Source organism: Peromyscus maniculatus, chromosome 4 (genome assembly GCF_049852395.1).
Source record: "Peromyscus maniculatus bairdii isolate BWxNUB_F1_BW_parent chromosome 4, HU_Pman_BW_mat_3.1, whole genome shotgun sequence".
In the NCBI taxonomy this organism is placed as follows: domain Eukaryota; kingdom Metazoa; phylum Chordata; class Mammalia; order Rodentia; family Cricetidae; genus Peromyscus; species Peromyscus maniculatus.
The window spans coordinates 135,369,888-135,497,814 of NC_134855.1; the positions used below are offsets into that span (position 1 = coordinate 135,369,888).

At 49.3% G+C, this 127,927-nt stretch overlaps 4 protein-coding genes across 16 annotated transcripts; 2 read left to right on the forward strand and 2 right to left on the reverse strand.

Moving 5' to 3' along the window:
* Nucleotides 1–3,396: 3,396 nt before the first annotated feature.
* On the forward strand, nt 3,397–49,789 carry Cep250 (centrosomal protein 250). 7 transcript variants are annotated; one of them, XM_076570993.1, is made up of 34 exons: nt 3,432–3,518; nt 9,501–9,627; nt 10,021–10,303; nt 11,775–11,831; nt 12,716–12,798; nt 13,055–13,220; nt 13,945–14,051; nt 14,238–14,489; nt 16,481–16,577; nt 17,658–17,765; nt 18,226–18,384; nt 18,813–18,991; nt 19,904–20,086; nt 21,711–21,855; nt 22,820–22,966; nt 23,717–23,947; nt 25,042–25,230; nt 25,440–25,572; nt 25,762–25,931; nt 27,298–27,465; nt 27,849–27,983; nt 29,842–29,964; nt 30,726–30,859; nt 32,428–32,566; nt 33,227–33,569; nt 34,635–34,756; nt 36,228–36,348; nt 37,487–37,608; nt 38,397–40,997; nt 45,322–45,435; nt 45,594–45,743; nt 46,097–46,198; nt 47,053–47,115; nt 49,073–49,789. In XM_076570993.1, exons 3-34 carry the CDS (start codon nt 10,121–10,123, stop codon nt 49,334–49,336), a joined length of 7,290 nt encoding a protein of 2,429 aa, XP_076427108.1. In that variant the 5' UTR covers nt 3,432–3,518; nt 9,501–9,627; nt 10,021–10,120; the 3' UTR covers nt 49,337–49,789. The 7 variants fall into 7 exon arrangements, with proteins under 7 accessions (XP_006988323.1, XP_076427107.1, XP_076427110.1 ...); XM_006988261.4 differs by lacking the exon at nt 9,501–9,627 and having other exon boundaries at nt 3,397–3,518; nt 25,042–25,235; nt 25,445–25,572; XM_076570992.1 differs by lacking the exon at nt 9,501–9,627 and having other exon boundaries at nt 3,402–3,518.
* A 1,361-nt stretch (nt 49,790–51,150) lies between these two features.
* Nucleotides 51,151–59,286, reverse strand: C4H20orf173 (chromosome 4 C20orf173 homolog). 6 transcript variants are annotated; one of them, XR_006071594.2, is made up of 6 exons: nt 53,795–54,305; nt 53,476–53,618; nt 53,237–53,386; nt 53,012–53,061; nt 52,045–52,292; nt 51,151–51,491 (listed from the first exon to the last, which is right to left on the reverse strand). XR_006071594.2 is itself a non-coding variant. In XM_076570998.1 (6 exons), exons 2-5 carry the CDS (start codon nt 54,065–54,067, stop codon nt 53,043–53,045), a joined length of 585 nt encoding a protein of 194 aa, XP_076427113.1. In that variant the 5' UTR covers nt 54,068–54,118; nt 59,089–59,286; the 3' UTR covers nt 52,004–52,292; nt 53,012–53,042. The 6 variants fall into 6 exon arrangements, 5 of the variants coding, with proteins under 5 accessions (XP_076427113.1, XP_015862212.1, XP_042132530.1 ...); XM_076570998.1 differs by lacking the exon at nt 51,151–51,491 and adding an exon at nt 59,089–59,286 and having other exon boundaries at nt 52,004–52,292; nt 53,795–54,118; XM_016006726.3 differs by lacking the exon at nt 51,151–51,491 and having other exon boundaries at nt 52,004–52,292; nt 53,795–54,118; nt 54,232–54,311.
* Ergic3 (ERGIC and golgi 3) lies at nt 54,418–68,653 on the forward strand. Of its 2 annotated transcripts, XM_006988263.4 has the most exons (15): nt 54,418–54,503; nt 58,169–58,677; nt 58,813–58,883; nt 58,993–59,080; nt 59,280–59,399; nt 60,696–60,789; nt 61,559–61,724; nt 61,819–61,876; nt 65,900–65,914; nt 66,512–66,543; nt 67,212–67,308; nt 67,388–67,452; nt 67,985–68,121; nt 68,200–68,255; nt 68,456–68,653. In XM_006988263.4, the coding sequence occupies exons 2-15, from the start codon at nt 58,590–58,592 to the stop codon at nt 68,533–68,535; spliced, it is 1,167 nt and encodes a 388-aa protein (XP_006988325.1). In that variant the 5' UTR covers nt 54,418–54,503; nt 58,169–58,589; the 3' UTR covers nt 68,536–68,653. The 2 variants fall into 2 exon arrangements, with proteins under 2 accessions (XP_006988325.1, XP_006988326.1); XM_006988264.4 differs by lacking the exon at nt 65,900–65,914.
* Nucleotides 68,654–69,604: 951 nt separating this feature from the next.
* LOC102919515 (fer-1-like protein 4) lies at nt 69,605–114,084 on the reverse strand. The gene is made up of 45 exons (XM_076570999.1): nt 113,835–114,084; nt 113,518–113,573; nt 113,077–113,165; nt 112,896–112,995; nt 110,500–110,591; nt 110,285–110,326; nt 109,657–109,815; nt 109,121–109,181; nt 108,884–109,015; nt 108,601–108,663; nt 107,263–107,347; nt 106,863–107,022; nt 106,568–106,751; nt 105,606–105,792; nt 104,832–105,190; nt 104,372–104,480; nt 104,005–104,182; nt 103,791–103,911; nt 103,377–103,477; nt 98,338–98,425; nt 98,144–98,260; nt 95,711–95,863; nt 94,955–95,108; nt 94,714–94,838; nt 94,092–94,226; nt 93,680–93,853; nt 92,777–92,893; nt 92,524–92,685; nt 88,213–88,411; nt 88,014–88,072; nt 87,800–87,928; nt 86,941–86,983; nt 86,757–86,857; nt 86,546–86,680; nt 86,093–86,209; nt 75,863–75,990; nt 75,536–75,706; nt 74,743–74,897; nt 73,925–74,085; nt 73,379–73,464; nt 71,605–71,703; nt 71,208–71,449; nt 70,491–70,768; nt 70,317–70,417; nt 69,605–70,239 (listed from the first exon to the last, which is right to left on the reverse strand). Exons 1-45 carry the CDS (start codon nt 113,980–113,982, stop codon nt 70,047–70,049), a joined length of 6,048 nt encoding a protein of 2,015 aa, XP_076427114.1. The 5' UTR covers nt 113,983–114,084; the 3' UTR covers nt 69,605–70,046.
* Between the last annotated feature and the right edge of the window lie 13,843 nt (nt 114,085–127,927).

Genomic DNA, 127,927 nt, shown 5'->3' on the forward strand with positions numbered 1-127,927 from the left:
AGCAAATCTCAATTTTCAAAAATTATTTTATTAGAGCTTGTGTGTGTGCGTGCGTGCGTGCGTGCGTGCGTGCGTGCGTGTGTGTGTGTGTGTGTGTGTGTGTGTGTGTGTTCATGCATGTGCAGGTGTACATGTGCCTTGGCGTGTGTGCAGAGGTCAGAAGGCAACTTTTGGGAGTCAGTTCCCTTCTTCTGCCAGAGGCTCCTGGGATCTAACACGGGTGTTCAGGCTTGCACAGGCTTGCACTTTTACCCATCTCTGTTGGGGAATGTTGTTTTAAGGTGTGTTACTTTTGTTTATGTTGCATTTGTTTAACTCTGTGAAGCCGTGTACTGTGCCTGTCTAAAACACCTGATGGACTAATAAAGAACTGAATGGCCAATAGCAAGGCAGGAGAAAGGGTAGGCAGAGCTGGCAGGCAGAGAGAATAAATAGAGGAGAAAACTGGAGTGAGGAGATTGAGGAGGAGCCAGAGAATGGGAGGGCATCAGGGCCAGGCACCCAGCTACACAACCAGCAAGCCATGGAGTAAGAGTAAGACTTATGGACTGGAGAGATGGCTCAGAGGTTAAGAGCACTGCCTGCTCTTCCAAAGGTCCTGAGTTCAATTCCCAGCAACCACATGGTGGCTCACAACCATCTGTAATGAGATCTGATGCCCTCTTCTAGCCTGTGGGGATACGTACAGACAGAACAATGTATACATAATAAATAAATAAATCTTACCAAAAAAAAAGAGTAAGACTTACAGGAGAGACGGGAAAAGCCCAGAAGGCAAAAGGTAGACTAATGATAATTTAAGATAAGGAAAGCTGGCTAGAAACTAAGCCAAGCTAAGGCCGGACATTCATAAGTAATAATAAGCCTCTGTAAGTGAATTTATTTGGGAGCTGGGTGGTGGGTCCCCCAAAAGACCAAAAATCCCTAACAACACATCTCAGTAGAAAGCATGCTGAGGGAACCTTTAGAGATTGAGATGACCTTTAATCCCAGTAGAGGCAGGCAGACTCTGTGAGTTAGAGGCCAGCCTGGTCTATCCAGGGCTACATAGTAAAATCCTGTCTAAAGACATAAATAAATAATACCAGGTAAGCCGACAGCTAAAAGAAAGGTAAAAGAGCAGATTAGGAAGAGGACAAAATATGTAAAAAGGCCTAGAGGCAGAAAAGATCGGGATGTCTGACATTTAGGTTGGTTGGTTTTTCTTTGTTCCAAATACGGTAACAGAGAAACAGAGAACATCCTCGCACAGAGCTTGTGGAATTGTTTTCCCGGGCTGAGTCCTCACCACTGATTCTTTGCAGCTCCTTCTCTAGGGTCTGGAGATGTTTCTTCTTCCTGCTCTAGATAGCTTGTTTTTCAGAACCACTCACTTTTTTTGCTACTCCACCTCACCCCCAAAGTAACCATTCAAGGACCTGCAAGATAGCTCAGCAGATAAAGACATTTAAAGATAAAGACACAGAGCCGGATGACCTCAGCTTGCTCTCTGGAACCCACAGACTGAAAGGAGAGAACCAACTCCTGCAATGTCTTCTCTGGCCTTCACATGTGTGCATTCACACACATATACACACAAAAGAGGTGTGTTTTTAATTTAATGTAATAAATCAGGCTGAGATGGGCAGTGTGAGCACATGCCTTTAATCCCAGTATCCAGGAGGCAGAGGCAGGTGGATCCCAGAGTTTGAGGCCAGCCTGGACTACAGGGTGAGTTTCAGGACAGCCAGGGTTACCCAGAAAGACAAACAAACAAACAAAAAGGTTTTTATATAAGAGATCTAAATAGATGGCTCAGAGGATAAGAATGCTTGCTCCCCAAGCACGGACCTTAGTTCAGATCAAATCCCTCCAGTCCCATAAAAAGCTATGAGGTGCTGAACAAAGTACTCCATTCCCAAATTCCCTTTGTGTCTTAACTCTTTCTCCTCCCCACTCTCTGTTTTTCAAGACAGGCTTTCTCTGTGTAGCCCTGGCTGTCCTGGAACTCACTCTGTAGAGCTGGCCTCCAACTCAGAGATCTGCCTCTGCCTCTGCCTCTGCCTCCTCTGCCCCCTCTGCCTCCTGCCTCTGCCTCTCTGCCTCTGCCTCTCTGCCTCTCTGCCTCTGCCTCTGCCTCTGCCTCTGCCTCTGCCTCTGCCTCTGCCTCTGTCTCTGCCTCAGCCTCAGCCCCAGCCTCAGCCTCTGCCTCCGAGTGTTGTGTTAAGCATGCGCCATCATGACCCAGGTGACTGGTTCTCGTGTGTACACACAACCTATACACTGGTTCACTGAGCACTGGCTGAGTATCTGTTTTGTACCAGCCCTTGGATGGTTGCTAGATGCTAGATTGGATGCTAGAGTCAGAGATGTTCAAGAAGTTCCCTGTATCCTCATGGAGCTCAATCTCATGTAATACCCACAGAGCAAAATCATCTGTGGGTATTTGCAATAATGAGATTCCTGGCTTCACGCTTGGTGTACTGAATCTTCAGGGATGGAATCTAAGTTCCATTTCTTTGTTGTTGTTTTGTCTGTTTGTCCTCTGCCTGTGCTAAAACTAGAGATAACCAGACAACCAGGGTCAGACAAATGGAATTTCAACGCTAAGAAAATGTGTTAAGTGCTGGAGAGATGGATCAGCGGTTAAGAGCACTGGCTGCTTTTCCAGAGGTCCTGAGTTCAATTCCCAGCAACCACAAGGTGGCTCAAAACCATCTCCAGTGGATCTGATGCCCTCTTCTGGTATAAAGGTGTACATGCAGATCGAGCACTCATAAACATAAAACAAATGTTTAAAAAAACTTAAAAAGAAAAAGAAAAAGCGTTAATAATATATGTACAATATATTATGAAAATAACTCCCCTTTTACAGCGGAAAGTAGTCGTATAGAGGTAGTCATAACTGGACAAACTGTAGCCCTCCTGGCATGTAAAGCATTCAAAAAGTAATACTGTGCAAAGGCTTGTGGAGGACCGAGTATTCCAAAGGACACTAAGTTGTTTGTGGATGTTTTGTTGCCTGAGGCCGCGTGCAGGATCGGGAAAGACGGAAAGTTGAGACTATGAAGTAGTCGTTCGCCCAGATTCAATCGCAACTAAACGCTCACGCAGTTAACCACACTCGGCTTTGTGGGTGCCACAGTGCGCAGGTGCACCCAGGCCTTGGTTTTACGCATGCGCATTATTTAACTCTGAAGCCAGAGGCGGAAGATGGAGAGCGAGTGTTTCTTCTCCCCTCAGAACGTTCAGTGCTAGAACTCAGAGACTGTGGCTGTGTCCATTTTTGGAGCGCAAGCGTGTGTCTCACTCTAAGCCTCCTTTCCTTCTGGGTCGCTCTAAGAAGTTGGCTGCCAGTACCTAATATGGCGAAGGCCCCGCCTCCGCGCGCTGGCTCCCGGCGCTCGGCTCCGGGGGGGGGGGCGGCCCCCCACGAAAGGGCGGGAGTTCGGGGGGCGGGGCCTGGCCTGCAGGGTGCTGTGTAGCTTCTGCGGTTGCTGAGGAGCACTTCAGGAATCCCGGGACCCGGCGCTGGTGAGGTGGGTCGAGGGCAGGCGGGAGGTGCCGAGTGTAACGGTCCGAGGCCCAGAGCCCGCGCGCCCGCGGGGATCTCGCCATTTCCCGGGAGGAGCTCCGGGCCCGGAGAGGGGCTGGCACCCGTCCTAGGGGGTCCCGGCCTGCCCGCCTGCGCTCCCTGCTGCAGCCACGGCTCCGGAGAACTTCACACCAGGGTGGCCCACAGCCCGAGCCAGGGCTGGCCCGCTAAGACGCTGCGCTCCCTGCAGATCTCACTTCGTGCTCCCCCCAGAGCTTGCAGCCCCCTGTGCCCCCGCGGATCTGCCCCTTAAAAGTCCGGTCCCAGCCCGCTGCTCCATCCTCAGATTTCTCATTCTTCAGGATCCAACTCAAAGATCACTCCTTCACTTGTTCAAGATCTTTCTTAGAGGCCTGCTCCAGGCTCAGCTAATCTCGATTCTTGGTTTTTGAGATCTTTGCCCAAGTCAGTGTTCTTCCCCTCGCTCATGTTCTGGGCTTGTACATTTGAAGTCATGTCTTTTTTTCAACTCTATGTCCCATGATGATAGCAGTAAATAATAAAGTTACTGAATAGTTTCAAGATGACAGGTCTACTAAATGCATTACCTGCAGTGGCCCCTTGATGCACGCAGCGATCTATGATGTGGGTTCCATATGTCCACATTTTATGCCTGAAGAAATAAGCACTCATAAATCAAGTTCTACGATAACTAGAATCTGCCCCGTGTATATGATTGATGACTTAACCAGCTTGTCTTTGCGTTGCTGTTTATACATTAGCCTGTAAGATATGGTGGCCAGGGATACAATTCAAATTTTACTAAAAGGGCTTTTTTTAATTTTTATTTTATTTTTTGTAATGGGAATTGAACCCAGGGTCTTATTCATACTCGTCAGTGTTCTACCGCTGAACTAATCCCAAGCCCTCTTTTTACTTTTTTATTTGGAGACAAGGTCTTACCAATTAATTTACCAAGGCTAGATTTGAACTTGGTGTCCACTTGTCTTGGCCTCCCAAGAAACTGAGATTTCAGGTCTTGTGTGTCCAGGCCAGACCTTGAGAAAGCTTATAAAGGAGAATTGATGTTACCAAATTCATAGTAAGCATAACAAAAATCAAGGCCAGATCTGGGTTGTCCTATGGGTACACCTGCTCCTCGTGTTCTTCCAGGGACGGTCGACCTGGTTTTGCTCCTTTTACCTCAGAAAGCTTCAGGCCTGGATGCCATTATGTCATACCCCATTAGGAAATGCTCCACAGGGCTGTGGTTTCAGTTTCTGACTTTGACAGCTAATGAAATGAGCATAGAATTTGGCATCAGATTCGAATTTGGTTTCTACTTTGCCACGAACTAGTTGTGTGTGTGATGGGGGGGTTGTGCCGTGGTGTACACATGGAGGCCAGAAGACCGCTTGGGGGAGTTGGTGCTCCCTTCCACCTTCCTGTGGGACACACTCGAAGCATCCGGCCGCTTCTTACCTGCTAAGCCATGCTCCCTTTCCCCTTCCACTTAAAAAAATTGTTTTTAATTATGGGAGGAGGGCAGGCACACATGCATGCAGGGGTCAGAGGCTTAGAGCCAGGGCTGGAGTTAGAAGCCGCTGTTAGCAGCCTAGACTGGGTGATGAGAACTGATTTGGATCCTCCGCAAGAGCAATGTGGGCTCCTAACAGGAGAGCTACCTCTTTTACATGTCTGTATTTCGTGTTATTTTTCTTAGTTTTGTTGTTGTTGTTTTTAGACAAGGTCTCTCTGGGTAGCCCTGGCTGTCCTAGAACTCACTCTGTAGACCAGGCTGGCCTCCAACTCAGAGATCCACCTGCTTCTGCCTGCCGAGTGCTGGGATTAAAGACACGGGCCACGATGTCCAGCTTACACTAACATTTTTTGAATGCTAATTTTCCTTTGTTCTTTCTTTTTTTTTTCCTGCCTTAGGATTTTGTTATTTTTATTTTACATGTACGAGTGCTTTGCCTACATGTATGTATGTGCACCGTCTGTGTGCCAGGTGCCAGCAGAGTCAGAAGAGACCCTAGAACCTGCTGGAACTGGACTTGCAGATGGTTGTGAATCACTCTCATGAAAACAAAACCCAGCTCTTCTGCAAGAACAAGTGTTCCTAACCATGGGGCCCCAAATCTTAGTTTTCTTGATTTCATTGTAAAATGAGGACAGTAATTTTTTTGTTGTTGTTTTGGTTTTTCAAGACAGGGTTTCTCTGTGTAGCTTTGGAGTCTGTCCTGGAACTCACTCTGTAGCCCAGGCTGGCCTCAAACTCACAGAGATCTGCCTGCCTCTGTTTCCTGAGTGCTGGGATTAAAGGCATGCGCCACCACTGCCTGGCTGTTTTTGTTTTTTTGTGTTTGTTTGTTTGTTTGAAGACAAGGTTTCTCTGTGTCACAGCTCTGGCTGTCTTGGAACTCATTTTGTAGACCAGGCTGGTCTTGAACTCACAGAGATTCTCCTGCCTCTCCCCCTAAGTGCTGGGATAAAAGGCATGAGCCACCATGCCAGTTGAGACAGTAATCCTAATACCCCAATACCCCAAAGGTTTGTGTGTGTGTGTGTGTATGTGTGTGTGTGTGTGTGTGTGTGTGTGTGTGTGTGTGTGTGTTTGATAATGAAGGTTGCAGCTGATTATTGTAAGGGTGAAGCACTGTGCACACTTTTGCCTTATGAATGGTTATGGAACTGCCAACATTTTATAAAGCTATTGGTGTGCATAGGGATCATGTTACTTAATGGTATATATCAGCCAGTCAGATTTAATGGGCTCTTCATATATACCAGGTCTATTTTAGGAGCTTGAATACAACATTTAATAAAGTGATGTTAGCTGGGGTGGTGGTGCACATTTGTGATCTAAATACTTGGAAGGCAGAAACTGGATTCACAGGTTCTAGACCAGCCTAAGCCACCGAAGCAAGACACCATCTCAGACAAACATAAAACAGTATTTTTGTACTGGTGGGATTTACAGTTTGGTAAGTCGTTACACATAATAATTAGAGACAGATAGAAATGCCAGTGCATATGTCTAGAGTGATGGTACTTTACATGGTACAACTTACTAAAAAAAGTGACATTTGATCAGAAACCTGGTTAGAGCAAATCATGTGGCCCACAAATGAGTGTGGTTCTTGCTGTGTTCCAGTGCACATGGGGATTGCTGGCTATGTGGCTAGGGGAGAGGCAAAGGGGAGATGAAATAGGATTCATCCATTTGCCTAAGATGGGTCAATTAGGACTCTGTGGGCGATTATAAAGATTTTCTTTAGCTGTAGTTGGCTGTTATCTAGGATGTGGGGGTTTCTGTTTTGAGACAGAGTCTCTGTATGTAGCCCAGGCTGCATTTGAACTTACTACGTTGTCTATGGAAGACTCTAACTTGTAGCAGTCCTTCTGCTTCAGCCTCACAAGTGCTGGAATTTTAGGCATGTCCCACCACCATGCCTGGCTATTTATGTTTTATTTGTTTGTTTGTTTTGTGTGTGTGTGTGTGTGTGTGTGTGTGTGTGTGTGTGTGTGTGTGCTCACACGCGTGCACGCGCGCTGCAGTTCACAGGCAGAGGTTAGGGGACAGCTTTGATGAGGCAATTCTCTCTTTCCACTCTGGGTTCTGAGGACTGAACTCAGGCCATCAGGATGGCAGCAAGTGCTTTTACTCCCTGAGCTACCTCAACAGCCCTGTTCTTGTTTTAAAAGGACTAACTGTTCTGTTGAGAAAAAAGAAAACAAAATTCAGGAAGTACCACTAACACCTAGGAAGCTTCGGCCATACTCCAGCTACATTACTGTACAAGGAACGCTCCCAAGTTTACTTTTAAATAGCGGTTGTTTATTGTCTCACACCCTCGTGGATCAGACATTTGGAGCAGATTAGCTGGTGTTTCTGGCTTAAGAGGCTCAGGCAAGGCCAACAGCGATCTGAAGGTTTCCACCGGGCGCTGGAAGATCTGCTTCCAAGAGGCCTCACTCACAGGCTGTTGGCAGAGTCCCAATGCTTTCTCCTGGGCCTCCGCACAGGTACTTGTGTGTCCTCGGGATAGAGCAGGTATTTCTCCAGAGACATTGTGCAGAGAGAGTAAGCAAGCAACAAGCCCAAGAACCTTTTGTGACCTTGTCTCAGAAGACATTTCTACTTCAACATTTTTAAAAGATTTATTTTATTATGCGTATGGATGTTTTGCCTGCATGCATGTATGTATGTATGTATGTATGTATGTATGTGCACTACATGTATATCCTCAGAGGTCAGAGCCCCTGGAACTGGAGTTGCAGATGATTGTGAGCCACCATCTGGGGGCTGAGAACTGAATGCTGGTCCTCTGCAAGAGCATCAAGTGCTCTTAACTGCTGAGCCAACTGTCTGGAGCTAGTCATTTCTACGTTATTCCATACGACACTCAAAGAGAAAGTTTGGTTTCCCTTTTTTATTTTTAGACAGGATTTCATGCAACCAGGCTAACCTTGAATTCACTGAGTAACTGAAAATGACTTTTTTTTTTTTGAAGATGTATTTATTTATTATGTATGCAGTGTTCTGCCTGCATGTATTGCCTGCACTCCAGAAGAGGGCACCAGGTCTCATTATAGATGTTTGTGAGCCACCATGTGGTTGCTGGGAATTGAACTCATGACCTCTGGAAGAGCAGCCAGTGCTCTTAACCTCTGAGCCATCTTTCCAGCCCTGAAAATGACTTTTAAACACCAGATCCTTCTGCCTTGATCTCCTAAGTGCCCAAGCTGTAGGCCTGTGCCACCATGACCAATTTAGGCTCTCTTTAATTTTTGGTGGTGGTGGTGGTGATGATCATAGTTTGGTGAGGTTTTTTCTTTTCTTTTTCTGTTCATGTTTTATGTGTGTGGTGTATGTGCAAATGTGTATCTGTGTTCACTTGTGGGGGCAAAGATTAATGTTGGGTGTCTTCCTTGATCTCTTTCCACCTGATATGTTGAGTCAGGGTCTTGCACTTGAACTCAGAACTCTCCAGTTTGGCTGGTGGAGCTATTTGTGTGTGTTACTTAGGAAATAAGTGTAGAGAGATTCAAAGCTGAACCCTGGGGCCCTCAGTCTTTACATGTTGCAGAGGCAGGAGACCTTGGGTCACTGCCTTGTTGGTTAGTAGGTAGCCTGGTTGTTTAGAAGAGCCAGAAAAGCATATTTACATGTGCATTATTCTTTCAATCGTGAATGTTGGTATCTGTTTTTGAATTCTTGAAATGTTTATGGAACGGCAGCACACACCTATAATCACAACACTTGGGAGGTAGAGGCAGGAGACTTGGGAGTTTGAAGTCATCCTTAGCTACATACAAGTTCCAGGCCTGCCTGGGCTATGTGAAACTTGAACTAAAGAAAGAAGAAAAAGAAAGAAAGAACCTGCAGGCCACTAATTTATTACCTCAGGACTAAGGTTGTGAGGTCTGCCAGGAGCAGGGCCCACACAGGTCTCTTTAGTATGTATTACTGACAATTTACTAACGACCAAAATGAATTAGACAGCTCTTGCCTTTGAGGCACTCAGCATTGGTAGCAAAGACAGACAAATGCTGATGGTAAAATGTAACGTAGATAGCTGGATGGTGGTGGTGCAAACCCTTAAGCCTAGCTCTTGGGAGGCAGAGACAGGTGGATCTCAATGTTCAAGGCCAGCCTGGTCTACAAAGGACAGCCAGGGCTACTCAGAGAATCCCCAGAGAAAAAAAAGGAGAAAGGTAATGTAGACGTTAGAACACATATCTTTGAATATAGGTGAATGTGTATGTGAGCGAAAGACTGCGAGTGTGCGCAGGCGCACATATGCACACGTATAGCTGTAACAATTTGAAGTCTTGAAGGCTTCAGCTGGGTGGGCAGGATAGGAGGTAGACTGAATCATATGGATCGTATTTTGGTACATGGAAAAGGTTTGGGGTTCTAGAAACTTCTGCTTGTGCACATGCCAGACTGTATTAAATACTTTCGTGATTTCTTCCACAGGTTGCTGAGTCATGTCCCAGGCAGAGCGGTGCATGGCACAGCAGGGGTTCTTAGTTTAGTGCAGACTCCCAAAGGCACGCCTGGAAGCAGGAGCCCTGTGGCGTGCTCATCATAGCTCCTTTTTGAGGTTAGGGTCCATTCTGGTCTTTTCAAAGCTCTAAAGAGGGGACTGGAGAGATGGTCATTGGTTAAGGCCATTTACTGTTCTTGCAGAGGACACAGGTTCAGTTCCCAGCAACCACATGGTAGCTCACAACCATCTGTAATTCCACTTCCTGAGTATTTGATGTTCTTTTGGGACTTTTCAGGCACCAGGCACACACATGATGCATATACGTGCATTCTAGCAAAAACACTCACACACATAAAAATAAACATTAAAAAAGAAAGTTCTGAGGAGTCCTGTAATAAAGGAACCGATTTACTTCATTCAGCCAGATTCACGCCACTTAATAAATGTTTGCTGAGTAAATTTGAGAAACCTAGCCTTTTAAATGTTGTTGTATGTTTTGGTCCCTAGCTCAAGAGGAGGTCTAAGACACAGAGATCAATGGGTAGACTCGCTGCTGCAAGCAACCTCTAGCCACATAGGAACTGTGGATTTGTTCTCTGATGCTCCCATGGAGACAGGAAGCCCTGGGTTGAACATGAAGCCCCAGTCTTTGCAGCTAGTGCTGGAGGAGCAGGTGTTGGCATTGCAGCAGCAGATGGCGGAGAACCAGGCTGCCTCTTGGCGGAAGCTGAAGAACTCCCAAGAGGCCCAGAAGAGGCAAGCAACCCTTGTGAGGAAGCTGCAGGCGAAGGTGAGGCGGATGCCCCTCTGGGGAAGGGAAGAAGAAACCCCACCCCGGTTGAGTGCTAGAGCAGGATAAGGGCTGGGGGAGGAGAGACCATGGAGGGGATGGACCAAACATCCTGGTGAGGCTGGCCCACATAGTCCACTTTCAACCATCGCCTCTCCTCCGATGGTCACAACTGCTCCTCGAAGTATGGATTATGTTCCCTCCACATACGACATTCACAATAGTTAAATTAGTTGTCTAGATTTGTTCTCTTAGTCTAGAACAGTGGTTCTCAACCTTCCTAATGCTGCAGCCCTTTAATACAGTTCCTCATGTTTTAATGACCCCCGACCATAAAGCTATTTTCGTTGCTATTTCATAACTGTAATTTTGCTACTGTTATGAATCATAATGTAGCCGGGCGGCGGTGGCACACGCCTTTAATCCCAGCACTCGGGAGGCAGAGCCAAGTGAATCTCTGTGAGTTCAAGGCCAGCCTGGTCTCCAAAGCGAGTTCCAGGAAAGGTGCAAAGCTGCACAGAGAAACCTTGTCTCGAAAAACCAAAAAAAAAAAAAAAAAAAAAAGAATCATAATATAAATATTTGTGTTTTCTGATGGTCTTAGGCAACCTCTGTGAAAGAGTTATTCAACCCTCTCAAGGGGTCTCAACATACAGGATGAGAACTGCTAGTCTAGAACTAAGCTCAAACCCAATACACAGGGGATATAGAAAAATGTGTGAGTGCGTGTGCGTGTGCGTGTGTGTGTGTGTGTGTGTGTGTGTGTGTGCGCGCGTTCGCATGCATGTAAACTGTGAGTATGAATAGGGAGACCAGAGGTCAATGTTGAGTATCCTCTTCTACCACTTTCCACCCTACTTTTTAAGTTTTATCTTGTGTATTGTGTGTATATGTCTGTGTAACTGTGTACCATGTGTGTTGGTGCCCTCAGAGGGCAGCTGGAGTTACAGACAGTTGTGAGCCTTGCTGGGTGCTGGGTGCTAGGAACCAAATTTGGGTCCTCCTTTTAAGCACCGATCTCTGTCTTCAGCCTCCACCACATTGGTTTTTTGTTTGTTTGGTGTGTGTGTGTGTGTGTGTGTGTGTGTGTGTGTGTGTGTGTGTGTGTGTATGTGTGTGTGTGTGTTTTGAGATAGGGTCTCCTTTTGTTTGCCACCGTATGCCTCAGGTGAAGTAGCAGTGAGCTTTGGGGATGCTCCTGTCTGCCTCCTGTCTGTCTGTCTGTAGGAGTGCTGGACTGCAGGCACACACTACCTGTCTGGCTGTCCTTGGGTTCTGGGGTCTGGATTTGGGTCCCAATGCTTGCACAGCAAGTGCTTTCCTATGGAGCCGCTCTTAGGATGCTGTGGCCTTACTTCCCCATCAGCACCGCTTCCCATGTTCACAGCAGATTTCCCCAGATCCCTGGAGCCTTTGGTTGTGTTGTTCAGGCAAGCGGAGCTATGCTCAGGGCCTGCTCTCTTTGCTTTAGGTTTTACAGTACCGGAGCTGGTGCCAGGAGCTGGAGAAGCGCTTAGAAGCCACCGGAGTACGTGAGATTGAGTTCTGGACTTCTGAGCCCTTCAGATATACTTGCTTGGCTTTATATGGCGTCAAGGAGGGCTGGGCTCATACAGGGTGTTCAGTAGGAGCTCCTCTGTCTTCAGCTCCAAAGAGCTACCAGTAAGGTCTTCTAGAGATCCTTGACCTGAGGGATTCCACCCCATGGTTTTCCGTTTATAAACGCAGTTTCTGGGCACTTGGAGTAGTAGAATGGGCATGTGGAATTGGAGGGGAAATTCATTTCTCGTCCAGCAGGTGTCAGTGTTTATACGTCAGGAAGATGTGCAGCTCTGCATGCCCCCGAGCATGGCTGCAGTAGAGGGCTGTATTTGTTGCCTGGGTAGGGCGGGCTTTGAAAGACCCTTTTGTCTTTCTTTGTTCCAGCTCCCTTAGCACCTCCTCCTTCCCTCAGAGAAGTTCTCAGAGGGAAGAAGCAGAAAGTGTTGAGCACCTTCTGTGCAGACCAGGGTACCACTAGGCGTTTGTACTCTATGTCTCTTACTTTGCATACTCTCTGAGGAGACGGCTGAGGAGACGGCAGCCACCTTCGTTTTGTGGTCTAGAGATGATGGGTGACTTCCTCAAGTCCCAGATTAGTGTGATAGAAGCCAGGGCCCTACTGAAAGATGCGGCCTGCATTGCCCAGGTTCGGTGCCGTTTCCCCTAAACTAAATGCCATCTTTTGGGAGAGGTGATTGGTTCACTTTTGGAGAAAGGGTTTGCTTTCACGACAGTGACCAAGAAAAGAAGCAAATTGCTCCCAAGAGAAAGAATAAAAAAGAAAGTGGGCTGCTGTCGAAGGAGGCATGAGGGAATTGTCCTGGGTGCTGTTTTTGTGCAGTGTTCTAAGGCCTGTCTCTGTCTCCTAAGGGACTGGTCCCTCAGCGGTGGGAAAGTGTAGAAGAGCCAAACCTGGAACAGCTGCTGATCCGGCTGGAGGAGGAGCAGCAGAGGTGATGGACCCCAGCTTTCCGACCTGAGTGGTCGGGAAGAGGGCGGATGGGAAACTTCTGTTCCAAGAGTGAACATGTGGGGAGAGTGCTGGGCATGTGGGTAACGGAAGGCAGGCAGAAAGCAAAAAGAGGGAGGGAAGGAGAGGACCAAGCCGGCTCCAGTCCTCCGAGTCCTGCTCACTATCTTTCTCCCAGGAGGTCCGAGGGTGGGAGCAGACCTTTATTTTGCACTTGCTCTTACCGATTCCCAGTACAGGTGTGAGAGCCTAGTGGAGGTGAACACGGAGCTTCGGCTGCACATGGAGAAAGCTGATGTGGTGAATAAAGCCCTTCAGGAAGATGTGGAAAAACTGACAGTGGACTGGAGTCGGGCCCGGGACGAGTTAATGAGGAAGGAGAGCCAGTGGCGGATGGAGCAGGAGGTATGAAGACCAGGAGTGGAGTGTGCACTCTGGGCGCTGTTCTGGGCAGTGCTGCAGAGGGTTAACTTGTGGACCAGGGTGGAAACTGATCCGTCATTGTTCCTGCCTCAGATCAGCCCCGCCCAGGCTGACAGCTGTGCCCTGTTTCAGCTTTTTCTTGGTCCTGCCTAGTCTAGGCTTTGCTGGCAGGTGGTGTACCGCTCAACTCCTGCCCAAGTGACTAGCCTTGGTTTCAAATGGATCTGAAAATGTGCTGTTTGCCTTTGTCTGGAGGTCCGCATAGCTAGATGCCAAGAAGGTAGCTGCTGGATTAAATGGAGGAGAAAACATAGTTATGGGCCCTGGAAGATTTCCAGTCACAGCTATAGACAGCAGATGTTTCCTGAACCTCTGCATGGTGCTGGGTCTGAGTGATGGGCATGTACAGATCACCCAATTGTCCCGTCTACCGTAATAACTCCCATTTGCCAAGCAGCCACTGCATGTGGTTTTCAGATCTGGCCAAGTGGAAGGCGACTTTTCGCCCAGGGCCCTTTGGCCTCTTGAACCTCACTGCCAACTTCATTAAACCCTTCAGTATAACCTGAATATAGACACCCATTTGTAAGCTCTCTGCTGGAAGTCTTTCCTCCTTCACCCTCACCCAGCAGCCATGGGGAGTCAGGACTCTTGTGTTGCTGCAAGGTCCCCTGCCCTCAGGTATGACTTGGCTTTCTGAATACAGTTCTTCAAGGGCTATTTGAAAGGCGAACATGGCCGTCTTCTCAGTCTGTGGCGTGAGGTGGTGACCTTCCGACGTCACTTCCTGAAAATGAAGTCTGCTACTGACAGGTCAGTATGGGCATGAGAAGAGAGGTTCACTCCTGCTGGTCTGGAGAAGAGGAACTGCAGATAGTGGCTGGGAGGGAGATTTCCTGGATACAGATCTTCTCAGGCTGCCTCTTAGGCTTCCTGGCCTTATGGCCAAGCTCTCGTCCTTGGTTCCTTAGAGTCTTCCATCTTCCTTCCTGTATTCAGAGACCTGACAGAGCTGAAGGCTGAGCACGCCAGGCTCTCGGGGTCCCTGCTGACATGTTGTCTGCGCCTGACCGTGAGAGCCCAGTCTCGTGAATCCACTGGATCTGGGAGATCGGAGGAGAGTGAGCCCGCCCAGCTGCTGCTGCTGGTGGCTAAGACGCAGGCGCTGGAGAAGGAAGCCCACGAAAAGAGCCAGGAATTAATACAGCTGAGGAGTCAGGGGGATCTGGAGAAGGCCGAGCTCCAGGACCGGTGAGGTGACCCGCGGTCCCAGGAAGAACTTACTGAGAGAAAGCTGACTCCCCTAGAAAGTTGTGGGTGGGCAGAAAAGATGTCAAGAACACCTCCACCCTAAGAGGAAAAGGAAACATGACCTCTGAGTCCAGTTAGGAACCCAGGGTCTCAGGTGGGGTCTGTCACTGCCCCTCTGGCTCCTTGCAACTCAGGCTCTTTCCCAATAGTTTGTGTAGCTAGCTGGTCTCTGTCAGCAGCAGTCTCCTCCCAGCCATACTCTTCCTCACTTCTGTCTTCGTGTGCTGGCCTTAGCCTGGAATGCCTCCCTCCTTCCCTCTGCCTTGCCCTTTAAGGTGGAGTTCACATGTCCCCTCTTCTGTGACTTGTCTGACTTCAGTAGCTTATAGTCCTGAGTTATTGACTTGCACGTTACAGCACTAATCTTGCTGTATCTCTTTAATTACTCTGTTTCTCTGTATCCCTCCCTCCTGGTGGTGGTGGTGGTGGGGGAGGCTTATTTGTTTTTGCTGTGCTGGGGATTGAATTCAGGACCTTACATATGCTAGTCAAACATTCTGCCATTGAGCTGTATCCCACCTTGGCTGTTTTCACTTCTGGATTATAATAAGATGGGATTTTTAAAATAATAAGAAGGGAAGACATGGGCAGAGTACCACTGACTATCAAGGCAAAGTCTGTGTGTCATGCTAGGGTTCTGTCCTTCCCTATTGGTGGTATACATAAGTTTTCCTTTTGCGTTTGGAAACATGAAGAACAAAGATCATATCTTAGTAAGTTTGTGTTTATTGTTTTGTGCTGTATCTCTCATATAACAGATAATTATTTGTTGAATGATACAATATTTAAATAAAAGACAATACGGTGATCTAGGTCCCCAGAGGTGATTCATAATAACATTATTAAGGCTTAAATTTTTCTTTTAGCCAGGTGTGGTAGTCATCACTTTTGTTGTTGTTATTTTATTTTATTTTTTTCAAGACAGTGTTTCTCTGTGTAGTCCTGGCTGTCCTGGAACTCACTCTGTAGACCAGGCTGGCCTTGAACTCAGAGATCTGCCTACCTCTGCCTCCCCACTGCTTGGGATTAAAGGCCAACACTGCCTGACTTGTGGTTGTCACTTTTAATCCCAGCTCTTTGGAGTTAGAAGCAGGCTTGAACTCTGTGAGTTCAAGGTCATCCTGGTCTACACAGCAAGTTCTAGACCAGACAAGACTATGTAGTGAGAGCTGGCCTCAAAAATGAATAAATAAGTGAGTGAATGAATAAATAAATAAATAAATAAAGACTCCTAGGTAACATTAATTTAAGAAATACTTGTTAGTCAGGTGTCATGGCTCATGCCTATGATCCTAGTACTCAGGAGGCTGAGGCAGAGGATTTCTAGTTCAAGGTCATCCTGGACTACATAGAGAATTTCAGGCAAGACTGGCTACATACTCAGATGCTGCCCCTAAATAACGAAAGAGGAAAGAAAGCCATGCTTGTAATACTACCCACAAAGCTCCGAGATGTGCTGTTAAATGATATAGCTGTTGGGCTTTTTGCTGGACATCGTTAGCTGTATTGTCTCCCAAGTCATCTGTCCTTTTTCCCTATCAGAGTCAAAACTTTGGGCTGGAGGGACCTTGGGACTGTCCCCTGTGGTGGCAATTCTGATGTTCTTATTGGCTTCAGGGTGCTTGACTTCACAATCAAGCGAGGCCTGGAAGGGCCTGGGCCAGGGCTTTCCTCCAGCTCTCGGGCCCACAGACCCGCGTTCCGGTCTTGAGATGTGGTAAATCCTGCATGTGTCTGAGTGGCTTTGGCTTTCCCCTCCAGATCAAGACGATAGACTCACATGTTATTCAGGGAGTGCGAAGGACTGGGCATACCCAAGGGATTCTGGGAGCTGCAGTGGGGTGTCCATGTGGGGGCTGAGGTGTGCTGTTGTGTGGCTCTGTCCATGTCCTCGGGCTATCCAGGAGACAGTGCTGTGCTTTTTTCCTTAGAGTGACAGAGCTCTCTGCTTTGCTGACCCAGTCTCAGAAGCAAAATGAAGACTATGAAAAGATGGTAAAGGCTCTAAGGGAAACAGTGGAGATCCTGGTATGTGACCCTCTGTGTTACAGAGGAACCCGGAGTGGGTTAACAGGTTCCTTGTTCATGGACAAGTAGTGAATGGAACCAGTTAAATGGTCCTTGATGAAATCCTCCAAAGCTGAAAAGTAAACTTTCGCTGAATCTGAAAATTAGTTAACTCGTTCATTTACCTGGTCAATAAAATAATAATAATAACTGTCCACTACCCTGACTGAACTCCTGGGGACATTACAATGACATATATGAGATGTGGCCTTGTCTGAGAGGGTGACTTTGAGGCCAGTGTGAGCTACGTGAGACCCTAAGGAAAGCTAAAGGGGCGGGATTGAGCAAGGTGTCGGGAAGGTTCTGGGGAGACAGCTGAGAAGTACAGCAGTGCTTAGTCTGGAGAAGAAAGGATGTGAGGAGGAGAGGCTGGCTGCCCTCACATCTCCGAAAGTAGAGTTGATGGGGAAAAGCGAGTTGGCCGGTTTAATGTCTGCCAGGGTAGAGCTGTCCGCAGTGGTAGAAGTTCTAGATGAGGTAGTGGGTTTTGACTCAAGCTGGAGCGATCACTTGAACAGCGTGTGTCTTATGAAAGAATCCAGCTGTGCTCACTGACTTAAACATCTGTCAGGGATGTCACAGAAGTGACTCTCCAAGATGGGATGGCAGAACCCCTGGCTTGATTCTGTTTTCGGTCATTGACTTCTGGTAACTGCTGAACCCCTATCCACAAGTGCACCCTACTCTCATCTAGGTTGGAGTCCACTAGAAAGCAGACTTGTGCCCCTTTAATTCCCTTTTGTCAGGAATTTGCCAATGCAGACATCCACAGGGCTCAAGTGACTTAAAATGAGTGATGTTGGATTGCAAAGAGTTCTGGTTTTCCGAGGCTGCCGTAGTTTTCACTGCTGATAGAACGGGGCAGTCATTTCGGTTTTTAATCATCTATTCTGAGCCTTTTGTTGCCATGTTACATTGTTCCAGACTCCTTGGGACAGGATGGTCGACAGAGTAGAATATGTCTTTGATTGATTTGGGGACAAGAACGCTGAATTCTCTTTGGAGAGTTTGGTGCTTAGGCCCTGTTCTGTCCCTTACCAGGAGACCAACCACGCAGAGTTAATGGAACAGGAGGCATCTCTGAGCAGGACTGCCCAAGAGGAGAGGTTGACCTTGCAGCATGTGCTCAAGGACATAACCCAGGCACTGGTGAGCTCCCGTCCTGTAACGACAGGCCCCTCCTCTCTGGCTCCTCTCAGGGCCTTGATTTCTAGGCTGAGGTTGGCCTGAGGGTCATGTAAGGATAGGTTCTCTCGGTGCACGTGAAGATCGGGACCCCAGAGTGTAGGTAAGCATCACGTCCCGGCACTGGAGTGGGCAGCCGCCCTGTCGTGTTGCTTGCTGAGGTTCTCAGGCCATAGGCTGAATTCCGTCTTTGTCATCGCAGTGGCATTTTCTTCCCTTTCCCTCACTTAACTGCCCCAGAGAGAGTTCTAGCCTCATTGCTGACTATACTTGGGTGACCAAACATGAGGAGTTGAAGGGACCAGTCTTGTCTTGCTCTCAGGTTGCCGTCCCTGTCCCTGCCCTAGGGGTAGGACCTGTGAAGGAGTCCTTCAGGTTCTTCACTCTAGTGCAAGTCTCTCGGTGACACAGGGTTGCATTTCAGGCCTCAGTGGAAGAAGAGGACTCTGGGACCCAAAGCTCAGACCAGGAGAGCTCATTGCATTTGGACTGTAGTGGCTTCTCCCCGTTTGATCCCCAGGACCCAGACAAGGCTCTTACCCTGGTGCGTTCAGTGCTGACTCGGAGACAGCAGGCTGTGCAGGTGAGAAGCCCCGGAGCTGCTCCTCAGCCCCAGGATGGGCACCCCCAGGCACGTCTCTAGGCTGGAGTATCCCCTTCAGCTAGCCAGTCAGGATGTGTTCAGTTGCACATGAATTTCTCTGTTTGCCCAGCGGTGCTTGCGGCTTACAGGCGTGTATATCCTCCACACCAATTGCATGTATGTATCTTTGAGTGTCGCTAAGCAGAGTCCTGGCAGAGTGTAAATGTTCCCAGCTCCAAGCGGCCCTGACTGTCCCTTCTGCCACTACGTCTGAAGATGGCTTCAAGACTCTAGAGCTATAGACCCCAATAACCCCTGATTCCTGGACATCTCCCTTGGCCACATTTCGGCTCTCAGCTTGCCTTGGAGCCGTTCCTTTGGCTTTGGCTTCTTGCTCTTCACATCACTCTGTGGCTCTCCTTCCGCAGGACCTCAGGCAGCAGCTCTCGGGCTGCCAGGAGGCCATGAGCTCCTTGCAGCAGCGGCATGATCAGTGGGAGGAGGAGGGCAGAGCCCTGAGGGAACGGCTGCACACACTCACGGGGGAGCGGGACGCTCTGGCCGGGCAGACGGCGGACCTTCAGGGAGCGGTGGACTCTCTCAGCAAGTGAGTGGACAGGCTGCTTGCCCTTACCTTCCATGTCTGGTTTTTTCGAGACAGGGTTTCTCTGTGTAGCTTTGCACCTTTCCTGGAACTCACTCTGTAGCCCAGGCTGGCCTCGAACTCACAGAGATCCACCTGCCTCTGCCTCCCGAGTGCTGGGATTAAAGGCGTGTGCCACCACCGCCCAGCTAGTTTTGGTCTTTTAAAGGAAAGCAAAGCCTTCAACAGTTTGTTTTGCTCTGTATCTTGTTTTACTTATGGGTTTGTAGGGCTGGGGATCAAACCCAGAACCTTAGCCTTGTTAGGAAAGCACTCTTAGGACTGAGCTACAGTCTCAGTTCTCCAGTGTCTGGTTTTAGTCCTCAGTTAGCCACTTACCCATCACTGTCCTGTAGTTGATTGACTCTTCCTGTTGTCCGGGATCCATGGATGCTTAAGGCTGCTTTGGTTTTTATTCTATTTCCTGTGGGAAAATCCTTTGGGTTGGGGTCTTTAAGATCATATAATAAATGGTTTTCTGCTTGGAAAAAAGTTTTTTTCTTTCTTTCTTATTTATTTATTTATTTATTTATTTATTTATTTATTTATTTATTTATTTATTTATTATGTATACAGCATGTATGACTACAGGCCAGAAAGAGGGCACTAGATCCCATTACAGATGGTTGTGAGCCACCATGTGGTTGCTGGGAATTGAACTCAGGACCTCTGGAAGAGCAGTCAGTGTTCTTAACCTCTGAGCCATCTCTCCAGCCTGAAAAAAGTTATATATATATATACACACACACATGTATACATACACACATATATGAGATGTTGAAAAGAAGCCAGCTTCTCTGGCCTTCTGCTCCACACGGTCTTGTTCCACCAGGATCTCTGGTCCCCAGGTCAGTTCACCGCGGATCTGTGTTTCAGGGAGCGCGAGCTGCTGCAGCAGGCCCGGGGAGAGCTGCAGCAGCGGCTGGAAGTGCTGGAGCAGGAAGCGTGGCGACTGCGAAGAGTGAACGTGGAGCTGCAGCTGCAGGGGGACTCGGCTCAGGGGGCGAAGCAGGAGCAGCAGGAGGAGCTGCACATGGCCGTCCGTGAGAGGGGGCGGCTGTAAGTGCGACCAGGCCTCTCCTCCCCAGGGCCCGGCCTTCCCTCAGCGCCACACCTCCCTGACCCCGTTCCTCTCCTCGGCAGTAGAATGCCTAAAGCCTGCAGTGGTTCGCGTTAGCTTTCTGCTGCTTCCTTTGTAGAAGGATGAGTTCAGAAGACTCATCTAGACACTGTTGAGTCCCTAGAGGGACATGGGGGCACTGTGAGGGCTACAACAATGAGCAAGGTACTGACCATGATCTCCGGGAGCTTGAAATCCAATGAGACAAGCAAATAACTGGACACGAAGCTAGAAGAAACATGGCTTCACTAGAGCTCAAGCTTGGTGTTTTGGAAGCACATGAGCAACAGTTAACTACTGAGAAGCAGGGGCAACTCTAAGGAGGAGGGGTGGACTCTGAGCGGGGCCTTGACCTAGTTTAACTTGTGGGAAGAAGGGCCCAGGGGACAGAATAGCAAAGAAAAGGAAGCAGGAGTTTTGAGGCATGTTCAGAGTTAGCTGGCTGTGAGGAGATAAGGCCACTGGGACGTGATAGGAAATGGACTGGTCAGGAAGGGAATCCAGGTCAGTGCCCCCAAGCTAACCTGTAAATTCCACCAGGTAGTGCTGCAGAAAGGAACGGTAGAGCAGGACAAAGGCTGAGTGCAGATCTTGGCTTTGCCACCAGAATGGATTAGTCTCTTGGCAAAATGGAGATGTTATTTGAAGAGTTATTGGAAAGATGGAGCAGTACTTCATAAAATCCTAGCATAGGGCTGTCAGGATGGCTCAATGTGAGTTCAATCCCCTGACTCCCATGGTTGTTCTCTGACTTCCATGTGTACTGTGGTTTCCTCCCTACACACAAATAAGTGCAATTCATTGTTTGTTTGTTTGAGACGGGGTCTCTCTGTAGTCCTGGCTGGCCAGGTGCTCACTTGTTAATGCCTGCAGAGCCTTGACAGCATTATTCCGTTGGTATAGCCCCTCCTCTGTGCCTTATTCCTCGTGCCTAGTAAACAGTGGAAGCTTGAGGAAGCTTGAAGGTCTGCCAGAGGGTAGAGCCATGCCCATGTCCTGCACTGAGAGCACAGCAGACAGTCCACACAGATACGTGTGTGTTTAAAATGTAATCTGTCTGACTCGATAATATAGTTAGACAAGTCGAAAGCCAAAGCTGTTGAAAAAGATACCAGGGTATATTGGCTCACACCTGTAATCTCAACACTTGGGAGACTGAGGCAAGAAGATTGCTGTGAGTTCAAAGCCAGCTTGGGCTGCAGAGCAAGACCCTGTCACAATAAACAAAACAAACAGGGGAAACCACCTACTTAAAAAGACGCACACAGGGCAGTGTCGCCCATCTTTGCTCGCTCCTTCGTCCTTCCTTCCGTTGGTAACCATTTCAGTTATTCCGTGTTTACTTTTGCAGTCCACTTCATGCAGAGTCTCTGCTTTCTCCCATGTTTTTTGCATGAAAGGCAGTACACTAACATACTGTTAATGCACCTTGTTTTTTTCACTTGCTCTTAGAGAGCTTTCCTTATTAGTTTTTAGTAACTAATTCCACATTTTTAAAATAGAAAAAATAATTAGATTCCTGTCCCAAACACTTCCTCTAGCTCCCTCTCCTTCCCTTCTTAGTCAGGAGACGCTGGCAAGCCTGGAAGCCAAACAGTCAGAATCACGAAGTGAGCTGATCACTCTTCGGGAAGCCCTGGAGTCAAGTCGCCTAGAAGGGGAGCTACTGAGGCAAGAGCAAGTGGAAGTGACAGCAGCCTTGGCCAGGGTATGTGGCCTTCTCACTTGGAAGTTGTCTTCCCAGGAAAGGGGCTTGGTGGCTCATTCTTCACCCTTCAGACTTCAAATCTTCCTATCTTTCTCTTCAGTCGCTAGTCTGCTCTGGCTCCTCTCCCTCCCAACATGCCCTCTACATTGGGATTCAATGAGTTTTCTAAAGTATAAATCTGGTTGTTAATCTCTTCAAGCCGCCCCATGGGGCCTGGAGGTGGCTCAGCAGTTGAAAGAGTGCACACAGCTCTTGCAGAGGACCTGAGTTCACTTTCCAGCACCCACATCAGGTGCTAACAACTGCCTGTAACACTAGGAGAATCTGATGTCCTCTTCTGAACTTCATGGGCGTGGCACTCATATTTGTACTTTTATTCATTCATAAGAAAAGAGACACAGACACATATATACACATGATTTAAAAATATACGTCTTTAAAAAGAAAATTCAATGCCTTCTCAACTCTGGTACGCCATTCCACACCCTTTGCCATCTGCTTCAAACTCTCCCCTTCCCAAGCTCACCCACACTCCAGCTATCCTCCCTCCTCTGATCTTGCCACACAGGCATCGCTGTATTCTCAGGTCATCTTCTTCATGACTAATACACTATATACACTTTTCTTTCGTCTTGACTCCCAAGAACCATCTCCCTGTCACTGTTCCACTGTCCCAGGCATTTTCTCCTCTCCCAAATTGAATTGATGCCTTCTTTAGTTTTCATTTGTACTCAGTTTCTATACTGTCATGACAATCATCGTTTGCACATCTTTCTGTGTTTCTATTCTGTGAACACCTTCTCATGAATGAATGAATGAATGAATGAATGAAAACCTTGTTTAGAATGGAAAGGAAGAGATGAAATGATATTTTACAGAAAAAAAAAAAAAGCAGGTATTGGGAGTGTGTACGGTTTACTGTCCATGAAAACTCAAAGCAGGAAACTAACCCTTTTGTTTTTAGGCAGAACAATCCATTGCAGAGCTGTCAGCTTCCGAGAACAGCCTGAAGGCCGAGGTAGCTGATCTTAGAGCTGCAGCTGTCAAGCTTGGGGCCTTAAACGAGGCTTTGGCTTTAGATAAAGTTGGGCTGAACCAGCAGCTCCTCCAGGTGAGCGAAGAGTTGATTCTCAGGAGGGGCTGGGCCTTATCTGAGGATTAGCCATTAGCGGACAAAGCTGATGCCTGAGTAGGGGGAGAGTCCTCAGTGGACTGGGCAAAGGCAGGTCAGCTCCCAAGTGTAGCTGAAGTGAGCAAGAGGGACATTGACTGTGCAGAGAGCCAAGGGATGGACTTACGCACTGTAGATCCCTTCTCTGGACCTCCAGCAGAACCTCTGAGCTGTGGATAAATTATCAGGACTAGGGAAGGGTCCGTGTCCCTGGAAGCAAGCCTAGGTGTTTAATCCTTACTGAGTGAGGCAGATCTATTGAATGGCCCAAGTGCCCCCAAAATCACCTCTGTTGGTTAAAAATTTAACCTGTCGTTTTAGTGGGGAAAACTGCTTGCTTCCCGTTCCCCTGAGACCCAGAAATGTCATGATTGGGTGTTTGGTTTGGTTTGTTTTTGAGACAGTGTTTCATGCTACCAAGGCTGTGATCCTCCATCGCTTCCCAAGTGCTGGGATCACAGGCTTGCACCACCACCTGGTATTATTCTGAATCCTCTGAAAGCGAGATTTTTGCCTTTTTTATCTCTATCCCAGCATCAGGCCCGTCTAGGATATAAACACCCAATCAAATGAATGGGTCTCCCCATCTCTTCAAAGCACTCCCATGTTCAGCTGTAGGGTGGGCTCCGGGCACAGGGAGCCACACCCTTTGCCTTTGATGCCTTGCGCTCCCTTCTTTCTGGCCAGTAGTTGGAGCAGGAGAACCAGTCTGTGTGCAGCCGAGTGGAGGCGGCCGAGCACTTGAGAAGTGCTCTGCAGGCGGACCTGGGAGAGGCAGAGAGGCGCAGGGAAGCCCTGTGGGAGAAGAAAACTCAGCTGCAGACTCAGCTGCAGAAGGCAGAGGAGACGGGGGCTGAGCTCCAGGCAGAACTGCAGAGTGTCCGAGAAGAAAAGGAAGAACTTAAAGAGAAACTAAGTGAGGTGAGAGACAGCTCCCCTCCTGTCACAGTGTGATCCACGCTCCTGTAAGCAGAGGACTAGAATGCCAAGGTCCTACTTCAGAGTGACTCAGTGTGAGGGAGGTGTCTCCCCATTGCTTTAAGGAATTTCTGTCAAAGTCTGTCACTGACTCCCCCCGCCCCACTCCTACAGGATTTCCTCTGTATTCTCTGCTAGTTCATGCTTAGTTCAAACATCTACAGTTCTTATGCTATTCTTATTTGTTTGATATCCTTAAAGGCCAGCCTATGTCGTTTACTTATTTATTTTGGTCTTTTGAAACAGTCTTAACTCTGTGGCCCTGGCTGGCCGGAATTCACTATATAGACTTTAAACTTGAGTGTCCCACCTGCCTCTGCCTCCTGAGTGCTGAGATTATTAGATACCATGTCCAGCTAAGGCCATGTCTGTCTGTCTTTCTGTTTGTTTGTTTGTTTGTTTGTTTGTATTTGAGATGGTGTGGCTGTTTTTTGACTCACAGTTTGAGGGGACATGTCCCATCATCGTGGGAAAGCATGGCAGCAGATGTCTATGTGGTGGCCAGGTTTATGGCAGCGGCTTGCCTGCATCTTAGCTACCAGGAGGCAGAGAAAGGGGAATTAAGTGTTCTGCTGGGCCTTCTCCTGTTGCCCTTTTAATTGATTCTGAGACTCCAGTCCATGGGATGGTGCCATCCATATTCAGATGGTTTTCCTCCTCCACACCTAGGTGTGTCTCCTAGGTGATTCTAAAGCACCAAGCTCACAATGAAGGGTAATCCATGCTTTCCCTACCAAACCTCTCATTGCCCTAATACTTGAACAGAATCCCTTCTCAGGCGTTAGTCACCTTCTTGGTGTATATGTGGGTCCTGCTATCCGAAGCACAGAGTCTCTCACCCATAGGAGAGCATCCTTTCTGACCTGGGGCCTCCTGATTGATCAAATAAATAAATAAATAAATAAATGCCAGTTATTCCTGAGTCAGCAGTGTTCGGTGCTGGGTCCAGAGTCTCCGAAGCCCCTTGGCCCCTGGCTTGCTGACAGCCGCCCTGGGATCCTGCCTCACTGTGTATCCCATCCGTTTCTTTTCCTCAGGCACATCACCAGCAAGCAGCAGCTACAGCTCAGCTGGAGCAGCTGCGTCAGGATGCAGAGCGACAGGAAGAGACACTTGCTAGAGCAGTCCTGGAGAAGGAGGCCCTCGTCCGGGAGAGGGCAGCTCTCGGGGTGCGCCTGCAAGCTGTGGAGCGGGACCGACAGGACCTCACTGAACAAGTCCTGGGGCTCAGGTAGGCTCCACACTTAGCTCAGCCAAGCACAGAGAGCTTTGCAAGGCTAAGCTAAGCTCCCTGTTCTACATGCAAGAATTCTAAATGAGCTGTAGACATGCAGTTGCCCCATAACTTCTCTGTGTAGCCTGTACTTCCCCAGTCCCTCTTAAGAAAGGGTAAGGGGCTTGATGGAGTAGAAAGAACTTTTGCTGATTCCTAAACCTCAGGTCAGCCAAGGAACAGCTGGAGAGCAATCTCTTTGAGGCCCAACAGCAAAATTCTGTGATAGAGGTCACCAAGGGGCAGCTGGAGATCCAGATTCAAACTGTCACTCAAGCCAAGGAAGTAATTCAAGGTGAGAGCCCGCAGGAGGGGGCATGCTGCATTTCACATGATGTTAACAGCCAAGAGGGCAATGGGAAGCTTTCCTCAGCCAGACTCAGGGCCTCTGAGTGGAAGTTGCTCATGGGGTGGGGGGCAGGGAGACTATTATTAGGTAAAAGGATGGGGCAGAGGCTCAGAGATGTGCTCGTCTGGCATCTAGGGGAAGTAAAGTGTCTGAAACTGGAACTGGATGCTGAGAGGAGCCGGGCAGAGCAGGAGCGGGATGCAGTAGCCAGGCAGCTAGCCCACGCCGAGCAAGACGGGCACGCAGCTCTGGAGCGACAGAAGGTGGCCCACGAGGAGGAGGTGAACAGGCTCCAAGAGAAATGGGTAGGTGGCGGGTGTGGCTGGGGACTAGGAGAGGCAGTGAGTCTCTTCAGTGAGTCTGCCACCTGCTGCCCCTGGTCCAGTTTTTTCTGCTTAGAAGGGTGAAATTTGATCGCCAGGATATAAAATCCAGTTTAATAATCCTCAATCCCAGAATGCCTGTCTCTGTTTCAACTTCAGCCTCTGTTTTCTGAGGCAGGGTACCTCCTTGTGGCCTAGCAGGCCTCAGACTTGAACAGCGTCTAGCTATTAAATAAGGTAGCGTATGAAAAAATACCAAGACTAGTTCTTGGTGTAGTGTGATCACTGTAAGCTCTTGATGTCTGTGTGTGTGTGTGTGTGTGTGTGTGTGTGTGTGTGTGTGTGTGTGTGTGTTTGCTACTTGGTATATATAAAGACATAAGCATGGACCCCGGGAGCAGCCATGGCAGAGTACAATTGTAATCCCAGCATTCAGGAAGCAGGAGGCTTGTGAGTTCAAGGCTACTTGTGTTACAAAGAGATACCCTTTTTCAAAATACAAAGAGACTTCCAGAAGTGATGGTGCATGCCAGTAGGCCTGCATGGATGCCACACGGGCTCTTTGTACATCTGGTTTCCTTCCATCACAGTAGGACGGACTTTCTGTATTGCTGATGCCGATCTGTCTTCTAGTGACTTTCTGTTTGTCCATCTGAGCAGAGGACCGTTGTCAGCAGGAGGCAGGGTTGGCTGGCTCAGTTCAACCATGATGTGGCTTTAAAAATAACAGTTGTAAATTATATGGGGGTTAGAAAGCACATTTGCATGTTTTTTTGTTTGTTTGGTTCGTTTGTTTTGTTTTTGAAACAGGGTCTCTCTTTGTAGACCAAGCTGTCTTGGAGCTCACTGTATAGACCAGACTGGCCTCAAACTCCTAAGGATCTACCTGCTTCTGCCTCCCAGCTGCTGGGATTAAAGGCATGCACCACCATGCCCAGGTTATACATCTTTTTAAATTTTTTATTTTATTTATTTAGTTAGGTTTTTTTTTTAATGGGTTTCTCTGTGTAACAACCCTTGGCTATCCTAGAACTCACTTTGTAGACCAGGCTGGCCTCAAATTTACAGAGATCCGACTGATGCTGCCTTCCGAGTGCTGAGATTAAAGGTGTGGGCCACCACTGTCTGGCCTATATATCATTAAAAAAAAAAATCTCACTTGACTCTTAAGTTTTAGTGAGACAGATAAGGCAGGGATTGTTAAGCCTCCCATCAGAAATGATCACCAGGCTGAGAGCAGTGCCCAAGTCACAGTGAGGCAGCGGGGAGATTCAAACTCCAGACCAGCTCTCCTGACTCTTCTGCTCATCCACTGGTTCTAACAGCGTGGTTTCCTTCACATGGTCAGGAGAAAGAGCGCTCCTTGCTTCAGCAGGAGCTGGATAAGACCCTGGAAGCCCTAGAAAGGGAGAGAACGGAGCTGGAAGCGAGGCTGAGAGAGCAAGAGACAGAAACTAAAGCCATCCGCGCACAGAGGGATGAGGAGCGAGCCGAGGCCGACAGCACCCTGTACCGCGTAAGCAGCTTGGAGTACCAGAACCTCGCCATCTTTGAGTGCCCAGTCTTACCGCTTCCCCATTCCACCGCAGGGCTCCAGTGGGGCTTCCTGAAGAGAGGGTAGCTACCACCTTGCTGCTCGGGAGTGAGCTAATATGCAGTTAGCGGCAAGGAGGCAGTATGTCATACTTCCTGAGGGAGGGCCAGCACTTACCACATCCTGTCAGCTTGCAAACCAGTGGCAATCTTTGCACTTCCTGGTTCTAAGTTAATGGTCTTAGACTTTCCTTTGCTCTCAGCCTTCATCCTTGAGGAAGAACTTGGAGCAGGTGTGATATGCTTATGGCCTCCCCGGTGAACATGATACTCCAGAGCCATGAAGCCCTTCCTGCCTTTCCACAGATGCAACTAGAAACGGAGAAGGAGAGAGTGTCCCTCCTCGAGACGCTGTTGCAGACCCAGAAGGAGCTGGCAGATGCCAGTCAGCAGCTGGAAAGGCTGAGGCAGGACATGAAGATTCAGAAGTTACAGGAGCAGGTATGGAGGGTGTTCCTGGGTCTGATCCTTCTGCCTTCTCCTAAATGCAGGGATTGCAGGTGTGGACCACAACACCCAGTTTTATGTATTGTTAAGGATTGAACCTCAGGGCTTCCCAATCACCTGCTCCCAAATAACTGATACAGAGACTTAATATGAATTATAAATGCTTGTCCAATAGCTCAGGCTGGCTACTACCTAACTCTTACATTTGAAGTAACCCATATTTCTTATCCATGCTTTGCCACCTGGCTCATGGGTTGTTATCTCATTTTCTACATGTCCTGCTTCCTCAGTGGCTGGCTGGTGACTCCCTGACTCTGCCCTTCTTGTTCCCAGCCTCCTCTGTGTCTGGCTGTCCTGCCTATACTTCCTGTCTAGCTACTAGCCAGTCAGCTTTTTATTAACAATGAAAGCAATACATATTTACAATGTACAGAAGTATTATTCCACAGCACATGAATGCTAGGAGGCAGTTTTTTATTGTTTTATTTATTTATTCTGTGTGTGTGTGTGTGTGTGTGTGTGTACATGCATGTGCACATGGCATGACATGCATATGGAATTCAACTTGTGGGAGTTGGTTCTTTCCTTCCACCATGTAGGACCCTGGAATTGACCTCAGATTATTGCACTTGGCAGCAGCACCTTTACCCACCAAGGGTAGCTTTTGAAGGACACATGCGTAGGGACCTGTAACAGACAGAGAGAGGCTTGGGAAATTCAAGACAAAAAGAGGTGCATGGCTCTAGTGTGATAAACTCAGGGGAGAGGATGAAAGGAGACCTTTTTAGTCATCATAAGAGCTTGGGTTTTGTTTTGAGGCCAATGGAAAACTGGAGAATGGCATTTTAAGAGCGGGGGGAACACATAATTTTTTAAAATATTTATTTTTGTTATATGTATGAGTGTTTTGCCTGCATATATGTATATATGCCATGTGCATGCCTGCAGAGGCCAGAAGAAGATGTCAGATCCCCTGGAACTGGAGTTACAGACAGTTAGGAGCCACCATGTGGGTGTTGGGAATTGAACTTGGGTATTCTGTAAGAGCCAAGTGCTCTGAACCACTGGCCATTTCTCCAGCCCCTGTGATACATCATTTTATATATTTCTATATACATATTTAAATATTTACTCTTTTATCTTTTTGTGGTTCTGGGGATAAAACCTAGAGATTTGTACATGTTAGGCAAATGTTCAACTACTAAATTACAATACCAGCCTAGAATATCTTTTTTAGAGTTCTATTATGTAGCTTCCACCTGCCTCTGCCTCCCTAGTGCTGGCATTAAATGCATATCTAGGATATCTTTTAATGCAGTACTTGACCAAGTAGAAGTATGTGCATGCACGCGTGCGTGCGTGCGTGCGTGCGTGCGTGCGTGAGTGCGTATGCAATCAAGTGGAAGTAGAGGTATGTTCAGGAGGCTGTTAGCGTGTCTAAGTAAGAGTCAGTCACAAACTCTCGGCCTGTCCACAGGGTTGGCTGAGCCATGCAGTAGTGTGGAAGGAGGAGGAATAGGCTGTAAGAATAGAGCAGGGGCCGGGCAGTGGTGGCGCACGCCTTTAATCCCAGCACTCGGGAGGCAGAGCCAGGTGGATCTCTGTGAGTTCGAGGCCAGCCTGGGCTACCAAGTGAGTTCCAGGAAAAGGCGCAAAGCTACACAGAGAAACCCTGTATCAAAAAACCAAAAAAAAAAAAAGAATAGAGCAGGGTAAATGATATGCATTGCCAGTTCCTGGTTCAGCTTTGCCAACTCCGTAGAAACAAAACACAGTATATATACAGCACATCTTTCAGGAGCGAGCCCCCGTGGAAGCTTTTCTGCACTCACTGATCCTTTCTCTTCTGTAGGAGACGACTGGCATGCTGCAGAACCAGCTTCGGGGAGCACAGCAAGAGCTGAAGGAGGCAGCCCAGCGGCACAGGGAGGAGCTTGCCGCCTCCCAGAAGGACAGGGTAGATCTGCAGAAGCAGGTCCGTCCTTTTACCTGCCCCATAGCCCTTCCCAGCACAGCTGACCCCGCCCACTCCCTTCCGCAGGTGTCTGCATTTATGTAGCATTTACAAGGCTATGGAGACACACAGACTGAAGAGTTTGGGAGAAGGGAATGATTAAGAGCAGGGTATGATAGCCAGGCAGTGGTGGCGCACGCCTTTAATTCCAGGACTTGGGAGGCAGAGGCAGGCGGATCTCTGTGAGTTCGAGGCCAGCCTGGTCTACAGCCAGGACTGTTATATAGAAAAACCTTGTCTCAGAAAACCAAAAAAAGAAAAAAGGAAAAAAAAAGGAACAGGGTATGAAGCTGGGTGTTGGTGGTGCATGCCGTTGATCCCAGCACTCAGAAGGCAGAGGCAGGCAGTTCTCTGAGTTTGAGGACAGAGCAAATGCCAGGAAAGCCAGACTATAAAGAGAAACTATGTCTTTAAAAACAAAAAAAGAAAAAGAATGGTGTGTGTATGTGTGCATGTGGTGTGCAGTTTGTTATTCAGAACCATCTTCTACAAATTGTCTGCTGACCTGCACAAACATGTTGTGGCGTGTGTTTGAGTGTGAACATACACAATAAGTGTAAAAAAGAAAACAAAACTAGTGTAGGGATGAGTGAGACCTCATAACTGTGGAGACGGACCACCGACTAGTATGGCTTCCAGGAGCCTGACGGCCTAGACTAGAAGCATGCTCCCACTTGGCTCGTGCGCTTTGTCGTCTCAGCCTCATGCTCTTAACCTTCCAGGTGGAGGACTTGAAGTCGCAGCTGGTAACCCAGGATGACTCCCACAGGCTGGTGAAACTAGAGATTCAGGAGAAGGTGAAAGAAGCTCAGGAATGTAGCCGGATCCAGAAGGAACTGGAGAAAGAGAAAGCCAGGTAAGCTAGACAGCCCGAGGGTGGCTTGTCTTCAGGCGTAGTCACAGTGCCTTGACTGTTCTGTGCAAGGTTACCTCACCGTGTCTCACTCTGGGGTACACATGTAGCCATCTGGAGTGGACTTGGCCTCTGCTTCAGATCTTATACTTGTTTCGTTTAGTAAGTATTTAGAGAAGACCATTTATGTACCATTGTCTTATGACAATATGGTCCCTGCCTCAATAGAATTATATTCTGTGGGGAATGTTTTCATCAATAAATTTTTAAACAAATTGTTACAGATTATCACATATGGAGTGGAGGAAAGAGACAAGGTGCTGAGAGAGAGAAAACTGCTTTAGAAAGATGTAGGGAAACTCTTTCCCAGGAAGTTGTGTTTAAACTGAGTGCTAAGCCAGATCTAGTGGCTCACACCTTTACTCCCAGCACTCAGGAGGCAGAGGCAGGTGGCTCTCTGAGGCTGGCCAGGTCTACAAAGTGAATTCCAGGACAGCCAGGGCTACACAGAGAAACCCTATCTTTAAAAAAGCAAAACAAAAACAACAACAAAAAGATTAAAAATAAATAAACGGAATACTAGGGCTGGCGAGATGCTTCAGCTGGTAAGCATGCTTGCTCCCAAGCCTGCCGACCTGAGTTCAATCTTCAGGAGCCACATGATGGAAGGAGAGGACCCACCCACTCCTGAAGGTTGTCCTCTGACCTCCACATGCCCCTCTACACACACAGTAAATAAATAAACAAACAGAAGGCTGAAAGATGAAATGGGGCCACCCATGCAAGCGAAGAGAGTTCTGTTCAGTCAGAGGAGAAGCCCTGAGGCAAATGAAAGCATGCCGTGTTTGGTGAGGCCAGATGGAGGTATAGCTCCTGTTTACTGAAGTCCATAGCAAGGGGCTTGTGGGTTACATTCAGCAGGAAACTAAGGAAATCCACATCATCAGATTGCTGGTGAGTTAGAAGGGATAGTACTGGCCTGGAACATGGATGGCACGAGCCCATTCACAGTGGGGAGCAGCATCCACTCCGTGCCCTAGGGGTCTGAGAAGGGATGAATCTTTCTGATGGTGACAACTGAGTGCTAAAGACAAGTCAGGAGGCTGGTGTAGGTATCCAGACGAGAGCGACTGCGCTCTCCATGGTAAGGAGTAGGGAAAGGAGGAAGAGAGGAGCTTAAGAGAGTCGTATAGTCAGAGATGGGATGTGGGTAGGATGAAGGGGACTGAAATGCTCATGGCTTCCGTGCTGTGACACCGTAGATGAAAGGTCACTCACAGAGCCAGGGGACAGTGGGTGGGGGATGGGGGCTCAGAGGGATGGCAAGTTTGGGTCTAGTGAATTTGAAATACGTGAATATCTATGTGTGGACTTTATCAGAGAAGAATAAATTTGAGCTGAAATGAGTCCTCATATGTATGAAGTTCCTAGGAGTCCTTACTGGTATAGTTTTTACTGACTCTAGTCACCATTACTGTTTGTTTTAACAAGCAGTGCTATGATTAGAACAGTCGATAGAGCATGCTCTCGCCCCCTGAGAGAATGACCCACCTCTCCACCCTCTGTTTCAGCCTGGCACTGTCGCTAGTGGAAAAGGAAGGAAGACTCCTTGCTCTGCAAGAAGCTGACTCTGTCCGACAGCAGGAGCTGAATTCCCTGCGCCAGGACATACAGGAGGCCCAGGAGGGGCAGAGAGAGCTCGGTCTGCAGGTACCCACTATGCCTGAGCCTGGCTTTCTGGTGAGGATGCTCGTAGATGGGCTGGGTGGATTGTTTCTGTCCTAAGACAGGACAGAAACAGTAGGGGAAAAGCAGGGCTGGGCAGGCCAGGTGGGCACCTGACCCAGAGATGAGCGATGTCCCCTGTGGGGAGCCTGACATCCCGAACAGAGTGTTCAGAGTGCCCCTGTGGGCCTGATTCATGCAGAAGCTCTTGCAAGTGTGTTTTACCTGGCTGGCAAAATACAGCAGGGGAACTTGGAGGGCATCAACAGATACCCGACCTGCAAGGACTTCCGTCCTCAGCTCGCTCGCCGAGACCTGGACCTGAGCCTGGAGGGAAGATGGACTTGGGAAGGAGAGAGAAGGGCTTGGGCAGTCTGACTAGCTCCATGTCGAGGTTTCAGGGCAGAGTTCTAACGGCAGCAGGGGCTGGCCTATCTGTCTGCCTGGGAACGAGGCCAGGACCTGTATCGTAGCCTGGGTCCTTGTGTCGGGTATTGGTCACCCCCAGTAGTCAGAGCTACTCATTTCAGGGCCCTGCTGCCTGCTGCAGAGCTGAGCCTGCCCGACTTCTCCCCGTCTGGGTCAGGAGCCGGAGAGTTGAGGAGAGGGTGCCACTTGCTCATGGAGTCTCCTTCCTCCTGGCAGGTGGAACTACTGAGGCAGGAGGTGAAGGAAAAGGAGGCTGACTTTGTAGCCCGGGAAGCGCAGCTGCTGGAGGAGCTGGAGGCCTCCCGGATCACAGAGCAGCAGCTGCGAGCTTCTTTGTGGACCCAGGAGGCCAAGGCAACCCAACTGCAGCTGCAGCTGCGCAGCACGGAGAGCCAGCTGGAGGCACTGGCTGCAGAAGCGCAGCCAGAGACCCAGGCCCAGGCCCAGCTGGCTAGCCTCTGCTCTGTCCTGCAGCAGGCCCTGGGGTCTGCGTGGGAGAGCCGGCCTGAGCTGAGGGGCGGGGGCGACTCTGCTGCTTCCCTGTGGGGCCCTGAGCCAGGTGAGAAGCCAGATGAGAGCTAAGTCTTGTGGGCCAAAGCCCGGGAAAAGGGAAGGGAATGTAGTTCCTCTTGTAAAATAGCATCAAGGTTAAGGCATGGATGCTGCAGCTGATCCCAGGTAACCTGAACAGATCGTGGTTCAGGCTAGCCACCTAACTTCTCTGAACATGGTTTTTCTTGACTATAAAATGGAAGTGTTAAAAGTCCCGTCTTAGACTTTTTCTGGGATTGTAGACATAAAGAGCTAGGCCAAATATGGGGTGCCTGCCTATAACCCTAGCACTCAGGGCACTGTAGAAATTAAGTTCCTCCAGCCTGAGCTACATAGTGAGTTGCTAGGCATGATAGTACCTGCTTGGGGTGGGAGTTGGGACAGGAGGATTAAGGGTGCAGAGTCATCCTCAAGTACATAGTAAATTCCAGGCCAGCTTGGGCTTCATATATCCTATCTTTTAAAAAACAAACAAAAAAAAAATGGTAAGAAAACAATTTACGGTCGGGCGGTGATTGCACATGCCTTTAATCCCAGCACTCGGGAGGCAGAGGCAAGCGGATCTTTGTGAGTTCAAGGCCAGCCTGGTCTAGAGAGCAAGATCCAGAAAGGTGCAAAGCTACACAGAGAAACCCTGTCTCGAAAAACCAAAAAAAAAAAAAAAAAAAAATTTTTACGGCTTGCACTTGAGAGCATAGCAGCCGACAGCCAGCATTATCTGATGCAGCAGTTCTCACCTGTGGCGAACCCTTTGAGGGTTGAGTGACCTTTTCCCTGGAGTCGAGTATCAGATATTTACGTCACAATTCATAACAGCACTAAATTGCAGTTATGAACTAGCAACGAAATAATTGTATGGTTGGGGTTTCCACAAGATGAGGAACTGTATTAAAGGGCCACAGCCTTAGGAAGGTTGAGAACCACTGCTCTAATGGAAGGTGTACGAATGAACCACCGAGAAGGGATTCTTCGGAGAGAGGGAGCCAGCAGGAAGGCCAAGGCCCTGTCTGGGGAGAGATGACTGCTGCTTATTGTGGCAGCCAGGTGAGAAGACTTTTCCTCTTTTCTTCAGATCAGAATGGAGCTAGGAGACTCTTTAAGAAAGGGCCCCTCCTGACTGCGCTGTCAACTGAGGCTGTAGCATTGGCTCTCCAGAAGCTTCATCAAGACCTGTGGAAGGCTCAGCAGGCCCGGGTATGTTCTCTGCCCTCCTCCTCCCTCCTCCTTCCTCCTCCTTCCTCCCGAGCCGCTCAAACAGATGTGTAACGTGGAGGAAGAAGGGTCGAAGGATCCTCACTCCGAGCTCTGCCCCGTCATTCCTCCTGTGCGCTTACTGCCCTGCAAACATGGCTGAAGCATTTGGAGTTCCTGAGCCTTGTGTTCACCCGAAAAGCAGGGCAGATGATGCTTCTCCCTCCCCTGCCACCCTGCCGTCACACCCCACTCCACACCCCACTGCTGTGAGCAGGGCAGATGATGCTTCTCCTTCCCCTGCACCCTGCCGTCACACCGCACCCCACACCCCACTGCTGTGAGCAGGAGTCTTGAGGGAGCCCTGGGAACTGGAACCCTTCAGCACAGCACATGGGTTTTGTTGAATATCATTTCTCATCCGAGAATTTAGTCTTAGCGCCAGATCCTCTGAGGGAAGTCAGGTAAGCTGGGGAGCATTGAAATTTGAAGTCACTGTTTACAAGAACATCCTAGGCCTGAGACTGAGCTAACTCCACCTCACTGTGAACCTGCTAGTCAGTGCTGAGAGCTGCCAGTGCGCCAGCCACTGGAGCTGGTGATACAAAGACATAAGACCCAGCCTGCCGTCAGAGCCCTCCAGGGTGGAGCCGACAGAAGGACCACCTCCGACACAGCTAGAGCACAGTTGGGACTGGGAGGAACGCCATGGGGAAGAGGTGGGCTTCTGAACTCTGAAGGAGGCTCTTGGGAGAGAAGGAGTGTGGCCTGGAATAGGACACTGAGCCGTTATTCCAAAAGAAATAATCCAGGTGCAGTGGCACATGCCTGTGGTCCCAGCACTCAGGAGGCTGAGGCAGGAGGATTGAGAATTTGAGACTAGCCTGAGTTGTATATTGAGTCCTTGTCCTCCACCCCGCAAAGAAATAAAAATAAAAGGTTTATTTTATATATAAAATATTTGGGCAGATACCAGGTATGGGGCCTCAAATGTCTGTAATCCCAGCACTTGGGAGGTGGAGGCAGGAGGATGAGCAGGAGTTCAAGACTAGCCTACATTTTGTAGCCACTAAGATCAGCCTGGGCTGCATGAGACTGTCTGAAATAACAACAAAAACATAGGCCAGAGGGGGCCCTCAGGTTCCCCTCCCTGCAGGGGACTAAATACATAGAGTTTAGAGCAGTGGTTCTCAACTGTGGGTCGCAACCCTTTGGTTGTCAAACGACCTTTTCACAGGGGTTGCATATCATATTTACAACTCATAACAATAGCAAAATTACAGTTATGAAGTAACAACAAAAATAATTGTCTGGTCGGGGTCACCGCAGCATGAGGAACTGTATTCAAGGGTCGCAGTGTTAGGAAGATTGAGAACTGGTTTAGAGAGTAGGGTCTTGATGGCAGGGCCTTCGGAGTGTGGGCAGAGTTTGGGCTCCAGAGAGCATGAGCTCAACCCCGCCCTTCCTTTCCCAGGATGACCTAAGGGACCAGATCCAGAGGCTGACACAGCAGCTGACTGATTCTGAGGCCCAGAAGAGCCAGGTCCGCTCCGAGATGCAGGACTTGGAGAAACAGCTCTCCCAGAGCCAGGAAGGTGAGATGCTAGGGGAGCAGGCTGAGAGGAGGCAAGAGCAGGTGGGGACAGGAACGGGGGGACTAGCTAAGGCACCTGTGAGGGCGGATGAGCCTCTTCAACCCTTGTTCACTTTGCTTGGCTTTTGTGGGCCATCCTGGAAGAAGGAGTTAGGAGGAAACAGCTTAGAAACTGATAGAAGTTGTTGTCTGGCCTGCTGTTAGTCTCTGCAGGGACTTGTTTTTGTTTTTGCTTTTTAATTGTTAAAATTGCATTTACTCTCTCTCTCTCTCTCTCTCTCTCTCTCTGTGTGTGTGTGTGTGTGTGACGTGTGTATGCCGTGGCACACATAGATGTCAGAGGGCAATTTGTGGAAATCAGTTCTCGTCTTCTATCAATAGGTTCCCCACGGATCCAACTCAGGCAGTCAGGTGTGATAGTGAGAGCCATCTCACCAGCCCATGCAAAGGATTTTTTTTTTCCAAGCATGAAATCCTGGTGACCCTGGGCCAGAACTATCAGAACATAAAATAGTGTTTCTTTCATCATTTATCCGTGTTACTTATTTTTATCATTTCCCACTATACCCTCAAAATTAGCCTTTGAGGACAAAAGGATTACAAACTTCCTGTGAGAAGGCCAGGAAGGGGACTCGGGAAGAACATACTGTCATGTCCCTCTGCCAAGGGCTTGGAGGGGTGGGCACCACTTGCAAAGGAAAGGCGCCTCGAGACTGTGCCCTTTTGAAGTTCTATTGCAGAAGGAAGGAGGTGAGCCTTTTCTCCCTGAGGTCCATCCGAACAGCTGCCTCTGGGTGTCTTCAGACTTGAGGGCCTCCAGGAACCTCCTGCAAACTCATATAATTTGGGGCTAGGAGGGGCCCTGCTGTCTTGTCTGGAGAACTCATCTGAGGGGCCCTGGGAGGTCAGGATGAGGAGTGCAGGATGGTTAGCAGCTGTGCCGGGGCTCGCAGCACACAGGCGTGAGGCTGGAAGCAGCTCTGGCAGGCAGGGATGGCACAGGACACCGGGTGTCATTTTCTCCTCCTTGGCCTTGTTCCCCTTGGGTTCTGATCCCCGTCCTCCATCTGCCTCTACACCCCTGTGTTCTCCCACCTGCGACCATGCACCTGACTCCGACATCTCTGCTCTTTTCAAAGAGAAATCCCAGTGGGAAGGGAAACAGAACGCCCTGGAGTCTGAGCTGAGGGACTTGCACGAGACTGTGGCATCCTTACAGAGTCGCCTGCGGCAGGCGGAGCTACAGAAAATGGAAGCTCAGGTAAAGGGCCGGTCTGGGGAAGAGTGCCTCAGGAGTTGTGTTTAGAGTTCAAGGTTCTGCCTCTCAGACCCACTGTGGCCTGTGCTCACATGCCTGGCTTCCTTCAGCAAGTCTCAGAGTCCCATGACTCTTCCCGCCTTCCCATTAGTAAGGTCATGGTGAACCTTCACCTAATTACTTTTCTGAAAAAGATTCCTTGATCTGCAAGATCAGGGTCTAGAATGCCTCTTTGCACCAGGCTGTCTTCCCTGGACACAGAGGAGCTCTAGAAGGTTGTAGGGACACTCTTGTATAGAATCAGCTTAAGTGGAATATATCACTCTTCGGTCCTTCTTTTTTTTTTTTTTTTTTTTAAAAGATTGATTTATTTATTATGTATACAGAAGAGGGCACCAGATCTCATTATAGATGGCTGTGAGCCACCATGTGGGTGCTGGGAATTGAACTCAGGACCTCTGGAAGAGCAGTCGATGCTCTTAACCTCTGAGCCATCTCTCCAGCCCAACTCTTCGGTCCTTCTTAAGGCCTGGTCACACTGATGGTGCCACAAAAGAAGAGGCCAGTGTAAGAGTGACAGCATCAAGAAAATAATCTTGGCCAGGTGGTGGTGGTGCACGCCTTTATCCCAGCACAGAGGCAGGCAGCTCTCTGAGTTCAAGGCCAGCCTGGTCTACAAAGTAAGTTCCAGGACAGCCAGGGCTACACAGAGAAACCCTATCTCAAAAGACCAAAAAAAAAAAAAAAAAGGAAATAATCTTGTCTTAAAGCATTTTGCCTCTTGCTTCCAGAATGAGCAAGAGTTGCTGCAGGCATCCAAGGAGAAGCTGACAGCCCAGGTTGAACATCTGCAAACATGTGTTGCAGAAGCCCAGGCTCAGGCAAGTGCGGCCGGTGTCCTGGAAGAAGATCTGCGAACGGCGCGCTCAGCACTGAAACTGAAGAACGAGGAGGTGGAGAGTGAGCGGGAGAGAGCCCAGGCTTTGCAAGAGCAGGGCGAGCTGAAGGTGGCCCAGGGGAAAGCTTTGCAGGAGAACCTGGCCCTGCTGGCCCAGACCCTGACTAACAGAGAACGGGAGGTGGAGACGCTGCAGGCCGAGATCCGGGACCTGGAGAAGCAGCGCGAAATGCAGAAGGCGGCTCTGGAGCTGCTCTCCCTGGACCTGAAGCAGCGGAGCCAAGAGGTAGAGCTGCAGCAAGAACAGATTCAGGAGCTGGAGAAGTGCAGGTCGGTCTTAGAGCACCTGCCCATGGCCGTCCAGGAGCGGGAGCAGAAGCTGAGTGTGCAGCGGGACCAGATCAGAGAACTGGAGAAAGATCGGGAGACCCAGAGGAGTGTCCTGGAACATCAGCTCCTGGAACTGGAGAAGAAGGCTCAAGTGATTGAATCCCAGAGGGGGCAGATTCAGGATCTGAAGAAGCAGCTGGTGACACTCGAGTGCCTGGCCCTGGAACTGGAGGAAAGCCATCACAAAGTGGAGGGCCAGCAGCAGCTGATTGCAGAGCTGGAGGGCCAGAGGGAGATGCAGAGGGCAGCTCTGACCCACCTCACACTGGACCTGGAAGAGAGGAGCCAGGAGCTGCAGGCACAGAGCGACAAGCTCCAGGAGCTGGAGAGCCACGGCAGCCATCTGGCGAGAGAGCTGCAGGAGAGGGACCAGGAGGTGAAGGCCCAGCGCCAGCAGCTGAAGGAACTGCAGAAGCAGAAAGAGCAGCTGGCTCAGGACCTGGAGAGGAAGGACCAGGAGCTGATGCTGCAGAAGGAGAGGATTCAGGTTCTGGAAGAGCAGAGGACGCTGCAGACCAAGATCTTAGAGGAGGACCTGGAACAGATCAAGCATTCCTTGAGGGAACGCGGCCAGGAGCTGGCCTCTCAGCGGCAGCTGATGCACGAGCGGCCAGACGATGGGAAGAGCCCTAGCAAAGCCCAGCGTGGGAGCCTGGAGCACTTGAAGCTGATCCTGCGGGAGAAGGAGAAGGAGGTAGAATGCCAGCAGGAGCGCATCCAGGAACTTCAGGAGCACACGGGCCAGCTGGAACAGCAGCTCCAAGGCCTGCACAGGAAGGTGGGTGAGACTAGCCTGCTCCTGAGCCATCGAGAGCAGGAGCTAGCCACCCTGCAGCGGCACCTCCAGGAAGCCGAGGAACAAGGAGAGCTGAAAGAGCAGGCGCTTCAGGGTCAGCTGGAGGAGGCCCAGAGAGCTCTGGCCCAGAGGGACCAAGAACTGGAGGCCCTTCAGCAAGAACAGCAGCAGGCCCGGGGCCAGGAGGAAAGCATGAAGCAAAAGACAAGTGCTCTGCAGGCCGCTCTGGAGCAGGCCCAGGTGACACTGCAGGAGCGTCAGGGGGAGCTGGAGGAGCACAAGGACCAGGTGCAGAGGCTCCAGGAAGAGCTGGCAGCGGAGGGGCGGCAGGTTCGGGCCCTGGAGGAGGTGCTGGGAGACCTAAGGGCCGAGTCTCGGGAGCACGAGAAGGCCGTGCTGGCCCTTCACCAGCGGTGTGCTGAACAGGCCCAGGAGCACGAGGCCGAAGCCAGGGCCCTGCAGGACAGCTGGCTGCAGGCCCAGGCCAAACTTACAGAACAAGAACAAGAGCTGGCCGCCCTGCGGGCAGAGAATCAGTATTCCCGCCACCAGGAGGATGCTGCGTGGGCCCAGGCGGAGGCTCTGCAGCAGGCCCTCAGCAAGGCCCAGGCTGCCCTGCAGGACAAAGAGCAGAGTCTCCTTGAGCAAGCTGAACTGAGCTGCACGCTGGAGGCCAGCACTACCACCTTGCAGGCTACCCTGGACACCTGCCAGGCACGTGCCCAGCAGCTGGAGGAGGCCCTGAGGATGCGAGAAGGTGAGATCCAGGCCCAGGCTCTCCAACACCAGGAGGTTATGCAGCAGCTCCAGCAGGCCCTTTCCCAGAAGGAGGAAGAGCTGAGGCAGCAGGAAGAGCAGGGGCAGCTGCTGGAAAAGGCGCTGGCCCAGCGGAGTCAAGACAGTGGGATCCAAGAGAAGCAAAGTCTGGAGCGAGAGAGAGGAGAGGAGGCGGGGGGCCTTGTGGAGAGCCTAAGGGAGCTACAGCTGGCTCTAGCCCAAAAGGAAGAAGAGATTTTGATGCTGAGGGAGGCCCAGCAAAGGCAGAGTCTGGAGGCCTCTTCCCCAAGCCGCAGAGTCTTCCCGGTGGAGAAGCCAACTCCACAACTGCCCCCAGTGCAGCAGGAGCTGGAGCGACTGCAGAATGCCCTGAGGCAGACGGAGGCCAGGGAGATCGAATGGAGGGAGAAGGCTCAGGACTTGGCACTGTCCCTGGCCCAGAGCAAGGCCAGCATCAGCAGTCTGCAGGAGATAGCCATGATCCTGCAAGCCTCTGTCCTAGAGAGGGAGTCGGAACAGCAAAGGCTACAGGTGAGTCACTGCGTGGAGAGGAAGGCCATGGGACAGGGTTCATCAGTGAGCTAAGTAAGGGCTGCCTGCCTGTGGTACCTCAGAGAGGGAGCGCGGAGGTGGGGAGCCCCTCCGTACCTCAGAGAGGGAGCGCGGAGGTGGGGAGCCCCTCCGTACCTCAGAGAGGGAGTGCGGAGGTGGGGAGCCCCTCCGTACCTCAGAGAGGGAGCGCGGAGGTGGGGAGCCCCTCCGTACCTCAGAGAGAGAGCGCGGAGGTGGGGAGCCCCTCCGTACCTCAGAGAGAGAGCGCGGAGGTGGTGAGCCCCTCCGTACCTCAGAGAGAGAGCGCGGAGGTGGGGAGCCCCTCCGTACCTCAGAGAGAGAGCGCGGAGGTGGGGAGCCCCTCCGTACCTCAGAGAGAGAGCACGGAGGTGGTGAGCCCCTCCATACCTCAGAGCCAGCAGAACAAATGAGCAACTGTAGTCATTGGAGTCCATGTCTGATAAAGGAAGTCAGTGTGCTCCGAGCACGCTGCTGGGACACCTAAGCTCCCCAAGGCTGGGTGCCGAATGGCTTCATGGTAAAACTGCTGTTCAAGGTGAAGTTGGAAGGGACGGGTAGGGAACTAGCCAGGCACAGTGCAGGTGCGGCTTTCTTGGGGAAAGGCAGAAGAGACGCGAGGGAGGAACACAGGGAGGACCCGTGAGGTTCCAGTCACCGGAAGCAGAGGGTGTTGACGAGAGACGAGAGGGCAGCGGGAGCTGTGGCATCCCGGGCTCCTGAGGACTGGGTCACTAGTGGGGCGTGGGGGAGGAGTTAGGAACAGTTCAGAGTAGCTGCTCAGGACGCAGGCGGAGCGGACTCGGGCCATGGAGATGGAGCGGACAGGAGACGACAGAAGTCCCGGGAGAGGCGGGGGCTCGGGTAGCAAGTGTGAGCAGAGCAGAGAAAGGACAACGGCAGCGTCTTCTGCCCACGAAGATGGAGAAAAGCAGGGCTGAGGAAGGTGAACTCGGCTTGGAGGTCGAGCAGGCGCCCGGGGGACACACGAGGGGATGGGACGTCCCAGCAGGCAGCTCAGTGAAGCGCGAGACAGTGCCATCGGCGGTGTGGAGCTCAGGGCTGTGGTAGGAAGGAAGTGGTAGATTAAAGACAGTGGTTCTCAGCTGGACGGTGGTGGCTGCGCATGCCTTTAATCCCAGCACTTGGGAGGCAGAGCCAGGCGGATCTCTGTGAGTTCAAGGCCAGCCTGGGCTACAGAGTGAGTTCCAGGAAAAGGCGCAAAGCTACACAGAGAAACCCTGTCTCGAAAAACAAAAACCCACTGAGGTCAACCAGCCCTTTTGCAGGGGTTGCCTAAGACCATCAGGAATATCAGATATCACAATTCATAACAGTAACAAAATTACAGTTTTGAAGCTGCAACAAAAATAAATTTAAGGTTGGGGGTCACCACAACGTGAAGAGCTGCATTAAAAGATTGAGGACCACTGGTACTAGGACTTCAGGGTGTAACATTTAACTGGAGGTCAAGCTCCGTGCCTCAGTTGTCTCCATGCCCCAGCACTGAGCCCGAGACCCGTCTGTAGTGGTGTGTGCTCACCCATGACCTTGGGCTACAGGGCCCCAAAGAGGCAGTGCTTCTTGCCGTTGTACAGACCTCTTAAAAGGAGAGGGAGAGGGTCAGAGCCCCTTCTCCCTGCTTCCGGGTGTGATTGAACTGCGGGTGGATGGGCTCCCGGTCAGATCAGAGGATGACGTCAGCTGTCTGCTCCATTCTGTATTCCTGAGTGTATTTCCTCGAGTTATATCCTAATGAATCCCTGCTACCTACCCGTTAAATAGACTCACGTGGATTGATCTTTACACTCGTCCGTCCGCAAGGCTAGCAGGAGAGTGAGCTGGGGGAGAGCTGCTTCCCTGCTCCCATAGACGGCTCTGTCTCCGACAAACTTAATCCACCTTTCTAAGGAAACTGACCCTGTCACTCAGTCACACGACTCCTGGGGCCTCCTCGCCTTCTGGGAAGTCACAAGGCTCTGCCCTGGTGCAAGGGTGGTGTGTGAAGAGGGAATTATGCTGACCAGTGGGACTGGGCTTCTGGATTTCAGATAGGTTCTGTAATTTACTGGCTGTTTGACTGGCCGAGATTTCACTTTTCAAGCCTGTGTTTCTTTTTTTTTTTTTTCCTTTTCTTTCTTTTTTGTTTAGTTTTGGCTTGTTGGTTGGTTGGTTGGTTGGTTGGTTTCTGAGACAAAGTTTCTCTGTATAACAGCCCTGACTATCCTGGAACTCGCTCTGTAGCCCAGCCTGGCCTCACACTCACCTGCCTCTGCCCCCTGAGTGCTGGGGTTAAGGCGTGCGCCACCACCGCCCGGCATCAAGCCTGCATTTCTTTTTTTTTTTTTTTTTTGTTTTTGGTTTTTCGAGACAGGGTTTCTCTGTGTAGCTTTGCGCCTTTCCTGGAGCTCACTTGGTAGCCCAGGCTGGCCTCGAACTCACAGAGATCCGCCTGGCTCTGCCTCCCGAGTGCTGGGATTAAAGGCGTGCGCCACCAACGCCCGGCTCCAAGCCTGCATTTCTAATGGATGCGCAGGGAAAGGTGGCTTCAGTGAGGCTGTGTGTTGCAGGTGACTTTGGACATGTTTTAATTTGAGGGGTGTGTGTGTGCTATGGCACATGTGCAGAGGTCAGAGGCCAGCTTGCAAGAGTTGGCTCTCTCCTTTCACAGAGTGGGTTCCCAGGATTGGACCCCAGTCATCAGGCTTAGAAGAAGACAGGCATCTTCACCCACTAAGTTATCTTACTGCCTTGGAACTCATCCTATTTCCCGCCTGTCCTGCGGCATAGCAAAAGGGAGGCATGAGTCTGGGCACGAGGACACTTCCTCGCCATGCTCTCAGGTTAGAGTGCTCTGTCGATAACGTAACAAGACAGAGGCACTCTGCCTGCTCCCCACCCAGGAGCTACAGAAGCATCTTGTAGAGGCCGCTCTCTCTCTGTGGTGGTCCTGCTTTTGTCGTTGTTGTTGTTGTTGGGTTGTTTTGTTTTGTTTTTCGAGACAGGGTCTCTCTATGTAGCCCTGGCTGTCCTGGAACTCACTCTGTAGACCAGGCTGACCTTGAACTCACAGAGATCCACCTGGCTCTGCTTTCTGAGTGCTGGGACTAAAGGCATGGGCTCCCGTCACCTGGCTGTTGTTGTTAATGTGTATGTGTGTGTCTGTATGAGTGCGTGCCGTGTGTGTGTGCGCGCGCGCGCGTGTGCCTGTGGAGGCCAGAAAAGGGTGTTGGATTCCCTGGAGCTGGAGCTAGAGGCAATTGTGAGCCGTGCCATGTGGGTGCTGGGAACCAAATTTGGGTCCTCTGGAAAAACAGCAAGTTCTCTTTACCACTTACATTTTACGTACTTGAAACATTTTTACATGCCAGGTTCCATTGTTCTCTTTTTTTTCACTACCCTCAAAGAAGGAACTGATACTGTGTCCATTTTAAAATTGAAAAAGGGCAGTCAGATTTCAGCTTATCCAAAGTCAGACAGACACCTAGTTGGAGTGGTTAGCTCTGACCATCTAAGTAGGGCTCAGGGTTAGACCATTTGGCTCTCCCTTTCTCTGTGCCCTGACACACACACACACACACACACACACACACACACTACACCCCTTACACCAAACACCAACTGTTGCTAGAGTTTTCCGCCTTGCCCACAGTCAGGACAAATCTTTGTCACCCGCCAGTCCCACAGCCGCTCAGACCCAACCAAGTAAACACAGAGACTTATATTGCTTACAAACTGTATGGCTGTGGCAGGCTTCTTGCTAACTGTGCTTATAGCTTAAATTAGTCCATTTCCATAAATCTATACCTTGCCACGTGGCTGGTGGCCCACCGGCATCTTCACATGCTGCTGGTCATGGCGGCGGCTGCAGCGTCTCCTTCTGCCTTTCTGTCCTTTTATTTCTCCTCTCTGTTAGTCCCGCCTATCTTTCCTGCCTAGCCACGGCCGATCAGGTTTTATTTATTAACCAATCAGAGCAACTTGACATACAGACCATCCCCCAGCACAGCCAAGTGCAGACCATCTCAGACACCTGCACTCAGGCCCATGGTCCTAATCATCCTCTATGCGGACCTGCTGGGTAACGCCACAAAGAACCCAAGAAGGGCTCCCACAGGACATACAGAACATCCCACAGCAACCAACACCACACACATATTCACACACACTCCCAGATCCATCTCCCTTCTTGAACACGGTTTGTTTATGAAGAGGGTGGAGGATGGGACAACTTTGGACATGAGCTTAACGTAGTGTGATTTTTGTCCCTCGCTCTGTACCCCAGGAGGAGTTGGTGCTCAGCAGACAGGCTCTGGAGGAGCAGCAGTCACATGACCCACACTCAGCCAGCAGAGCAGACCAAGGGCCCAAAGCTGGACAAGACAGGCAGCCTGGAGAGGTGAGCTGGCCGGGGCCTAGGTGGGGCCTTGTCGACACTGTTCCCCTCCTTTGGGAATGGGTCTCTGAACCCAAACTGACAGATTGGTCCCTTTGCCCTCCAGTTCTCCTCCCTGTCTGTTGGGCTGCCCAGATGAGCATCACGGGTCTCCCCTGCAGGTAGCTGTGGCTGAGCCTAGTCCTGGGGTGGAGGAGAAGGAGCAGTGGACACAAAGGCTTGAACGTCTGCAGGAAGCTGTGGCGCAGCTGGAATTTGACCGCAGCAAGCTGCAGCACCACAACGCGCAGCTGCGGACTGCCTTAGAGCAGGTCAGGAACGTGTGCTTCCCCTCGGGGCCCAGGGCTTCCTGTGCCTGTTTCTGAAACAGTTTTAGTAAATCGGTAGCCATGCATGGTCTGTGGTGCCTGCTCGTCATGCTAGGGAGCAGAGTCGTTGTGACGGGGCGGGAATAGCTCACAACAGCCCACAGAGCTAGCCTCTGCTCCCACGGCTGAGAGTTGGCCTGCCTCCTCTGTACCAGGAGCTCTTCTTTGTACCCGACCACATGCCCTCCCCAGCCCAGGAGTCTGACTTCCCAGGGCTTCTAGCTCTCCACACTCACCCCTGCACATGTGCTGCTGGCTCCAGATCAACACGTGGTTTCTCACTTGCATATTGGCAGGTGGAGCGGGAACGGAGGAGGCTGAAGAGGGATTCCATGCGCGCATCCCGAGCAGGGTCTCTGGAGACGAGAGAAGCCATGGCTTCGTCCCCCGTACAGCAGGTTTACCTGTTTCTCTCACCTGCCTTTCTTCTGCCTCTGTGGAAACCCAGCCCCCTGTAGTACATATCCCAGGCCACTCTTAGATGTAGAGACAGCCGCTCCATTTCTCTGGAGAGCCTCTCCTGGCTTGATTCCACCCTTGGTCTGTCCTTGCCTTAGGAGCAGGTCCGACATCAGCGGGTAAGTGCAGTCAGGGATAGGGTTCCGATCCACTCACTCCCAGACCAGTGCCTCGGGTCCCCTGGCTCACCCAGAGTCCCTGGCGTCCAGGGGCTCGATCATGCTTACCAGCTCTTGACACGCCCAGAAGTTTGACCACAGCTTTGCATTTAAGAGCCCCTTAGTTCTGAGTTTACAAAGTTAGAGTTCTGATTGTCCTGGCACAGAGTCCTGTTCTCAGGGAAGGGGTTTGCCCTTCGAAACCATCACCACCTCAGGTTAGTTATGCCTGTCCCATGGTTGGAGGAACTGCTTCCGGTCCTGAACATCTCCAGCTTCACCCCACTTCCCTGAACGTTTCCCAAGGGCAAACACTTACCTTTCTTCCCCTTTAGCCCAGGACTCCCACAAAACAGATCCATGGAGAACCCTAATGTTAAATAAAGTTCCTCATAGAAGGTGCTGCCCATGGTGCTGCCGTGGGCCTCTTGGCCTCGAGCCAAGCCCCATCGCGCTTCAGTTTGAGTTCAAGTGCTCCTGGCCCTTAAGATGTGGGACGAGGAGTTCAGCGCTGCCTGCCCCACAGATGGCCCCCTGCAGCCTCGCTGGCCTTGGGGCAGAGGCAGAGGTAGGCTGCTGTGGAAGCTCCAGAGCAGGACGGCCCATTCTAACAGGGCCATGTTTGTTCTCCTTAGGATGGGAGAGGAGGTCAGAAAGGCTCCTCGGATAGCATGCATGTGCTTGAGCTTCAGAGAGAGGTACGTTCTGGAAGGATCCATTTCCCATCCCTCCTTTCCCTCCCTGTACTCAGGCAACAAGCTTTAGTGTCTGTGCACTTCCAGCAGGAGAGGGGAAGTAGCTTTGGCACTCAGAGAACTTTGATCTCCATAGGAGACACGTGGTGCTCCAGTCCCAACTCCACCTGCAGTGTGGTACCAAGTCCAGGCCAACCTCCAGATCCACACTTAGAAAGGGGGCGGAGACGCAGAGCGGTCTAGGGCAGAAAAGGCAAGAAGCAGTGACTGGCCTGGCCCTCGGCTGGAGGCAGGCAGGACTGTGGACAGCACTAGGCAGAGGGACTCAGACATGCCAGGCCAGCACCACACTCAGGAAACTACTCGGATGCCTCCTGCCCCGAGTCTCACCTAAAGACCCCCCACTCCTCTCTTTCTCCTCCTCCCCCCACCCCCACCCCACCTGAGAGGACTGAAAAGTACAGATTTGATTTCTGAGCCTCTCAGAATCAGTAGGTACTGTCAGCAGGCTGACTCCAGCTGGACCGGGCTGTGCTCTGTGGTCTGTGAAAGTTCTACGAAGCCCCCTGACTCAGTCTGAGGCAGGAGAGGCCTTGGGACCTGCTCTTTCCTGGGGTGCCCCTTAGTGCTGCCCTCAAGGCCTCTTCTCACCCTAGTCCTGAACAGTCCTGAGACTCCGGGCACTTCATCTTCTCTGCCCATCTGAGGAATGGGAAGTTTGGTTGGTGATTCCCAGCCTTGGCTGCACCTTAGAACGACCCGGGGAGGAGATCTGAAAAACCACTGACCCCTGGGCCTCGCACCATTCCAGTTAAGTTGGAATGCTTCCTGCCGAAAGGTCTGATGGGACGTTTACCTGATCAAAATGTTCTATGTCTTGACTGGATTATGGTTATGCCTAGGCATATCCATTATCAAAATTAAAACTGGGCATTTGATCAAATGTAAACTTTCCTGCAGTAAGTTAATGAGGGGCTAGAGAGATGCTCAGCCGCTAAGAGCGCTTGTGTTCCTGCCGAGGACCCAGGTTCGGGTCCCAGCACCGACATGGTGGCTCACAACCATCTACAACTCCAGTTTCAGGGGATCTGACGCCCTTTTCTGACCTCTGTGGGCACCAGACACACATAGTGCACACACATACATACAGGCCAAACAGTCATACCTCTGTGGGCACCAGACACACATGGTGTACACACATGCATACAGGCCAAACAGTCATACCTCTGTAGGCACCAGACACACATGGTGCACACACACACATACAGGCCAAACAGTCATACCTCTGTAGGCACCAGACACACATGGTGCACACACACATACATACAGGCCAAACAGTCATACCCATTTTTAAGTAACTTTTAAAAATTAAAAAATGAAGTTTATTGATGCTCCTAGCTCCCGTGAGTCACCTGCTGTCCTAGTCTCATTGATAAAATACTCGAGAAGGGCAGTGTACAGGAAAAGGGGTTACTGTAGCTCACCATTCCAGGTAACAAACAGTCTGTCAGAGCAGGGAAGTCAAGGCTGCCGGAACTTAAAGCAGCTAGTCACGTCACAGTCCGCAGCTGAGAGTGAACGCATGCCTGCTTAGCTCACTCCACCCAGGACCCAAGCCAAGGAACGGTACCATCGACATGAGCTGGGTCTTCCCACATTGTTTATGTAGACAAGGCAGTCCCTCACAGACATGCCCGCAGGCCAACCTGGTGTACATAGTCCCCCCCAAGAGTCTTCTCAGGTGCTGGATTGTGTTGACAGTTAGGCCAACCATCCTAACTGTGGAGCCAGCTTTGAGAATCGCTGGATTTGGAGTCCACAGCCCCTCTCCCAACCCTAGAGCCTGATTCTGAGATTCGTATTTGTAGCAGTTGATTCCAGTGTGGAACACAAGCCACGAGAACCCAGATCAGCTTCCGAGCCTCCAACTGCCGTCCTCCTTGGTTTTCCTGTCCTCCAGGTAGCCCTGCTGCGGGCCCAGCTGGCACTGGAGCGGAAGCAGAGAGAGGACTACATCGCACAGTCGGCACAGACCAGCCGGGAGCTGGCGGGCCTGCGGCATAGCCTCTCCCACTCCCTCCTCACGGTGGCCCAGGCCCCCGAGGCCACTGTTCTGGAGGCCGAGACCCGAAAGCTGGATGAGTCCCTGAGTCAGAGTCTGACATCCCCGGGGCCAGCCCTGCTACATCCCAGTCTGGACACTGCTCACACGACCCCCAGGTAGCAGCCGTAGCCTGAGCAGAACACAGCCAGCCAGGTGGCGCACATCGGATGACTACAGAGGGGGTCACCGCTCCCCCAACGCTGCAAGTTTGCCAAAGGCAAGATTAGCTCTGTTACCCGACTAGGAGGACCAGGTCAGCTCACAGTCCTAGGAAATAAATGGGGACCCTCCAGGCCGCAGAGGGTCGCAGCTCACATGGGAATGAGGCAAATCGCATTTGCTTGCTGACCTCCTGTTACCCAGGAAGTGCCTTGTCCTGCCTGCGGGGCATCGTTGTCTTTCCGCCTGTTGAAGCAACCACAGTCCACACTGAGCCTGAAGGCCTGGCTGGCCCCAGCGGCATCTGGTACTCTGTCTTGGGCAGGAGCATCCAGTGCAGGGAGTGTCCGCTGCCTTCTTGGCTTCACCGTCCCCCACCTTCCCCTTTACAATAAACCCCAGGTCTTTGTATTAGCCCTCGGCTGCTGTCTCCACTTCCGTAGATGGGCCGCAGGAGGACATCGAGGGGATTGGGAAGATTCACTGATTCCCGTATGGCAGCATGAACGTACCACATGCATGGCATGCTGTCTAACGGGAAGGTCACGTGAGAAAATCCGGTCCAGCCTGAAGTGTGAAGTGAAGAACCGTGTAACAAGTCTGGTGAGGTGCTTGGCAAGCCTGACAGCCTGAGTTCTGTGCCCCGTCCCACGGGATGGGGGATAAGTTGCCCTCTGACCTCCACACATGCATGACAGCACATCCATGCCCACACATATGCACATACATGTAAACAGAAAAAGGACCAAGTAATACATTAGCAATTTAGAGGCAGCTCTGAGTATGAACAGAAGTACTGTAGAGGTTCCAAGGGAGCAAGGGAGTCACGCACGGACCCTTGAGGCATGGAGGAGTGAGTTGAGAATCCTGCTGGACAGTCTCGCGGGGAACTGGTCTGTCTGTGGCAGAGGGTGGGACCAAGGCTGGAGGCTGGATTACAGCAGGCCTCGAGCTCTGACCCAGACAGCAAGCAGCCACCAAGTTTCTTTACCTAAATCAAGCTCTTTGACTTTGGCTAAAGTCACAGTCGTGATTCCAGAAGTCCATGTGGCTTTGCGCCCCATCACACACCATTGTCTGCCTGAACACCCTCACGTGCCCCTCCCTGGGCACATCAGCTGGAAGTGATGACATCCAACCATGTGTCAGGCCAGTCAGCATAGCCTGGCCAAACCTGTCCCTTACAGAAAGGGCCGGGGGCATATGGACTAGAACGCACAGGCCCAACACCATTGTTGGTGACTCCCTCAAAGCCTGAGAGGAGCAGTGCCCCCTCCTCTTTTCTCTGAGCGTTGGGGATAGAACACAACACGTGAGGTTACTGGGTGGTGTGTGTTCTCCCAGCAAGCCACGTCACCGGCCCTCAAGGCAGTTTTCTTGTTCTCCGTGCTCTGTGCTTGAGCTGAGTGTGCAGTGCAGTGCAGTGAGCTGAGCATGCACATGAGCTGAGCGTGCAGTGCACGTGAGCTGAGCGTGCAGTGCACGTGAGCTGAGCGTGCTGTGCACGTGAGCTGAGTGTGCTGTGCATGTGAGCTGAGTGTGTAGTGCACGTGAGCTGAGCGTGCTGGGCAGTGCTCTCACACTTTCTGTTTTTGACAGTTAAGTCCTTCATATATGGTGCCTGTCCACACACACATATACACACACACATTTTTGTATGTGTTGTATCCCAGTTTCACCTTTTAGTATGTGCATACTTTTCTAGTTCCTGGTACTGAAGAGTCCCCTCTGAAAACAATGACACTAACTTGAGTTTGATCGTGCTACTCAGGAAATACGGTGAACCAATGCATTTTATTGGGGTTACTTGTGGGAATATGGGCAAGGGCTAGTTACAGGAGTAGAAATGACCCAAAGACAGCGGCATCACCGAAAGCCCACCCCATGGGTGACACTCACAAATGCTGGACACTTGTCACTCACTGCATAATTGCAGGCAGCTCCACAGGTTGGAGAGTCTTCCAAGCAGTGCCATTGATCTCTGCCTCATTCCAGACAGCTGGGTTTGTCTGGGAGTGACTCTCACTGATACATACTTAGAGAGTGAAGGGTCTAGTGAATCTGCTCCGTTTCTGGGACTTTCGGAAGCTTTTGACTTGTTTACTTGGGGAGCTTCCTGTAGGATGGAATTTTCGCCTCCCCTTAGAGGAGCTCCTGTGTCTTAAGGTGCTTTCCTCCAAAATGGAAGGTTTTTGTCTTATAGGAAAATGCTACACAACACTGAGCGAGGCAGTGCACACCTGTAATGCCAGTTCTCAGGAGGCTGAGACCAGAACATCATGAGTTCAAGGTCAGCCTGGGCTACATTGTAAAATTCTGCCCAAGAACAGACAGATCTCTGAGTTAGAGGCCAGCCTGGTCTACAGAGCAAGTTCCAGGATAGCCAGGGCTATACATGGTGAAAGATAGATGGATAGATGGATAGATGGATAGATAGATAGATGGATAGATGGATAGATGGATAGATGGATAGATGGATAGATAGATAGATAGATAGATAGATAGATAGATAGATAGATAGATAGATAGATAGATAGATAGATAGACAGACAGGTGATGGCAGACAGACAGGCATTGCCTCTATGACCTGGCCTTTCCTCTCCAGATACTGTGCTTACAGAGAAGAGAGCCAGACCAAGATTTTATTCAGTACCAGACTGATCTCATACCATTTTCTTTAGATCTTCACCTATGAATGTCTTCACAGTTATGTGGCTGTTGTGTCCTAAAACTCTCCAGCATTCATGCCTCAGCAGTTGTCACTTGTGAATGGTAGCTTTGTCTGTCCATCTTAGCTGACAAGCAACTTCCGTTTCTGCTTCTCTAGTCCATGCAGACAGGTCCGTCAGGGGGCCTTTGGTCTGGTTATCGAAATAGGACTGCTTTGCTGTTCTGATCCAAATCCAGAGAGCGTGGCCTGGCATATGAGAGGGCCGTGCATGTCAGCAGGCTGCATCCTGTCCTTTAGCCCTGGTTCCCTTTCATCTAGTGACAGGCTGTTTCTGGAGCCTGGAGAGAACAGCGCTTCCCCTCTCTAGGGAAGACAGACTGAACACAGCGTGATAAACACTCTCCCAGACTTACCCTGGGCCTCAGAAAGCATCAACTAGCTGGTCCCTGATCTGCATGGGAAGGGGATTCCAGACAGGGAAGGGAAGGGCTGTGAAAAGGCAGAGGGCAGCTACAGTTCTGGGAAACTGCGCATGGACTGGAGAAGTAGCTCAGTGGTTAAGGACGTTTGTTGCCCTTGCAGAGGACCTGTTTGTTTCTCAGCACCCACACGGTGACTCAGAGCCATCCATAACTCCATTTCCAAGGAATCCACCTCCTTCTTCTGACCTCTGAGGGCACCAGGCATGAACATGGTGTGCATACACACATGCAGTCAGCATACTCTTACACATAAAATAACTTTTTAAGAAGTTAAAGTGCAGAAGAGGAGACAGGAAGGCAGGCTGGAGTGAGTGTATACACAGAACTTCGGCCTCCATGCTGAAGATACCAGGTTTCTGCTGCCCGTGCAGACCTGACCGTGAGTTCCAGTATTGGCAGTTGTCCAGCTAGTTGCCCATGTTAGGTTGTCCCTGGGCAAGCCTGAGTCCCTCCCACAGCACATCAGAGCCACATCCTCCTTACCGCATCTTAACTATCTCGTGCCTTAGGGAAATCAGACTGTCTTCCAAAATCTACAGTTGAGAAAGAATTGGAGATGGTGAAATTCTAGAAAGCTCCAGAGACCTAAGAAAATCCCTCAGATGCAATCCCCAGCAAGGCAGCAGAGACCCCCCAGCATTCCCCCCATCTTCTCAGGGAGAACTCCCTGTACCTCCACATTGAGAAGGTCTTGCACATCTCCATTACCTTGTCATTCGGGGCACCAGATCAGCAAGCTCCAGGAACCACGGCTGCCTCCAGGAGCCCTGGTGACTGGCATTCCTGGGACAGATGAAGGGTCCTGTGGTTTGGCTCCTCATATCTGCCTCAGCCCTGTGGATGGTGTCCTGACTCATCCTGGGAACAATGGCAGAGACTAACAGAACCTGGGGCAAGCCTGACCCGGGCCCTACCACCTTCTTAGTGCCTACCCGAAAGCCACGTACAATTGCTTGGTATTGCTGAGGCCAGAGTTCCGCAGCATGACGCAGGGCACACAGGGGACATCAAAGTGGTACAGGAGGGGCCTGGAAATCACTTCTAGTAGCTTCTTCCACACTTTTCCAAGCTCGCTTACTGAGCTCATGCCCTGGTGACGGCAGAAAGAGAAGTTGGGGTTCTGGCACCAGCCCTCAGTTCTGGGGGTCCAGGATTGAAGAGGGGAGATGCACACAGCAGCCAGGAGAAGAGGTTTGGGCCAGAGGATGGGGGAGGAACTGGGCCCCGGGGGAAAGCGAAGGGCTCAGGGCCCAGCTGACCACTGACCAGCCACCAGAGCGCTTTTGTCCTCCTCAAGTACCCCATGCTCTTCTCATAACACGCTTCGAACCAGTTCCATCCTCCAGCTGTGCAGTGGCAGGTGGAGCAGTTGGGGGTCCGTGAAGGGCAGCCATGCTCCCCAAATTTGAAGCCCAGCCAGTTAGAGTGCTGTGGTACCATGTATGTCCATTCCTGCTGGGGTGCTGACTCATGTGTCCAACCCAGGTAGGGAGCCATCAGCCACAAGACAAGCCCCCAAAAGACCCAGCAGTTCTCCATGTCTGGCCCAGACAATGGCTCATGTGGCAGGCAGCAGACTGGCTTCTCTACCTGAAAGGACATGGGGCTGAGGCCATGGACAGCACTAGCATCCCTTCATGCTGGTCTCCACAGTTCCCCGGCCTTCCTTCCAGCTTCAATTTTCCCCTTGTCCATTTTCTCACCCCCAGGGAGAGTTCTGACTGGGCCTAGAAGAAGCTAGAACAGACAGAGAGAGCATAAGTGCTCTCTGCAAAAGGAAAGACGGGCTGCCGGGGCCACCCCAGTTACCCCAGGGCATCACAAAGTCCACATTGTGACCACCATCCTTTAGCCTGCCTGGGGAAGTCTCCAGCCTCTTTCTCTAATGCTGGGAAGTGAGAGCCCAAGGGCACACACTGTCCTCAGCTCTCTTTCCGCTCCGACGTCTGAGACCTCTCACCAGAACAAGCCTGAGGTAAACCTGTGGCGTCCCCTAGAAGCCAAGCCTTGCAAGACTGTTCTGTCAGTAAATAACCCACCTTCCCCCACTGCTGTGGTTTTGGTGTGATCCTCCAAAATCCTTACTCTCTCCTTTAATTTTTTAAAAATCAACTCACAAAGTATTAGATATCATTATGGCACTTTATTTCATTTTTTCTAGATTTATATTATGACACCCCTGTAGCCCCTACTAATACACACACACATAATTTATACACATGCTATGGTATCAGAAACTCTTCCCTAACGAAGGAAGCAACAGCAGAAAGGTTTTTAACTTGTTTTACACTCATTTATTGAGTGTGTATGTGCTGGGGGGGAGGGGCTACATTCCATGGTGCATGTGTGTGGTGATCACAGGACAGCCTGCAGGAACCGTTCTCTCCTTGAACTGTGTGAGTTCTAGGAATTGCCAGGCTTAGTGACAAACATAACTACCCACTGAGTCACCTCCCTAGTCCCACAGAACATTTTCATCTGCCCAGAATAGCTAGTACTATTAATGTAAAAGAAAAGCAAGAAACCCCAACAACTGTCCTTTCAAAACCAATATGCTAAACTTGGCTCCCATTATAATGTAGTTATATTTCACACTAGTAAACAAGACCCAGCTTTGATACATATGTGTAAATATATATAAAAAACAAACCAGTGTACTTCATCTTTTAGACAAGAATGCTAAATTCGGCTCTCCTCATTAAAATCCAATTGCAGCCTGGCATGTTGGTCTAGCCTTTAATCCCAGCACTTGAGAGGCAGCAACAGGCAGATCTCTGTGAGTTTGAGAGCAGACTGGTCTACACATGGAGTTCCAGGCCAGCCAGGACTACGCCGTCTCAAAAAATTGTAATAGCTGGCTCAGTGTGTAAAAGCACTTCCCACGCAAGCCTGATCAGAGTCCTGAGCTCAGTCCTTCAGCTTGAGGAAAGGAAAATTGTCTTAAACCACAGTCTGCAGCTTGCTCACTTCCATCTCCAGGGAGTTTCTGGCAGTCGGTCACTGTCATTCTGTTCTGTGGCTTGTGGATCAGCTGCCAGGCCCCAGTAGGGAGCTCCTCCCACAAAGGTTTATGTGTATATGCACCATGTGCATGCAGTACCCACAAAGGCCAGAAGGTGGTGCTGGATTTCCTGGAACTGGAGGTACTGATGGTTGAGGGCCACCATGTGGGTTCTGGAAACTTATCCCCAGGTCCTCTGAAAAAGCAGCCGTGCTCTTAACTACCAGGTCAACTCTCAAGCCTCCGCACCCATCTTTTTTTTTAAATGCAGGTTCTTAGGATCAAACTCAAGTCAGACAGTTTTTGTATTCCATTTTTGCTGGAGTGAGACCTGAAAATTTACATACTGATCCCTATATATAGTCATTTAGTTTGGCTCTGTTTTGCCTCTGAGCAACCTCATGGACTCATGCATATGTCTTTGCTACCTGGTACATCTTTTGTTTTGAGATGGGTTCTCACAGCCCAGGCTGACCTTGAACTGCCTTGAAATCCTGAACTTCCTTCCTCTGCCTTCTAAGTGCTGGGATTACAAGCATTACCATGACTGGCCTTTGTTTCAGTTTTTTGTATGTTTTGTTTTAAAAACTAGGTCTCCCTACATAGCCCAGGTTGACCTCAGACTTGCAGTCCTCCTGACTCAACCACTGCAGATGGCCTGGTAAACTTTAACATACAAAACAAACCCCTACACCTAATAGTTCGGCGATCAGCTTTGGTCAAAGGTGCTCAGGGGGCACTACAGACTTGTAACTGTCAAAGTGCCAAGAATAAATTACCGTTGAATACCCAGCCATAGTGGGACAGCCATATTACACCCTCCAAGGCTCAGGGAACATTTCAGAAGATGGGGTGGAGAGAATGTAAGATCTACAGGAAGAAGGGAGAGAAGCATGGAATTCTGAATTCTGGGCATGACATAGTAGTTGCACTCTTGATCTCATGACAGCTCAGATTATCTGCGCAAAATCTCTGAAAGATTGGGCCAGTCAACACCTGAGGACTTATATGCAGATGATGGTTGGTGGGGGAAGCAGAAAGATTTTTGTAAGCAGTGGATCACATGATCACACAAAGACATGAAAGAAGGATAGTGAAGGGGATTATGGGAAAGGAAGATGGCTAAATAAGGGTAACTGTGTGTGTGTGTGTGTGTATAAGAGAGAGAGAAATACATTCTATATATGTATGAAGATATAACGAAACCCATTATTGTGGATAATCAATATATGCTAATAAAAATATTTAAGAGCTAGTGTGGCAGTACATGCCTTTAACCCTAGCTCCTGGGAGGAAAAGGCAAGCAGATCTCTATGTAGCTAAGGCTACATAGTGAGAACCTGTCTAAGATAAAAATAATACAAAATAAACTTTGCTTGGTAGTCGTGGTGCACGCCTTTAATCCCAGTACTCTAGAGGCAGAGGCAGGTGGATCTTTGAGTTCGAGGCCAGCCTGGGCTATAACGTGAGTTCCAGGGCAGCCAAGGCTACACAGAAAAACCCTGTCTCAAGAAAGCAAAAAAAAAAAAAAAAAAACTTTAGGTGGAAAGCAAACCACTCAACAGCATAAAATGGGATTCCTAAAGTGAGATTTATGACCTGAAGGAGGAGTTCTAAATCAAAACCTCGAAGCTTGGGGCTGGAGAAAGAGCTCAGTGTGGTTGCTGCCCTTTCAGAGGACCCTGGTTCCGTTCCCAGCACACACATTGGGTGGCTCACAACTGCCCATAAGTCTACTTGTAAGAGATCCAATGCCCTCTGCTATCACTTGGTGCACATAAACACGTGCAGATACACATACACATAAAAATCAATAAATAAATCTTCAAAACAAAAACCTCCCATGAGATCCCATGAGGCTGAGGCAGGTGCTGTCCAGGAGTTCGGGGCCAGCCTGGACAGCAAAAAGAGACCCTGTCTCAAACTAAAACCCAGGAGCATTTCGTTTTAGTCATCACAGCTGGATTAAGCCAGAGCTGCTTTTCTACAGCCAATGGGTTACAAGAGGAAGAGAAGAAGGGCGTGCTTAATCTCCACTCTACAGCCTAGGCCTCGAGGGGTGGAGCGTGAACTGCCCACGTCCTGTACAGTGATTTGGGTCAATCCGGAAAGCACTGGGAGTTAACACTAGGAAGCTGTTAAGAACCCAGGGTACTTTGAGGTCCAGTAGAACTGGGTTCCATTATTGATCAGTTTGCGCTTGAGAAAAATGGAAGCTAACTCCCACTTTTTTATTTTATTTTTTATTTTATATGCATTGTTTTGCCATGGGTGTTGGGTTCTCTGGAACTGGAGTCACGGGTGTTGGGTTCTCTGGAACTGGAGTCACAGACAGCTCTGAGCTGCCATGTGGTTGCTGGGAGTAGAACCCGGTCCTCTGGAAAAGCAGCCAGTGAGCCATCTCTCCAGGACCCCTAACTCCCACTTTAAAAAAAATAATAATAAAAATTATATTTACTTATTTGTGTGGCCACGGGAGTGCCACAGCATTCGTGTGGAGGTCAGGGGACATTTTGCAGTGATCAGTTCTCTCTTTACACCATGTGGGCCCTGGGGATCGAACTCAGGTGATCAGGATTGGAAGCAAGCGCCTTCACCTGCTGAGCCAACTCGCCAGTTGGTTAATACCCACTTCTCAGGGCGGATTGGAAACACCTTGGAGCCACTTTTGGACTTTCTGATGCGGTCAGCGGGAACCAATTATCTGCACTTGGAACCAAGTCTGACTGATGCTGCAGCACCTACAGCGGGGACACGTCGGAAGCGCTGTCCTATAAGGTCCGAAGGTCCGGGGAAGACGCGCTTACTACAGGTGCAGCCACTCAAGCGCCGTCCTCTCTGTTCCCGGCCCCGCCCACCTAGGGGCGCCGCCCAATCCTCGCCGGGGAGCGTGACAACGCCCACAGGTCAGACAGCCTGTAAGAAGGCAGGTAAGGGGTGGAGCCCGCATACGCACTGCTGCGCCTGCGCAAAACAGCGAGGGGCGTGGCCCAGACGCCAGGACGGAAGCGGGAGGCTGGAGGGGCGGGCCGGCTGGTGTACCCTTTCCGGCCGGTCCCCATGGAGGCGCTGGGGAAGCTGAAGCAGTTCGATGCCTATCCCAAGACTCTAGAGGACTTCCGGGTCAAGACCTGCGGGGGCGCCACGGGTAGGTCCCGGAGCGGGCGGGGCTGTGGGGAGGGAGCTGCCCCCGCGTTTGTCTCGGGCTCCGGGACTCTCCCTGGCCTGCTAGAGGCTGAGTGGTGGGACGCAGGCCATTCCAAATCTCGCTCCCGCCCTGCAGTGACCATAGTCAGTGGCCTTCTCATGCTCCTGCTGTTCCTGTCCGAGTTGCAGTATTATCTCACCACCGAGGTAAGGGGCGTGGCCTGGGACGTGGGCGGGGCTTAGCGTTCTAAGGCTGGGACCCTTAAAGCGGGGTAGGGGGTCAGGGCCAAATCTGACTGAGGTAGTGTCGCCCCAGGTGCATCCTGAGCTCTACGTGGACAAGTCTCGGGGAGATAAACTGAAGATCAACATCGATGTTCTTTTCCCACACATGCCCTGTGCCTGTGAGTACCTGATTGTGGGTGGAAGTTGGAGTCCTGGGTGTGCTGGATGGGTTTCCAGATTTACACCTCTGGCCTTAGATCCCCGAATGGATGCCAGGTTATCTTCATTCCCCTAGTCCAGTTCTTCCACGAGATACATCTTTCCTACCAAAGCCCAGATCTCCAGGTCCCTGGAGTCATAGCACCTCTCTCTTTCCAGATCTGAGCATCGATGCCATGGATGTGGCTGGGGAGCAGCAGCTGGATGTGGAGCACAACCTGTTCAAGAAACGACTAGACAAGGACGGCATCCCCGTGAGCTCAGAGGCTGAACGTCATGGTAACCGAGGGAGGGGGCAGGTCTCCGGTCCTAGAGCTGGACATACTCACACTGCCTTCCGGAAGTGGACTGGTGCGGGCTGAGCGACACGTTAGTCAGAAGTCAGCAGGCTTGCCTAGGGTTCTCCAGTCACGAGAGTCAAGAGTCGGTTGAATGCATGCGTCTCGCGTGAGCACATTGAGTGGAATACCTTAGGGGCTGGAGAGATGGCTCCGCGGTTAAGAGCAGAGCACTTTACTGTTAATCATACTCTCAGGCCTGCGCAGAGGTCTTCCCTAGATAAAAGCTTGCCCGTGCCTTTGCTTTCCCAACACACTGGCTAAAGTCCTTTCCCTCTTTGCCGTACCAGTGGCCTGAGGTTAGGAGTTTAAGTTCTCAAGTAGAGTGGCCTGGGTTCAGGTCCAGTGCTGTCTTGCCGTCTCTGATCACCAACTATAAAGTAGTGGTAAACAGTAGTACGCCTTCCGTGAGATAAAGGACCAGATGGGGACAGACGGTTTCCACCTTACGACGTTCTGACTTTGTGAGGGTGTGAAATACCATACAACCTTCCTGCTCTCCTCTCTCAGTAGAGGATTCCGTGCGTTATTCGAGGTAACCAGTACTCTATTAGGAACTAGTCTCTGTGCCAGGTGGTTTTGCCCAGCTGTGAGCTGTGCATGGATTCTGAGCATGTCTAAGGCGGGCTAGTTAAGCTGTGGTGTTGAGTATCTTAGATGTATTAAATGCACTTTTTTCAGGATATGTTAGCTTATCACCTGTAACCCCATCATAAGTTGGGGGTCACTGGTAACGTGTATGAAAGACCTGGTGTATTGCTCACTTTCACTTCCTGTTTCTAAGCAGCCATCTCTGTTACCCTCAGGCCCATTTCCTTCTCATTTCCCTTTTTTTTTTTTTGAGACAGAGTCTCACTATGTAACTCTGACTGGCCTGGAACCGCTATGTAGACCAGGCTGGCCTCAAACTCTCAGAGATCCGCCTGCCTCTGCCTCCCAAGTTCTGGGATTAAAGGTGTGTGCCACGACTCCAAGCTCAGACCCATTTTCATCGAGTCTTCTAGGAGTGACGTAGACTAGGTCGAGTTACCTGTAGCCGCTGATATTTAGTATTCCTGTTTTCTTAGTGATACTTGGTGTGTGTGACGTGCCTCACGCCTGGCCCATCGTTGTGTTGTGTGAACACTGGCTTTTGTTTTTCCCCGCGGCAGCGGTCAGAGGACTCGGGTGAGAGCTGGGGCTGCAGATGTCACTGCCTGCCTCACGTTGGGCTTTGCCTCCTCTGCCTTCTCCTCAGAACTTGGGAAAGTCGAGGTGACGGTGTTTGACCCCGACTCGCTGGACCCCAACCGCTGTGAGAGCTGCTACGGGGCCGAGTCAGAAGATATCAAGTGAGCCGAGCCCCGGGGCGTGGTGTGGGTTCTCATCAGCCACCGGGACTAGCCACCGCAGCCTTGTTCACACTGGGGAGATGGGACTGTGAGTTTAGAGGGGTGGGAAGGATGCCCTCCCTGACCCTGGTTCATGGCCTGAGAAGCAGTTCGAAGGTGACCTCTGGAGTCCAGCTGCCAGTTCCCCAGTCTCGTCTTCAGTCTGAGCCACACCACTTCTCTATCAATAAAGGAGGGTAGTAACACCTTCCTTGCAAAAGTCACATGAAGATTGAGTGTTAAGTTATACCCAAAGCCCTGAAGGACAAGGCCAAAGCTACGTTATGAAGCCTCTAGCATGTGCTAACTGCTGTGAGGTTACCCCAGCCCTGATTCCTAAGAGACTGGCTCAACAGGTTTAGGAAGATGCACTTTTTAAAAAAAGAGTAGAAATTGGGGGAAGTAAGGCTGGTGTTACAGTTAGTGCCAAACACGCACAAGGCCCTGGAATGCACAGGGCCACAGACACATACAACAACAACAGTAGTAGTACACGTGGCCTAAAGTTTGCATTTGAACTGTCTTTGTGTTCATTGGCATTGAGGACATTCACAACACAGTGTGACCATCACAGCCCCCAGCAGCATAGGGGTGTTCTCTATGCTCACACGAGGAAATAGTGCAGATACTTGGGGATCAGGGAGGGGCTGGCCGAGCCCCTGCGGCAGACAGCCGTCCGGGCTTGGCTTCCGGGGTGCCCCCCTGCCGTGCTCACCCCTGCACCCTCCAGGTGCTGTAACAGTTGTGAAGACGTGCGGGAAGCGTACCGCCGTCGAGGCTGGGCCTTCAAGAACCCCGACACTATTGAGCAGTGTCGACGTGAGGGCTTCAGCCAGAAGATGCAGGAGCAGAAGAACGAGGGCTGCCAGGTGTACGGCTTCTTGGAAGTCAACAAGGTACCAGGAGGGAAGGAGGCAAGATGGCTGGGCTGAGCCAGGCTGGGCGAACGCCACCGTTGAAATGGAGAATGAGAGGAAATATCCCCTGCAGGTGGCTGGAAACTTCCACTTTGCCCCTGGGAAGAGCTTCCAACAGTCCCATGTGCATGGTAAGTGACCCAGAATCAGCCAGGGGCATTTAGCTCTTGGGGTCCCTCCTGGCTGGTTGGTGTGCCCCTCGCTAGGCCAGTGTTGCTTTAGCTTTGAGCCAGAGTAGGAGAGCAGTTTAGCCCAGTGGGAAGGAAGACTGGGGCAGGGGTCTGGCTCAGTCGGTAGAGTGCTTGCCTATTGTTCATGAGCGCTGGGTTGGTCTCCAGCCTGTGTGGTGCAGGAGTTAGGACTGTGGCACAGAGCCTGGGTTAAACGCTGCTTGGTTTCAGTGGTAGCCTCCCCGCGCCCCCATCAGATGATTGTGTGTGAGGCTTGGGCAGGCAAAGCTGGGTTGGAACTCAGATTCTGTACTTGTGAGCTGTGTTTATGTGTGCATTCATTAGATGTCTAGTAATCACCTACTGGGTACCGTGTGTTAGTCTAGCTGCATAGATACAGCAGTCCCTGCACTCAGAATATTCAAACAGCCCTCCGGGCTTGGTCCCCATACCTATAATCACAGCACTGGGGAGCTAGAGATAGGAGGATCAGTTCAAGGTCATCCTCCTTACATAGCACGTTTGAGGCTAGCCTTAGCTACATGAGACCCTGCCTCAACACTCACTGTCCGCCAAAAGAAAAAGAAAAAAGAAGCAGACAGGCATATAAAACACATGATATATCCTCTACTATTAAGCAATGTGGCCGGGCAGTGCCTGCTCTACAGAACAAGTTCCAGGACAGCCAGGGCTACACAGAGAAACCCTGTCTTGAAAAACAACAACAAACAAACAAACAAAAAGTAATGTAGACCAAGCCAAGCATGGTGGTACTCACGTTTAACCCCAGCACTTGGGAGGCAGAGGCAAGCAGATCTCTGTGAGTTCGAAGCCAGCCAGGGCTACACAGAGAAACCCTGTCTGAAAAACCAAAAAAAAAAAAGTAAGAAGGTCAAGCATGCCTTTCCAACACTCAGCAGGCAGGGGCAGAGGATCTCTTTGAGTTCCAGGCCAGCCTGGAACTACAGTTGTAGTGCAAGGTCTACATAGTGAAACCTTGTCTCCAAAAAAAGGAAGAAACACATGGTGAACAGCACCTGCTGGTGTGTGCAGAAGGCTGGAAGAAGAAAGGACAGAATAGGAGAGGTCAGTGGGGAAGTCTGCAGTGAGCAGTCCTGGCAGAGATGGTGGACCTTGGCTCAGAGTGTGCTGATAGAGGTGGAGAAGCAATCTGGATGTGTTACAGGTAGAGCTGAGAAGCAGCTGATTGATGTGACAGAGAAGTACAAAGAAGTCCAAGATAACGTCCGAGTTTATGCCCAAGTCATGGGAAGATTGGAACTACCATTTAGGAGAGATGAGGAGGACTCGGGCGGGTGTGGTTGTTTGAAGGCGTGAGTACAGAGCAGATATTCAGCTTCTGACACAGTCAGACCAATGGGATTCTCATTTCCTAGGCCCTCATGATACCAAGTAAGCATTTGCCTGGAGTTCAAGGACAGAGACTAGTCAGGAGACACAGACGTTGAGCCCTCCCACATATTTAAAGCTGTGGGACTCCATGAACTCTCCCTGCAGGTGAAGTTTGTCGGAGAAGGGAACTCAAAGGGCTGAGTTTCACCAGGCCTCTTGTGTTAGAGGCCAGAAGTATGGGGCTGTGGAGGAGACTGTAAGGATGGCTGGCGAGGTGGGAGCTTGAGCAAGGAACGTGGCATCCTAAGAGCCAAGGGATGGGTGCTTCTGGACACCAAGCAAAGGCTGAATGTGGGGTGTTAGTATAGTGGTCATTGGTGGCCCTGACAGAACGTGGCTATAACTAGAAATGCGGTGTTAAGTGCTAAGATTGCGTTAGAGCAGCAGGTGTTGAAATTGAAACTGCAGATAGCTGTCATCACTGCCACTGTCACAGGCTAGAGCAGTGGGTCTCAGCTTCCCAATGCTGCCACCCTTCAGTACAGATCCTCATGTTGTGGGACCCCAACCACGAAATTACTTTTTGTTGTTACTTCATAACTGTCATTTTGCTACCGTTAGGAATCATACTGTAAATGTCTGTGTTTTCCAATGGTCTTAGCTGACCCTGTGAAAGGGTCATTTAACCCTGAAGGGATCCCAAACCACAGGTCGAAAATGGCTGTCTAGGGATGGGAACAGACCTGATGGCTAGGGAGCAGAGGAAGTATGTCCAGGAACTGGTGCACAGGCCGACAGGGCCGTGGAAAGTCACCCTGTGAAGAGGACAGAAGTGACGTTAGAGATGAGAGTCACAGTCTGGTGCAGCAGCGGCTGAGAAGACAGGCTAGGCCGTGGGCGTGGAAAGGCCGCTTCCAACAGTCGGGAAAGCAGACTCCAGGCACAGCAGGGACCAGCACTTGAGTGTCTTCTAGCTGCTTCTCTGGCATAGGAAGAAGCAAGGTCACTGGCCGAGGCTGAGGAGGGGGCAACAGCAGGGCATTTGGTTTCTGGGACAGTGGGTATAAGGGAGAACACCTGTGGGATGTTCTGGGGTTTAGTGTCGCTCTGCTGCCCAGACAAGGAGTCCAAAGAGTGCAAAGAGGCCATCACAGCTTCCACAGGCCTTTGGCGTAGTGGCGAAGGATGGTTGGCTTTGGGGTACTGGAGGGACGGGGGTGGGGGGGTGGGGGGTCGGGGACCAGGAAGAAGTTAGCAGGCTGGCAGTTGGAGCATGGGGTACTCGTGGTTGAAAGTAGAGGTCAGGATGTGGGAGTGGCCAACAGCTGGTGGTCTGGGAGGGGGAGGGCAAAGCAGGGAGGGGCTGTCCAGGCCCTGGGAGGACAGATGTACAAGACTCATGCACATGACTGGAACTCACCAGAAGCTGCGACTCGGGTGCCATAAAGGGTGGACAGGTAGTTAGTTGCTAAAGCTGTCTTGGGGGTGCCTGGTAGAATTTCATGGTTAACATTAGGGGGCCTTGAACCGTGTGGGGGCTGAGGACTGAGAGTGGATCAGGGGACAGTGATCCGAAAAGGACAGTAAGGCCTTTTCTCTTTTGGCCTCAGAGGGGATAGGTATGGGAGACCAAATAGTAATTGAGATGACATCATGGAGCTGGTGCTGGAAGACAAAGCCTTCCAGGCTGTGGGTGAAGCAGAGGGAAGGGCCTAGGCAGAGGCTGAAGACGGATGTCACTGCTACCTGGTAGGTTGTGGGTGGGGTGGGAGTTAGCATCACCCTGGGAGGTAGCTACCAGGTAAGAGGAGTCCAGAGGATGAGCAGGACCTAGTGGTCCTGAGCTGCTCTGAGTGACTGAGGTGAGCAGGCATGGGGCCTGTAGTCTCTCGTGTAGTCTGTGCCTGCAGTGAGGGAAAGGCATGAGGACAGGTAGGTGGCCCGGAGGACCCTGTAGAGCTCTGGGACCCCTACCCCTTTACTCTGGAGGAGGCTGAGTCACGTGGATTTCCCGAGACCATAGGGAGACATCAGTGTTTCACTGTAAAGCTGTGGGCTGCGGGCCTTGCGGACACTCCAGAGGTGGGACTGGTATGACAGCAGAGTCTCTGTGCCTCTGCTTAGGTCTGCCTTCTGGGGCAGGAACCCCAGGGCAGCTGACTCGGAGTCCAAGGATGCTCTTACACAAAGCTACAATGGCCTGTGGCAGAGGTCTGCCGTTGAGTCCTTGGAGTACCTTTAACATCCTTGTTGACTGCACGGTGAATGATACAGGGGGGGGTGGTGTAGTGCCATGTAGAGTTGACCAGGGATCCGCCCGCCCCCTTAGATCCTCAGGACAGCCCTTCACAAAGAGCATGGGCCAAGTGCTTTGCCCAGGTCACACAGCTGGGAGAGGATTTGAAGGCTCTAGGTCTTTTTTGTTGTTGTTCCTAGGCTGGATATTTTTGTACTTAAGTGCTCTTTTTATGCCTCTTTGGCCCTGGAAGAGGCCTTTTAGCTGGGGCTAGACCCTCGTGCCGAAGCAGGAATATCCATCCTCCCTCCTACCCTGGGTCTGCTCCGTAGATGTCACTGTGAAGCTCTGAATCTGTTCTCTTCCTCCTCTCTCTCCCCTTCCCCATGCTGCAGTTCATGCTGTGGAGAGTAAGTGGCCCTGCCCCCAGGGAGGCCCTCCCCCCACTTCCAACAGCCTGCCCTCCTGGAATGGGGGGAGATTTGGATGGGTCTGGGATGGAGCCTTCTCTGACCTGGCTGCTGGGTGACTTGCCCCTGGGATGTGCCTTTGACGTGGGGTTCCTTACGGTGGGCAATAAGGATTAGAAGATGGGAAGAAATTGCTGACTCAGGGAACTCATGAAATTCCCTTTGGAGAATTTTGAGGGTAGAAGCAAGGGAGTCCCCGTTCATGTTGGGGTCCAGTGATTTGTCATTGACTCTGGTTAGAGAGAGACCTGTCCATGGGTTTTGTTTCCTAAGGTAAAAGCCCGGCCTGGAGTCAGTGCCTAGAGCTCCCTCTGTCTGTCCAGGGAGAGAGATCTGTGTTCTTGTCCACCCCAGCGGGAGGCTGTGAACTCTCACCCAGGTCCAGGGTAGGCCCTGGCCAGCTGTGGGTGACTGAGGGGTCAGGGAGAGCTAGATGTGTCGTACCCCACAGGGGCGGGGGGCGGCCTGAGAAAAGACTCGGAAGGAGCCAGGAACCTGGTCCTGCCTGCCTGGTGACTCTGTCTTCTTCTTTCCTAGTTCATGACTTGCAGAGCTTCGGCCTTGACAATGTACGTACCAGGAGGGAACCACGGGGGTGGATGGCGTGGAGCCTGGGCTCTGCTCATGTCTGAAATGGGGAGAAATCACTCTCCATGTTCTGCTGGTGCTCAGACCAAGGGCAGACGGTGGACATCCTCAGCAGAAGGAAGCTCAGAGCAAAGCCAGGATGAAGTGTGACATTTCTAGGAGGCCACCAGGGCGGATATGGATGGCAAGGCTGTCTGAGTGGCAGGGCCAGGACTTGAGACTGGAGCCACACTCAGGAGTCTGCCCTTTCGGGAGAGAGGGCAGTGTTGGCTCCCCTTAACCAGGGGTGTGACATAGTCAGATTTACATGTCTAACTGTCCCTCAGAAAGCTGGCAGTTGGGGGCTTCTGGCTTAGGTCTTCATCCCTTGAGGCATCCGGGCAAGACCAGTGTCTCCTGTGCACTCCGTGGCTGTACCTTAAACCCTGGGGCCCCAGGAACCTGTGGACTGGGAGGGGATCCCTGAGTGAAAACAGATGCCTGGTACAGGCACTTCTTCCGGTAAAGCCAGAGCCTCTCCGGTACAGGCCCTGCCTCCACCCCGCCCTCCCCCGACCTGTGCTGACAGGCTCCGGCACCCCCTCTGTGACTCTAGACAGTTTTGTGGGGGTTGCATGCTGTCAGGTCTCAGACACTGGTGTTCTTGCAGATCAACATGACTCACTACATCAAGCACCTGTCATTCGGAGAGGACTATCCAGGCATTGTGAACCCCCTGGACCACACCAATGTCACTGCACCCCAAGGTATCATCCTGGGAGGTAGCGCCCTCTGCCACCAGCACCCTGCCTGGCACCCATGGCCTGTGCTCTCTCCCCCTCACAGCCTCCATGATGTTCCAGTACTTTGTGAAGGTGGTGCCCACAGTGTACATGAAAGTGGACGGGGAGGTGAGTTGAGTACGGGGACCGGTTCCAGCTGGTTGGCAGGCCCCGGAAGTCCTAGTGTCATCCCTCCCTCCTGGGGAATGGGCTGCTGCTCTCAGTCCCATCTGATGGATGCAGAGCTGAGGCCCAGGGCTAGTGATGCCCTCGCTGGAGACACAGGCCAGACCCTCTTTGGTCTTCCTGCCTCCAGACAGTCCTTGGGTGTTTACTGACCCCCGTTGTCTGTGCTGGCCTGGGGGTTGGCCAGGCCTCCCTGGGCCTGCTCTGTTCTGTGTCTGTGGAGCGGTGTAAAGGGCTGAGGGGCAAGGAAGTGAGTCCCGGTGTGCTGCCTGCAGGAGTCTCTTCTCATCCCTGGACCGCCAGGGAAAGCGTCCGTGAGATGTCGCTAGGCCAGGTGAACACTGTAGGCCTTGCCATGCTAGTTACCGTCATGGGGCTTCCTTCTGTCCCTTCATGTAGTCACGGCCTGCCAAGGCTCAGCACAGCCCTGAGGCAGGTTATAAGCCTTGCTCTGCCTCTGCCCTTTCTGCTGCAGGTGCTGAGGACAAACCAGTTCTCTGTGACCAGGCATGAGAAGGTCGCCAATGGGCTGCTGGGTGACCAGGGCCTGCCGGGAGTCTTTGTGCTCTATGAACTCTCCCCCATGATGGTGAAGCTGACAGAAAAACACAGGTGAGGGGAGCGGGTGGAGCCGCCAGGGCCCTGGGCCGCTGAGAGCGGGTGCCTAGCAAGCCCCCTGTTGCTCTGCAGGTCCTTCACCCACTTCCTGACGGGTGTGTGCGCCATCATTGGGGGCATGTTTACAGGTGAGTCCCAGGGTGCCTGTGTGGGGCGTGGGTGCCCAGGCTTCCCAGTGCTGTGGACTGGGCAAGGGTTCCTCTGCTGAGTGACGGCCTCAGCAATGCCCCGCTTTGGTTGGGGAAGAGGGCTACCCCAAGGGCCCAGGGAAACGTCAGACAAGGCAGGGCTCCATGTGAGCCAGTGCTAGCCCAGTCTCTCTCCTCAGTGGCTGGACTCATCGACTCACTCATCTACCACTCTGCTCGGGCCATCCAGAAGAAAATTGATCTCGGGAAGACAACGTAGTCATCCTCCCTGTCCTTCCTTCCCTCTGTCCCCTGTGATTGTTCCCCAGCCTCTTTGGCTACCCCACATCCCTCCTCTCCAGAGTCAGCCCAGGGTGGTAAATATTGATAGGAATGGTGCTCTCAGTGTGATTCTTGGGATCTGGCTGAAACCTAGGAACAGCCCCTTCTCCTGGCCACATACTGACATGGGCCATCGTGACTGACAGGCCGGGGCCAGCCCTTTGGGAGTCCCACATGTGCATCCCCTGTTCAATATGGCTTCACAGCCGCGTCCTTAGTCCCTCCTCTTCTGTGACCAGACAGCCACCATGGCTTGTGGAGTAGATGACCGCATTGCCACTATCCCCGGCTCTGAGTCCAGGCCGGAATGTGTCACTTGTGCAGTGATGGACAGCTAAAGCAGAGGCTGCCTCCCACGCCTGGACTCAGTCTTGGGGCTCCGCTCTCTGCCAAGCCCCGCGGTGTCTCAGCATTGAGAAGATGACCCAGACCTCTACGACCCCTGTGGAAGCAGAACTGAGAAGCGAGAGAAGGTGGCGCTGCCATTCTGCAGCACAGCTAACACCACGCCCTTGACTCGGGACCAACCAGGGCTGCTTAGGAGACCTTGTCTCTGTGCGGTCAGTCGTGGCCCAGAGGCTCGCACGCCACAGCCCCTGCCTGAGCCAGGACAGCGGTCAGTCCATCAGATCACCTGTTTCCCCTGAAGACTGTGGCAGGGAGACAAAGCACAAAATGAGAGCAAGGAGAGGGCGCCCGAGGGCCAGGGGATTGACCACCTCAGAGGAATCGGGGTGGTGACCCTTTGGTCACCTGGGGTCCTTCTGGTAACCCACCCACCCATCCTCGAGAGGAAGGTCACCATCCGAGTGTGCCAGCCACCAGCACCCATGGTAACCAGGCCACTCTGGATCTGCACAGTGATCCTCTAGTTCTGGGGGACCTGCCCGTAATGTCCTCCGGAGACAGCCACAGCCAGTGCTGTCATTCCAGCCCTGTAACAAGCTCCCTGAAGCCGGCCAACCAAACCAATAACGGCCCTTTTCGCTTAAGCCAGTTTGGGTTGAGGTTTCTTTTTTCGACACTAAAAGCTTTAGCAGGCACCCTTGCTCTTGAGGGTGGTAAAAAATTAGTAGAACAAAATGCTCAGGTGTCATGGAAGGTAGAGCCGTGAGCAGATTGAGAGGGACCAGCCTCTGGCAGGGATAGGAAGCCAGTTGCTGGGGGTGGGGGGGGGCAGTTCACTCAGTCGTCAGGGCTTGTTCTTTCCTGGGGTCCCATCCCTGTGCATTCCAGCAGAGCCCCAGCTCTTGATGCTACCTGAGAGCTTTGGTCCTTTATCACCTACGAAAACAGTCCTTCCTGTGCTACACGTAACCGGCAGCCCCTGGGCCTGTGGTAAGGTTTATTGAACCCAAGTACTGAACCTTTACAGCCCACCTTGGAAGGAAGGCCTTCCAGAGCAGGGTTGAAAGGTTGGCACCCCGAGGTGTGTCCCTGTCCCTTGGATTAGTGTCTGTGGATGGGGCTGAAGATGACCTCGCTGATCTGTCCAGGGATGGTGTAGAAGACGAGGAGGAGGAAGACCGTGATGAGCGCCAGCAGAAGCAGCAGGACCAGGATGCGCCAGTGCCGGCGCCAGATGAAGAAGACGAAGGTCTTCAGGGGGTTCACAAACCAGTTGAAGGAGGTTCGGGGCCGGCTGTTGGGGAAGGGTGGAGTCACATGACCAGGAAACCCCTGCCAGGGGCCCCGCCTCCCCAAGTTGGGGCTACTTACTTGGGCTTCTCCAGAGGCTCTGGCTCTTTTCTCCCCTTCCCAACCGGCCGGTTCTCTGCCTCCTCCACAGTCAGCAGTTCAAACTCCGCCTCAACCTTCCCCTAGAAGGAGGTGGCGAGGCCGTCAGTGGACACAGTCAGCCCTGAGCGAGGCACTGGTTATTAGACTACGCACCGTGAGGATGTGGACGTTGCCACCCGTGTCTGTGAACGCCAGGTCCTCTGGCCGTCCCTTCTTCCTCCTCCTCTTCCGTTTCTTGCCAGCCTGAGCCTCTCGGGCCTCCCGCTCCACATCTTCCACTTCCCTCGTCTTCACTACGGGCCACCAGCCCCGCAGGCGACGGCAGCGGAACAGGTTGCACCTCGGCCCCGCCCCAAGGGCCAGTTGAACAGAACAGTGCTCAGGGTCCCGGGCCCCCCTCACCATCTCCGGGAGCTGCAACTCCAGGGATCCTGTGAGAGCAAAACTCACGAGGTTAGGGTGAGGGGTCGAAGAGACAGCACCCCAGGGCTGCTAAGTACCAAAAGGGAAGACAGTGGTCAGACCACAGCCACAGACTTCCTAACCACAGTCAGGCTACCAGCAGGTCAGGCCCCGCCCGAGGTCCAGGACCAGACTGCCAAGGCAAGAATCAAAGGCCACCATGGAGATTCAGAGCGACTTCAGAAGGGCCCAGGGGGAGGGCCGAGGCAGAGCCTTGGGTAGAAAAATGACTACAGCACGTTCCCTGAACACCGAGATCAGGTAGAAAACAGTGGTTCAAGCCTGGATCTGAAGTCACAGGGCTAAAGCTGGGGTAGAGTGGGAACCCAGGGACAGAGAAGAAAAGGCAGAGGCAAGGAAAATAGGAACAAAGCAAATGTAGACTTGAGGCCAGTAAAAGCCAAGTACCAAGAAAGTCGTTGGCGGAGACTCGGTCGTAGTCCCACACCTGAAGGACCAGCACAGCTGGCTGCCGGAACTCAGCCTCCTCCAGGGCGAAGGGTCCAGGCCGGCGCCGGACGCTCACCTCGCGCTCCGTAGCCAGGTAGTCAAAACGAAACACGAAGCGCCAATTGAAGTTGCCCTCTCCGGTCAGGGAGTTGAAGTGGACATCTGTCTCCTGTGTGTCATGCTCCAGCCCCTTTACCCAGCTGGGTGAGGAAGGACACAGCCCAGGGCAAGATGGGCATCAGGGCGGGGCCACACCCAGAACTCAGCTCTCGGCGCACAGAGGGCCTGGACACAGGGTCCCCATTTGCAGTGTCCCTTAGGACAGCCGTTTGGCCAGCCCGGCCTGCAGGCCTACCTTTTCACATAGATATCACTTGACATCTCTCCAGTGAGTGGATTCACGTCGTCCAGAACCACATCTTCCGTGTTCCAGATGACAACTCTGAGCTCATAGCTGGGGACGGAAGTGGTTTCCGACTGTTGAGAAGGGTCCTGGGAGTGTGCTGGTCTAACACTACCGTCCCTGTTTGAGTCCCCAGCGACTCAAAGTGAGGTGGTGGCACACAGGACTGTAATCCCAGCTGCTCCAGAGGTGACAGCAGGAACATCCAGAGCTCAAGTTCATCCCCAAGGCTACCTGAAACCCTGTCCCCAAAGCACAACAGCCAAGAAATCGTTGACCATTCAGTTGGTAGAGTGCTTGCCTAGCATGCACGAGGTCCCGGGTTCAAGCTCTAGCACGCATACATGGCAGGGTGCAGTGGTACATGCCTGTGATCCCAGCAATGGAGGGGCAGAGGCAGGAGGTCAGGAGAGTTCAAAGGCCAGCCACCCACAGCTGCAAACCTAGCTCAAGGCTAGCTGGGGCTACAGGAGGCCTCGTCTCAAAGACAAAAGGAGGGGGCTGTGCGGACAGAAAGGAACTGGGACAGGTGTCACTGGCCACTTCCCACTACGATGGCAGGACCAGGCGTGTTCTGACCCAAGCCCGTACACCGGGGCTCTGCTTCCTGTGCCTTTGGGGTGAGAAGCCTGAAACTGCGTGGCTTAACATCCACCAGCTGCAGAGTCAGACGTGCAACCCAGAGTTCTGGGGTACAGAAAAGTGTGAGCAGGAAAGGCAACCAGAGATGGAAGGAACAGAACATTCTGGTTCTTCCCCGGCATGGCTGTCGTGGGGTTGCCTGGATATCTCTTCTTCTCTTCATTTATTGATTCTCGCTGGTTTGGTTTTGTTCAGATAGGGTCTCATGTAGCCCAGGCTAGCCTTGACCTGTCTATGAAACAGAGGCTGGCCTTTGAACTCCTGATCCTCCTGCCTCTGCCTCGTTAGTACAAGGAATATAGGCATACACACCACCACACCTGTTCTCCCTCTGACTGCCCAACCACACTGTCAATCTATATGGTTCTGCTGGGACAGGTTTGGGAGGGCCACCCAGAACTGGCCAATCTGTGGTACTCCAGCCCTGCCCATAGTGACAGGTTCAGAGAACAGCATCTCACCCCCCTACACCCCCAGTCAGTAGGAAGTGGCTCTGAGCTTTTGCTTTAATAGGATTAGGTGTTTATTTGCTTTAATAGGATTTAGGAGGTAAGAGATGAGCCCAGCCCTTTTAGAAGCTACCTTGTTCTAGACTTCAGAAGGCTCTCAGAATGGCTGGGGAGACGACTCAGTGATTAAGAGCACTTGTTGCTCTTCCAAAGGACTCAGGTTCAGCTCCCAGCACCCACAATGTGGCTCCAGTTTCAGGGGATCTGACACCCTCTTCTGACCTCTGCAGGCCCCAAGCATGCATGGGATACACAGACATACATGCAGGCAAAAGACACACACACACACACACACACACACACACACCCCTCAGAGGAACACCAAGAACAGGGGCAGAGGTGGAATGTGGCACTGCTGACGGGCACCAGGCATCTGGATCGGTGTCCGAGTGGGGACACCTCACAGGACTGCACTCCTCGGGTTTGCTGACAGACATCTGGACTCTACAGACACCCAACGCTCACAGCTTACAGGAGCAAAGGGTAACAGAACTCACCTGCCTAAGTCGGAAGTCTTGGCCTGACTCTGTTGGGGGCTCAGATTTTCAGAGAGTAGAGGGGCCAAATTCTCTCACCTGATTGGCTGCCGAGGCTTGATGTCAACTGGGGGTGGGGCAGGCACGTCACTGGGGAAGATGTCAATCCACATATGAAGGGATCCCTAAGAGCACAAAACCAGGCTGTAGGCTCTTGCTAGAGAAGCCCTTCCCCCACAGCCTTGAATCTGGTGGCTGCCCTGTCCCCAGCGGGGAGAAGAGCCAGGGGCAGCGGCAGGAGTTACTGGGTAGATTTGGGGGTATTCGGATGAAGGTAGAGTTTGAAGTGAGGGTCCCACAGTCAAGAGTGGGAAAACTGAGCTCCTGAGTAGGAGGTGGTCTTGAGGCCCAGACCTTAGTGAACGAGGATGGAGGTCAGGTTGGGAACCCTGGGCCTGACCCTTGTGGGCTCAGGGTTGGGGACCCTGTAGGACCAGAATCAGAACCAGCACAGCCCATGGCAGGGGTTCTCCCTGACCCCAGGAGCCAGGGCCAGTGGCAGTACAGTGTGTGGGCAGAGGGCCTGGGGATAGGGTCCAGAGTCGGGGCAGTCTCGGTGAGTCTTGGCAGTCTGAGCCCCTTCACCTGCAGCAGCCCTGGGCTGCGGGGATGGTACAGGGGCCGTGTTTCCACATGCTCAGGTACCAGCTGGATGCCAAGTCCTGGCATCTCCTGCCAACGCCGCAGCACAAGCAATGCTTGGGCCTCTTCGGAAGCCTCGTGTGTCACCGTGGGGTCCCTGCCATCTGAAACAAGAGGGGTGTGGACTTCACCACAGCCCCCAGCTCTCCTGCCTCCTCTTTAGCAGCTCTCAGCTGAGGCTGCACCAGGTAAAGCCCGTGGCCTAGGCCGGGCGTGGCTGCTCACACCTTTAATCCCAGCAGAGGCAGGAGGATCTCCAGGAGTTTGAGGCAAGCCTGGTCTACATCATGAGTTCCAGGACAAACAGGGCTATGTAGAGACCTCCTTAACAGCTTTGTTCCCCCGGCCCACCCCCCAAAGAGCCTGTGGCCTGGGAGAGCAAGCCCACCATTCACAGAAAGCAGGGGTAGGGGAGGGGTGCTGCTGCCGGAACTCGCAACTGTGAGGAACCAGCCATCACCACCTTTGCTCAGACCCTGTTGAGAGACCAGACCACTGGCCATCGGAAGTGTGAGCTCAGTTCTGTAGGCACAGATTCTGTAGAGAACGCTCTTCATCCTGTGTTCTGAGAGGGCTACAGAAGACCATTTTCCCCCAGCATCCAGGAACCGGGCCCTAACTCAGCCAAATCACAAACATCCCTGTGCCTGCTGCCGTCAGTGGGCTCTCCGGGCACACTGGCTTGGCCCCTGCTGTGCCCTGTGTCTTGGTCTGCCTCCCTCGTCCTCCCTATGGCCTGCCCAGCGGAGAGGGTCTGGTACCTGAAGGCGGGGCCTCGGACGGTGTCAGAAAAACTTTGTTGCCCACCTTGACAGCCCCAGCTCGGTATTCTGGGGCAGGGAGGCCACAGCGCTGGCACAGCCCCACCAGGATCTGGGAAGGCCGGAAGGCATCGCGCCAGGCATTATACCCATCCCTACAAGCAGAAGAGGACAATGCATCGGCTCCAGCAGTGTGTGGACAGTGAGCACAGAGACACCGAGGAGGTGAGGCTCAATGAGGTCAAATGACCGATGTCGCACCAAAACCCCAATAACACTCAAGTCTTGGCTACTGAGCTAAGATGTCTTGCGAGGGGTGGGAGAAGTTCCCCTTCTGTAAGACTATAGTTTGGACACAAAAATGGAGCTGTGATAGCTGGGGGGGGGGGGGGGTTTGCAACTGTTTGGCATGTGAAGGGCTTGTTGCCTAAACATGAGGAGCCGAGTTCAAATCCCCAAAGCCCACATGGAAGTTGACATGTAGCACACGTGTCTGTAATCCCAGCGCTCCTATGGGGGATGGAGGTGGAGAGAGGAGATTCTGCCAGCTTATGAGCCAGGCAGCCTGGCACACGGCAGTGAGGAGACGCTGCCTCACACAAGATGGAAGGAGAAGAGCAACACCCAAGTGGGTCCTCAGACCCTCACATGGATGCTGTGGGACATGTATGCTCAGATTCTCACACATGAAGACACTCACACAAACACATTCAAAACATACGATTAAAAACATTTTAAATGGAAATGTGAGCTTGAATGTGTTTGTTTCCGGAACCGGCCCTGCGAGACTCACACATCATACTGGGAGGCCAGGCCACAGTTGGCTCTGTGGTGGCTGTAAAATCTGTTCTCCAGGTCTATGTGGGTCTCCCCAATGAGGTCATCAGAACCCACGAGGTCGTGATCGAATATGGCCACAGTCAGCTCTGGCTGGGCTGGGAGGGAGACGCTCAGCTCCAGGACCCTGGCCAGGAAGGAAAAATGGCTAAAGACAGCTCCGTGCCCTCCAAGGGGACCTGGGGTGGCAGTCCAATCCCCCACCATCACCAAGCCAGCTGCCTGAGCAAGAGCCTGTGGAGCCCAGGACCCCCCCATTCCCCAGCCCAGGGCCCAGCCTCACTCTCCAAAGACAGGGTGGAGCTGCTTGGGGATGTAGCGTTCCTTGGTGTCCCGCTGTTCCTTGCCAGCGCTCACCACCACGTAGGGGTCTGCCTTACCATTGGGATCCGCAGGAGCCAGATTGGTAGCCTAGGGGGGTGGAATCCAAATCCAGTGGCGTCAGGAGACATGTCATGCCTGAAGCCCAGGTCCTTGTTAGACCTGGAGGTTAAACCCAGGGCTTCCTCCATGCTAATCAAGCACTCCATTGACTGAGCCCCTCACAACCCCTGGCGCTTCTTTGTTACATTGTAAGAAGGAAATCAGTCCCTGCCATCTGCAGTATGAGCCGTGTTTAAAACTCACAGGGGAAGCAGAGAAGCAGGGGGCACTAGGACCCTGTCTTCCCCAGCCAGCTGCCAGTGCCTATCTGGTGTTAACCATTCAGCCAAAGGTTGACAAGTTAGAAAAATCTACCATGACTCTGCCCATCGGGTAGGATGAGGTTTGGGGAGGGGACAATACTAGACACTGGGAAGAATTAGGAAGTACCACCCTCAAGAATTCAGCCAATGAGAATCGGAGGCTGGGGCGGGGGATAGAGAAATGCGATTAGGGATATAAAACTCACTATTTTGTGCCAAACTGGCATGCCAGTCATTTTTGCCTTTTGTCCAGAACTGGCTTCTGAACTGAGAAATAAATTCGTCTTGCTTTTGCTACACTGAGTCTCCAGGACTTTTATTATGAAGTGAGGGTCAGTGTGTCTCACCTCCATAAAGAACACACTACACATGCTCCTTTGCACTTTCCTATATTCACCTTATGCCACTGTCTGAAAACTAAGGTCACGGAGATCTTCGTCATCATTTTTCACAGCCATATAATACTCTGTTGTTCACCCATTGTGTGCCTCGGCACTTGTTCTGATAGTAACTTTTTATGTTTAGAAATACGTGGGGTTTTTCCTTCAAACTGTTCAGTCATCCTTTTTTTTCAGGACTGGAGGTCGAACCCAGGGCCCTGTGTGCTAGGCAAATGTTCTACCACACAGCTACATCCTCAGCCGCCTCCTTTTAAGTATTCCTATATTTGTGTGTGTGTGTACAAGCGAGTGTACCCATATGTGCAGTGTGGTGTGGTGTGTACATGTACCTTCACGAGTGTGTGCACATCTTCCTCAATTACTATCTTATCTTTGAGATTTGGCCTCTCACTGAACCAGCCACGCTAACTGGCCAGCAAATCTCAGTGGCCATCCCGACCCCGCCTTCTTTTTCTGTGCTAGGATTATGGGTGCACACCGCCAAGCCAGTGCTGGGGACCCGAAAGTCCTCATGCTGGCACAGCAAACACTTTACCTACCGAATCATCTCCAGCCTGTTCACTCGAGACAGAGTCTCATGTAGCCCAGGCTGCCCTTAAACTTGCTTTGTGGCTGAGAATGACTTTGAACTCCTGACCTTCTTGTCTTCATCTCCTGAGTGCTGGGATTACAGGCATGTGCACACCTGCTTTGTGTGATTCTGGGGGTTAAATCCAGGGGCTTTTTGTATGCTGGGAAAGTGCTCTACCAACTGAGCTACGTCTCCAGTCCAGGCTGGTCTTGAACTCACAGTCCTTCTATTTTAGCCTCCTAAGTGGCTGTGATCACAGGTCTGTGCTACCAGGCCCAGCTCCAGGTGCTTTTGTGTGTGTGCTCATGAGGGTATGCATGTGGAAGGCAAAGGCCGACTCCAACCTCAGATGTTGTTCCTCGGTGTCCATCTTTTTTTTTTTTTTTTTTGGTGGCAGCAGCGTCTCTCACTGGACGGGGACCTGCCAAGTAGGCTAGCCTGGCCCCATCGACCCGTGTCCACCTCTCCAGTCCTGGGATTACAGACATGGACGGCCACACCCAGCTTGTTTGGCCTTTGTTTGCTTCCTTGTTTCTGGCTGGTTGGCTTCTTTGGCTTGGTAAGGGGTTTTTGTTTTAATTTAATTCTCTGTGTATGGGTGTTTTGCCTGCATGCATGTCTATGCACCACTTGCATGTTTCAGGCAGGGGCCAAGAGAGAGCATCAGATCCCCTGGAACCGTAGTTACAGATGCTTATGAGCTGTCACATGGGTGCTGGGAATCCAATCTGTGTCCTTTGGAAGAGCAGCCAGTGCTCATGACTGCTGAGCCACCTCTCAGGCCTTGGTTTGGTACTTTGATCATTCTGCCTCCATTTCCCAAATTTTGGGATTACTGTGCACTATACCCTGTTACGGTTTGGAATTTGTTTGTTTGTTCGTTTGTTCAGGGATGTTTTGTTGTTTTTGTTCTTGTTTTTTGTCTCACTATGTAGCCCAGGCTGACCTGAAATTCACTATGTAGTGCAGGCTGGCCTCAAATTCACAGTAATGTTCCTGTCTCAGCTTCCTGAGAGCTGGAATTCTAGATATGACCCTAAAATTGCTGTTTCCTCTGCCTAGTGCTGGGGTAGACCTCCAGGCCCGGAGCAACACTTTGGCTCAAGCGCTCTGAGCCAAACCTCAGCTCTCAGAACTGAGTTTTCTGGATTAAACAGATAATATAAATCTAGGCTTAGATCAATGTGGGGTCACACTAAAGACACATCCTCAGGAAGACTTCTTTCCCTTCCCAGGGGGCAAGCTGCCTCTCGGCCTACCTTTCAAGGAGGCCCTGCTTCACACAGGGTCTTGTTTCCAGCCCCATGCTCAGACTCTAAGAAGCCAAGGCCAAGGTTGAGATGTGGACAAACTGAGCTGAGTTCCACACCTCGTGGTTGGCTTGGAATCACTGCCGCTGCCTCCCCACTCAGGGAAAAGGAGAATTCCCCTTTCTTCAGAGCTTTGTGTTCATGAATAAAAAGACTTTGTCTAACATGTCTAGATGTATTACAAAGGAATTTATCTCAGAGCACCCTGTCTACCTTATTGCCAGAAGACACGGTGGAGATGAGTCCCACTACCTAGCATTACCATAGGAGGATCAGATGCAGACTCAGAATGTCTCTTCCAGTAATGTCTTAGAATCCCTACGTCAGGTCACAGCATCTGCTCCAGTGACAGGGACAGAGGGACAGAGAAACCTGCTCGTCCTGTCCCTGTTTCTCCTCAAGACTCCTTTAAGAAAATTCCAAGAGGCAGGCAGGTGCGGCGGCAGGTTGTGGCCAAAACACAGTTGCAATAAAGACCAGAGCTTGGAACAGGGATGCCTTTAATCCCAACACCCGGGGAAGGAGCTATCTCCGTGGGACGGAACCAGAACGGATCTGAACACTGTCTGAGACCGACCAGGGCCCAGCTGCTGATCCTTCGAAACCCAACAACTTGGAGGTGTTGGTGAGACTACCCTGCTCAGCTGAAATCCATCTGGGAGAGGATTCAGATGCCTACAGTTTGAAGTCAGAGGAAAGAAGTTCAGCTGAGGAGTTAACAAATAGCAACACTTGACCTGAGAACACAGAAGGCGGCGGCGCCCAGCCACCGAACCAGATCCCCAGAATCGTAAGTATATGCTTCACCAACTGAGAACAGGTATGCTACCATCTCCTGACCGACAGATCAGGGATCTAGCCCCTAGGCCCTACCCATCGGAGTCCAAGAGACCAGACAACTACCTTTCCCTGCTCCCCCACCAAAAAAACAAAACAAAACAAAACTAACCCCTAAGAGCCTAACAACCACTGAAACCATAAGCACACCCTGTACCAACTGGGAACAACTGCTCCCACAGACAGAACCCATTAACACTGATTTGACTAAGCTGCTCCCGAAGAAACAGAGCTCAACAGCACCAATTTAACCAAGAACTCCTAGTGAACCAAGACTAAAAATTAGAACAAGAGAGGCACTTTCAGACACAGACACTGTCTGCAACAAGCAGAGGAAGAGATGAGTAGACGCCAGTGCAAAAATACAGGCAACAACATAAAGACCTATATAACAACATCAAGACCTGAACATACCAAGACAGAAGAAACAGAAGAAATCAATCCTAAAAATGACTTTAAGGAGATGATAGAGCCCCTTAAAGAAGAAATAAAAAAAATCCCTTAGAGAAATGGAAGAAAAAAAACGAATAAAAAATTGGAAGAAATCAAAGAAAGCCAAGAAAAAGTAATTAAACAGATGAAAGAAACATTCAAAGATCTGAAAAATGAATTTGAGACAATAAAGAAAACACAAGCTGAGGGAATGATGGAAATAGAAATCCTGACTAAACGAACAGGAACTACAGAAACAAGCATAACCAACCGATTGCAAGAGATGAAACAGAGAATCTCTGACACTGAAGACACAATAGAGAAAATAGATTCATCAGTCAAAGAAAACACTAAAGATAAAAAAGTCAGGCTGGGTGGTGGTGGTGGTGGTGGTGGTGGTGCACGCCTTTAATCCCAACACTTGGGAGGCAGAGCCAGGCAGATCTCTGTGAGTTCGAGGCCAGGCTGGGCTACCAAGTGAGCTCCAGGAAAGGCGCAAAGCTACGCAGAGAAACCCTGTCTCGAAAAACCAAAAACCAAAAAAAAAAAAAAAAAAAAAAAAAGTCATAACACAAAACATCCAAGAAATGTGGGACACCATGAAAAGACCAAACCTAAGAATAATAGGGATAGAAGAAGGAGAAGAATACCAACTCAAAGGCACAGAAAATATATTCAACAAAATCATAGAAGAAATCTTTCCTAACCTAAAGAAAGAAATCCCTATGAAGATAAGAGAAGCTTACAGAACACCAAATAGGCTGGATCCAAAAGAAAAGTCCCCTCACCACATGATAATCAAAACACTAAACACACAGAACAAAGAAAAAAATATTAAGAGCCGAAAAGGAAAAAGACCAAGTAACATATAAAGGCAAACCCATCAGAATAACACCAGACTTCTCAATAGAGACCATGAAATCTAGAAGGTCCTGGACAAATCTTATGCAGACACTAAGAGACCACAGATGGCCGGGCGATGGTGGCGCACGCCTTTAATCCCAGCACTCGGGAGGCAGAGGCAGGCGGATCTCTGTGAGTTCGAGGCCAGCCTGGTCTACACAGTGAGTTCCAGGAAAGGCGTCAAGCTATACAGAGAAACCCTGTCTCGAAAAACAAAACAAAACAAAACAAAAAAAAAATAAGAGAGAGAGAGAGAGAGAGACCACAGATGCCAACCCAGACTATTATACCCAGCAAAACTCTCAATCACCATAGGCGGAGTAAACAAAATATTCCAGGATAAAACCAGATTTAATCAATACCTGTCCACAAACCCAGCCCTACAGAAAGCACTAGAAGGCTAGAAGGGAAAACCCAACCCAAAGAAGCTAAACACATCCATGAAAACTCAGGCACATACATACCACACCAACATACACCAAAGAAGGACAACACAACACAACCACAAAAAATAACAGGAATTAACAATCACTGGTCATTAATATCCATCAATATCAATAGTCTCAACTTACCTATAAAAAGACACTGGCTAACAGAATAGATAAGAAAACAGGATCCATCCATCTGCTGCATACAAGAAACACACCTTAACTTCAAAGACAGACACTACCTCTAAGTAAAGGGCTGGGAAAAGGCTTTCCAATCAAATGGACCTAAGAAACAAACTGGTGTAGCTATCCTAATATCTAATAAAACAGACTTCATACTACAATCAATCGAAAGAGATCAGGATGGACATTACATATTTATCACAGGAAAAATCCACCAAGATGAAGTCTCGATTTTGGACATTTATGCCCCAAATACAAAAGCACCCACATTCATAAAAGAAACACTACTAAAGCTTAAAATGCACATCAAACCCCACACAATAGTAGTGGGAGATTTCAACACACCATTCTCACCAAAAGACAGATCTACCAGACTGAAACTTAACAAAGAAATAAAGGACCTAACAGATGTTATGACTCAAATGGACTTAATAGATATCTACAGAACATCTCATCCTAACACAAAAGAATATACCTTCTCAAAAACTGACCACATGCTTGGTCACAAAGCAAATCTCAACAGATACAAAAACATTGGAATAACCTCCTGTATCTTATCGGACCACCATGCCTTAAAGTTAGACTTCAACAACAACAAAAATTATAGAAAGCCTACAATCTCATGGAAACTGAATAATGCCCACCTGAAACATCAATGGGTCAAGGAAGAAATAAAGAAAGAAATTAAAGATTTCCTAGAATTCAATGAAAATGAAAGTACAACATACCCAAACTTATGGGACACTATGAAAGCAGTGCTAAGAGGAAAATTCATAGCTCTAAATGCACACATAAAGAAGATGGAGCAATCCCATACCAATGAATTAACAGCACAACTGCAAGTCTAGAACAAAAAGAAACAAACCCACCCAGGAGAAATAGACACCAGGAAATAATAATAATAATTGAGGGCTAAAATCAATGAAATAGAAAACAAGAAAACAATATAAAAAAATCAATAAAACAAAGAGTTGGTTCTTTGAAAAAATCAACAAGATAGACAAACCCCTAGCCAAATTAACAAAAAGGCAAAGAGAGAGCACCCAAATTAACAAAATCAGAAATGAAAAGGGAGACATAACAACAGACAAAGAGAAAATCCAGAGAATCATCAGATCATACTTCAAAAACCTGTACTCCACAAAAATGGAAAATCTGGAAGAAATGGACAATTTTCTGGATAAATACCACATACCAAAATTAAATCAAGACCAGATAAACCATTTAAATAGACCAATAACCCCTAAAGAAAAAGAAACAGTCACAAAAAGTCTCCCAACCAAAAAAAGCCCAGGACCAGATGGTTTCAGTGCAGAATTCTACCAGACTTTCAAAGAAGAACTAATACCAATACTCTTCAAATTGTTCCACACAATAGAGACAGAAGGAACACTACTAAACTCTTTTTATGAGGCTACAATTACCGTGATACCCAAACCACACAAAGATGCAACAAAGAAAGAGAATTACAGACCAATCTCCCTCGTGAACATTGAGGCAAAAATACTCAACAAAATATTGGCAAACTGAATCCAAGAATACATCAAAAAAAAATTATCCATCACGACCAAGTAGGATTCATTCCAGGGATGCAAGGATGGTTCAACATACGAAAATCTGTCAATGTAATACATCATATAAACAAACTGAAAGAAAAAAACCACATGATCATCTCATTAAATGCTGAAAAAGCCTTTGACAAAATCCAACACCCCTTCAGATAAAGGTCTTAGAGAGATCAGGAAGACAAGGAACATTCCTAAACATAATAAAGGCAATTTATAGCAAGCCAACAGCAAACATCAAATTAAATGGAGAGAAACTCAAAGCGATACCACTAAAATCAGGAACAAGACAAGGCTGTCCACTCTCCCCATATTTATTCAATATAGTAATAGAAGTTCTAGCTAGAGCAATAAGACAATAAAAGGAGATCAAAGGGATACAAATTGGCAAGGAAGAAGTCAAACTTTCACTATTTGCAGATGATATGATAGTATACATAAGTGACCCCAAAAACTCTACCAGGGAACTCCTATAGCTGATAAACTCCTTCAATAAAGTGGCAGGATACAAGATCAACTCAAAAAAATCAGTAGCCCTCCTATACACAAATGATAAAAGGGCTGAGAAAGAAGTCAGAGAAACATCACCCTTTTACAATAGCCACAAATAATATAAAATACCTTGGGATAACACTAACTAAACAAGTGAAGGACCTTTTTGACAAGAACTTTAAATCTCTAAAGAAAGAAATTGAAGAAGATATCAGAAAATGGAAGGATCTCCCATACTCATGGATAGGTAGGATTAACATAGTAAAAAATCTTACCAAAAGCAATCTACAGATTCAACTCAATCCCCATCAAAATCCCAACACAATTCTTCACAGACTTGGAAAGAAAAATACTCAACTTCATATGGAAAAACAAAAGACCCAGAATAGCTAAAAGAATCCTATATGATAAAGCAACCTTTGGAGGCATCACCATCCCTGACCTCAAGCTCTACTATAGAGCTATAGTAATAAAAACAGCTTGGTACTGGTATAAAAACCGACATATGGACCAATGAAATTGAATTGAAGACCCTGACATTAATCCATGCACATATGAACATTTTTGACAAAGAAGCCAAAACTATACAATGGAAAAAAGAAAGTGTCTTCAACAAATGGTGCTGGCATAACTGGATATCAATATGTAAAAGATTACAAATAGATCCATATCTGTCACCATGCACAAAACTCAAGTCCAAGTGGATCAAAGACCTCAACATAAATCCAGTTACACTAAATTTAATAGACAAGAAAGTAGGAAGTACTCTTGAATGCATTGGTACTGGAGGCCACTTCCTAAATATAACACCAACAGCACAGACCCTGAGCACAACAATTAATAAATGGACCTCTTGAAACTGAGAAGCTTTTGCAGGGCGAAAGACATGGTCAATAAGGCAAAAAGACAGCCAACAGAATGGGAAAAGATCTTCACCAACCCCACAACTGACAGAGGATTGATCTCCACAGTATATAAAGAACTCAAGAAACTAGACATCAAAATACTGAACAGTCCAATTAAAAAATGGGCTAAAGAGCTAAACAGAGAATTCACAAAACAAGAATCACAAATGGCTGAAAGTCATTTAAAGAAATGCTCGGGGCTGGAGAGATGGCTCAGAGGTTAAGAACACTGGCTGTTCTTCCAGAGGTCCTGAGTTCAATTCCCAGCAACCACATGGTGGCTCACAACCATCTGTAATGAGATCTGGCTCCCTCTTCGCCTGCAAGGAAGGATACATGCAAAAAGAACATTATATACATAATAAATAAGTCTTTAAAAAAAAAAAAAAAGAAATGCTCAACATCCTTAATCATCAGAGAAATGCAAATCAAAACACGACTCTGAGATACCACCTTACACCTGTCAGAATGGCCATGATCAAAAACACCAATGACAGTCAATGTTGGAGAGGATGTGGAGCAAAGGGAACACTCCTCCACTGTTGGTGGGAATGCAAGCTTGTACAACCACTGTGGAAATCAGTATGGCGATTTCTCAGAAAATTAGGAATCGAACTACCTCAAGATCCAGCCATACCACTCTTGGGCATATACCCAAGGAATGCTCAATCATACAACAAGGAAACATGCTCAACTATGTTCATAGCAGCACTATTTGTAATAGCCAGAACCTGGAAACAACCTAGATACCCGTCAACTGAAGAATGGATTAAGAAAATGTGGTACATATACACAATGGAGTACTACTCAGCAGAGAAAAACAATGAAAGCATGAAATTTACAGGCAAATGGATGGAACTAGGAAAAAATCATCCTGAGTGAGGTAACCCAAACCCAGAAGGACAAACATGGTATGTACTCATTCATAAGTGGATTCTAGATATAAAATAAAGATCAAACTGCAACCCACAGAACCATGGAGGCTACATAGCATGGGGGACCCTAGGATGACTGTGGCTTATAGTAAATTTTGGTTTTACTCAATTACTGAGCAAGCCTCAATGAAACATTTCACTATTAAGATAAGAATACATACTGTATCAAGCTGATAATAGAAAAATAGATTAATGAATTTTCTTTGGCTTGATCTGTTTGGGAGGCAGCTGTGTGTTGGTGCCGGGTCCTGGGCTCATTGCATGAGTTGGCTGTTTGAATTCTGGGACCTATGCAGGGACGCTTGGCTCGGTCTGGGAGGGGTGGACTGGACCTGGCTGGACTGAGTCTATCAGGTCGATCCCGGTCCTCAGGGGAGACCTTGATCTGGAGGAGGTGGGAATGGGGGGTGGGGTGGGGGGAGGGGGAGGGGAGCGAGAGTGGGAGAACAGGGGAATCTGTGGCTATTATGTGGAACTGAATGATATTGTAAAATAAATTTACTAAAAATAAGTAAATAAATAAATAAAAAAGAAAAAAGAAAGAAAATTCCAGGGCCCTGCGAGTCTCTGCATGACAGCCGTAGGATTGGAAGGAACTGGGGGTATTTGACCAAAAGCATTCTGGGATTGGGGACCCCATGCTACAGCTTTCAGCTCTCCCGACCCCAGACCAAAAACCTAAATAAATCCTGCTACAAGAGCAAGCTTTGTGAGGGAGAGATCTAATCACACCCAAGATTTCTACCTAAACCTGAAGGAGCAGGCCTCTGTGACCCTTGAGGGGCCTTCGAAAGCCCGTCTTCTGTAGACTCCATGCTGTTGCCTCTGCTACCATGGGGATGAGCCAGGGACTGAGGACACTCACCTTCACTACATACACTCTAACCAGAAGCTTGATGGGCCGGTTCTGGGGGATCCCCCTGGAGATCTGAGGCCCTGAGAAGGATGCAGCCTCTGACTCAGGGTAAATGAGGAAGGAACCCTGAAATGGAGGAGACAGAAGGGCATAAAAAAGGGGTTGTTGCTGTTGTCGTTGTTGAATTACATTAGATTTATTTTATGTGTGAGTATTTGCCCTGCATGTATGTCTTTGCCTGCATGTATGTCTGTGAGATCTTAGTTCCTGAGAAGGTCAGAAGAGGGTGTCAGATTCCCTGAAACTGGAGTTGTAGATGGTTGTGAACCACATTGTGGTACTGGGAATGGAACCCTGGTCCTCTGCAAGAGCAGCCAGTGTTCTTAACCACTGAGCCGCCTTTCCAGCCCATAAGGAAGCTTGACCAGTCCTTTCTCAGGCTCCCATTCTTCCCCAGCATACCTTGAACTTGCCCACAGAGCGTTCAGATCCTTCCTCGCCATCTCCACCCTGGCCGCCTTGCCCTCTGTACAGGGGGAACACATTCAGCCAGTCTTCAAAGTGGTTAAACTCGTCCTCTAAGGAGCTGTTGTAGATCTGAAAGGTGAGGGGTCTCAGTGACAACTCTGTACCCCAAACTAAGGGGCAACCTTCTCCCCAATACCCCGTCTACCTTCAAGGTGGCGATTGCTTTTTTCTGAGGTACAGAAATTTTGCTTTCAGCCCCCCCTTGCTCCTGGGCCTCCCTGTCTACAGAAATGAGGTGGGTCCCATCTGGAAACAGCAGAAATGGTTCAGGTAAGAAATGTGGGGATGGGCATGAGAGGAGAGATGGAGAAAAAAGTCAAGACTCTCACCTGGGTCCCCAGTGTCCTCCATCTCATCCTCATCGAAGTTGGACTGAAATCAAAAGGCAGGTCAGAGATCCCCCACACACTCCCCTCCTTGGCCCACCCCCTTCTCCAGCTCGCAGCCACTTCTTTTTAAAGTGGCCTTTATTGTCCAGTCCTGTGCTGGTGAAGTCAGTCACCAGCACCCACATCCGGTCACTGAGCCCTTGAAATGAGGTCAGTCTGTGCTGCAAGGTGCTGTGAGTTGGAACACACACCAGACTTACTATGAGAATGTAAAATAGCTTATTAATTTTTATGATAATTACTGGTTGGAACAATAGTTTGTATATATTAATAAAACTATTAAAATTATTCTCACTTGTTACCTTTACTTTTTCAATGTGGCTATTAAAAATTAAAATAAAAAAATTTTTGAGACAGAGTCTCATGTTGGTATAAGCTGGCTTTGAACTCCTGATTCTTCTGTTACCACCTCCCAGGTGCTCACTGGACAGGTGTGTGACGCCATACCCAAGTTTAGGAGCTAAAATTTTGCACTCATTTCTTGGTTTTTTGAGACAGGGTCTCACTGTGTGTCCCTGCCTGGTCTGGAATTTGTTATGCAGACCCAGGCTGGCCTCGAACTCACAGTGCAGGTATTAAGGATGTGTGCCACCATGCTGGGCTCATGTTCTGTTTTATTATAGACAACAGAGCACTGGGAGGCAAAGGTACTAATGTCCAACTACTAAAAGTGTGGTGAAGAAGAGACGAGATGGCTACAATAAAGAGCTCTGAACACACAGGGATCTGTCGGATGAGACACGCCCCACCCCCTTGCCTTGGGTCCCCCAGTTCCTGCCCCAGGCCGCGCTCCGCCCACCTGCCCCTGGAGCTCCTGCAGTGAGGCGTAGTACTTGGACCACCAGTCCATCTCTTCTGGGTCTGGGACGTCCTCCGCCAGCTCAGGGCCTTGACCCACATTCCCTAAGGTGAGCTTCCTCAGAGGAGCCTGAGGCAGAGAGGACCGTGTTGCTCCCAGCCAGTACCACCACAAACCCTGACATCCCTCTCTAGCCCCAGGAGCACCCCATCACCGTCAGGAGCCGGCTGGATAGTCCTGCTTCAGCCACGAAGGGGTCCCGAGACTGCTCTCCTGGGAGTAAGGACATGATCCCGTGAGTTTAGGCCAGTGGAACTCGGACTCCAGGCCCCACTGGGTGGTCCCCTGGAGCCATCTCTACCAGGATCCAGAGGGGCTTCTATCTGGTGGCCCCTACAGAGAAGACTCCTAACCTCCAGGCCCAGGTGGCACCAGGACGCCTATATCCTCCTCTGTTTCCTCCTCCTCAGGGGGATCCTCATGACCTTGGAGTGCGAATCGCAGCATGTGGGGGACGATATGGGAACCCACGAGGACAGTTCGGCCAAAGGCCCGGCGTTCAATCACCAGGATGCTGAGCGGGGGCTGCAGGTACGGCTGTTCCGGCAAGTCCTAGAGACAGGACAACAGGAAGCGACTTCCAACCCCAGGGAGGAGGAAAGGAGCACAAGTGGGTAGGGAACAGGATCTGGGCTCAGACCTGCCACACTGTCAGTCACAATGACCTCCTGACTCTGCGCCCCAGCTAAAGAAGGGACTCAGTATGTTGACACAACTGATACAAAGGAACTTTGGCACCTACGAAGTGTGGCCCGAAACACGGGTCGGTGTTGTTCTTAGAGGATGAATGCTCAACCTCTTTCATATATATATATGAAATATACATATGAATACATGTACATATACATATTTTCATATATACATATGAAAATACGTATAGACTTTGACCAAGTGACTCTCTAACTGTCCCCTGGCACCCAAGAGGGACAAAGACAATGATCGTACCACTAGATCATTGGCTCATTCATTATATACAAAGAGGAGGAATAGAGAGATACACCAGAGAAAAGTATCTACCTTTCCCTGGAATTAAATTATTATTAGTTTTTAAAAGGTTTTAATACAATGCTACGTAGCCCTGGCTGGCCTGGAACTTGCCATGTTGACCAGGCTAGCTTCAGAGTTGCTATGATTCTCCTTCTGTTGTCTAAGTTCAGGGATTACAGAAGTATGCCACCATGTCCTAAAAATGAGTAATAATCATAGCTGGGCATGGTGGCACATGCCATGATCCCCAGTACTCAGGAGGCATAGGCTGGTGGATATCTGGATCTTTGTGAGTTTGAGGCCAGCCTGGCTTACATAGAAAGTTCCGGGACAGCCAGAGCTACATAGTGAGATCCTGTCTTAAAAAACAAACAAACAAAAAAATGAGTAAAAAAAATCTGAAGTAAATTGTGAAAAATCAGTATTCACACACATGACTCTTTCTCAATTGGATACAACCTAGAATTGCCTAGGAAGAGAGACTCAGTGAGAGAATATCTATATAATAAATGGACTGAGAAACAAAAAAATTTACTAAAGGCAAAGAGGGACATTCTACAGTGGTAAATTGGAAGCTCAAACAACTGTAAATAAATATGATGCACTTAACAACAAAATTCAAAATAAAGTAAAAAGTGACAGATGAGGCCGGGGCGGGGTAGCCGTACGGCGTGTGTCGAACACATGCAATTCACAGGGTCCAATACACAAAGCTGGAAAAGAAAAGTGACAGACCTGAGAAACATGGATAAGAGTGTGGAATAGTCCTTTACACTGTGTGAATATATGTCACTGTGATTGGTTTAATAAAGAAGCTGAGTGTCCTATAGCTAGGCAGGATAGGTTTGTGGGAGAAACAGACTAAGAGGATGCTGGGAAGAAGAAGGGAGGCCTCCCAGCAGAGATTCCATGAGATGTAGAGCAAGCAGGATGGGAAACGCATACATGAGGCAAAAGAGCCTCAGGGCAGCACACAGATTAATAGAAATGGGTTAATCTAAGTTTTAAGAGCTAGCTAAAAAAGAAGCCTAAGCTATCGGCCGAGCATTTATAATTAACATTAAGTCTCTGTGTGGTTATTTGGAAAGCAGCTGGTGGGACAGAAAACTCTGCCTACCTAATGGCTTGATGCTTCAATATGTAATGTTGATAATGGGTAGAGTAACTAGACAGAAAACAATGGAGAAGGTCTGTTCAAGAGGTGTGAGAAACACTATGAAGCAACTTGACCCAACTGATATATCTACAGACCACTAAGCTCAACAAGAAAGCACATTCATTTTGCACAATGGGAAAAGTGTGTGCTGCCCCATTTGAACCTTGGAATAAGGAATGAAGGAAACTCCTTAGTATAGTCTGAATGTATATGTTCCCATAAACACATCACTTGGAACATAAGGTGACAGTATTAAAACAGGATCTTGATGCCTTTAATACAAGATAAATAGGATTTATCTTGATGCACACACCTAAATCCCAGCATTTGGGAATCATGGGATACATGTCAAGTTTGAGGTTAGCTTGAGTTACACAGTAGGTCATTGCCTCTAAAAACAGAAATAGGATTGGCTGTTTGTTTGCTTTTGTGTTTAATTTTTGCAGCTCCTTGTATTTCCTAAATATTAAGCCCCATCTTAAGTATATAGCTTTCAAAGGTTTTTTTTTAAAAAAGAAAGAAAGAAAGAAAGAAAGAAAGAAAGAAAGAAAGAAAGAAAGAAAGAAAGAAAGAAAGAAAGAAAGAAAGAAAGAAAGAAAGAAAGAAAAACAAATGGACAACAACAGCATGAATGGGTGTTTTGCCTGTATGTCTGTGTACCATGTGCATGCAGTGCCCAAAGAGGCCAGAAGAGGGCACTAGATTCCCTAGAACTGGAGTCATACACAGTTGTGAGCCACCAGGGTGCTGGGAATTGAACCCAGGTCCTCCGAAAGAGTAGCCAATGCTCTCAACTGCTTAACCATCTCTGCCGCCTCACAACAAATATTTTTTTAAAAATGTTCAACATCCTTAGGAAATGCAAATTAAAACTGCTTCAAAATTTCCATCTCACCCCAGTGAGAATGGCGATCATTAAGAAAACATCTAAGGTTGCCAGGCGGTGGTGGCGCAGCCTTTAATCCCAGCACTCGGGAGGCAGAGGCAGGCGGATCTCTGTGAGTTCGAGGCCAGCCTGGTCTACACAGTGAGTTCCAGGAAAGGCGCAAAGCTACACAGAGAAACCCTGTCTCGAAAAACAAAACAAAACAAAACAAAACAAAAAAATCAGAAGAAAAAAGAAAAGAAAACATGTAAGGGGCCAGAGAAGTGTTTCAGCAAGTGAATGTGTTTGCTGCCAAGGTTGATGACATAAATTCAATCTCCACTGTCACCACGGTGGAAGGAAGAAGTGACTCCCACAGGTTGTCCTCTGACCTCCACACGTGGTCATCATGTGCATCCATACTGCACACGTGAGACCAGACACAAGTTTAAAATGTAATAAATATTTTTTTAAAAAAAGAAGAAACAAGAAATGCTGGCAAGGATGTGGGGAAAGAGGAGCCGTTACTTAATGCGTGAGGGGGTGGTGGGAGGAGAGAGGACAGAAGGGAAGGATACTGCATTGGACCTGAGCCCAGTGGCTCACAACCGTAATCCCAGTATTCAAGAGGTGACAGCGGGATCTGAAGTCCCAGGCCAGCCTGGGCTGCACAGGGAGACCCTGGCTCAAACAGTAAGTAAGGAAAAAGAGGATAGAATAACTGAATCTCACTGTGACAGCAGACACAATTAATCCCAGCACTCAGGAGGCAGAAGCAGAGGGATCTTCATGAGTTCAAGCCCTGCCTGTCTACATAGTGAGTTCCAGGCCAGCCAGGGTTACCATATCTCAAAATAAAATAAGCAAAGCCAAAAGGACAAATGACTTGATAAGACCCTAAACTGTATTGGCAGAATTTGACCCCCAAACCCATTCAAGCATAACTGAAACTACACAAGGCTGAGGAAGGCACTCAGTTGTGTGGTACTCGTCTCCATGTGCAATGCGCTGGCTTCATGCTCCAGCACCTGCCCCTCAAAGACCATTGAACTAACTCATTTTTTAATATACTGTACATCTCACATTTTAAATTGTGTGCATGCATGTGTGTGTGTGTTTGGGGGGATATGTACACGAGGTCAGGTGCCTGCCGAGGCCAGAGGTTGGATAGACCTGGAGCTGGACCTGATGTGGCTGCTGGAACTCATGTCCTCTGGAGAGCTGTGCTGGCTCCCCATGGTTGAGGCATCTCGAAGCCCCTGGACTGTATTTCCCTCTCATCCCCTGTGTTCCAGAGACTGGACAGTTTTTCTCATGTTTATTATTCAGGACTCTGGCAAATACCTTCCATTGAATAGAGCCAAGAGAACGCCACCAGTCTAAAGGTTAATCCAGAGGTCAGGGAACTATAGCCATGGTTCATGCCCCTCCCACTGCCAGTTTTTATAAGTAAAGTTTTATCAGAACACAGTCATGTTTATTTCTACACTGTCTATTGCTGTTTTTATCTACAGTAGCAAAGGTGGATAGTTGCAGATAAGAGCCCAAAATATTTGGTCTTAGATGGGGAATGCTGCTCCTGAATCAGCTTGCCCCAGCCATCTGGAATTCACTACCTACTGCCTCCTTCACTCATGTCCCGACCCAGCTCCTCACCACTGTCACATGCTGGACGAGCTCTGTGAAGTTAGAGCTCTCGCGGTAGCTGGCCAGAACTTCAGACTCCACGCGTCTCCCAGCCACTTCTAAAACCACCTGAGGTCTCTCCACCTCAAACAGGTGTACACGACCCAGGCCTCGCAGACCCCAGAACAGCACCTAAGTTCGGGAAGGGGGAGATTCAAGGGTTTGAAGCTGATATGGAGGCACCAGTTGGGGGAAGGGAAGAGGCCCTGTATGCTGTCGTCACCTCAATACGGAACTCCCTGAGCACAGGGCGCACATTAGGAGGCAGGGACAGGTGTCCAGAGACGGGAACAACCAGGGATGCCAGATCCTGGGGCTCTACATCACTAGGCACTGAGGGCTACGAGAAAAAATAAATTAGAATTCATGCCAAAACAGAGAAAGCCTAGGCTGGAGATGGGCTACGGTTTTTGTGTTGGTTTGAACGAAAATGGCCCCCAAAGGGAGTGGTAGTAGGTATGGCCTTGTTGGAGTGGGTGTGGCCTTGTTGGAGTAGGTGTGGCCTTGTTGGAGGAAGTGTGTCACTGTTGGGATGGACTTTGAGGTTTCCTATGCTCAAGCTCCACCCAGTGAAACAGTTCACTTCCTGGTGCCTGTGAGTCAAGATGTAAGGACTCTCAGCTCCAGCACCATATCTGCCTGCATGTGGCCATGTCCCACCATGATGATAATGGACTAAACCTCTAAAACTGTAAGGCACCCCATTAAATATTTTCCTTTATAAGAGTTTCCATGGTCATGGTGTCTCTTCACAGCAATAGAAACCCTAACTAAGACAGTCTCTGTGAAGTACAAATTCAGGGGAGCCAGCCAAGCCTGGATGTATGGGAAGGATTTTCCAGAAAGCAGATGTGTGTATGGAAAGCCGTGTGGGAGCCCGAGGCATGCACAATGGGTAAACCCAGGATGAACAGCAGTCTGGGTTCTCTAGGGGTAGAATCCTGGCAAGAAGAACCTTAGATATGGCCATCTGTAATCCTGGGGTCAGGGTGACCCATGAGGTCATCCCAAGACAGCCCTGCAGCCAGCATTCCCTTGGACAAGAGACTCAACAGTGGTCCCTGAGACTGTAGGGCCTGATGAATAAGAATGGATACAGCCTGCTCTCCAGGCCAGATGTTCTAACCTCGAGGTGGCCACTGTAGTCCAGCTCAATGAGTTCAAAGGTAGCGATGACTTCTCCAGCGGCCTGCAATCCCTTCCTCAGGGGGAAGAACTGCAGCTCTGGGCGCTGATATGGGTCCCCTATCAACTTTACCCGTGGGGCTGCAAGTGCCCTGCCCAGGAACACAGCAGGGCCCTGTAGGAGGCAAAGCAGTAGAAATGAGGGTGATAAAGGGCGGTGGCCACGTCTTTAGCCCCAGCCCCTAGATAACAGAGATGGTAGCCTCTGAGTTCCAGGCCAGCCAGGACTACATAGTGAGACCCTGTCTCAAAAATAAATGTGGGGGGAGGAGATGCTCTGAAGCCAAGGGGGAGTCATCCAGACAGTGGGGGTGAGGAGGCTGGAAATGGGGTGAAGAAGGGGCCATACTCACAAACTTATTGTGGTCAAAGACATTGATGACCACTAAGGGAGGCTCCTCCTGCAAAAGTTCCCGCCTGCCATCCACGATCAGCCGGTCAAACACCAAGAGCTCGCCCCACAGCGGGTTCAGTGTCTGCTCCAAGACCTTGGGAACCATGCAGAAAAGGGGGCAAAGGCAGATCAGGGGGGGACCCCCACACATGCCAGCGGGCAGTCACAGAAACTTTAACTGTTTGTCATTAAAGGCATGGGCGTCCAGCTCTGGTGTTGCCCTGCGGTCATCTGCCATCTTATCCTCAACCCTAGAGGGCAATGGTTTTCTGTTCTTCACCAGTGTCTGAGGCAGGCCAGGTCCTGTCTAGTGCCCTGTGCTGAAAACCCAAAGTGGGACCAGCGGTGGTGGCGCACACCTTTAATCCCAGCACTCAGGAGGCAGAGCCAGGTGGATCTCTGTGAGTTCGAGGCCAGCCTGGTCTATAGAGTGAGATCCAGGACAGGCACCAAAGCTACACCCTGTCTCAGAAAACCAAAAAATTAAAAAAAAAAAAAAAATGGGAAGAGAAACTTGGGGCCTTGGGAAAGAGTGCCCTTGTCCCCTCTCCCCTTGGCCCATGCCCCAGCCTGTCCCTCACCCGTGTGGTCTGGCACTGGGTAGAGATGAGGACATGGGCGAAGGGGTCCGAGAGGCCACTGTCATCTGCTGCCAGCACACCCCGGGCCTGGTACAGATGAGCTCGGAGCTGGAAGTAGCTGAAGTCTGGGATGAGGGGAGGAAGGAGCCATGCTTGCTCAGGGGACCCCTGGAGTTCCCCAACTCACAAGTCCCCACCTAGGGCAGACAGCAAGGTGGGTGTCCCCTGGCCCTATACTCACCGTCCCGGTACAGGCTGAGGGGCAGCCCAGCCGAGGGTTCAGGCAGAAGATCTGGGGGCAGCTCCGAGGTGCAGGCCTTGGCTTGCTTGGCCAGCCCCAGCCACAGGAAGAGCTCCAGTTTGGCACAGACCTCCCCAGGGGCTGCCCCAGGTGCCTGTGTGGGAAGGAAGCATGCTGGGCCCCCCAAAGTCAGCCCCAAATCTCTCTGCCAAGGGGTACCCAAGCTCCCCAGTACAGGAGGCATGCCCCCCGTTTCTGCTTCTGCAGCTTTCCTCATGCCCTCCATCTCATCCTACACCTCACACTGCTCGGCTTCCTATACCCACAGCTCTAACCCCAAATTTCTAATCTGCCCTCTCTCATTGGTCCCCAATATTCTCAACACATTTATATTCTCTGTCCTTTACCCCAAGGGTCACAGCTTCTCATCATTAAAAACCTGTTTTAGTATCTTTTCCAAACACGCTGGAAAATTTCTGTCTGTAATCCAGCTCTGCCTGCAGGAACGCTCACTCTCCCTCCTCGTTACCCTGTCTGTGTCTCAGCCTCATTAGTCAAAGGGACAGCAGAGGCCCAGGGTGAACAAGTTTGCTGATCGGCTGACCTAGACAAAGCCATAACCTCCTTTTGGCTTTTTGGACAGTTGGAAACAGTCAGGGAGTTCCTGGTTGGGAGCCACAGGCCACCACCTCTGATGCCCCGTCCCGTCTTATGAACCCCACTCTCCCCAGCACCTCCACCCCAGGCCCGCCTCACTGTGAGAAGAAGACTCTGGATCTTCCCACAGTCTCGGCCTCGTTCCTCCTCAACCACGGAGAACAGCACGTCCTGGGCAGGGATGCGGGCATAGGCCACGCGGCGCTGACCGCTGAACATCCAGACCAGCACATCAGGAAGGGGCGGCTGTGGCTGCAGGCAGAGGGCAGGGTTGCCTGGGGCATTTGGAGCCGAGGACGCTACCCCACCCTGAAGCTTAGGCTGTATGCAAATGCCCTGACTTTTCTGAACCCCTGGGCCTGTGGCCACCTGCTCCCTGACCTGTCCTCCTGGATGCACCATAGGGCACCTCAGACTCAAAGACCACCTAGACCACCTAGAGTCTCCACACAGCATTCTGCCCTCCTCATTTTTAAGTCTGCAGTTCAGTGGTGGTAAGGGCATTCACAGTTGTGCTGACAGCATGCATCCCCAGAACTCTTCTCCTCCTAAAAAACAGAAACTCAGCACCCACTGAACACGAGCTCCCCATTTCCAGCTGAGGGTCCTGTTCCCAATAACCACAAAGAAAGCAAAATAATATCGCACTTAAAAACAAAGGTAGCGCCGGGCGGTGGTGGCGCACACCTTTAATCCCAGCACTCGGGAGGCAGAGCCAGGCGGATCTCTGTGAGTTGAGGGCAGCCTGGGCTACCAAGTGAGTTCCAGGAAAGGTGCAAAGCTACACTGAGAAACCCTGTCTCAAAAAACAAAACAAAAAAAAAAACAAAAAACAAAAAAAACAAAAACAAAGGTAGCAACAGAGAGAGCTGGCTCAGTGCTCGAGAGCGCTGACTGCTCTTCCAAAGGACCTGGGTTTGGTTCCCAGCACCCACATGGGGGCTCATATGCATCTGTAGCTCCAGTTCCAAGGGATCCGATGCCCTCTTCTGACCACAGACGCCAGGCAAGACCATGGTGCAAAAATAGACATGCAGCGAAGAATTTATACACATAAAATAAGTAAACCTTTAAAAAAACAACAAAACCAGATATTTATGTCATGAAATGTCATTTGACAAAGGGAGACTTTCTTTACAAATTTTAAAGACAGGACAGGAGTGTGACTCAGTGGTGAAATGTGCTTATCATGGGGCAAGGAAGGAAAGAAGGAAGGGAAAGAGAGAGAGGGAAGGAAGGAGAGAGCCAGAGAGGGAGGGAAGGAGAGAGCCAGAGAGGGAAGGAAAAGAGTGGAGGAGGAAAAGGGGGAGGATGGAAGAAAGATTAATTTTGTTCTAAGATTCAATTCAATGACATTTCTCTCCTGCTCCTCCTTCCAGGGCTACTTCCCACCTGCTCAAGCCTCCCACTCCTGGGCATCTGCACATACTGGGCATCTGCACAGGATGGGCATCTGCACAGGATGGGCATCTGCACAGGATGGGCATCCTCTCACTCCTGGGTATCTGCACATGCTGGGCATCCCCCCACTCCTGGGCATCTGCACATGCTGGGCATCCCCCCACTCCTGGGCATCTGCACATGCTGGGCATTCTCTCATTCCTGGGCATCTGCACATGCTTGGCATCCCCCCACTCCTGGGCATCTGCACATGTTGGGCATCCTCTCATTCCTGGGCATCTGCACATGCTTGGCATCCTCCCACTTCTGGGCATCTGCACATGTTGGGCATCCCCCCACTCCTGGGCATCTGCACAGGATGGGCATCCTCTCACTCCTGGGTATCTGTACATGCTGGGCATCCCCCCACTCCTGGGCATCTGCACATGTTGGGCATCCTCTCACTCCTGGGCATCTGCACATGTTGGGCATCCTCCCACTCCTGGGCATCTGCACATGCTGAGCATCCACCATCTCTCACACACCAAACTCCAACTACCAAATGTGCTTAGAATTGCTGCTGCTGCTTAACCAGCTGTGCCACTATGGCTGGACCGTCAGCCTCCATTACATGCCTGTTAATAGGACAGACCCCTCCCGAGGTTGTTGGAAGAATCACACTAGATAACTCAAGCAGATACTTAGCACAGAAAGTGTGCCCAAGCACAAGCTCTCCTCATACATCCCAGCCTGCCATGGTACTAAACAAAGGAGGTCATGCCCAAGGCAAGTCAGTCAGCTGTCCTTCCAAACAGATCTTGAGTGATCTCTGAATCCCTACTGATCCCTTCCCTTCCTCACTCTTTTCAAGACAGGGTTTCTCTGTTTAGTCCTTACTGTCCTGGAACTCACTCTGTAGACCAGGCTGGCCTTGAACTCAGAGATCTGCCTGCCTCTGCCTCCCGAGTGCTGGTATCAAAGGCATGCGTCACCACCACTCAGCCCCTTCCTCACTCTTGACTTCCACATGAACATGCAGCACAATGGCACCATCCAAAGGACAGCTGTTGCACATGCCCAAAGGTCTTCAGAAGGGTCCAGAACTTAAGGGGAAGTATGTAGAGTAGGAAAGTGTGGAGGGCAAGACCTCACCTCCTGAGCCAGGAAATGCAGTTTTGCCAGGAGCTTCTTGGCCTGTGCCACCTTCCTTTGCGTGGTGTCCCTGCTCAGGCCCCGTAAAAGCTGGAGTCCTTGCTTTGCCATTAGCCTCTGGAAGGGCAGGAGGAGAACGTGAGTAGAAGAACTCAGCCAGGTGCCCCTGCTTCCTTCCCGTCCCCAGCCTGTACCAGGCTGTGTGATAGCAGTTTCCCTCGGCATCGATCCAGGGCATTGGGTCGAGTCATCGTCCTGCGCTCAGCACCGAGGCAAAACTGTCTGCAGAGAGAAGCCAGGGTGAGATCAGGACCCCAGAACCACTTCCCTCAGGAAGGCCTCCTGCCTGACTCTGACAGTCCCTCCTCAGAGAGCCTCATGCCCAAATGCACCAAGCACAGCCTGGTCTCTGAGCTCTGCAGCCACCACTAATTAACATCGCCTGCCCTAGCTACTTCAACCATGGCCCATGGGCCATGGGCCAACAGCCTGACCAGCCTTTGCATGCTCGTTAGAAATGTCCTGCCCCCCCTGCCCAAGGCCTACAGCATCAGGTCCTACTTGTTAACCTTCTGGGAGAGTCCTAGACCCACACTAAGCCAGAGAAGAATGCCTGCTTTAGTATCCACCAGCCTAACTAAAAGATAGCTGGACTTGCAGGTGAGGTGTACATGACACCTTTAATCCTAGCACTCGGGAGGCAGAGATAAGTGGAGCTCTGTGAGTCTGAGGCCAGCCTGCTCTACACAGAGAGTTCCAGAACAGCCAGGGCTACATAGTGAGACCCTGTCTCCAAAGGGGAAAAAAAGAGCTAGAACGTAACAACACCATACCAAATGATTTCCAATGACTGCCTCCAGCCAATACACATCAAAGCTGTGCTGTTGAGAGGGCTGGGCAGAGGGGGAGGGTGCTGGCTGCCAAGCCTAACAATATGAGATACCAGCTTCTGCAAATTGTCCTCTAACTTCCCTATTCCCTTCATGATATGAATGCACAAGTATGCACACACACGTGCACATACAATTAAAAATAAAATATTTTAAAAATGTAATTAAGGATGTTTTTTAAAAACATAGATGTCAAAATTTCAATTTCTCTGTTACATTTTACCTTAATCTATCAGCAAATTATATACATTCTTTCTTAAAAATCCAGAACCAGTGCAAGGCGGTGGTAGTACACACCTTTAATCCAGCACTCAGGAGGCAGAGGCAGGCTGATCTCTGTGAGTTCGATGCCAGCCTGGTCTACAGAGCTAGTTCCAGGACAGGCAGGGCTAAACTGTAGGGTAAAAAGGGCCAGTGAAAGAAAACCCTGGCCCTGAGACCAGAGCCAAAGAAACACATCCTGCCCCTAACCAACTCAGGAATTGAAATCCAACCAATCCCTCAGCACAAAACCAACCCTGAGTATGAAAACCAGGCAACCCCTGAGCATGAAAACCAACCAATCTCTGAGTTTGCCCTAAACTCAGGACTTGAAACCCTACCAATGCCCACCCTGAGACCCTCTACTTTGGAAAGCTCTGCCCTTAAGAAACCCTTCGTAAGTCCTGTGCCTGTTCAGTTTGGGGCTGCCCTTTTTCCACCTTGGCAGAGGCAGCCACTCTCCTGGATTCCTGGAGCAGAGCAGAACTGTTACATTTCCGCGGTGAAACTCCCTTAGCAGAGCAAAGCTGTAACAACTTTCACAGGAGCGGAGCAGAACTCTTAACACTTTGGCTGAGGAAACTTTCCCTTGCTGGAGCAGAATTCTTACACTCTGGGGAAGCTGAGCAGAGCTCTGACAACCCAGGGGAGAAGAGTTGTTAGACTTGCATTAGGAAAGCCTTTCCCAGAGCAAGGACTGTAACACATTGCTGGGGACCCCGTGCTTATCGGAACAGAGCTCTAGGTAATCCTTGGCTTCCGACTGCCGGATACCTTTCCCTTCTAAGCTGTAACACTTGCAGGTATTCCTTGGCTTCCAGGATACATTTCCATTCCCAGCTGTAACACTTATATCACAGAAAGACCTTGTCTCAAAAAAATAAATAAATAAATCCAGAATCAGGATGGGTATATGACTCAGCAACAGAGCATAGGCTTAACATGCCTGAGACTGAGTTTAATGCTCAGCACCACATGCATGTAATATACATGTGTACACTAGAATCCCACATCTAACCACTTCTCCCATCTTCCTCCAGGATCACTCAGGCTAAGTGACTACTGTCCAGTTACAGGTCTTAAATTTGTTGTGCACTTGGGACTGAGTTAACTGTTATCAGAAAACTTTTCCCAGAATTATGCTGTGTTCAAATATAGCTAAGTAAATGATCTGGTATCAGCACTAGTACCTAAAAATCAGGCTGAACCGAGTTTCATTCTTGTCTTTTTGTGGATTGTTTCCCTGCCTGTTGTAAAGCCTGCAGGGACCCTCCATAATATTATACCACACCCATTATTCACCAGAGCTGCACAGTGAGACCCTAGCTCAAAGGGAGGGGGGGTGTAAAAGGAGTGAGCCGACCACTCAGGTAGAAAGCTGGGAATGTTGTAGAAGTCAACAGCAACATGTTTCGGGAAGGAGTGAGCTCTACTGAATCCCCTAAAAGATATGGATGAGAAGTGAGCATCCACAACCTATGACTTCGCTGCTTTTGGCCTGGGATCTTGGCTGAGCCTTGGCAAGTTTTCAGATCCTTCTCTGCACTCTAGAGGAGCTTGTCCAGCCTCATCAACGTAAGGACAAATTTGTGTTCCCAGCAAACACCCATCCCCAGAATTCAGTCCATGTGGCTGCCTGCCTACGTGATGACCGTCCACTTTCAAGGCCAGTTAGCATCTCCAGAAATAAGGTTCCAGTTCCCCTCCATCCCTCACACCTACTTCTTTTCCACAGCTTAGGTGACAGCACCATCTATCTACACAGCCAGGCAAACTGCGATGGTCAATGTTGATTGTCAGCTTGCAATCTCTACAATCTCTCTCAATTTACAGGCTCTACAATCGCCAAGGAAACAAGCCCCCGACCCCCGAGCATATTTGAGCATGTTTGTGAAAGGTTTTCTACATTGGGTACATTTTTTGTTTTGTTTTGTTTTTGTTTTTTCAAGACAGGGTTTCTTTGTGGAAATATATTGTGTACCTCAATAAAGTTTACCTGGGGATCAGAGGACAAAGCCAGCCACTGTATTAAACAGAGGTCAGGCGGTGGTAGCACATATCTTTAACCCTAGCATTCAGGAGGCAGAGATCCATCTGGATCTCTGTGAGTTCAAGACCACACTGGGAACAGAGCCAGGCATGGTGGCACACTCCTTTAATCCCAGCACTAGGAAGGAAGGAAGGAAGATGGCAGGGCACAGAAAGGTATATAAGGCGTGAGTACACAGGAAGTCTCTCTCTTGAGGCTGAGGATTTTGTAGAGGTAAGAATGTGGCTGGCTTGTTCTGTTACTCTGATTTTTCAGCTTTCACCCCAATATCTGGCCCTGGGTTTTGTTTTGTTTTTTTATTAATAAGACCTTTTAAGATTCGTGTTACATTTCTCTGTGTAACAGCTCTGGCGGTCCCAAAACTTGCCTTGTAGACCAGGCTGGCCTCATACTCACAGAGATCCACCTGCCTCTGCCTCCCATATTCTGGGATTAGAGGTGTATGCCACCACTGCCCAGCTTAGATTAGGTAAATTTATCTGGGATGACCCACCACAACTGTGGGTAGCACTGTCACATGGGTTGGGGTTCCGGGTTGAATAAAATGGAGGTGAGCTGAGCCCCTAGCATTTGTCACTCTCTGCTCCCTGACTAGATGCGGTGTGGTCAGCCGTGACCTGCTGCTCCCTGACTAGATGTGGTGTGGTCAGCCTCGACCTGCTGCTCCCTGACTAGATGTGATGTGGTCAGCCGTGACCTGCTGCTCCCTGACTAGATGCGGTGTGGTCAGCTTCGACCTGCTGCTCCCTGACTAGATGCGGTGTGGTCAGCCGTGACCTGCTGCTCCCTGACTAGATGCGGTGTGGTCAGCCGTGACCTGCTCTTGCTGTGATGCTTTCTCTGCTGTAACGGACTGTGACCCCCTACAGTCAGTTTGGAGAGCTATCTTTCACAGCAATGAGAAAAGTAACAGATCCTGGGTCTAAAATCTTGGAGATCATCTGTGACTGCACCCATGTTTTTCCTCTTCCACATCTAGCCATGCTGTGGTGACATCTCCAGCTGCCAATACCCTGGCTTTTTTTTTTTTTTTTTTTTTTTTTTTTTTTTTTTTTTTTTTTTTTTTTTTTTGTAAGTCAATGATCTCCTTTATGTCACGCTGGTCTCAAGCTGAGACCTTGAACTTCTGATCCTCCTGCCTCTACCTCCCAAGTGCTGGGGTTATAAACATGCACCACCATGTCTGGTTTCACGCAGTGCTGGAGGTTGAACCCAGGGCTCTGTGCACGCTAGGCAAGCACTCCGCCACGTGAACTGCATCCACAGCCCTGGCATCCATTGGCCTCATCTCTATTGCGCGAGTCAGTTCATCTCCCATGACGCAAACTCTGACAAAGCATTCTCTAGTAATCCTGTCTTCTCCCACACCGTCTCTCTCCACTCATCCTTTCTAAAGTCATAGATTAGAACGTCAAGTCTTCAGTGGCTCTGCCCTGTCACTCAGAGAAGAAGAAACCACGGTCACTGCAATGGTACAGCAAGTACTTGCTGAACAGAGAGAAAACTCTTGAGAAAAGCGTCAAGAAGGGACTGAAGTGCCTGGCGTGGGTTACCAAACCCATGGCCGGAGGGTGAAAGATGAAACCAACCAGAACTTGTTTCTGTGGTTAGAGCAACAGGTAACTGAGAAAGGACTAGTTAAGGATGCAGGGGAGACAGGTGATAGCCGAACCAGTTATGCAGGCAGCGAAAATCAGTACCACAGAGGTGCTAATGGGAGAAGCCACGCTTCCTCCCTGAATCTGGAAGAAGGCAAATGGGTGCAGAAGCTGGCCAGGGATAGGCTGGCTGGAGGAGGGCGGAGTTTTCCTTTCCCGGAAATAGGGGAGGAGCCTGATAAGCCTCTAGGAGCCTAACACCCGTTATCTCTCTTGAGCTCCGTTGATATGGACCCTTCTCGTTCTCTTCCTTCTGTAGGTGCTGGACACACGCAGCTGGAAACCACCCTCGGTCTAGACAGCCACCATGAGTCTCACCCATCCTGAAACTGGCCAGGGACAGCAGGATCGGCAGGGGCTGACTCTCAGCTCACCTGCTCCCAGCCACCAGCTCTTCCAGGGCCTGCCTGAGCCGCGTGCAGGCACCCAGCCTCGACCTGCGCTGCATCTTCTCAACTTCTTGCAGGCCCTGGTCCTGTGTGGGCTCCAGGAGAAGTCAGTCTTGAGGGTCCCTGGCCCATACCCCACCCATTCATACCCCTGGCTCTGCTTCTCTAGCCCGCTTCCGTCCCCGCTCCATCCATTGCTCTACTCACCCCTTTCCAAGCTCCCACGGCTTTGTTCCCCTCAGTTTGGCAAGAAACTTGGAGCCTTGTCCACCCATTTCCTGGCCCTGCCCCAACGGGTATGAGCTCTACCCGGTTAGTGTCTACTGTGGAGTGCCTTCAAATGCTGAGTCTCTCGCCCGGTGACTGGGCCCCTCCCCTCGGGGGCCACCCAGCTCTCACCAGCCTCTCGGCCACTTTGCTCACGCTGTTGGTGCTATGCAGGCGCCAAGTATAATCCTCCCAGCGGCTCCATACACGTAGGCAGGGCTTTCGGTGCCGCAGAGGCAAGCAGAGGTATGCCCTGGACCAGACAGAGAGAAGGGAGGGGTTCGGGGGCATCCTGAGTGCTTGATGGCCTCTCTGCACCCTCCTTCCGGTCACCCGGATCACTTACCCATTGCCATCCACAGGCTCGGGCCACTGAGAAGGTGTCCCCAGCAACTCTTCCTCCTCCTGTCCTGACCCTCTGTCCTCAGATCCCAGGAGAGGCTGAGCTTCCAAGGTGCTGCCCTCAGCTCCCTCGTCAGCCCTTGACCCTTGGCCTAATTGCTCCTCTCGGCGGCCTGCAGGACCTGCCCCCCAGAGCACCGAGGATCAGAACATCAGGCTGAGGGTTAGACGCATCTCTCTGCAGCCTCTTCCTCAGTAGGCAGAACCCACCACTCCCCCTGAAGGTGAACACCCCTCCTGGGGCCTAAAGTCTGAAACAAGAGGGCACACTCTCACACCCATGACCTCCAGTGCTCATCTAGGCCACACACCAATGGAAATCTCCAAGCTGATGGGCTGCTTGGCCAGTGAAGGATCAATCATGGTGGCCTCAAAGACCACAGCGAAAAGCAGGAAATCTTCACAGGATGCCAGGGCGTTCTAGGAACGAGAATAAGATCAGCTAGGGACAGCTCCTGCCCTCCCAAGAAGCAGTCTGCTCCATGCTTGGTCACACGCCCACAGAAAGATATCAACTAAGGTTCAGGGGGCTCTGTGAGTGTCTTACCTCCCCTTTGGCCCCCGGTATCCCCCTCATACATTGGTCCAGGGGATGGATTCTCTCTGGGCCACCCCCTCTATACACACCATGTCTATGTACATCAGCACATGTGTGTACATAGACTGACTTCTTCATCCAAGTCCCCAAATTGAAAACAGCATCATGATGTCCAACGCTTGGAAAGGGATTTACAGGCCCTAGAGCTGAGGGTCACCACCAGCAGCCCCCACCTCTGGCAATGGCAGCAACTCGTCCAGCTCCACCTCCATGGTGCTAGGAATTTCGGGTGTATCTCCACGGGCACTGGCATCCGCAGGCTGCAGAACTGGGGTCTGACCCCACTTGGTTTTCTTCTTCTTCTTCTTTCCAGTGAGTCGGGACAATCTGGACCCCTGTGTGGTCTGGAGGGATGTAGGTTCAACTCTGCCTTCCAACACCTCCATGGACACAGCTACCAGAAGTCGGCCCCGGAACCAAATGCCTTCCCCCACGCCTTCGTTGAGACATTGAAGACCATCCCGCAGCCTGCCACTGGGGAGCGAGCCATAGAGGGGCACCCAGGCTGGACCGAAAGTGGGGTTAAACCCCGCTGTGGGGGACAAGAACAGGGTTTGGAGGGGAGCACAGGGTAAATGGGGGCTGCTCTGGACTGTACACCTTTGTGTCCTCCAGGTCGGGGAGGGGGAGAGAAGCTTGAGTTCTGGAAGAGAACAGGCCTATGACAAACAGCAGCAGACAGAGGACCTCTCCAGGCTTTAGAGGGGAGCTGAGGTTGGGGTGTGTGTGTGAAGTACTGGTGTGGTAATTGGGAGGGAGGGGAGTGGATACTGAGGCTGCCCACTTCAGAGGGGTCATTTCGCAGCAATGCTTGACTGGAGGGGCCACTGTGCTTAAGAGTTTGTAAAACTTAGGGTTAGGCCACCTGTGTCTAAGGATGGTCTTTGTTCAAAGGGGCTGATGTGAGCCAGGGCGGACAGGGCCCCACAGGGGCCAGTCACGCTCACCCGCACGGCCAGAGTTGGAAATCTGCCTGAGGTCCAGCACGTGCGTGGCCAGGGCCATGTCCATGAGCGGCGCATCGTCACGCAGCTGCAGGCGAAGGCCACGCGTGAGCGGCGGGAAGAGTTCCACAAAGCTCAACTGCTCGTTCCACTCAGGTGCCGTCTCCTCTCCATGTACCGAAGTCTCACCCTGAAGGCCAAGTTGGGCCAAAGGGGGTCAGTGCGGGTCCCAAGAGATGGTTCTGCTGGTGATAGGGCTTGACATCAAGCCGGATGACCTAAGCTGGATCCCCAGGTCCTATACTGTTGCCCTCCATGATGCATGATGTCCTCTGCCCTCCATGGCACTCAGCACACACACACACACACACACACACACACACACACACACACACACACACACTAATGTTCAGGCTGGAGAGATGGCTCAGTGGTTAAAGTTAAGAGCAGGGAGTGAGCCAGGTAGAGGTGGCGCACGCCTTTAATCCCAGCACTAGGGAGGCAGAGGCAGGCGCATCTTTGTGAGTTCGAGGCCAGCCTGGTCTACAGAACGAGATCCAGGACAGGCAGGGTGACACAAAGAAACTCTGTCTGGAAAAACCAAAAAACAAACAAACAAACAAAACCGAAGAACAGGGAGTGAATGTGGTTCCCAGCCCACACATCTGGCAGCTCACAACCACCTGAGACTCCAGCTGCAGGGGATCTGACACCCTCTTCAGGGCCTCCATGAGCACCAGTACTCATGGGCACATAATACCCACAGATATTCGTGTATACACATAATTAAGAATAAAAACAGCCGGGCGTTATGGAACATGCCTGTAATCCTACCAAGCGGAACTCTGATTTCCAGGCCACATAAGACTACATAGCAAAACCTTGTCTCAAAATAAGTTATCTTTAATAAGTAAATACTTTTTAAAAGGCTCGAGCTGTGGCCTAGGGGGACAGGAGTGGCTTACCTGCTGCCCCAGGAAGCTCACCCGCACATAGGGGTCCAGGAGGACGTGTTGGTCATGCAGGGCTCGGGTCAGACTGCCCAGCAGCCCGGAGCGCACTGTGGGAAGACCCTCTGCACGGTACACGCGGACACGGAGGCGGGCCCACGGCCTCTCCGCTTGCACCCCACGTGGCAGGAGTAGATTCCTAGGGAGAGCCCATGCGGAGGAGTAAGCTGCAGCCTGAGCCCCTCTGCTTCTCTGACCCCTGGAGGCCATGCCTCGCCCAGTTCTCCACGCCCACCTCGCCCCAGCTCACTTCTCGATGTCTGAACTGGTCCCTGGGCATGGGGGCGGCAGTGGAAGGGGAAGGTCCCCACGTGCCCTCACAGACAGGGTGATCTTGACGAAGCCCTTGGTCCCAGCGCGGGTGTCACGGGGATCATGCAGAGGAGCCCACTTTTGGTGGAACTGCCCATCTGAGAACGGAGGGATAGGACAAGGCATGAGAGGACACCTAAGGACAATGGCTGGGCTTCGGGTCAAAGCATCCTGTCTGGCATAGAGAGAAGAGCCTGAGTTCAAGGAAGGTCAGCCTTCACAAGAGATGGCTGTGTCAGAAGTTGGTCCACTGGAGACAACACAGGGGAGTGACCCGAGCTCAGTTTCTGGCGTCTTTGTTCATGTAAGTGAGTTTTAAGGAGAGGAGGGTTCCATACCTGGCTGGTCCAAGGCCATGCCCAGGTCCATCCTGAAGGTGCCTATCCTGGTGGCCGTAAATGGGAGAGTCTGCGAGTGGAAAGCCTGGGGAGAGAGGAGTCAGCCCTGGTGCTTTGGTACCTTTCTCCCTGCCCCCTTTCTGAGTCTCACTCTATAGCCCCGGCAGGGCCTTGAACTCATGGCGCTCTTCCTGCTCCAGCCACCCAAATACTCAGCTGGGCATCGCCCCCCCCCCCGCCCTTTTTTTTCAAGCAATGCAGATTTACATTTATGTTAATATTCCTGTTCAAGGTACTTTGGAGAACTGTTACATAATATAAAATTACCTTAGCTTAAAGTTTTGAATGGGTAGTGCTCTCACACTGATCAAGTCTCCCTATACTGGCTTTGCAAAGACACAGTGCACTTATTTGGGCTCAAAGTTTTATACATGTCACCAGCCCTCAAACTGTGTAGGAAAGTAAACAATCATTTTCTGAAAAGGTTAGAGTATCATAAAAGCTACTGGTTAAGCAGAAATGCATGAAACCCATTTACAGAACACAACAGCAACAAAGGATGATAATGTCCTACAAGTAGTGAAGAAAAACAAGTTTACAAATATTAAACTGTCTTTCTTGCCTTTAAAAAGTTTACCACATCAAGTGAGAGTAACATCAATCAATAAAGAAAAAATTGCATAAACTGAGCTGGTGCCCCGCACTTAGCAGCCTCCGGAGCATTCCTCGCTGTTTTCGGTCATTTCAGTTAAGAGTTGTCTTATAACAGATAAAACAAAACAAAAGCAGCATGACTTTGTAGGGAAAATATGAAAAAAAATACTATTAACTTCATAAAATATCTGAAAGTCATTTTTGTTTTCATAAATAAATAAAATGGTGTTTTTAAAGTTTTAATTATTCTTGCTTTCGGCTTTTTTTTTTTTTTTTTTTTTTTTTAGCAAGGTTGAGCTCCATAAACTTATACTTCTGCTCCTGTTCATCCAGCTTCTTTAACACTGCATCTGCTGTCTCGTTCCCAGGCTGGTTCCTGAAAGAATCTACGTCTTCCACAAACACCGCTTCAGGAATCCCTAGGTGGAGGCGCTGCCTGTTTCCAGCAGCAGCTTCTAAGCCACATCCATCCTTAGCCGCGGCCATCTTAAGAAAAGCTTTTTGGGGGGATTTCAAAACAGGGTTTCTCTGTGTATCTTTGGCTGTCCTGGAACTCACTCTGTAGCCCAGGCTGACCTTGACCTCACAGAGATCCACCTGCCTCTGCCTCCTGAGTGCTGGGCTTCAAGGCCAGCACCACCACATCACCCCTTTCTTGACATAATCCTCTTTGCCACCACTCACAGTGATCTCCAGTAGCAAGTCTTGAAGGTGAAGCCGGGTCTTGTGAAATTCAAACAAGAAGTACTGGGTTGAACGAGATGAGGAAGGGAGAGAAGGGAGAGAAGGTCGGGTGTGAAAGGCTCATTCAGCTTGCTGCAAACTCTTGCCAAGAGCATGTGGTCCCTTTCCTAAAAGGCGCCTACACACTCTTCACTTGCCGAACTGGCACCTCTGCCTCCAGGCTCCAGCCTCTCCAGGAATAAGGTCTCTCTGAACCACCCACCCTCTCCTGGGTGGGGCTCACCTCGTTGTAGAAGGGACAATTGGTTCCACGCTGTGTTGTGGTCACGTGCCGCTGATCCCCCACCCGTACGGCCACATAGGGGTTAATATTGACTCCCGCCAGTTTCTGGGCCTCAAGGACAGTGACCCCGACCTAAGTAAGGAATGCAAAAAAGGGAGGGAAGAGGGCTTACCTGCTTGGATAACAGGGGGACCTGTGAGATTCCACGAGGGTTGGAATGTGGCACAAGAGTCATACCTGGAAGTCCTGGGCTCTGCACACCTGCAAGGGATCCCCTCGGGGCAGGCCCAGGCTGCGGCTGTGGAGGGGCAGAGGGTCTAAGTTCCTTCCCCTTCCTCTCCCACCCCCACACACAGTTGCCGGGTACTGGGCTGCGGACTCTGCACCATGGCCTTCTGGAGGCTAAGTCCTTTCAGGCTGCATTGCCCTACCTTCATCTGGGGCCTACATCCAGAATTTGACTCTCTCTTAGAGCTCTGAACCCATTTGTTTGCTCAGCAAAAGCTGACTGAGACCTGCTAAGTGCCAACCCTGTTCTGAGAGCTGCGACACTGACATGGCCGACAGATAGCACCTATCCTAACCAAATGTCTTTATAAACTAGCGTGAGCCACAGTAACTGACCGTGAACATGGCGATGTCGGTGCCTGTGAGTGAATGACCCTTGATGCCAGGGTACCTCCCTTCCCCATACCCTGGTGTGCATGGGTGTGGGCTCGTGTGTGAGGAAGACAGTGACAGGGTGTGAGAACAGGTGCATGTGACTACATTACCTTTTGAGGGGGCTGAACACCACCCCAGAAATCTCCACGTCCGTCTCGTCCTCCGGCTCCAGTTCCAGTTCATTCTCTTCATCATCCTGTGTTCCCACGCTCTGAGCAAGCTTGCGGCCCAGAGCCACTGCCCGACGCTCCAGCCGGGCCTCCCCAGGCCTGATGGGAAAGACCCTCAAAGGTCATGCCCAGGACCTGTCACCTGTTGCTGGGCATCCTGTGGTTTTTTTTTTTTTTTTAGGATTAACCTTTGACCTTCAGATTGACCCCACTTATTCTGGGACTAATTCTTTTTTTTTTTTTTTTTTCCTTTGAGACAGGGTTTCTTTGTAAAACAGCCCTGGCTGTCCTGGAACTCCCTTTGCAGACCAGGCTGGCTTCAAACTCACAGAGATCTGCCTGCTTCTGCCTTCCAAGTTCTGGGATTAAAGGCGTGCGCCACCACACCTGGCTTTGGACTCTTAATCCTGAGATCATTCTAATTTCAGAACCTAGTCCTGCTGTAAGGATTGACCTCTGACCTTATAATTCATTCTTCCAAATCTCAGACCCTGGAACTAATGCCATGTTACTGGTTCTTAACCCCAAAACTGACCCCTGCAGCTCACAGTCGCTCCCACATACTTACTCCATCTCCTGGAAGCCCACATTGGGGATGATCAGCTCTGAGCTGAGAGAGAAAATAGAGAGGGTTAGAGCTGACTCCCAGACAGTAATTGGTGAGGACATATTCAGGGTCACAGTACCCAGCAGACCCAGAGAGGAGGTGCATGTTCCTTGTCTTTCTTCAGGGTGAGTTTCATCGGGGGACACCAGGCCTTGCTTAAGTTACTAGAGGATTACCTGTCTCGAATGGGTGTCCCAAAGTCCTCCTCTGCCCAGGTTCCAGCAGCTCCCTCAGGGGGCTGATACTTTAAGTCAAGCTCCACCTGGATCTGAAACCAGATATGGTGCCCATAGGTCTCCTCAAACTAACATGGGGCAGAGGGAGTGTGAGGACAATGCCTTACACCCCATCTGCACACAGAGACCCTTTGGGCTATGTCTCTCTGATTGTCAATAATGCTAACATTCACAGCCTTCTGCATTGGATGGCTGCTAGAAGAGGTAGAGTCAGCTTTCTTTAATGATATTACCCCTGGTAGGCCAACTACACTCCAAGTCAGACCCCACTCCCAAGAGTAGATGGGCAACACAAACTGAAGTATTGTCGGGGCGAAAAAGGAAAACTCACAGTTGGGTAGGAAGGGAGGTGAGGATGAGGAGACTTATAGGAAGAGTTGGGAATGAATATGATCAAAATACATTGTATTAAGTTCTCATAGAATTAGTAAAGAATATTACTTTTAAACTATTCACAGCCTTCTTGAGGACCAAGGGCGATGGATGGCCTGGGGAGAAGGCTGGGGAGAAGGTTAAAGGATGCTTGCTAGCAAGCCTGACAACATGAGTTTGATGCCCAGAACCTACAGAGTGGAGGAAGAGAACCGACCTAGGAGTCTTCTAACTTCTACATGTCTGCTCACACATAAAAAATAAACGTTTGCCTGGACAGTGGTGGCACAAGCCTTTAATCCCAGCACTTGGGAGGCACAGGCAGCTGGATCTCTGAGTTCAGAGGTCAGCATGGTCTACAGAGCAAGTTCCAGGACAGACAGGGATACAGAGAAACCCTATCTCAAAAACCCCAACTAACTAACTAAATGTTTAAGGGGCTGGAGAGATGGCTCATATGGTAAGACATTGGCTGCTCTTCCAGAGGATGTGGGTTCAATTCCCAGCAAACACATGGTGACCCATAAGCGTCTATAATGAGATCTGATTCCCTCTTTTGGCATGCAGGTGTACATGCAGACAGGGCACTCATATACATAAAGTACATGAATAATAAATCTTTAAAAAATAATATTTAGGGGTTGGGGATTTAGCTCAGTGGTAGAGCACTTGCCTAGCAAGCGCAAGGCCCTGGGTTTGGTCCTCAGCTCAGGAAAAAAAACATTTAAAGTAATTTTTTGAGACATGGTTTTTTAGTGTGACCTAGATGTCACTATGTAAACTAAGCTGCCCTGGAACTCAGAGAGACCCACTTGCCTTTGCCTCTGTGGGGATTAAAGACATGCATTATCATGCTCTGCTATATAAAAAAAAGGGAAAGAAAGGAAAAGCACTTGAGGATGGGGATCCAGCTCAGTCAGTAGGGTGCTTGCCTAGCTTCCAGAAAGGCTTGGATTGGGGGCTCAAAGGTACTGAAAACAAACGAATCTAAGCCTGGAAAATATGAAACAAACACAAACAAACAAACAGCAACAAAACCCAGCTTCAATGTGCTCGCTACATCTTGAGCCTGTTCCTTCTCTGTCCCTGGCCTTCTCAGCTCTACATGGCCTGGTCCCCGACAGCTTTGCCAGCTCCATCTCATTCCAGGTTTCTGTTCTGCTCAGCATCACAACTATGCCCCGTCAGCACACTAGGATTCTAGGCATTCAGGCTCCTCTGAACAGTCTCCTTCAGTTAGCATCATCTCCCCAGGGGAACTCTTCCAACCTTTCCATCTAGGTCACAGACTAGCTATACATTCTCATAGATTCTTACTAGTGCTTCTGTAACACTCAACAGCAGCAAATCTGCTTCTACCTCCGTGGATGCTTGCTCAGTGTTGGACCCCCCCCCCCCCCCCCCCCCCGTGGGAGCTAGTGAGCTTCAAGAAAGCCAATCTTTGTCTGGTTTTGCTTACCACTGAATCTCCATTGCTCAACATCATCCTTGCACTTAACCAATGATTGGATGAAACAAAACAAAACAAAAGGTCTGACTCTCCATTACGGAAATGAGGAGACAGCTTAGAGATGCTGGACTCTTCTAGATACTCCAGGGGGAAGAGTATCGGAGATTTGAAGCCAGGTCCACCTCTTCTGAGGATAGGCAACCTTCCGTGAAATACCAGGAATATCCTCCCAGGTTCATCATTATCTCCCATCAGAAAAGTGAGCCTACCCCAGATCCAAGGAGAGACAGTACACTCACCACACCCCCGGGACTCAGAAATAGCCTGCTTCTGGCCCAGGTAGGACTCAGGCAGGGGCTGCTAGAAAAGGAACCCAAGCTGGGGTGGTGGTTGTTGCCACTGCTGTCTGGCAGTAGTCCCTTCCTGTCCCCCACCCCCAACCCAGCTCAGTTAAATTGAACCCTCTGTTTGGAGGAAGCCTTGGGCTTGCTGATGGCCAGCTGCTGGAACTTACTGGGGACACCCGAAGTTTCTCATTCACTAGGGCTTCTCTCAGCACCAAGTGCCCAGCACTCTGCAGCTGCTGCAGGGAGATCACCAGGGTCCCCAGGGGCCTAGAAGAATGGCATGGAGCAGAAGAGTGAGTCAGGTAGTTAACACCAAGTCATCCCCTGGCTTCCTCCAGTTCTGCTCACCTGGGGCTGAACACGCGGCTACAGTTGACCACCTGTACAGACAGACTTTCCCCGGCCAGTGGAGATCCATAGTGGGGCCAACGAAAGAGCTGGGGGCAGGAAGATGCTCATAATGGACGCCGGGCTGACCCTCACACGGTCTATTTCCAGCTGTCCAAATGTGAGGCTACCTCTAGGAACGATCTCCCAAGCCTCGAGCAAACCCTTCCAACATGGAATTGACTTCAATCCAGGGTTGATCTGGGACTCACTGCCAATCAAGAACTAACCCCACTAGTTTTGAGACTGACATCTCAAACCAGGTCTGACCTCTCAAACCTGAGACTCACACCATTTCTGGAGACTACACCTTCCAAGCCCAGGAATGAGCCCTTCTGCCCCAGCATGGACCCCAAAAGGAAAATACTGACTTCTTTCTGGCTAAGAACCTGCTGTACTGACCTCACCAATGTCTGCTTCTCGGCCACAATGAATTTTCCTTGTTTTCTGGGTAAAGCCTGCTCAAAAATGAAACTAGTTACTTTTCAGCCCCTACACACACACAAATCATTTACCTCAGCCGCCGACGCCGTCGGTGGCCCACGGTCTAGTTCCTCACTCACAGTTAAAGAAAAGTGGAAGATAAGGAAATGAGTAGAAGACACAGAGAAGGGAGACTGGTCATAGAGTTGGCCAGGATTTAAGTTGGAGGTCGTGGGAATGAAGAATCCAGAACTCCCCAGTTCTGAAAGTCCTCAGACCATCCATGCAAGTCTTACCACGAAAGCAGAGTCTCACTTGTCGGTCGTGGGTGCCTGGCAGCCCTGTTAGGTGCCTCACATACACAGTCAGAGCCATGGTCACTGTGCCTCTGGCTCTCAATCTACTTGCTTGCCCTTCTGCCCACCTGTGTTGTCCATGACTCATTGGACTCACCCAGCAAGTTCAGCAACCCCTTCCCTTTAGGCAAACACACAGGGGGAGGCCTGGAGGTCATGGGTGGGGAAGGACTGAGGCCTGAGAGGTGGGGGAAGGAGGTCATGGGGAGGAAGGAAGGACTGAGGCCTGAGAGGTGGGGGAAGGAGGTCATGGGTGGGAAGGAAGGACTGAGGCCTGAGAGGTGGGGGAAGGAGGTCATGGGTAGGAAGGAAGGACTGAGGCCTGAGAGGTGGGGGTACAGTCTCTCTTGTCAGCACAGAACTCTGCCTGTACCATCTGCAGGATGCCAAGAAGCTTCAGCCTGTGTCTCATCTTTATGGGGTGGGAGCTGGGATTGGGTAGGGATGGAGAAGTTGGGATCTCAGGCTGGTCCCCGCTAGCCTATGAGGCCTCAAGGGCATTGCCTTGGTTCTTTCTATGGTGTGAAAAAACACTATGACCAAAAGTAATTTAGGGAGTTGCCTTAGGGTTACCATTGCTGTGATGAAAAACTATGACCAAAAGCAAGTTGAGGAGAAAAGGGCGTATTTCACTCACACTTGCTTGCCTATCAAAGAGCAGGAACGCAAGCATGCAGAGCTCTGCTTGCCAGCTTGCTAAGTCTGCCTTTTTAAAAAAAAAAAAAAAAAAGAATCAAGGACTACCAGCCCAGGGGTGTCTCCATCCATAAGCTGGGCCTTCCCCCATTAATCGGTAATTAAGAAAATGTCCAACAGGCTTGCCTAAAGCCCAATTTTACAGAGGCATTTTCTCAATTGAGGTGTTATACTCTATGACTCTAGCTTGTGTCAAATTGACATAAAACTAGTCAGAACAATTGACCCCGTCAAGTGGATACACCAATACAACACTATTTAACAATAATTATTTCATTTTTGTTCATCCCCAAGATCTCACATTAATAAGTAACACAATATAAAATATATTGGAAGCCAGGCGGTGGTAGCCCACACCTTTAATCCCAGCACTTGGGAGGAAGAGGCAGGTGAATCTCTGTGAGTTTGAGGCTGGCCTGGTCTACAAAGCGAGTTCCAGGACTGTTACACAGAGAAAACCTGTCTCAAAAAATTAAAAAATATATATTGGAAACTTAAAAGTCTCACAAGTTTTGTTTGGTTTTGGGAGGGGTTTTTTGAGACAGGGTTTCTCTGTGTAGCTCTGGCTGTCCTGGAACTCACTCTGTAGCCCAGGCTGGGCTCGAGCCAGGAGATCTGCCTGCCTCTGCCTCTCAAGTGCTGGGAATAAAAGCTGAGCTACCTCTGCCTAGCTAAAAGTCTCACAGCTCACAGTCTTTACCAATTCAAACACTTTAAAAATTCAGGCTCTTAAAATATCAGTCTCTAACAATTCAGTCTCTATAAAATTCCAAAATGTCTATAAAAGTTCAAAGTCTCTCAACTGTGGGATCCTGTAAAATAAAATAAAAAAAATTTAAAAATTATACACTTCCTCACTCCAAGAACAAAGAACCAGGGCACAGTCACAATCTGAAAAAGCAAAATTAGACTTCTGGGACTCACTCACAATCTTCTGGGCTCCTCCAAAGGGCTTGCCACAACACACAAAGCTTGTCTTGTAGGCTCAGGCCAGCTCCACCCCATAGCTACTGCTGTCCTTGGGGTCATCCCATGGCACTGGCATCTCCAAAATGCTGGAATCTCTTGCTGCAACTGGGCTGCACTTTCACCAATAGCCTCTCTTAGGCTCTCTTCACGGGGCCAAGCATAATTTTTCTCCTTGACCCCTTCAGTCCTGGGCCTTCATCTGCTACTGAGATTGCACCTTCACCAGTGACCTTTCCTGGCCTCTCACAGTGCCAAGACTCAGCTGCTCTCCATGACCCCTTCAAGCCTTCAAAATCACTACCACCTGAGAGACTCTTACAAATAACCAAGTTCAGCTGCCAACACGAAGTATAACCTAAGCTCTTCCTAAACACTTCTTGTGTGTTAACCTAATTTCTCAGCTCTAGCTGACCAGCATTGATTGTCCCAGGAAAGCAATGTTTTCACATTAGAGGTTTTGGTATCCTGTTAATCACAGTCATTCTTCAGCCCCAGCTGAGCAGACACCGTAAGTCTTAATTCAAAATATGCAACGACCCCAATAGAGTCTTGAAGTGACTCTCAAACTTCCCTCTGGAACTTCATAAGCCAGGACTCCATCATCTGTACTTCTCTCAAAATCCTTACCTTCCAAGCTCCTACAAACATGCTCACTAGCTTTTAACACCCAATGGTTTTTCTAGCCCATTGTTCCAAAGTTAATCCACAGCCCTCCAAAAAACACATGGTCAGGTCTGTCACCGAAATACCCCAATTGCTGGTACCAATTTATGTCTTAGTTAAGGTTAACTACTTCTGTTATGAAACACCTTGACCAAAAACAACTTGGGGAGGAAAGTGTTTATTTGGCTTTCATATCCCAAGTCACGCTATGCATTGAGGGAAACCAAGGCAGGAACTCAAACTGAGTGGGAACCTGGAGGCAGGAGCTGATGATGATGCAGAGGCCATGGAGGAGTGCTGCTTACTGGCTTGTTCAGCATGCTTTTTAAAAAAATAGAACCTAGGACCACCAGCCCAGAGGAGTCCTCACCCATAACAGGCTGGTCCCTCCTCCATCAGCCACCAATTAACACACCCTACTGGCCTGCCTACAGTCAGATCTTATGTAGGAATTTTCTCAGTTGAGGTTTCTTCCTCTCATATGACCCTTCCAAATCAATGTTTTTTTAAAATAATTTATTTTTATTTTATGTGCATTGAGTTTTGCCTGCATGTATGTCTGTGTGAGGGTGTCAGATCTTGGAGTTACAGGCAGTTATGAGCTGCCATGTGGGTGCTGATAATTGAACCGGGGTCCTCTGGAAGAACATCCAGTGCTCTTTAACCACTGAGCCATCTCTTCAACCCCCCAAATCAATCTTTTTTTTTTTTTTTTTTTAGCTGAGGATTGAACCCAGGGCCTTGTGCTTGCTAGGCAAGCGCTCTACCACTGAGCTAAATCCCCAACCCCCAAATCAATCAAGAAAATGCGCCACAGGATTGCTTACAGACCAATCTGATTGGGATATTTTCTCAATTGAGGTCCCCTCTTCTGAGATGACCCTAGTCTGTGTCAGGTTGATATAAATTTTTTGTTTTGTTTTGTTTTTTGAGACAGGGTTTCTCTGTGTGGTCCTGGCTGTCCTGGAACTCACTCTGTAGACCAGGCTAGCCTCTAATTCAGATATCCGCTTGCTTCTGCCTCCCTCATGCTAGGATTAAAGGTGTGTGCGACCACACCTGGCTTAGACCTTTCTTGTTCTGTTCTGAGTTCCCCGAGTTCACCTCCAGATGTAGCACACACAGTAGACCTTGAAAACACTGGCTGGGGCCAAGCATGGAAGCACACAGTTGTAATTCCAATAGTTGGGAGGCTGAGGCAGGAGGATCTCTAGTTCAGGGTCAAGTTAAGCTACATAGTGAGAACTCATCTCAAAACAGTAACAACAACAAAAAGAAACTGTCTGGATAAACAGATGGAGCAAAAGATGCACCTCTCCCTGCCACCAGCGCTGCACGCATTCACCACGTTCGTTGAGTTAGTGGTAGAATGCATCCCTAGCCTACATATAGTAGGTGTACTTTGTGCTTCTTAACCAGAAGCCAGGGCCCTCAGCTTAGTGTACTAGGACTGGAGTGTACATCTGTCTGTATATAAATGTCCTACTTAGCTGCTAAGATTTTTACTATTTCCATTGATGTGTCCGTGGGTGCATTTGTGTCCAGATCCCTGGGAGCTGGAGTTACAGGCGGTTGTGAACTATCCGACCTGAATACTGAGAACCAAACTCTGGCCCTCTTGATGAGCAGCACTCCCCAGCCCTAAGCCATCGCTCCAGCCCCCAGATTAGTTTTTAATTTTTAAATTACATTTGATTGTGCATGTGTTTGTTGTGGAGGGTTGTGCACATGTCACAGCACACATATGGCGGTCGGAAGACAACAGGAGTGAGTTCCCACGTGGGGCCTGGGAATCCAACTCAGGTTGCAGGTCAGATGTGGCAGCAGGCTTTTACTCACTGGTCCATCTCCCTGGCCAAATGATTCCTTTCCTTTCCTTTTTTTTTTTTTTTTTTGTTTGTTTGTTTGTTATTGTTTTGTTTCTTGAGACAGGGTTTCTCTGTGTAGCCTTGGCTGTCCTGGAACCAGATGTGTAGACCAGGCTGGCCTTGAACCCAGAGATCCACCGACTCTGCCTCCTGAGAGATGTGTACCACCACCACCCAGACTCCCATTTATTCCTTTTAATTTACTTCTGATGTGTGGAACTTTTGCTGTGTTCTCACAAATGGAGAGATGAAGCCAAGGAGAGGTGAAACAGATGTGCTTTTTATCTCTAGGAAGTTTTGTTCATACCAATAAGAACTCAACCCAAAAAGATCATGCCACAGTTACTTTCACAGTAGGAAAGATTCAGGACTGGGGATCTCTGAGGAGGGAGGACAGAGGCATTTTGCTGAACAGGGGGTCTTTAAAACAGGATCTGAAGACAGAAATTGGAACCCAAAACCAGCATTCGGGCGGTGGGAAGGAATGGTGTGTCCTATGACTTGTAATTTGTTCAGCTTGGCTGAAGTACAAGGAATGTAGATAAGATGGGACCATCAGAAGAACTGGGTCTTGTTATGTAGCTTGACTATATAACATGACTCCTCCTGTGTCAGCTTTTCCATTTCAATAAAGGCATTAGGAAGAACTGGGGGTGTGGCTCAGTTTGTAGACTACTTGCCTAGGATGCAGGAGGCCATAGGTTTAATCCCAGCACCCCATAAATTAGGCATAGTGAATGACTATAACCCCAGAATTTAGGAGATGGAGGCAAGAGGATGAGAGGTTCAAGGTCATCATTACATAGTGAGTTTGAGGCAAACCTGCTTCTAAAACATAAAAACCACAAAAAACAAAAAACAACAATGAAACTCCATACCTGACAAGAAAGGTTGCTTTTTAACTTAATGTTTCTGAGAATTTTTTTTTTGTTTTTTGTTTTTTGAGCTGAGGATCAAACCCAGGGCCTTGCGTTTGCTAGGCAAGTGCTCTATCACTGAGCTAAATCCCCAACCCCATTTTTGAGAATTTTATGTGTGGTATTTATATCATTTCTAACACCCGCCCTCCAACTCCTCCCATGCCCCATCATCCCTCTCAAATTCATGACCTCTACTATATTTTTATATGCACACCCCCCCCCATTACTAAGCCCACTTTGTGTTGCTCTTATGCACATGGCTTAGGGCTGACCCCTTGGGATAACCAATCACTGTTTGCCTCTGGAGAAAACTGATTCTCCCTCTCTCAGCAGCCACTGTTTGCCAGTAGCTCTTCATCTAGAGGTGGAGCCTTATGAAATTTCCCCTGTTGTGAAACAGCGGGAGAGAGACCTTGGTGGGTTGGAGAGGGGACAGGCAAAAGTCACTCACACCATGCAATAGTGTGGAAAGTTGTATTATCAAAGGGGGAGGGAGGGAGGGAGGGAGGGAGGGAGGGAGGGAGGGGAGAGAGGAAGTGTGCACAACCTCATGGCAAGGAAGAGGAAGGGATGGGAGGGGGCGGGTCTGAATGCTAACATCCCCTATCCAGGTTGGCATGTCTGGTGTTATGCAGGCCTTGTTGAAGTGACCATATTGTTGAGGTTCATGGATGAAGCATTTCCGGCTCTTACAATCCTCCTGTTCCTTCTTCCCATGTTTCCCAAGTTTTAGGTGTTGAGGGTTGCATTGTAGATGTGGGGGGGTCTCTGTGACCACCAGGACCCTCAGAGTGTCATCCAAGTGAGGCAAGAAGGAAGTCTGGTTCAACATGACTCAGTAGCTAGTGTTGGTTCAAACTTCTAGAGTCTGACACAGGACAGTTTATTGAAGCATATTGAAGAACAGCACAATTTTGAGAAAATAATCCTGGTGGTAATTAACTCAAACCCACGAATACAATAAAGCTTCAGGCTTCACTACATCAAAACTCCTTGAAAAGTACATGTGACCATAAATATGGGTTCTAGGTGGTTGGTGGTGGTACACGCCTTTGATCCCAGCACTGGTGAGGCAGAGGCAGGTGGACCTCTGTGAGTTCGAGACCAGCCTGGACTACAGAGTTAGTTCCAGGAAAGGCTCCAAAGTTTCACAGAGAACCTTGTCTCAAAAAAACAAAACAAAACAAAACAAAACAAAATGGGTTCTATATTTGCTGTATGTGACATCTTAAGGATCTGGTGTGGTCTCAGTCATACAGACAGTGCAAAGGTCATTGGAAAGTACATGTGACCTTCCCATAAAGATAGGTTCTACTGACTGAGAAATAATGCTCAAATAAGGGTCTAGGGAGGATGACTGAGACAAACATAAGAGTCTAGGGGAGTCAGGTGTGACCTGGCCATACAGACAGCACTAAGGTCACCAGGCTATAATCTGTATCTCTTCTGGGTGGAAAGCAGTTTTACACCTCTTCCTTTGAAGAGACAACACTGTGTGTTCAATATTCCTGGTTCCTTTAGTGCTTATCTGTGAGCACAAGGACCTCTGTGTCCCCTACTCAGATACACCAACTGGAGCTGACAATACATTGTCACTTAGTCTCTGAATTTTAGCCAGTTGTGGATCTCTGTGGTAGCCTCTGTATTCAGGAAAATTTTACTAGGGTACATAATATATCACCACATTTCCCCTTTTTTATCTAAAATAATAAAAGAAAGTTATAACTAATATAAGAAAAACCATATACAATATGTGCAATAAGTATATACAATATATACAGTCAAGAATTACATTAATAATGTCCAGTCCATAAACATTTGACAGACTCAGAGAAAAATACTCCATTATTTATGCTATTTTAGTGAGTCCAAAATATTGTACCTAATTTACTTTCTATCCTAACTTGTATTACCAACCCCAAACTATCTTTTGATGTCTTTTAAACTTATACACTTCACACCTCTTTAGTGAGTTTCTTTTCTTAATTTGTTAACAAGGAAAACTATAACTATCTAATCGTCAATTCCATCAGAGACCCAAGAAGGAAATAAGATTACCAAAGACTTCTAAAAAATTCGAGAAATGACAGAAAATAGACACCCAAGGTTCCTCTGCAATGTTGGAGCATCCATCTTTGGCCTACAGGCCTAGCATGTCTGACACACTCATCTGTGAAGCTGATATTCTGAAGGGCTGTCCTACCTTGTCTTGGCAAGGATCAGCAGTCCTTTCTTTTGCATCCTGCTTGTCCATTTGGACAGCATATTGTCAGCAGTTGAGGCAAAGGCACTTTCTTGACCAGTGGCTAACTTGCCACAAAGAAAGTAAACTCCATAAAGAGTTTCTTCGATGCCCATTATCTTTTCTGAAGTAGATTGGTGCTGCCAGGAGTAGACATGTCACGTCATTTAAAAAAAAAAAATCTGTTACTAAAAAAATCTTAAGGCCGGGCGGTGGTGGCGCACGCCTTTAATCCCAGCACTCAGGAGGCAGAGCCAGGTGGATCTCTGTGAGTTCGAGGCCAGCCTGGACTACCAAGTGAGTCCCAGGAGAGAGGCGCAAAGCTACACAGAGAAACCCTGTCTTGAAAAAAACCAAAAAAAAAAAAAAATCTTAAATGTCATGTTCTGTAGATCTCTGAAGTGTTTGAAGATGGCCTGTCTATCTAAAATATATCTCTGTTTGATCTTGAAAACTTGAGTAACATGACTACAAGTTTGATTGTATTGACTAACTACTAACTTGTGTTTCTTTATATATTAGTTGGTAATTGTAACTTTCAAGGACTAGAAAATTGCATTACATTGTTAAATGAGTTGTATAGGTACAATACCTTGAACAAGGTTAGAAATATATGCACAGTATGTTCTAACAAAAATAATCTCAAATTTGTATCTATATATGTACAAAATTTGTATATAATACACAAAAATGCAATCCAATGTAAAATATTTAAAACTAGTAGCTGCTTTTTAAAAGTAGATTCAATAATCTCCCCTTTTTCTTTTTCAGAGTACATGCAATAATCTATCTTTTTCTCTTACCATATCCATATTCTCTTTTTTTCAGAGTAAATTCAATAATCTACCTTTTATCCTATCATTTCTATATAATACATTTCTATATCATATACCCCTTTCTTCTTCTAGAAAGAGATTGACTATGACCAATAACAATTTTTAGCCAAACCCTAAACAAAGATAAACATCCATAATCCATTTTGGGGGGAATATGGATGCAGTTTTCTAGGCTACTTCCTGCTAATTGGGGGCACTGGACACAAAGAAAATGTAGGATTATGGTCAGGTACTGATTGGAGTAGTCTGTGGGGCTGTGTCACCTCAGCTAGCCATCTTGATATTGTCCTGGGCAGTTTGGAATCCAAAGCCAATTTTGGGTGGTATTTGTCAGCTTGGTGGTGTTATCATCATCCTGATGGAATCATCATTGTGGGGTCCCATCATCTTTTTGGAAACTTCAAAGTCACTGTTAGGCATGGTCATGGTTCACTGCAGAAAACTGATAGATACTCAAACAGGAAAACATGTACAGGAAGCTAATGAAGCCTTTATTCTAGAATTAGTTAGTACTCTATATGACCATTAATATCACAACAAAAGTTTAAAATATATATACATATATTAATCTTATAAATTTTGATATAAAATTCATACCTTAAGAAAAGTTTAGCTGGGCAGTGGTGGCACATGCCTTTAATCCCAGCACTCGGGAGGCAGAGGCAGGTGGATCTCTGTGAGTTCAAGGCCAGCCTGAGCTACAGAGTGAGTTCCAGGAAAGGCTCCAAAGCTACACAGAGTCTGTCTCAGAGTAAAAAAAAGAAAGAGAAAAAAAGGTTTAAAAGAGTCAAAATAAAACCAAAGGATCATGAGATTAATAGCAATAGAATAGTACCTTAATCTTGGTTTTTGTTCTGTCCCATGTCAGGTGGTTCTTCTGATATGATACAGAGATTTTGTATTTTCTTTTAACAAGCATGCTTGGGTTTAGAGAAGAGAGCCACACTCCAACTCCAAAGATAGCTTTAATTTTTAATTGAACTGGGAATACATAGGGACCATTTGCATTATGTGTCTGTAGATAACAGCAGAAACAAACATCTAGGAAGGTTTATGAAATTTTATCCTGTTAGATATGTGATATACCAATAGGCCAATTTACTCTTTTTCTTAGGACATTTTTTTCTGAATGATTTGTCCTTTTTCTTAAGATATCTCATTTGTCTAGTGTTCTTCAGATTCCTTAGCCTTCGTTCTCCTGAAAGACAAAAGCAAAACCCTTTCCCAACTCTAAATTTGTGGAGGTTCCCTTCTGGGAAGTTATATCTGAGCAAATGAAAAGCATTTGTTAGTGGTATAAGTTAGTTTAAATTGAATGGTCATGCTGGTTAATGAACTATCACCTCTTTTAATTAAGAGGTCTCTCTTGTTCAAATCAAACCTTTATCAATTTTGATGGTATCCATAGTTTTTTTTCTCCTGTGGAAACAAAAGCAAAACCTTGTCCTCAACGTAACACATATCCTGGTTTCCATTCTGAGGTCAGCACATCTTTAAAGTATACAGGCTAATGTAAATCCATAGTTTTTTCCTATTATCCAATGTCTCTTTGCAGCTGCTGTTCCTTTCTCATTAGCACTGAGAAAATTCAAAGTTAATAGAGCATTTTGTAACCTATTTCTGGAGGTTTTGTTACCCCTTTCTGTTTATTTAGCATATCCTTTAGAGTTCAATTTGATTTTTCTATGATTGCTTGGTCTGTAGGATTATGTGGTATATCTGTAATGTGCTTTGTATTGTAATAAGCAAAAAACTATTTCATTTTACCAGAGACATATGCTGGAGCATTGTTGGTTTTAATTTGTATAGGAATACCCATGATGGCCATAACTTCTAGCAAATGCATGATTACAGAATCAGCTTTTTCAGAACTCAAAGCGGTTACCCATTGAAATACTGAATAAGTATCAATAGTGTGGTGCACATATTTCAATTTTCCAAATTCTGCAAAGTGAAACACATCCTTCTGGTAGTGGAGTTTGAGTGTATAAAGAAAAAGTAGGATATTTCCTTATAATTTCCTTGGCTTGTTGCCAGGTTATGGAAAAATCCTTTTTTAAACCCTTACTATTTTTTTTATTTTTTATTTTTATTTTATTATTATTATTATTTTTCCCATCACAGGCAATTTATTTTGTTCTATTCATTCACAGTTAATACAGAAAATACTTGGAAACATTTCCATATAATGTTTGACACAGAAATCATCAAATAGAAGTATACAATGTTGACAGGAGGCAGTACATTTATAATTTATAACCCCAAATGTATTTATAAATTAGAAATGGAAAAATCTACCAATGAAATTATGAAGGTTCACCAAAGTCATTTAATCTGTCAGTTTCTCATTCATTTTTATGTCTTAATAATATTCTATTGCATGAATAAGCCACATTTTATTTCTCTCCAGTATTTGATAGCTATTTGAGTTGTTTTAACTTTTTTACTATTAGCAACACACTGCTGTAAACCTTCATGTACATGTTTCATAGGTGCACATTTTCAGTAGTTTGAGGATATATTCCTAAGGGTAGAATTGTTGAGTAACAGAGTAACAATGTTTTGCATTTTGACCAACCACCAAACTGTTTTGCCAAAGTGGCACACCATTTTACAATCTCACCAAATCCTTGTTTTTAAGGCTCTGATTTTTGTACAAAAGCATTCAATCATTCTGTCAGACCAAACCAGGAAAAGGAAGCTATAGTTCAGAGCTGTTCTATTCCATTTACTATGCAAAGCCATTCTCGGTGTTTGCAACTCTCAGCCCTTTTGAGTATTCTTGCAGTGTTCACCTTTTCCTCCACCACTTTTTTTTTTCTTCTTTTTTTCTGGTTTATTTCTATCTATTACAAATGTACAAAAAAATCCTCCATCAATGCTGCTGATAGCAGCAGAACCTTGAGAAATATACCTTTGGTTTGCCTCAGAAAAGGAACACATATTGCACTGTAAAGTTTATAAAATTGGCGCAAAACATTGTGATAATGTTACAATACCAGTTTTAAGAGTTCAGTGACTAATGGGGAGCCGATGGGATACATGTAGAACTGTGAAAGCGATCTCACTTAGCCAGCTGTACACGTAGACTGTAAATCTACATTCAGATCATTTCTGAACTAAGACTATCATCTCAGTTTATCTGTTGAGGTCAACCAGGAAACCCTAGAATATACCTTGATTTTTGCAAAAACAAAATAGGGGGAGGGGTTTCTTCAGCATTTCAGTCCACGAGTAACAGTATCCTAACAGGCAAAGTGTTCTCTCACTGTCAACATAGAATGAACTGCTGCTGGAGGTCAACTTGGGCTTTAATTTGCATTGGTACTTACATGCATAGTAGTCCAAGTTGTTGACCTCATGACTTTAAAAAGTAACTCTAAAAAAGTAAAATGGCCCTTCTTGGAAGACTAAAGAAAGACATCCAACCACAGTTGTAAAAAGTCTCATCAAAACAATATACCCTTTTATGAATTACGCCTCAATTAAAAAAAAAAGTAGCCCCAAATAAGAAGCAGCTCTGAAAAAGAAAATATAACTTAAGATATTTGAAAAAAAAACAAGGTGAATATAGGTTCAAAAATAATTAAAATACATTTTCTTAAGGCTACCTAGAATTAGGCTTTAAAGTATTCTACCATTTCAAGTTTACCACTAGTTACTAGATACCTATTTACAAACAAGATGTTCACTTTTTTTGTTCCTTTATCAAGAGAAAAATCTACCTTCAGACTATGAGGGTGGTGATGGAGAGGGACTAGAAAACAAGATTCAAACAATCCCATGCAAATATCACATTTTTCAAATGGAAGAACTCCAAACTGCACTAGAAGTTCCAATCACTAAGACACTTTCCATTGAAATGATTTAAGTACAACTACATGGCACCAAGGTTTAGGCCTAATATAGGCCTGACAACCAAGTCCTTGTTTTCTGGAAGAAAGGCCTCAAAAGTCCCACTCAATTCCACATAACAATACTTCAAAGATCAATTAGGTTTTCATTTCTTTAATATTTTTGTTTTTGACTTCTAATCTTAAAGACTAGATTGAAACTTAGCTCATTTCCCAGAAGGCATTGCTTCCCTTTGCTCTATGAAAGAGTCCATCAAGACCTCTTCCTCAAAACCATCTAGCCCCCAGCCTCGAGCCTGTGCTTGTGATGCATCTTTCTCAACATCCTGAAAAGGTAATGTAGGTAAAACATGCTCATAAACATTAAAACTAGTTGTTAGAAAGACGTAACTAGCTTTATAATTTAAGTTTTAAAGCATAAATACTTGCAGCTTGATCTGCACTGACAATGATTGTTGGAGCCTAGAATTCAACATTTACAAATTCTCATTCACACACACAAAACACACTATTATCACACAACTTGTGTCTTGAGAGAATCTTCTGCTTTTTAAATCTTTGGCCTCCCAGTCAATCCCAAGTTCAACCAACTTTAACTAAAACTTCACTCAGAATTTCACCAAGCTTTTCACCCACACATTAATGCTTGTCATATCTTTCATCAACTGTCAAAATCTGAAGCCTGCTCAGAAATCGCCAGGTAAAAGAAAATAAATGAAATACACAGAGGTTATTTCAAAACAGAACATGACCATCATCAAAAAAAAAAAAAATGTCATGATTCCCGATTGGGATCATCCTTTGTTTACTACTAGTAAGAAAAATCTCACGGATTATTTCACACTCTGGCATTGGCCAAAGGACACGAGAGCTGGTTCTGGAGCATGCAGTTTCTCACACAGGTGTCCCCAGAGGAACACCAGGAATAAAGTCACGTGAGGCCTCTCCCGTACAGAGGCTGTCTCACAGGGGCATCGAGGACACCCACTAGTTTGTGGAGATCCCTGAGAGAGTATGATTCTTAAAATCTGGACTGTACATAATTCACATCAGCCCTGTTCAGGTACTCACTGGAAGAAAGATGCAGCTGTTTGCCAGAACTCAGCACTCCACTCTAGATCAGCCATGTGGCCATGATGGTTTTTTCACAAGTGATATTCTCTAGTTTAAAGGATAATTATGTTGGGCTACAGATTTGCTATTTCCAAGGATGACTTGGATTTCATCACTCATCACTTGATTTGAATAACCATCCCAACATCAACCATCTATTTGTGGTTGTGTTGTGTTGTCCTTCTGTGGTGTATGTTGGTGTGGGATTATCTATTGCTTGATTTTTCATGGATGTGTTTAGCTTCTTTGGGTTGAATTTTCCCTTCTAGTGCTTTCTGTAGGGCTGGGTTTGTGGATAGGTATTGATTAAATCTGGTTTTATCCTGGAATGTTTTGTTTACTCCACCTATGGTGATTGAGAGTTTTGCTGGGTATAATAGTCTGGGTTGGCATCCGTGGTCTCTTAGTGTCTGCATGAGATTTGTCCATGATCTTCTAGCTTTCATAGTCTCTATTGAGTAGTCTGGTGTTATTCTGATGGGTTTACCTTTATATGTTACTTGGTCTTTTTCCTTTGCGGCTCTTAATATTTTTTCTTTGTTCTGTGTGTTTAGTGTTTTGATTATTATGTGGCGAGGGGACTTTTTTTTGGATCCAGCCTATTCGGTGTTCGGTAAGCTTCTTGTATCTTCATAGGTATTTCTTTCTTTAGGTTAGGAAAGTTTTCTTCTATGATTTTTTTTTTTTTTTTTTTTTTTGGTTTTTCGAGACAGGGTTTCTCTGTGTAGCTTTGCGCCTTTCCTGGGACTCACTTGGTAGCCCAGGCTGGCCTCGAACTCACAGAGATCCACCTGGCTCTGCCTCCCGAGTGCTGGGATTAAAGGCGTGCGCCACCACCGCCCGGCCAGTTTTCTTCTATGATTTTGTTGAAT

What these genes read in the sequence shown, in the direction of transcription:
- Cep250 (XM_006988261.4), top strand. Translation starts at nt 10,121, where the DNA reads ATGGAGACAGGAAGCCCTGGGTTGAACATGAAGCCCCAGTCTTTGCAG. An exon ending in AGCCAAGGAAGTAATTCAAG is followed by an intron (nt 25,573 to 25,761) that starts GTGAGAGCCCGC and finishes TCTGGCATCTAG; the next exon opens with GGGAAGTAAAGTGTCTGAAA. An exon ending in TTCAGAAGTTACAGGAGCAG is followed by an intron (nt 27,984 to 29,841) that starts GTATGGAGGGTG and finishes TCTCTTCTGTAG; the next exon opens with GAGACGACTGGCATGCTGCA.
- C4H20orf173 (XM_042276595.2), bottom strand. Translation starts at nt 54,130, where the DNA reads ATGTCCTTTCAGGTAGAGAAGCCAGTCTGCTGCCTGCCACATGAGCCA. An exon ending in CAAAAGCGCTCTGGTGGCTG is followed by an intron (nt 53,619 to 53,794) that starts GTCAGTGGTCAG and finishes TGCCGTCACCAG; the next exon opens with GGCATGAGCTCAGTAAGCGA. An exon ending in CTCAGCAATACCAAGCAATT is followed by an intron (nt 53,387 to 53,475) that starts GTACGTGGCTTT and finishes CATTGTTCCCAG; the next exon opens with GATGAGTCAGGACACCATCC.
- Ergic3 (XM_006988263.4), top strand. Translation starts at nt 58,590, where the DNA reads ATGGAGGCGCTGGGGAAGCTGAAGCAGTTCGATGCCTATCCCAAGACT. An exon ending in CTCAGAGGCTGAACGTCATG is followed by an intron (nt 59,400 to 60,695) that starts GTAACCGAGGGA and finishes CCTTCTCCTCAG; the next exon opens with AACTTGGGAAAGTCGAGGTG. An exon ending in AGAGCTTCGGCCTTGACAAT is followed by an intron (nt 66,544 to 67,211) that starts GTACGTACCAGG and finishes GTGTTCTTGCAG; the next exon opens with ATCAACATGACTCACTACAT.
- LOC102919515 (XM_076570999.1), bottom strand. Translation starts at nt 113,982, where the DNA reads ATGAGTCATGGACAACACAGGTGGGCAGAAGGGCAAGCAAGTAGATTG. An exon ending in ATTGTCCCTTCTACAACGAG is followed by an intron (nt 108,664 to 108,883) that starts GTGAGCCCCACC and finishes CGTTCAACCCAG; the next exon opens with TACTTCTTGTTTGAATTTCA. An exon ending in TCGTCCAGCATGTGACAGTG is followed by an intron (nt 88,412 to 92,523) that starts GTGAGGAGCTGG and finishes TCCTGTCTCTAG; the next exon opens with GACTTGCCGGAACAGCCGTA.